The following is a 126,063-nucleotide window of genomic DNA, read 5'->3' as shown; positions in this document are numbered from 1 at the left end:
GCAGTCACTTTTGTGTTGTGCTTCCAAGACTTGCTCTCTTCTCAACATTGGTGACCGTTAGTCCCTGAAAAGGACATCACTCTCTCTGTAGCAGGAGTTTGGCATTCTTGCCTTGCTATCTATCTGCCCAGCCTTATTCCCATTCTTTGATTTTATTTTCTCCCATGTCTCTAACTCATATGTATCATTTAAGGCCAGGCTCAAGAGCCTTGTCTACCATGTTCATTTCCCTAATATGCTGGTCTTCCTTATTTTAGAGCTCATCCAAATAGTTCCATTAGTTTACCAGAGCTGTTCTAACAGAGTACCACAGACTGGGTGGTTTACACAACAGACATCTATTCCTTCACAATTCTGCAAGCTGAAAGCCCAAGAACAAGACACTGGCAGGTTTGATTTCTCCTGAGTCCTCGCTTCTTGCCTTGTAGATGGCTGCTTTCTCTCTGTCTTTCCTCTGTGTGCACAAATTCCTAGTGTCTCTTTGTGTGTCCAGATTTCTATTTCTTACAAGGATACCAGTCATTTTAGCTTGAATCCACCCCTTGGCCCTATTTTAAGGTAATCACCTCTTTAAAGGCACTACTTCTTTAGCTAAATTGTGAGGTATGAAGGAGGAGGCTTTAGGGCTTCTACATTTCAGTTTTGGGAAGATACAATACAATCCATGACACCGGAGGAGACAGGGCAAACAAAACATATGTGATCTTTGTCCCTTTGTTGTTTGACAGCCTGGTAAGGAAGGCAGGTATTAAACCAGCACTTACAGTTTACATGAATGGATCACTTGTTACTATTGTGGGATGGACCAAGAGGTAGCACAGATAGCACTTGAAAAGGTGGACTGGTGTTGGGCGATTTGTTAGAAAAGACTGCCCTGAGGAAGTCAGATCCGAAGAAGGGATGGATGGGAATCATTCAGGTAAAGAGGGAGGGTCCTGTTTTCCAGAGATCAGCAGCGTGAATTCCAGGCCATGAGAAGGAATGTGACATATTTAAGAAATAAGACACCTGTGGGGCCGGCACCGCGGCTCACTAGGCTAATCCTCTGCCTTGCGGCGCTGGCACACCGGGTTCTAGTCCCAGTCAGGGCGCCGGATTCTGTCCCGGTTGCCCCTCTTCCAGGCCAGCTCCCTGCTGTGGCCAGGGAGTGCAGTGGAGGATGGCCCAAGTGCTTGGGCCCTGCACCCCATGGGAGACCAGGAGAAGCACCTGGCTCCTGCCTTCGGATCAGCGTAGTGTGCCGGCCGCAGCGCGCCAGCCATGGCGGCCATTGGAGGGTGAACCAACGGCAAAGGAAGACCTTTCTCTCTGTCTCTCTCTCTCTCACTGTCCACTCTGCCTGTCAAAAAATAAATAAATAAATAAAAAATAAAAAAGCTGAAAAAAACCCACTCAAATGCTACTCCCAAGTGTGAATTAATGCCATCAGGGGTTATAATCTAAGATTTCATATATAAAAAAAGACACCTGTGATAACCAGGAGAGATGGGAGAAGGTCCCAGAAGGTCAGAAGGGTCCGATTCCATAGGACTTTATGTCCTGGCATCCATTTCAGTGTTCACTGCATCATGACTCAGATTGTCTTCAAACACGTTTTATGGGGGAGAGGTGACATGCATGTTTCCCTTATGATCCTTCAGGGAGGAGAACCTATCTTCCAACTCCTTTTGTATTCTCTTTCTATGGTCTGCAGCATGGGGCTGGGCATCAAGTAGGTGCTCAATAAATGGATCAAGTGGGTGTGAAAAATGAGGTGACTAGAAGCCCTTTTATTTGTCTTGGTGGGCATGATTGTCCTGGAGGTACTGAAAGGGAGGACTTTTGGTAGTATGATGCCACCTAGTGATGCTTTTACTTACGACAACACAGGGAGCAGGGTGATGACTGAATAGTCTTCCAGAAACTGGAGACTTAGAAATCAAACAATTTGTTTCATCTGCATAAATGGGTTTGCCCAATCACTCATCCTTTCATCCTTTCTTTGATCCATATTGGTGCCCACCTGCATCCCTTCCTGTGAGTTGAATGTGTCACGTGGCTTCTCAGCCTTGAGGATCCCTGCTTGTCTATGTTCAGGTCTTTCTTTCCCTATATTGTAAGTACTGCTCTCAATATCAGTATCTAGATTGCATGAGTCCCCACAGTACTTTCTATGGACATGGAATGTACTAAATGATTCCATCATATTTTGAGAGATAATTGTAATTTCTGTCTTTCTCCCAATGCCAGAATGTGAATGCAGAGGACAGTGACTCTGCCTTCATCACCTTGGTGGTTCCTGTGGTCAGCCTTGAGCCTGTTGGTAGGGAACCTTGCAGAACATCGGCTTATGACCCTTTAGGAGATTCCTAGAACTCATGGAGATGCATAGCCCAATACGTTATGCTATACGAGAGATGGGTGACGGGGCCCCCTAGGTCTTTTTCTGTTGTTAGAGACCTTCAGGAAGGTTGTGGAGTCTCTCTGGGTCATGGTGACTCCAGAAACTGATGTTTCCAGGGTGTGATCAGATTTCCTGTAAACACTCAGAGCAGCCCAAGTTATATTGCTTGCTTATCTCTACCATGTTTCTATGAATGTGGCTCATCATTTGGTTCATCTCACCCCTCTGGTTCATCCGCCACATTTCTGACTACCTCCATGCTCCATTACAACTCAGCCACATTTTCTTGGTTTGCCTACTGGATACACAGTCTTGGATCATGGATGAGATGTCATTGTATAGATGTCCATTTTCTTAAATAATCAGTGCAATGCACTTTCAATGAAATTTTTCCATGAGGAACTTGAGAAACATTTTTAAAGTTATTTGGGAGCATTATAGTTCACGAAGAGCCAAACAATTTTGGCATAGTAGAAGGTGGTGGTTGGGGGGTAGGGAGGAAACTTGCCTTTCAATCAGAGTGACTTGACTACAAAATTACAGTAATAATGTTGTGGTACTGGCACAGAAACAAGTTAGAGAGCTAAGAAATACCCGTTTACATTTGGCACCTTTCCCAAACCATTTAGGAAAAATGGATTGTTTAATATAGGATGCTGGAAAAATAGCTCACTCCTTGGACAGCAATGCAATAGGATCCCTATCTCACACCATATATAAAGGTGCGAATCCAGATGGACTGGAGAACAGAATATGAAAAAGTAAAACTATAAAGCTAAAAGAAAAAAATGATGGAGAATATTTTTATGCTTTGAGATTGAGAAAGACTCAATTATTCGTCCATAGGGACCACTGACAATGATGGCCATGGCTGCACTGTTTGTGGTACAGGAGTATCAGAGTCAGTCTTGTTATCTAACGTAGATGACGCTTGAGGAAAGGATGGAATGGGAGCAAAATGTGGCTGCCCAGCATCAGAAACCAGGCACTGGGATTACCACACCAACAGCAACAAGGAGAGATCCTTAAAAAGAATATTGAGTGGAACGAGCAGAAAACAAGGTAATCTCTAGGCTCCAACTATTATTATTAAATTATTAAAGAAGTACTGTAAAAATGTTATCCATTAAAAATAGATACCCAAGGAGCCAGCATTGTGGCGCAGCGGGTTAAAGCCCTGGCCTGAAGCGCCGGCATCCCGTATGGGAGCCAGTTCGAGTCCCGGCTGCTCCTCTTCTGATCCAGCTCTCTGCTATGGCCTGGGAAAGCAGTGGAAGATGGCCCAAGTCCTTGGGCCTCTTCACCCACGTGAGAGACCAGGAAGAAGCTCCTGGCTCCTGGCTTAGGATGGGCGCAGCTCTGGCCGTTGCGGCCATCTGGGGAGTGAACCAGCGGATGGAAGACCTCTCTCTCTACCTCTCTGTCATTCTATTTGAATAAATCTTAAAAAAAAAAAAATAGACACCGAAGCACAATAGCTATGTCGTTGAAGATGAGCGTTGGGGATCGAGGGGAAAAAAAAAATCAGAGAGGGCTCTTGTCCCTTTCATGAGTCAGAGTTTAAGGGCTTCAAATCTGAACCCCAAGTCCAAAGCAGGAGGAAGCGGAGGGAGTGTGGAAGCGAGAGGAGGGGAAGGCGTAGTGGAAGAGGCGTCCCACACAGAAGGGAGATACTTGAGCGAGACTGCGTGGCTGCACACACATTTTCCCAGAGGGCGGCGTGTCTCGGGTTCTGCCCTATGGTTTTCTCACCACTGCCCCTGAACTTCATAAGGAGGGAAGGCAGGGGCTGTGTCTGCTCGCCCTTCTTTCCCCTCACGTCTCACGCAGTAGCTGCTTCGTAAGGGTCGAATCCCCTTCGCTTCTCGTCACAAGCCTCATCCGGAACTCTCCAGTCCGCGTTTCCTCCCCAGCGTTAGTCCCTGCTCTTCCTGCTGGGTTCCCCACCGTCCTTTTCCTCGGGGGCCTCTTCCCCTTCGCCCTCTCTGACTGACGCGCACACCTTGGACTCCTCCCAGCCTCCCAGAGGCACCGCCCCCTCCGGGTTATATTTGCATATCCGCCTCCGAGCCCCCGCCCCTCTCGAACGTCCGCGCGCGCCCCTAGTGGGCGTGGCAGTTGCCAGGCGACGAGAGGACGCGCCGAGCGCCGGATTCCGGCCCTGAGCCGGCCATGGGGATAACGTGTCGCTGTTTTAGACCCTGAGGAGAGAGCACAGCCCCTTCTCCAGACTCCGGCCCAGTGTCTGCGGTCTCCACAGCAGCCCCTGAGGCCGCCCCAGAGAGCGTCAAGATGGCCGAGGTCAGGAGTCGGCGCCCTTCCCTGTCGTTTCTTGCTCGACCCATCGTTCCTGTCACAGTGATTCTGATCCTTCATCAACAGCCTATCTCTGCCTGCACCTTTACCTCCCCTGTCTTTCTCTGTTGGCCCTGGCCCTCTACCTCCCGTCCTGCCTTCAGTGGTGTGGACACACTCCGCACCCACTATTAAAGTGGGGCTGTGCCTAAAGCGGTAGGAAATTCGGGAGTTCACAGACCCATGCCTGACGTGTTTTAGGCAAAAGGTGGTGTCATAAGAGAGAGGCACACAGAAATACCGACGATGTCTCACCTGACTTGCGGACCTGGAGAAGGCTTCACAAATGCCCAGACCCCCATTCACCTACTCTTGACCCCCCTGTCACACCCTGATCCCTATGCTGTCACATGTCTTCAGGAAGGCCCTTCAGCCGCTGCCCTGTGTTGTCACTGACCCCTGTGTTAACATCTTGTAGCCTCTGTTTACTCCCCCATATTATAGCACACTGCGTCTTCAGCCTCACAGAGGGGAGATCATTTCTATGACCCTTCAGTGACCTCCTGCCTGCCCATTAGCTCCCTCATTTATAATCTCAGCAGCCTTAGGTCCTTGTCATCACTTGCCAGTCACAGCCTGCACCCACCATGGCCTTCCCCAAATCCTTCATCACTCATCAAAGCTCTTCTCCACTTCACCCATCACACAGTCACAGCCAGGACCAGTGACATGATTTGGTAACCTGGTGCAAAATAAAAGCACAGTGCCTCTTGTTTAAAAATTAAGACTTTCAATACTGGAGAGATGAGCATTCAACCAAGGGTGGGGTCTTCTGAGCAGGAACCCTTTGCAACAGAGTAGGTCCCACACCCATTAAGCCAGGCCTTGTCCCTCCTCTCAGCACCATCATGCCCTCACTCCCCTCTAACCGCTTCTCTTGTCCCCTCTTTACCACCTACATCTCCATCATGTGCCATCTCCCGTATTTCCAGTCCACCTTTGTACACTCCATCTGCTTGTGGTCAACAGCATCCTCCTTTCCTTGTCATAATATCTTTCAAACCCCCACCCCGCACATTCTCTGGGTCCCACCCCTTGCATTTCTGTCTGACATCCTTATTGCCGAGGCCACATTGCTTCTGCCCATACGTCATTCACCTGGTCTCTTTCCTTCCCAGTATGCTCCTCTTGCAGCTTCCTGTTTGCCTTTATTTTCCATTATTTCCTTTTGAGAGTGTTTCTCCTCTTCCTTCCCACTAGTCATCTTGGTTTATTTTCTTCTTCTTCATTGTGCATATATAAGCCCCAAATACCAATGCTGTGAACTAATTATTTCCCATTCCTTTTATTATTTCCTCTTGTTTTTTCCCCCCTCTTCTATTTTTTTTCTCACTGGACCTAAGCCAACTTTTCCATACCCCTCCTTTCGTGCTTCTCTGTTTCCATTCTGGCCCCATCACATTTTGCAGCTGTTTTCCGTGCCTGGCACATAGCAAATAATGGATAGGTGATGAATGAAGGAAGGAGTGTGGCAGGTTCTCTTTGATCACTTCATGTTGATACTATGCTTCGAAGATAGATACCATTATATGCTGTAACAGTGTAGAGGCCAACTGTTTATTGGTCACAAAGAAGAGATTATTTTTTCTTTACTCTTAGTATACTTTTTAATGATAAGTATACTTTTTTTTTTTGACAGGCGGAGTGGACAGTGAGAGAGAGAGACAGACAGAAAGGTCTTCCTTTGCCGTTGGTTCACCCTCCAATGGCCGCCGCGGCCAGCGCGCTGCGGCCAGCACATTGCGCTGATCCGAAGGCAGGAGCCAGGTGCTTCTCCTGGTCTCCCATGGAGTGCAGGGCCCAAGCACTTGGGCCATCCTCCACTGCACTCCCTGGCCACAGCAGAGAGCTGGCCTGGAAGAGGGGCAACCGGACAGGATCCAGTGCCCCGACCGGGACTAGAACCCGGTGTGCCGGCGCCGCAAGGTGGAGGATTAGCCTAGTGAGCTGTGGCGTCGGCCCGATAAGTATACTTTTTAATGATACTATGAAGAAGTTTATTTTGCTCATCAAAGTTTCTTTCGAACTTTCCTTTCTTTGATGTTCTTCCATTCCTGTGCTAAGCGTCAGGTGTATAGGGAAAACCTGGTTTGCAAACAAATCATTAGACTGGTGATCAAGTGTTGACATTAATGCCAGTTGCAGGAATGGAACTGAGAACATTGTTGTGATAAATTGTTGTGTGTGCTCATGTTAGCATCAACAAGGGGGAAGAACAGAGCAGCAGCATCACCATATTTCCTTAATGTGAGTTTTTCCTTCTTCGTGGAATTGCTACATTGTGGTCTTTGCAAGGATCTGCTTTTAGTCAGGAAGAAAACCTCTACTGAATTTAAAATTCATACTAAAGTCATTACACGAAATGTTATGGATATGCTTGTGACTCCACATATAATCTCCAAAGACTGGGTTTTGCTTGCTTGTCATCTTGTGAGATTTATTAACAATACAAGTATTTTTGAAAATCAAAAAATGTGTAGACTTTCTCCATACAGGGCAAGACAGAATTGTCAAAACTGAAGGTGAACTGGACTACTTACCCAAAATATTCAGAGTGAACTGGCATTTTTCTTTATTTTGGGATTAGAGGTGGTCTCAGTTTCTTTGATTAGCTATAGAATGTTGATGCCAAAGCCCTTTTTAGTGTAGAATATCAAAGCATAGGTTGCAAACATAAATAAGGCCCTGCAGATCTTAGCAGTCCTGTATGTGAAAGTCTTGAGTGATTCTCTATGGCTTTCAGAATAATGCATTCCATGTCCCTTGGAATGCTAGTCAGTGCTCCCAGTCTGTCCCTAATCTCCTAGCCAGTCTTCTGCTACCTTCTCCCTGCCATAGCTCTTAGACTTTGACTTGGTTGGATGATTGCAAGGCCTTGAGCATTTGCCTGAGCTTTGCCAGCTCAGCTCCTGGGAGTGTCCTTTCCCCTCATCTACCTGTAAAAATTCCACTTGTCCTTCTTGAACCCATTCAAATGCTACTTCCTTCATGAAATTTGCTTTATTCTTGCCACCGGGAGGGGGGTAATTCTGTCTTCTTGTGGGTTATTATAGAGTTTTGAATTCATCTTGTGGCAGGGTCAAAATTCTATACTTCCATCATCTGTGTAATAAACTCCACCAGCTATTAAAGCACAAATTCCCAGTGGGTAGGCACGCTTCCTCCTTCCCTCCCTTCCTCCTTCCCTCCCTTCCTCCCTCCCTCCCTTCATTTGTTTATTTGAAACACAGAGCAATGAGGGACAGGGAGAGACACAGACAGATCTTCCAGGTCTGAGCCAGGCTGAAGCCTAGAGCCAGGATCTACATCTGGGTCTCTCACATTGGTGGTGTAGGCCCAAGTACTTTGACATCCTCTGCTACTTTCTCAGGCATGTTGGCAGGAGTTTGGACTGGAAACAGAGTAGCAAGGACTCTAACCAGTGCTCCCATATGGGATTCTGGTTTTGTAGGTGGTGGCTTAACCTGTTATACTGCCCCAAGCTATTTTTTTCTTACCTTGGTATCTCGGCAGACTCCACCATAGAACTTACATATGGTAGATTTTCAGTATGTATTTACTGAGTTAATGAATACCTTTATTAACTATAGCCATTCTTTTTATTATTGTGCTATATCTAGCAAGAAGTAGGTGTACATGTTTGCTGGAGCAGTCATGGCAAAATACCACAAACGAAGTAGCTTAAAACAGCAGAAATTTATTGCCTCCCAGTTCTGGAGGCTAAAAGTCCCAAACCTGTAGGCAGGGCTGTACTCCCTCTGAGACTGTGAGTGTAATCCTTCCTTGCTTCTCCTGGCTACTGGTAGTGGTTGACAATCCTTAGTTTTCCTTGAATTGCAGTTGTATTTGTCCAAACTCTGCGTCCATCATCATCTCTGGGTTCAGATTTCTCCTTTTCACAAGAAAATCAGTCATACCGCGTGAGGGTATGACGCCTACTCCAGTGTGACCTCACCTTAACTAATTATACATAATTGCTATATTCCCAAATAAGATCACCATCATTGGTGCTAGAGCTAGGACTTCAACATCCTTTTATGGGGAACACAGTAGGGAAATAAGAGTTCCAATGTGTCTCCCTAAATGTCCTCAACTGCTAGGGCTGGGCCAAGCCCAAAGCAAGGACCCAGGAACTCAGTCCAGTTCTCCCACATGGGTGGCAGGAGCCCAATTATTTGAACCATCACCACTGCCCCCCAGAGTCTGCATTGGCAGGAGGCTGGAGCTGGGAATTGAATCCAGTCACTCCAATAGGCTCAGTGCCTACTTCCCTAGTTTTTTAAGGGACAGAAATGGTTAGGAAAACAGTCCATATTTCAGATTGGTTTCACTGTGAGTGTGATTTAATAGTATCTGTGCCAAGATCTCTGCACATCTGACTTCAACATGCCATGACTCCCCTCGGCAGTCCTTAGGAAAGTAAGCAGTACCCAGTGAAAATAGACCGAGGTTTGGAATAATCTTTTTTTTTTTTTTTTTTAAGATTTATTTATTTATTTGAAAGGCAGAGTTACAGAGGGGTAGAGGCAGAGAGAGTGAAGGAGGGAGAGGTCTTCCATCTGCTGGTTCACTTCCCAAATGGCCTCAATGGTTGGAACTGAGCTGATCTGAAGCCAGGAGCCAGGAGCTTTTTCCAGGTCTCTCATGTGGATGCAGGGGCCCAAGGACTTGGGCCATCCTCCACTGCTTTCCTAGGCCATAGCAGAGAGCTGTATCAGAAGTGGAGCAGCCAGGGCTCGAACCAGCACATGTATGGGATGCCAGCACTGAAGGTGGCAGCTTTACCTGTTATGCCACACACTGGCCTCCAGAATAATCTTAACAGCTACTAAAATTCATTGAATGCTGACTCTTTGCCAGGTATTTGGCTAAGTGTTTAACATCAACACTATTTAATCTAATCCTACATCAGGTAGTAGGGAATATTATTATCTTAATGCATACATATTCTACATATATATTTTAATGCATATGTTGTATGTATAGACAATGTGTATATATAGTGTGTGTATATTTACACACACACATGGGGATACTTCAAAAAGTTCATGGGGAGTGGAATTAAAAGGTAAATTTATTTTGTTGAAAATTTTATGAAATCCATGCATGATTTTTTCATAATACTCACTTCCATGAATGTTTTGAAGACCCCCTGTACACACACACACACACACACACAGTCTATGTACCTGTCTATGTATAAATGCATCAGAGCATAAACAAGACTACTTCCTGTCATGTAATGTTAGTTTTTCTGCTTGTTAATAGCTTTTATTTTGCATGTATGCAGGTCTTTCCTTCAGAGGTGGTAGCAATGTTTCCTTGTAAATGTTGCAATGCTGATTCCCATCTTTGCTCTTCTATGCAGGATAAGGGTGAAAAGCTAGTGCTGGAAGAAACTGCATTTGAGGAAATCGAAAGAGATTTTCAGGTGGTTCTTGGTGAACTTTCAGGAGATAAAAGTCTGGACAAATTTAGGATTGAATATGAGAAACTTCATGCCATCCTGAAAAAGTCTTACGACAATGAGAAGCGTCTGATGGCCAAATGCAGAGAGCTAAATGCAGAGATTGTGGTTAACTCTGCGAAGGTTGCCACTGCCCTGAAGGTCTCACAGGATGATCAGACCACCATTGCATACCTGAAGAAGGTCAGTGGTCCAGAGAGCGTGAGCCTGCCCTTAAAATATCCCAGCTCGAGGCTGCTGGTCAAAGAGTAGCTGGGTAAAAAATTTACATGATTTAAACTTTCATTAAGCTGGGGAGTAATGCTCTTTTTCAAAGAAAGTAATTCTCCAGGGTGAATTTCGCCATGCGGAAAATACTGGAGGGCCTTACTGCTTGGTTTCTGGGGAATAATGGGTTAGCAAAAAGACTTAGAGATAAGTAAATGCGGTATTAGGAATGTCCGTACTTCTTGTTTATTGCAAGATGAGCAATTAAATATCTCATGATGACAGCTTGTTAAAGATATTTTCCCATTTCTACTTTTCCTCTTTCTGGAGTAGAGATTATCTTGAGAATTCCAAATGTGGTGTCCTTGACCTTCCCCATATCCCCTTGCTTCTCATTTGATCCACCCAATTCCTCATGATAGGAGAGAGGGGATTCAATCCCAGGGGATATGGAGGAAGTGTTGCTTTACTTTCTGCTGTATTTTTTCATCCTCAAGTATGTTATATAATTTTGAAGATAAAACATAAATGTTCCTTGTTGATCTTAGGGTGATAAGAGATCAAGACATATTCATTTACAAAACCTTAGTTATATGAAATAATTTATAATTTTTTTGGACCATTCTCTTGATATGCAACTAGATGTCATCCAATTCAAACTAATTTCCAAGACCAGTACAAAATAAGCCTTACCTGGTTTTTTGAGTGTTATTTTTTTTTACTCTATTGTAATTTTCTTCATCTCCTTCCTGAAAAACCAATATAAGAAGGCTTTTATTTATTTTATGATGAGAAAAATCAATTTTCATTGTATGTTTACAATGGAAATGGGAGTCATGAATTGATTATCATGTATTTGGTAAAGTTGATTTGGATAAAACTTTATGAAATCATTTAAATATCCTTCATTTGCTTTGCCAGAATGGGATTGCTACATAAGAACATATCCTAGAAATTGACATTTTGTTTTTAGTCACTATATTATGTGCTGTGGTTACTCAAGAGTTGTTTCTTCAATATAATAGTGAGCATGAATTTATTAAATTAAGTTAAACACTCTCATTCACTCATTTTATTTCTTGACAACATGAAAGTGGAATATTTTCACTTAAAGCTTATAGGTCCTTCTCTGTCTAAACGGCTGGCACTCCACTTGACAATATTTTGCAGGAAAGCTAAGTGTCGAGGTAAAATTCAGTGCTGTTGCAACGCCCTGTCCTTTGCTCGCTACTCCAGGGGCTGTAATTCACTTTTGAGTTCTTGTGTTAATCCTCGACATTGCTTCTCACAGCAATAGGGAAGCCAAGGCTGTATGAATCATTGTTTCCATTCCCTGCTGTGGGTTTTATTTCTCCGCTAAAAGCATTTGAGATGACAAGGCATGGGTTTGGGTTTCCAGAAATTGGAATTACCAAAGTTTTTGTGTACAATTACGTCACAGGGAAGAACAGCGTCACTCTGGGTTGTTCTAAAGATAACTTTGCCATCCAGAATCTCACTTGGGATTGAGGACAAAATATATTTTCTATATGTAAATCTACCAAGAGATTCACTTCAATCTACCAGTTTAGGATTTGGATCTATGACCATTCTCCATGTGATAAAGTTTTCTTTGGGTAGTTATTTGGACTTGGAAAGCATATAAAATTGCAGCTTTAATTTTGTAACCCTGCCAACATCTTTATGTCAGAAACAATCCCCTTAGAGTAGCCTCGGTAGTGTGTGAGTCTTGTAGCCACCCTCACCTACCCAAGAAAATATGTGCTTTGCTCGTCCCCCTCTTTCCCAGTGCTGCTCACTGTTGACTAGCTCATGCTGGACAGTAAGTCAGGACAAACTCATGCACAATGTGTAACATATAACACATAAAATTCTTTCCCCATAAATGACTACTACACTGTAGTACTTTATTTGCTAGCTTATCATGCACCTGGAACCCAGTGTGGTTTTTCTCACTGATATCCCATGGCCCATCTAGGAAGTTGAAAAGGCCTGGAAGATGGTGGACTCAGCCTATGATAAGGAGCAGAAGGCGGAGGAGACGATTCTTGCCCTGAAAGAGGAAATAGTGAACATGACCAAACTAGTCGAGCAAGGGTCTGGACTGACATTGGACCAAGATAGCAAGTAGGTCACAGCCTTTTTTGATGTAAGTTGAGCTTGCTTTTGTGGAAACCTTCTTCAATAGACAGCCTGGGGCTTGCTGGTATCTTCTTGAATATTCTCTGTGATACAAGACAATTACTATATATCAATGAAAAAAAATTACTTGATTCAAAAAAACAAATATAAAAAACCAACCAAAATCCAATTCTCCTTTGATGGCTTTCCACAGATGGTTTTCTTTTCCAATTTTTATTGATTTTATTTATGAGAGAGAAGGAGAGGGAAGAGGGACAAGGGGAGAGAGAGGGGGAGAGGGGAGAGGGGAGAGGGAGAGGATTTTTTTATCTGCTGGTTTACTCCTCTAACACCTGCAAGAGCCAGAGCTGGCCAAGGCTGATGTCGAGAGTCAGGAACTCAATGCAGGTTTCCAACATGGATGGCAGGACCCAACTACTTTGAGCCTGTTGCTTCCTAGGGTGAGCAATAGCAGGAGGCAGGAACAGAGCTTGGACTCAAAGGCAGGTACCCTGGGCCGGTGCCGTGGCTCACTAGGCTAATCCTCTGCCTTGCGGCGCCGGCACACCGGGTTCTAGTCCCGGTCGGGGCGCCGGATTCTGTCCCCGTTGCCCCTCTTCCAGGCCAGCTCTCTGCTGTGGCCCGGGAAGGCAGTGGAGGATGGCCCAAGTGCTTGGGCCCTGCACCCCATGGGAGACCAGGATAAGTACCTGGCTCCTGCCATCGGATCAGTGCGGTGCATTGGCCGCAGTGCGCTGGCCGCGGTGGCCATTGGAGGGTGAACCAATGGCAAAGACCTTTATCTCTGTCTCTCTCTCTCTCTCACTGTCCACTATGCCTGTCAAAAAAAAAAAAAAAAAAAAAAAAAAAGGCAGGTACTCTGACATGGGATGCAATTATCTCAAGTGGTATCTTAACTGTTGGACTAAACACCTGCCCCTGTTTCATACTCCTTTTCTCCACACACAGAATTTCTTATTTGTGGTTATATTAAACTTATGGCTCTATAAAAGTCATTACTATATAAATTTACTCACTTTAAAATTATTTCTCTCAAACTGTATAGAACAGAACTGGCTATCTTAGAGTCCCAGCTTTTCTCATTTGCACGTCATGATTAATTTAATCAACACCTTCCCCATGCCCTCAAGTTCTAGACCAGAAATCAGAGTTAACTGGGGCCAGTGCTATGGAACAGTGGGTTAAGCAGCGGCCTGCTGTGCTGGCATCCCATATGGGCACTGGTTCGAGTCCTGGCTGCTCTACTTCCAATGAAAGTGGAGATCTCTCTGTCTCTGTCTCTCCTCTCTCTCTGTAACTCTACCTGTCAACTAAATAAGTAAATCTTAAAAAACAACAACAGGGTTGCTCTTCACCTCTGCCACTCCTTCCTCCCTGAAAGCTTTGTCTTGCTGCTTTGATCTTCCCAGCATCACCTTTCCCTCCATCTCACCACCAGCACCTCTGCCTTGATTCATGCCCCCTGTTGTTTGCTGCACTTGGCTGTAGCCTTCTTGCTGGTCTCCCTGTCTACAGGAAGACTTTTCCCTCTTTATTTCATCAAGGCTACCAGATTTATGCTTCTGAAATGTGTATGCCCCTATCCCCAGCATGAGCATGTTTGATAGCCACCATAACCAAAGGATAAAACCCAGATCCCCAGGAATGTTGTGTGGATCCCTTGATAAATCTGCCCCAGTTGGGCTCTTCTAGTCTCATGCGTAGCCACACCAGGTTGCTCATGCCTCTGTGCCTTTGCACACTCTGCTTCCTATGTGTGGAATGCCTCTTCTTCCATTCTTCCTTCAAGACCTATCTCAAACACTGTCTTAACTTCATCACCATCAGCATCTCTATTCCAACCCCCTCTCCACCTCCAGACCCTAGTGGCTAGGCTGAAAGAATCAATATGTTCTCTATTTCCATAGGATCCAGCATGTGTTTCCAGTATGGCGCTGATCATGTTATGCCAAAATTATTTATTGATATGCTTGTCTACTCATTAGGCTGCGAACTTCCTGGAGGAAGACAACTTAATATCCCCTTCAGGAGTCTGGCCCAGGGTAGAGCACGCACAACATCACATCAGTTAATGAGTCAGGAGTGAGCGTACATTTCCATGGGCATCTTCAACCAATTATAAGTGTTCTCTCAGTTTCTTATGCCTTCCCAATTCATTGACCCAGTGTTGATATGTCTAAGCATAGCTGTTGGGGGAGGGACTAGGAAAAACAAACAGAAGATGGGATCCCTATAGTGATGGACCCTACCACCTTCTTGACAAAGTCAAGCATATTCAGAGCCAGTACTGAAGAGCAGTGCAAGGGAATAGATTCACATAGGATGAGGTGGTTTTTGTTTGTTTGTTTGTTTTTGTTTTTGTTTTTAGAATTGGAAGAGATTGAGGAGGGGAACTATAATGACTGTTCAGCCCAGAATTTTATCTGCAGTCACGTGCTCAGATGTTCCTCCTCATAGTAACCTTGAAATTTGAGGTTTTATTGCCGGAGAAGAGTTTAAGTGCAGATGTGAATGTTCTTTATTGAAACTTTATGTTAAATCAAAGGTGCTGGTAAATAAACATTGTCAAATCCCCATTTTTTAAAAAAAGTTTTATTTTTTGAAAAAGAGAGAGGCCGGCGCCGCGGCTTACTTGGCTAATCCTCCACCTGCGGTGCTGGTACCCTGGGTTCTAGTCCTGGTTGGGATGCCGGATTCTGTCCCGGTTGTTTCTTTTCCAGTCCAGCTCTCTGCTGTGGCCCGGGAAGGCAGTGGAGGATGGCCCAAGTGCTTGGGCCCTGCACCCGCATGGGAGACCAGGGAGAAGCACCTGGCTCCTGGCTTCGAATCGGCGCAGTGCACCAGCCATGGCGGCTGTTTTGGGGGTGAACCAACGGGAAAAGAAAAGACTTTTCTCTCTGTCTCTCTCTCACTGTCTAACTCTGCCTGTCCAAAAAAAAAAAAAAAAAAAAAAAAAAGAGAGAGAGAGAAAGAGAGAGATCTTCCATCTGCTGGTTCACTCTCCAAATTTCCACAACGGCTAGGCCAAAACCAGAGCCTGGAACTCCTTTCTGGTCTCCCAGTGGGTGACAGGGGTCTGAGCAGTTGGGCCATGTTCTGCTGCTTTCCCAGGCACATTAGCAGGCAGCAGTAGAGCAGCCTGGTCTCCATCCAGGGCTCATATGGGATGCTAGTATCACAGGTGGTTACTTAACTCTCTGCACCAGGACTCTGGCCTCCTTGTTCTGATTGGTCATTTGATGACTGTCAGCTGCAAGTCCTCAGGGCATGTTCTTTGCTGTGTCAGCTCTGAGAGCTGCCTTGATCCAGATTCATTCTTCTGCTGATGTCATAGCCGTCTCAGCTCTTACCTTCTGCAGGCTCAAATTCTGCAGAAGGTCATGCCAGATCATGTGGAATTGGTTTTTGAAGTGCAGAGATACCTGGTTTACAATTCAAATCAATGAATGTTATCACATACTCTCCAAAAACCAACATCGTGAATGATTTTCCAAATTTTGTTCTTGGGAACATTTTATTTGGGCCTCATCCCTTTGGGAAAAACTATTCTCCTTGGGTGAATGGATAGAAAAGTGGTGATGCATACTATTTGCTTACAATTATGTTTCATGTTAGACTTTATGACTGTGATTATAGCCCTCCAGTGGATATGTAAAACAAATAATGTCTTGAATTGATATCTCCTTAGGGTTAATTACAAGAGTTGACAATAGCAATACAGTCTTAGCAACAAATTTGAATAATACAAAGGTGTGGAAAGTATAGTCTCACAAGTTTTCCACCTCAAATTCCTCAGAGATAGCCAGTTACCTGATTGGAGTTGTTTTCTAGCCTTCTGTTAAAATGCCCATTAGACATACATGCACACAAGACACACAAATAGGTACTGTTTATTTCTTTAAAAATGAAGAAAAGATTATATTGTGCATATTATTATTGGCATTTCTTATTTCTCAGTTAACAACTCCTGTTTCAGGGCATAAAGATCTTTCTCTTTAACAACTAAATAAATAGTGTTCATTGTTGACTTGGAAGATGAGCTCAGGGGGTGATCTGAAGGGCCCATGAGCAGATGGCCACTTAGCCTGACTCCTGTATTCTTCCTTTTCAGTATCCGAGATTTACTGAAGTTCAAAGAAGAAGTGACAAAAGAGCGAGACCAGCTCTTGTCAGAAGTGGTGAAATTACGAGAGGCCTTAGCTCAGACCACTGGACAGCAGCAGGAAACAGAGAGATCGAAAGAAGAGGCAGAGCAAGTCATCAGTCAGGTCCGTCCTGCCTCGCAGGGCAAGATAAAGGACTGCTACCTCCCTGGAGATTCCCGGTGCTTTTCTAGTCTCCCTTCCCATCTTGTTCTTCCCTTGAGCCCAAATCGAGCATCTTCTGCTCTGCTTCTTTCTCTGTTTGATTCTTGTGAGAACGGTCTTACTTGAGTCATTTTTTTTCTCCACTTCCGCTGTCTCAGAAGTCAGGACAGCAGGGACTCCCTGCTTAGAATTCTGGGTCAAGCAGCTGTGCCCTGTGAAGGCCAAGATTCCAGCATCTAAAAGTGCTGGAGAGGAGTTCCTTTGGCCTTTCAGTTAGAAAAACCACCTAACCAAATCCTTTCGGACAGTTTTATATAAAGCCAGAAATAAATTAGATAGTACACACTGTGCAGTTTCCAGGAGAATAACACAAGACTTCTTTCAGTGTGAAAAAGACTTTAATAGAATTTGAACACCAAGGTGAAACTACTGTGCTTTGTTTAGCAATGTCCAGGACAATGTGAAACACAGTTTCATGTTTAAGGTAGCCAACCACACTTTTTAGAAGTCTCTAATGGTGAACTGGATGAAATTTTTCCAGGTATAATGTCGTTAGGATTCTGGGCCTGCATATTTAGTTGATTTTTTTTTTTTTATTTGACAGATAGAGTTAGTGAGAAAGAGAGACAGAGAGAAAGGTCTTCTTTCCATTGGTTCACCTCCCAAATGGCCACTATGGTCAGAGCTACGCCGATCCAAAGCCAGGAGCCAGGTGCTTCTCCCTGGTCTCCCATGGGGTGCAGGGGCCAAGCACTTGGGCCATCCTCCACTGCACTCCCGGGCCACAGCAGAGAGCTGGACTGGAAGAGGAGCAACTGGGACTAGAACCTGGTGCCCATATGGGATGCTGGCGCTGCAGGCGAAGGATTAGCCAAGTAAGCCACGGTGCTGGCTCCAAGTTGATTTTTTAATAATCTATTGTGGATATGTTGGCTACGATTAGGGTAGGCATTCGGTGTCAAGGCCCTGAGAAATAATTTAGAATATTCCTGACAAATTTGAATATTGGGGCTCAAGGATGATATAAAGTGACTGCCCTGGACATCACAGGCCTGAGGGGTTGGGGCACAGGGGCTTGGCTGGTTGAGATCCGCCATGGCAAGGGGTCATTCCCATCTCTCCTCTCCTCTCTGTATCCTTTAGTTTCAGCAAGAAATCCAGCAACGTCAGAATGAAGCTTCGCGGGAGTCGCGGAAGAAGGAGAAGCTGGAGAAGGAGCTCAAGCAGATCCAGGTGGACATGGACAGCAGGCAGGCAGAGATCAAGGCCCTGCAGCAGTATGTGCAGAAGAGCAAGGAGGAGCTCCAGAAGCTGGAGCAGCAGCTGAAGGAGCAGAAGGTGAGCTGCGTGGGCTGTGCCGGGCCCAAGGAAGCACAGTAAGAGTTCCTTTGTTCACAGTCTGCTGGTGCATTTTGAATTTTTTTGCACATCCCTTCACTACTGGTGATGGTAACTTACAGTTAACACCGTAAGTTGATTTTTGTGCTCATCCTGGGTAGTTATGCCCTCTTTCCCCCCTAGTTCCAAAGAGTTAATTAACTTCCTCCTAGCTTTTTATTGTTGTATAATATATACATAAAGAATATATGTGTCACAAGCATGGAGCTTGCTGAATTTTCACCATTTGAACACACCTTGGTTACCTGCACCCATCCCAAGGAACAGAAGAACAATGGGAGCATCCCAGAAACCCTTTGAAGCCCCTCCCAGTCATTGTGCCCCCCAAAAGACCATCTCTATCCTGAATTCTAAGCAGAGCTTAGTTTTACCTGCTTTTTTACTTCACAGAAATGAAATATTATAGGACGTACTTTTTAATGTATATCTTCTGTTGCATTCTGTTTGGGATATTCATTCATGTTGTTGCCATTTAGTTGTAGATCTATAATGTCCAGTATGGTTGCCAGTAGCTACATGTGGCTGTTTAAATCGAATTCATTAAAATTAAGTGAAAGTAGAAGTTCCTTTCCCCAGTTGCACTGGCGTCATTTCAGATGCTCAGTACCCATAGATGGCTGGTGAATACCGTATCATTACAGGGAGAGAACATTTGCACCATTGCAGAAAGTACCACTGGACAGAGCTCAGTGCACCATTAACTCTCATCGCTGTATCATATTCCATTATATGCATATGACATGGTTTACTTTTAATTTAAAATTATTTATTTGAGGAGCAAAGAGACAGGGTGAGCTCTCCCTTCTTTTGGTTCAGTCTCCAAATGCCCACATCAGCTGAGGCTCAGTCAGGCTGAAGCCCAGAGCCTGGAATTCAGTCCGAGTCTCTCACTTGGTTGTCAGGGACTCAACTACTTGAGCCGTCACCACTGCCTCCCAGGGTGTACCTTAGTAAGAAGCTGGAGTTGGGAGCTGGAGCTGTGATGCAAACCCAGGCATTCTGATATGAGCTGTGTAAGGAAAAGAATGCAGATTGGTGCCTCCTCACGCGGGGCACCAAATGTAAGAAAAAAGAATGCAGAACAGAGAAAGGAAACAGAATAGGAACTCACAGCCAGACCGAATTAATTCAGAGAAAATGAATCTGCAGAGGTGGGTGACCAACTACTAGCGTACACACAGACCAAAAGAACACATGGCAGAGGGCCCAGACCCTAGCAGGCTGGGCCTTTTTATATCCTAGGTGGACCAGGAGTCGGGGTGGGGCGCAATAGGTAGAGCTTCTCCATACTGGTTCTTCAAGTTGGTCCCACTGGCTTCCAAACCTGGGGAAGAATGCAGAGGATGGGGTGCGGAACACTACAGGGTGTGAGACAGAACTGGTCTCTTGAAAGAAGGCAGGGGTAACAAGAACCTGCAGTGGCTGAGGCTTATGTCCTTGTTCCATCAGGATGCAGGTGTCCCAGGTGGTGTCTTAATCACTATGCCAAACATCCTTTCTCATAATTTATTGTTTTTTAATCTTTAATTTATTTTTAAAGATTTATTCATTTATTTGAGAATCAGAGTTACACAGAGACAGGAGAGGCAGAGAGAGAGAGAGAGGTCTTCCACCCGCTGGTTCACTCCTCAACTGGCCGTAACGGCCAGAGCTGCACCCATCCTAAGCCAGGAGCCAGGAGCCTCTTCTGGGTCTCCCAAGTGGGCGCAGGGGTCCAAGGACTTGGACCTCTACTACTTCCCCAGGCCACAGCAGAGAGCTGGATGGGAAGTGTAGCAGCCCGGACTCAAACCAGTGCCCATATGGGATGTGGACACTGCAGGTGGTGGCTTTACCTGCTACACCACAGCACCAGCCTCATAATTTATTTTTAATTTTCAACTTTAGGAAACCATGCTCAGTTTTTATGCGTTTTTATTATGGCACTATTTTTAACATTTCCCTATTATAATGATTTAAGGTAGCACAAATATTAGTAATTCTATTGTCTTCTCATTTCTTAAAGAAGCAATTCATATAATTGCAAAATCTTTTTTAATGATTTATTTGAAAGGCAGAGTTATATATAGAGAGGGAGAGACAGAGACAGAGAGAGAGAGAGAGAGATCATCCATCTACTGGTTCACTCCCCAAATGGCCACAACAAGCGGGGCTGGGCCAAGACAAAACCCGGAGCCTGGAGTTTCTTCCAGGTCTCCCACATGGGTACAGGGGCCCAAGCCCTTGGGCCATCTTCTGACACTTTCACAGGCACATTAGTGGGGAACTGGACTTTAAGTAGAGCAGCCAGGACCAGAACCAGTGCCTATATGAGATGGTAGTGCTGTAGACCAAGCTTAACCCACTGTGCCACAGCACTAGCCCTAAAATCTTTTCTTAAAAATATCTTCTCTCTGGGTGTTAGCTCCAAAGAATTAGCAAGTCATTCAGTATTTTTCTACTTTTAAAACATAGATATTAGAATGCATGTCTTTGCCAGTTGCTTTATTCGTTTTATATAAAGCCAAAAGTCAAATAGGTAATACAGAGTGTGCAGTCTCCAGAAGAAAAATGTGAGATGTCTCTGAACATGAAATTTGAAAGGCTTTTGGGTATCAGAATAAAACTATATGCTTTACTTAGCAATATACAAGATTCCTGTAAGACACAATCGCATATTTAGCATAGCTGATTACATTTTATTTAGTCCCTATTGATGGGAAATAGGATGAATTCTTTCCATGCTTGAATTTTGCATGCATGGGAGTTATATTTTTGAATAAATACCCAAACCATTCTCTCTGCTCATTTTCTATCTCCTGCTCCTAATATTCCCCCAATAGAAATGACCTCCAAGGTAGAATTCTTTGTTTCTATAAAACCATGTCTGCTCACGACATTCATAGTAGGGAAGAGGAAAATCTAGCAGATAGAAGTCACTCCACTGCTGCTGCAGGGTTTCGACTTCAGTTGGATTGAAGGGGCCTGCCTCTGTGTTGGTGTTAGAGAATGGTTCTGTTCACGGAAATGTTGTAGGCATGTTAATGCAAGACTTGCTTCTGAAGATGTAGCTTATAAAACCAGTTTGAATCTCTAGCTCATTTGCAATGATTATAGCAATTGTTGCATACGCAAAGCCTGCCAAATGGCAAACAGGCATTAAAATATTTATCCACCACCTGCGAACAAGACTTCCCAAGGCTCTCAGAAAAAAAAAAAATTACGCTCACTGTGTTGTTCATTAGAAGGCGCCATTCTCCTCAGCCATTTAACATTCATCATATTTGAGTGTGTGAGAGCTTTCAGTAGGGAAAAAGAACAGTTTCTACAAAGACAGAAAAGTGTGGTGGCTGTTATCTTCCCAGGAGGCATGGGGGCCTCCTGTGTGTGTATGCAGATACTGTAATCAGATTAAAAAGCATTAACCAGCCTGTTCCACGCCTTTCAGATATTGAATGAGAGAGCTGCAAAGGAACTCGAGCAGTTTCAGATGAGAAATTCGAAGCTTCAGCAAGAGAACGAACAGCACAGTTTGGTTTGTGAGCAGTTAACCCAGGAAAACCAGCAGAAGGCGTTGGAGCTCAAAGTAAACCCCAAGTGAAATGCCTGTCCCCTAGTACTTCCTTTCTCATTACTTACGAACACAGGTTTGCCTTTGTGGTTGCAGCCTTTGCCTGGATAACCCGTGTTAGCTCCACTGGAGCCTTGGGCCATCAGAGGCAGGTGTGAGCCTACAGTGATTGCTTTAGGCCTGGAAGCAGACAGTTTGATAACTTTCGTTCTTAGGAAATCACGAACCTGATTATTGATCATATGATTATGCAAATACGTTCCAAAGCAAGATCTGATGTTCATCTCTGTAACTAGCCTTGCAAGTAACCCACTTGCCTGGAGCTAGAAACCATTTGTGTGCATGAGTAGCAAAGAATTCAGATATGTTTCACTACATATACGGAGAAGGTGGGGTGGCAGGACTCGGGGGACGGATTGATACTGATGGGTATTTATACCCAGGGTTATAGAGTCATGATTTTTCTACTATCCAAATTTGTTTCAAGAAAGGGTTCCATTCTCCTTTCTGTCCTCATTGGAGAGTGTTGCAAATTAAGTTTGAGTAACAATTTTATACTTATTATGTGTATTGGATATATACTGTGTGCCTACATGACTAACTGAATAATTTTGTGTTTATCAGTTTAATTTGGAACCAACCCACATCCTTTAGTTTAGTTATGTTATAATACTGGGCATAAAAGGAGTAGCCTATCAAGACTACATGGATTTGAACAGCGAACCATAACTTTTTTGTGTGTTACTGTCTCCTGAGGATCTGATAAACATGCATGTCCACATTCATGCACACACTTATATGCACCTCTTGCTTCTTGTTTTGAATGCATCTTGGAAATAGGAGAGTTTTCTAGGATGTTTCTGAAGTCCAACCCTGGGGCCTGGGTTAATAATCATTGCATTCAAACATTTTAGAACTGAAAGGGACCTTAAAGTCAACCACCTTGAACTTTATAGGGCCTCAGCCTGAGGAATTTTTAAAGCAGTCCATGATGGATTGACTCAAAACCATTTTTTATGAGAATGCAGTAAGTTGAAGCAGAAGTGAAATGACTCCTTGAGTCAGAATAATATATTAGCCCCTAATGTGAAATTAAAGTAAAAATACTTATGTCATGAATTCTTGCCTTTGTTAACATGATGGGGGCATCTTGAAGATGGACCATGTTTGTTAGATTCTCAGCCCAGTAGGTTTTGGCCTCTGGCAGTAACCTGAGGCTAACATGCACAACTAATTTCAGGTCTCTTCCTCATGGTCAGGAGTTGAGATAATTGCCAACCTTTGTTTGCAGAAGAATCTCCAGCTGCTTTTCCAGTCATTTCTAAGGCTCACATTTTAAAAAAGTGATTTAATTAATGTGTAAAGCCATATAGGTTGAAGTTCAAACATCTGATGAATATCTGGTGCTATTCTTTTCTAGGATAATTTTGGGGGTACCTTTTGCCATTATGAGGACTTGCCTCTTCCTGTTGCCTTGTCCACCTGTCCATCTGTACATCCATCCACTAACACACTTTGAGAAAGGAAGACCCCTTCTGTAGTGGATGCAGTTGGGCTACAGTGACTCCATGGCTCCAGAAGAGTGTTTGAATATTTTATAGCATGTTCATAACCTTCTCAGAGAGATCAATTTTTAAGTTCATGAAAATTGTTCATTGAATACAATGTTTCTATAAAATTCATGTTTATGATATTTGCGATTCAGTAATTTTATTTTGCTTGATACCACATTTATGGTACCTTAAGACACCAAATTTTATCATCTTTTCATTATTTTTAGCTTGTGTAGACACATATTTTATTCAGAGAATACTTTCTCAATTTCTTTCAAAATCAAACAGTGTATGTTTTGATTTAATCACATAGAACAACCTTACACTGACATAGGAAGAATTTCCTTCTATTGATTCTGAGTTTGCCATCATTCAATCACTGGTTCTTTATTTACTCAGTGTCCTGAATAATTCTCTCTTGTTAATGACAGGCCAAAGAGGAAGAAATCCATCTGATGCGCCTCGACATCGGGAAGCTCAACAAAATCAGGGAACAAATCCATAAGAAGTTGCACCAGACTGAAGATCAAAAAGCAGAAGTGGAGCAGAACAGAGAAACCCTGAAAAATCAGATCTTGGGATTTGAGAGAGGTAAACCATTTTGTGCTTTGTTTTATTAATTTATAAACATTTCATTAGTGACTAAAGTCATCTTGCAACCCAGGGCTCCATGGCATGCAAACCATGCCAAATGAAATCAATAAAAAAGCACAAAAATGGATTAACAGTCAATATGGATGGGGCATCATTCTGGAAAACTTAAATTCTCTTATGTTAAAAAAAAAAGTTTTTCAAAAGGTTATGTTAGCACGAGGTAAAGCCAGCCGAAAATATTGTTCCACTTTTGTCAGTGGAGCAGATAACAGAGACATTCTTCTGTCTGGATCTATGGAAGATGGGATATGCCACAATGAATTGGCCTTCGTTAGCAACCTATTGTATCAAAGAGTCAGTGGAATAGGAAGAAATAGTTGCTAACATCTGTTCTCTGTTGGTGCTTTAGCAAATGATGAATCCCTGCTTTATACAGCTGACACTGACCTATGAAGGAAAATCTAAGTGCCAGGAGAGGGACTGAAAAATCAGCGAGGATGCAAACTCTGGGGTCAGAGCTGCCTGGGTTTAGGTCCCAATTCCATCCCATGTACTTGCTGGGGGTTGAAACGGGCTCATGCTCCCAAAGCACTTGCCAATAGCACCTGGCACCTGGAAGGTGCTTACTAGATGCCACATATCCTCATCCAGATATTTTCTTTTCTAAATAAGAGTGTAATTAAAATATGATGTACTGGTCAAATTCAGCATGGCAGAAACAGCTCTGGACAAAGACACCTGGGTCTCACTGACCACATGAAGGATGCTGAATTGTAAATCACTGAATGAAATACCATATGCAAAAGCACGCATTGTGTTGTGAAAAGCCAGGTATAATCTACATCTGTAGATAAGATTATTAGAACTGTTTATCACTTAAGTCTTTGAGAAGTGCACACTCATTCTCAGATATCAAGAAATACTATTTTTAAATAAGGGGAATTCCTTAGACTACTTAAACTTACATATTTAAAAAGTTTTATTCAGGCCGGCGCCGCGGCTCACTAGGCTAATCCTCCACCTTGCGGCACCAGCACACCGGGTTCTAGTCCCGGTTGGGGCGCCGGATTCTGTCCCGGTTGCCCCTCTTCCAGGCTAGCTCTCTGCTGTGGCCAGGGAGTGCAGTGGAGGATGGCCCAAGTCCTTGGGCCCTGCACCCCATGGGAGACCAGGATAAGTACCTGGCTCCTGCCATCCGATCCGCGCGGTGCGCCGGCCGCGGCGCGCCGGCTGCGGCGGTCAACAGCAAAGGAAGACCTTTCTCTCTGTCTCTCTCTCTCACTGTCTGCTCTGCCTGTCAAAAAATAAAAATAAAAAAAGTTTTATTCATTTGAGAAAGAGAGAGAAGAATAGAGAGAGAGAGAAACTCAGTCCAGGTCTCCCGGATGGGTTACAGGGACCCAACCACCTTGAGCCATTACCTGTTGCCTCCCAGGGTGCACATCAGCAGGAATGGAGCCGGGAGCCAGGAGCCAGGACTCCAACCCAAACTCCAATATAGGATGTGGGCTTTTCAACCACTAGGCCAAATGTCCACCCTCAGAATTGATCTCGTAGTGAGGTGTAGCTGCAACTGGACAGTTTCTCTGTTCATCCATTCAATCAAGTGAGTGTAGACTATGTCCATCGCTTGGTAAATACAGGATCCTGCCCTCAGGGTACTTGCAGTTGAGGCCGAGTTTACCACTTGATGTCTTACAGGACATATGAAGAAAAGTGGAACCGTAAGACCATACCTTTTGTCTCTACTGAATGACCATAAAAGCACTCCCCTATTTAAAGGTTCTATATTTCTGCTTGCAATATTTTGAAGTTTTGAACAATTTTTTTTAATCCTTTCAGCACTGAGTCCAATTCTCTGTCCATGACAAAAGTCATGCAGGTCTCTCTTCTGATTACTTTACAGATATTGTCAACATTGGTCACTCCTCTTCAGCACTGCTTCCTTTTGATGTACTCAATCAAAGAGTGGCACTGGCCATAATGGTTAGGAACATGGTTCCTCCATATGATTTTCTACTATAAAACTAAAGCAAAAGAACTGAAAAAAATGATCAGAACTAACAAAAGAGCCCAATAGGTGGCAGGTTATAAAATAAATATATAGATATTAATAACTTGTTTTATACCAAAGACTTGGTTAGAATACGTGACGGAAAATTGCCTTTCATAAGAGCCGCTAAAGTAATAAAATATCTATGAGTGAAGTTACCAAGATAACTGCAAGACCTATATATAAAAAAGCTACAGAATTCTATTGAGGGGTATAAAAGAAGACTTGAAAAATGGAGAAAAGTTCTTGAATGTGAAAACTCAATATGATAAAGATATAAAACTGTCCAAATGAATCTATACATTTAATATTTCCAAAAAAATTTCAGTGAGTTATGTTGTATAGGACTTGGAAACTGGTTCTAAAATTTCTCCAGAAGCATAAACACCTGACAATAGCTATAAAATTCTTGAAAAGTAGAGTGGTAAGGGAACATTTGCCTTACTTGTTGTTTAAATGTATGATAAAGGTTGGATAATCAAATAGTTAGTGGTGATATCAAATAAACAGATCAAGGTGGGAAGTAGAAAGGACAGAAAATGCCCAAGATAATCATCTAAGATCAGATGTTGTTTCATAGCAGTGTGTCTTATGAATTATTAAGAAAATGATAGCATGACAATAAGCTATTTTTTTTGGGGGGGAATGTTAATACCAAATGTTGAATAAAATCATACAGCCAAGAATTAAAGATTCACTGAAGTAAAAGCTAAAATTTTATATGTGGTAAAAGACTCTATAAATAAAGGCAAATTGATCAGGATGTTGTCAAAGAATTATTCTCTTTATAACATATGAAGAATTTTCAAAACAATTCATAAGACAATTGACACAGGGCAAATGTGGGCACTTTGAGAAACAGAAATACACAAAAGTGGTCATTAAACATGATAAAGTAGTCAACTTCACCAGTAATCAAAGAGATAGAAATGAAACACTAGCATACTGGTTTTAAGTCTACCAAACTGTCAGAGATGAAGGAGAATGAGAATGCCCAGTGTGGTTTGGGTGGGGATTTCAACTGCTGTGATTTCTAGAGAGAAATATGGCACTAGGAGAGAAATGTCTTAGTTAAAAAATCAGCTTTGTTCCAAGACTTCCTCTTCTAGAAGAAAAAATGAACTTGAACTTTCATGGAATTATTGCATATAACTGCAAAAATATTGGAAACAACTTAAATGATAAAATGGAGTATTGGCTAAGTAAATTATACATTTTTAAACAGTGAAAAACCATGGAGTTAGTAAAAATTCTGATGTGGATACACATTTATAATATATAAAAACATTTATTTTGTGTTTTATAATTGTAAAAGTAAGCTGCAGAATAGTATGTGTAGTATGATTCCTTTTTGGGGCATGTTAATGTATATATACATATATTTGTTTATATGTACACACATTTATTTGCATAGGAAAAAGACTGGAAAGAGATATCAACATTCTAATCTAAACTGATCATGATTGAATTAAAATTTCACTTTTGTTTATCTGTATTTCTAGCTTCATTCTGTATTTCTACTTGTATCGTAGAAAAGATTGCAAAAGAGCAAAGATTTTTGGGAGTCAGAGAAACCAAGTTTCTAATGTTAGCCTTGTCCACTCCTGGCTGTGGACTTCTGGCATACGACTTCATCTGTCTGAGCTTCGGCTTCCATCTATTTACCCAGTGGGGAAGATGAACCCCACAGAGTTATAACGAGGTCCATTAGTAGTTTTACAGCGGCAGACAAACATGTCAATCCGTGTTTGTGTCACTGTGCTTCTGGCTTTTCAGATCCTCTCTTAGGTTGACTCTACATTTATTAGTGTTTTTCTTCCTGGGGATTTAGAGTTGGAGACTTCAAAGAAACAAGCAGAACTCGATAAGAAAGCCCTGGATGAGCTTCTGAGAGAAAGGGACATACTAAATAAGGTGAGTTTATTACAGTAACACTGGTGAATGCATGCTTTTCTTTACTGCTATTATATCTGCCTATAACCAGTTGTGTGGGGAAAGAAAACTCCGAGGCAAACAAAAGTGGATTAGAATAAATAACAGTGCTCAATTTCCCTCTGAGCGGCTGTCTACAGGCTACCATTCACTGACCATGAATTCAAGCTCTATTATCACCTGTGAACACAAAAGGACTTTGGAGAATTAGCATATAAACCAGCAGGAGATGTCACAGTGTTTTGTGGGAGCTGTTTCCATTGCTGTATTATTTGTCATCCTAAACTAACCTGAACAAAAATTCTGAATTTAATATCTATAGTCTACTACTTTTGCTAATCTAGAAATTATAAACGAGTGCTAATTAAATTTTAAGGTGTATGGTGTACAAATGCTAGATTGGTGATGTGAAAATCTTCTCAAGGTTATGTGTTTTTGTTTTTATTTTTAGTCTTTATCCTTTTCATCTTTGAGCTCAGTGTGGTCCACAGGTGAGGGAGAGGTTGGAGGAGCTTGGAGGCAAAACCCTGGAGACCTCTGTCAAAGACAGGACCTCCTCTCTTTCCTCCCCTCCTTCCAGAAGATCTCCTTTATTGAAAGTCACTCTTAGGGGATTATATCCTTTCCAGGATTTAGGATAAACTTTCCTTCTTATGGATTCTTCCAGGGAGGAAGAAACCACAGGCCAGGGGTGGAGGGGGACATCTGCTGCTCTAACAGATACCCCAGTGGTGTCTACCAAAGGAGAAATGGCTATATTTATTCAGTCTGCTTTTCCTTGCTTCTTTAGGTTTTCTAGAATTGAAAAACATCTTAACAATATAGATTATACTTCAGCTTAAAGTACACTACTTAGGGTATCCCATAAAATGGCAGGAGATTAGATCTTCACAGGCTAAGCACTCATGAAGAAGATCACAGAAGTTCTTCCTCTACCTCCAATCCTGGAAATTGTTCCTTGAACCTACAAATTCATGCAGATAAACAGTAGTATTGAATTTATGTTCTTAAATTTTTTTTCTAAAGATTTATTTATTTATTTGAAAGTCAGAGTTACACGGAGAGAGAAGGAGAGGCAGAGAGAGAGAGAGGTCTTCCATCTGCTGGTTCACTCCCCAGTTGGCCACAATGGCTGGAGCTGTGCTGATCCAAAGCCAGGAGCTTCTTCCAGATCTCCCACGTGGAGGCACAGGCCCAAGGATTTGGGCCATCTTCTACTGCTTTCCCAGGCCATAGCAGAGAGCTAGATTGGAAGTGGAGCAGCTGTGTCTCAAACCTGCACCCATATGGGATGCCGGCACTGCAAACAATGACTTAACCCACTATACCACAGTGCTGGCCCTTAAATTTGTTTTTAACACACACAACATAAACAACAGGTTTTTCTAGATAGGACAAGTAATACAATTAATTTCACTTTTTTATTGTTTTTAAAGATTTATTTATTTGAAAGTCAGAGTTACAGAGAGGAAGAGAGAGAGAGTGAGGGAGAGAGAGAGAGTTCTTCCATCCACTGGTTCACTCCCCAGATGGCCACAATAGCCAGGACTGGGCCAAGCCAAAGCCAGGAGCCAAACTTCATCCAGGTCTCCCATCTGGGTGGCAGGGGCCCAAATAGTTGGGCCATCTTCTGCTGCTTTCCCAGGCACATTAGCAGGGAGCTGGATTGGAAGTGGAGCAGCCAGAACACCAACTGGCACCTATATGGGATGCCAGTGTCAGAGGCGGCTGTTTTACCTGCAATGGCACAACTATGGCCCCTAATTTCATATGTATTTGATTAATGTCAATTCCTCCTTGAGGGCAAGGCATACTTTTCTCTTGTTTTCTTTCTTTCCCTGGCATTGAATTCTTGGTGCCTGGCACAGCTCCAGATTCTACAGGTGTGCAATCAACCTTTATTGATAATACATTCTTTCCCACTGATTTGAAATGCCACCTTCCTTGAAAGAATGAGTGACATGGTTTTGACAAGCAGAACATGAATATATTTTTGGTTCTTTCAATGTCTTGTTGCAGTGGGTTTGTCTTTTTTTCTTTTCTTTTTTAGAGGGAGGGAGTGAGTGAGGGAGGGAGTGAGGGGGTGAGGGAGGGAGGGAGAGAGAGAGTAAGGAAGGGGGAGAGAGAGAGAGAGAGAGAGAGAGAAATATGAACCAATGTGCAGTTCCCTCCCCAAATGCCCACTGTTGAATCGGGAGCTGGGAACTCAATCCAGTTCTCTCACATGAGTGGCAGAAACCCAATTACTTGAGTCATCACCATTGCTTCCCAGGGTGTGCGTTAGCAGGAAGCTGGAATCTGGAGCCAGAGTCAGTAATTGAATCTAGGCACTCTGGTGTGCAACACGAGTGTCTTTTTTTTTTTTTTTTTTGACAGGCAGAGTGGACAGTGAGAGAGAGAGAGAGACAGAGAGAAAGGTCTTCCTTTGCCGTTGGTTCACCCTCCAATGGCCGCCACGGCCAGCGCGCTGCGGCCGGCACACCGCACTGATCCGAGGCAGGAGCCAGGAGCCAGGTGCTTTTCCTGGTCTCCCATGGGGTGCAGGGCCCAAGGACTTGGGCCATCCTCCACTGCGCTCCCTGGCCACAGCAGAGAGCTGGCCTGGAAGAGGGGCAACCGGGACAGAATCCGGCGCCCCGACTGGGACTAGAACCCGGTGTGCTGGCACCGCAAGGCGGAGGATTAGCCTAGTGAGCCTCAGCGCCGGCCTAACACGAGTGTCTTAACCACTAGAATGGTGGCCACTCTGGCTTTGTCATTTATGAAACAAATGTTTAACCCAACATTTGAGAATAAAGTTGACGTTTTCTCTTTTCTACAAGAGCTCCAAGCAATGTTTAGTGAGCATTTTACCTGGTTATAGTCCAGTGGTTTTCAGACCTCACTGTGTGCCTGTCTTTGTCAGAGCTCTGCGGAGGAGCTATAAGGTGCTTCACAGAACCTTTAGATAGTGCTGGGCCTCCAACACTGGAAGGAACCTGGCCTGGCGTGGCTGGAGTGAAAGCCCGTTCTCTCCACCACTAGACTTGCTGCTGAGTTTTTGTTTCATTCCTCTTTCAGTGAAGACATTCTCTTGTTTTCCAGCCCATATGGGAAAAAATAAAAAAAGCCTTCACCAACAACTCCCAAGTGTACATTGTCTACTGAATTGCAAAAATCTAAAGGCCTGATTGGAAAAGTTGCTGGGAAGGATTTTTGTGTCCATTCAGTGATGGCTGGAGCGGTGGCCTCTTGCATGAGCACAGCTGCCAGATGGCACAGCTACTAACCGCGTTTTGGAGGAATGGGGGCAGCCAACCCAAGGCATTTGCCTTGCAGCATCAGAAACTGCCAGTGCAGCTTTGAAAAATCATCTAGGTGCCTGCGTTCAAGTGTCTGCTTGGGTACCTTAATTTTCACTCCAGGTTCTTTCCCCTCCCAGAGAAAAGTATTCCAAGCAGAGGCATTGTAGGAAAAGGATTTATTAAAGTAAGAAAGAAAACATATGTGTGGGTTTTCCCACACAGAGAACTACCCATCATGAAAGGGCCAGAGGTGCCCAAAGAGAGAGAGAGACAGAGAAAAGCCTGAATTGCACCCCCAAGTGTGGTTAGGGGCAAAAAGAGGTTACCCCCTTAGCCTCTTCTACGAGGCAGAGGGTAGTGCCTTAGCATGTGTGAAGCCATCTGGGAATTTTATGGCATGTCTATGTAGAGTTTAGCAACCATAGTTATCATAGCATCTCCCCTTTTTGATCCTGGATGAAACATGGGGGCTTCTTGGGAGGTGGGTATGTTATACCGACAGGTAAAGAAAGAACACTATATGGCAGGGTTGCAAAAATTCTCGCTCACCTAGATCTAACTAGCTGCCTGCCTATTCATACCATATCAGGTTCCATCCCAGACCCTCTGAATCAGAAACCCTGGTGCATCTACATTAAAAAATTTTAAAAAATGCAACTGGGGCTAATATTTTTTATCCTGGTAAAATGCACATAAGGCACAAGTTACCATTTGTGACATGTAGAACAGTCACAATGTTGTATAGCCATCACTGCTATCTAGGTCCAGGTAATTTTCATTATTTCAAAAGGATACCTTGTACCTGTTTAGCTGTAATTCCCCATTCTTCCCTCTTCCCAACCCCTAGATAGTACTAATCTTTCCTTTTCTATGGATTGGACTTTTCTGGATATTGTATGGATGGAGTCATATATTATGTAACCTTGTGTGGCTGGCATCACTCAGAACAGTGTTTTCAAATTTCAACTGTGTTGTGGCATGCATCAGTGCTTCATTCTTTTTTATGGCTCAAGAATATTTCACTGTGTGGATAAGCCATATTTGTTTATCTACTCATCAGCTGATGGACACTTTAGTTGTTTCTGTCATTTAATTCTTATGAATTGTGCTACTATGAACATCTGTGACTCATTTTTGCTTTAGTTTTTTTTTTTTTTTTGGGTATATACCCCAGGAGTAAAATTATTTTGGGTTCTATGTTAATTTTAGATATCTGCATTTCCTTCCTTCCTTCCTTCCTTCCTTCCTTCCTTCCTTCCTTCCTTCCTTCCCCCTTTCCCTTCCTTTCCCTTCCTTTCCCTTCCTTTCCCTTCCTTTCCCTTCCTTTCCCTTCCTTTCCCTTCCTTTCCCTTCCTTTCCCTTCCTTTCCCTTCCTTTCCCTTCCTTTCCCTTCCTTTCCCTTCCTTTCCCTTCCTTTCCCTTCCTTTCCCTTCCTTTCCCTTCCTTTCCCTTCCTTTCCCTTCCTTTCCCTTCCCTTCCCTTCCCTTCCCTTCCCTTCCCTTCCCTTCCCTTCCCTTCCCTTCCCTTCCCTTCCCTTTTTATGTGAAAGGCAGGGTTGCAGAGATAGAGAGAGAGAAAGAGAGAGAGAGAGAGAGGAGCTATCTTCCATCCAGTGGTTCACTCCCCAAATGGCTGCAATGGTCTGAAGCCAAAGTCAGAATCCCAGAACACCATCAGCTCTGCCTGAGGATGCAGGGGCCCAAACTTAGGTCTTTGTCTGCTGCTTTCCCTCAGGGAGCTGGATTAGAAGTGCAGTAGCCAGGACTCAAACTGATGCCCACATGGGATGCTGGCATTGCAGGTCCCTGCATCTCCAATGATTCTGAGTTTATCTTACTTTGTAGTCAAAGTCTGAGTTACATGATTATGTTCAGTTGTTCTAACCTCAGGCTATAGTTGGGATGGAGATTAAAATAATGGACTGTGGCTGGCGCCGCGGCTCACTAGGCTAATCCTCTGCCTAGTGGCGCCGGCACACCGGGTTCTAGTCCCGGTCGGGGCACCGGATTCTGTCCCGGTTGCCCCTCTTCCAGGCCAGCTCTCTGCTGTGGCCAGGGAGTGCAGTGGAGGATGGCCCAAGTACTTGGGCCCTGCACCCTATGGGAGACCAGGAGAAGCACCTGGCTCCTGCCATCGGATCAGTGCGGTGTGCCGGCCGCAGCGCGCTGGCCGTGGCGGCCATTGGAGGGTGAACCAATGGCAAAGGAAGACCTTTCTTTCTGTCTCTCTCTCTCACTGTCCACTCTGTCTGTCAAAAAAAAAAAAAAAAAAAAAAAATCATGGACTGTGGGTCTGCCAGCCATAGATTCAAATCCTGATTCTGTTGTATGAACTTGTAGGCAAATGGTTAACCTTTCAAATCCAATTTCCCATTTTTAAATGAGAGCACTGTTTTGCCCACTTTGTAGGGATGGTGTGATTGCTTTTAGTGCATTTATTTAACGTGCCTTGTATAAAATCAACCTAACAGGCTCTTGGGCTGTAGAGAATATGATTATCTTTATTCTTTCAAAAGCCAAAGCATCTCATTATTTGAAGAAGAGGGCAGGGCCTAAGCTTAACCTCAGACCCTCAAACTCTTCTGAGTAATGTGGCTGTTTTGTTGCCTTTGTCTGTAGAATATGCTTAAGGCGATCAGTGCCACCCAGAAGCAGACGGACCTGGTGAAGCTCCATGAGCAAGCCAAGAGGAATCTGGAGGAAGAAATCCAGAACTACAAGAGCGAGGCTCAGAAGCAGAGAAAGATTATCTTTCAGCTGGAAAAGGAGCGAGATCGGTACATCAACGAAGCCAGTGACCTCACTCAAAAGGTAGGCGGCTCCGAGAGATGGGTGGAGCCCAGGCGTGTTCTTGCCTGTGCTTTTATGGTGGTCACGACTGTTGCCAACATGGCCTGTTTAGATTTCTGCTTGTGCTTTACCTGTAGATTTAAGAGGAACGATGTGGGTAGAATGAAAGCTGTCCCAGGTTGATGCTGGGCCATGTGTTGAAATGGACAAGGGTTGTGGTGGATGTTATCTCAGTCCCACATTTGGGCTCCTCTTCCAACTTCGGACTTCCTGGTCTTTTCCACTGCCTACCTGTGCAGTATCCCTGGGTTGGTCTCCTAAGCGCTGCTGCATCCTCTCCTCTCAACCCTCTATTCTCACCTCCCACCTGTTGCTGCAATGCTGGCCTCCCCGGAGCAAGGATTCTAACTAGTTCTTAGGAGAAAAGCACTGAATGAAATGACCTTAAGTTCAGGCATGAGTCCTGCCATCAGTGAGGCATTTCAATATTCAAAGAGCATTTTTGTTTTAACTTGCTGTGAGCCTACCCCTCTACCCGCACTGGTAGACATCACACATGGGGTAGCTGAGTTCTAGTTCCCTACTTTTTGTAAACAGCTCAAGAGAGAGATGAGACAAGGGCATATCTCCAAGGATGGTTTCAGGGTTTGGGCTTTGCTCTTCCCAATGGCTTTAGCACATTGCCTGCATTGAGCACAAGAAGTTCAACTAGTCCTCTCAGCACAATCACTGATAGCACAGAGCAGAGGCGCAGGCATAGGGATAGGGGTTGAGAACGGAGTTTTAGCTAGGAGGCTGAGAAGACAGTTTGGGAGAAAAGACTCCTTGAACCAGTTTTTATTTTCTCCTGGCAAAATGCTGTTAAACAATGTCTTCTATCTCCTCAATGAGATCCATAGTAAATTCTACAGTGTTTTCTGGTGCTTTTGAATTTCTTGGGAAAATTTTACTTATTTTAAAGGCAGAGAGAGAGACATATACAAAGAGAAATTTCTTCCCTCTGGCTCATCATCCAAGTGACTACAATAGCTAGGGGTGGGCCAGGCTGAAGCCAAGAACCCAGAACTCAATCCACGTCTCCCATGTGGGTAGCAGGGACCCAAGTACTTGGGTCATCACCTGCTGTCTCCCAGGGTGTGCATTAGTAGGAATGCTGGAATTGGAAGCAGATCCATGCCTTGAACCCAGGCACTCGGATATGGGATACAGGTGTCACAAGTGGCAGTCTAAGCACATTGCCAAATGCCTGCCCCTGCTTTGCGTGTTGAAGCTTTGTTTTGCTTTAGAAGTGAAATTTCAACAATGATTATGCTAAGGGGAAAGCCAACATTTGAACCACATGCATAAAGAGAATGGAAAACAAGCTTCCCTGCTGGGAGACTAACTCAACGCTAAGCAGATCATTACAGAGTAGGTAGAGGAACAGATACACAGGTGTTGTATCCCACCGGGGCAGGACGGAGATCCCCCAGTGATTCTCGTGCTTTGCACTGGGAGCCACAGCAGCAGAGCCTGTTCCCCTTCTGACTTCATCATCTCTGGAGCTCCACCAATGGCTTTCCTGACCTGGAAAGTGCTGTGATCAGTTCGGACACTGTTAGTCCCAAGCTTGGACTAGACTAGCACATTTGCTTCTTAGTCATCAGTTGACACTATGACAAATAACCCCCAAATCTCAGCGTTCATGGGTAGATGACGAGTGGTAAAAAGAATGCCGTCACTGATTTTACTTTGTTATGGTTTTTAAATAGGAGAAAAGCCATTTAAATTATGTGCGAATACATTAGAGTTCCACAAAATATGAGACTCCCTCCACTGATTTTAATACAAAACTGCATAGTTTTATTGGCTTCCTAGTAAAGGAGAGGTACCTGTACCAGTTTTGCTGTTTTTCACAGTTTCTGGTGTTTGACTGCCTAAGGTTATATAATGTCTCACTTAAATAATTTAAACACAAGTTCTTAAAATATTACTTATCAGCTACAATTTTTCTGTCTCTTGCTTAGCCTGTGACAGCATGTGTCAGTGGCTGCAGCAGCTTGTGTCACCTCTAGACTTCTCATTGAGGGCATTTATGTCCTTGTGCCCCCTCCACATATTCCTTCCTATCTTTACTTTCCGGTGTCCATACCTGCCCCCACGCCATCCCCACAAACGAAAAGCCTCTGTTTTGCACATCCTATTTATAGGACTAACAGGAAGAGTTGGGGAAGATGCCACAAAAGTAACATTTTTATTTACTTTTTTTTTTATTTGTTTTTTATTTTTTGACAGGCAGAGTGGACAGTGAGAGAGAGAGACAGAGAGAAAGGTCTTCCTTTGCCATTGGTTCACCCTTCAATGGCCGCCACGGCCAGCGTTTTGCGGCCGGCGCACCGCGATGATCCGATGGCAGGAGCCAGGAGCCAGGTGCTTCTCCTGGTCTCCCATGGGGTGCAGGGCCCAAGCACCTGGGCCATCCTCCACTGCACTCCCTGGCCACAGCAGAGAGCTGGCTTGGGAGAGGGGCAACCGGGACAGAATCTGGCGCCCCGACCGGGACTAGAACCCGGTGTGCTGGCGCCGCAAGGCGGAGGATTAGCCTAGTGAGCCGCGGCGCCAGCCTCATTTACTTCTAAAGTGAGTACACATCATCCCAAGTTCATCCATTTGAGCCAGAAATTTCTTTTGTAAAAATTGAATCTGAGGAAAAATTAGGCATGTGAATATTTTTTTAAAAGAATCTTCTTCAAAACTTAATTTATAATGAAGAGTAGAAATCAGCCTGCAGGGCTGCTGTGACCTTGAGGGGTGTTAATGTGAGTGGAAACTAAGTCTTTGTGAAGGCTGAGATTTGGGGGTTATTTTTTACAGTGTAAACTGATGAAATTAAGAAGCTAATATTAAAAAAAATTTGGTGCACTGCTCTATTTATTTGATATAATGTATGTGGATATTAAATCATGTGTTTGTAAACTATTTTTTAAAATATGGAACACGTTCATAATCTGAATTTGAGACAGACAATGGACAAGTATTTACATAGTTTAACCCCAGTTTTGTCTGTATGCATACAACAAGGATTGGAGGCATACATGGCTGTCGCTCCCCCTCTTCGTGGAGGAGCAACACAGGACCCTGCGTTGTTCTTTCGTCTGCTCGGCCCTCCCCGGGTTTGCTGCTGGTTCTTCCCGGGTTGGCTACTATCCCTTCCACCTCCGTGGAAGGGCAGTTCCCCCTGGCCGCATTCCCCACTTCCGCAGGGGAGCGGCACACCGCCGGCCGGCTCTTCTCGGGGGCTGCACAGGTGTTCCCTCAGCTAGATGTTCCCCATAGATGTTCCTGGTGCATGCCGTCTCTCTCCTCCTTTATAGCCCTCCTCCGCCAATCCCAACTCGGCTGAGTACGCTGCTCTCCAATCAGGAGCAAGTCCTACAGTTAATTGGTTGAACTGGAGGCAGCTGTGCGGAAGCTGTTTACTTCTCTCCCAGCGCCATATTGTGGGAGAGCAGATGCATAGAATAAGTCCTAATTCGAGCAACTCAGTCTAGTCCGGATTGCTCCCCACAGATCCCCCTTTCTTTTTATTTTTTGGCGTTGATACGCGCCTGTCTTCGGTGTCCCGCAGCACACGCTCTGCTGTACTTGCTAGAGTTGCCACAGGCTCTTACAAGTCCTATCAATCAGGAAAACCGAATCCGGGTCCTCTCTTCGCCATTGTGAGGAGGTTTTTAGGCGCTGATGCATGCCTGTGTTCGGTGCCCTGCAGCGCATGCTCTGCTCTGCCCGCAGGGGCTTACAAAACCTATCAGGCAAACCGAATCCAAGCCTTCTCATTGCCTTATTGTGGGGGAGACTTATTAGTGTTGGTTCGTGCCTATCTTCGGTGACCTGCAGCTCATACTCTGGTCGAGCTTTGCTGGCGCTTACCGCCTTAAATCAGGCAGACCGAATCCAAGCCTTCTAATTGGCATGTTGAGGGGAGGCCTTATTTTTCTCTATTTCTCTATCTCCGGGCATTCCTACCTCTCCCATTTCACTTCTATCTTCCAGCATTCCCATTTCTCTTTTACTTCACTTCCAAACTTCTGTTTCTCTTATCCCTGCGGCTTTCCGGCACCTCGCCCCGCCGGCGGGTTCCCGGCTCTGCGCCGCTTCAGCCCGCGCGCCTCTCTGCGCGGCTTCCCGGCTTTGCGCGGTCCGCGGTCTCCACGCTTAACCCTTTCGCGTCTGAACCACGGCCTACGCCAGCGTTCCCTATCTATTCACGCCCCGTGCTCTCTCTGCACGCGGCGGCTTCCGCGAGTAACACAGCGTAGCTTGCGTCTCCGCCACTAGGATTCAATCTAAGTTCCCCGGGCTAGCCTGGCGAATTCAACCCAGCGTACGTCTCCGCCCCACGATCTGGCTTCCCGTCCTTTGCTCCCCGGGCTAATCAGACGGATCCCAATCTGGCTTACGTCTCAGCTTCTGGTTTTAACTTTTCGCCCCCTATTCCCGGGCTAACTTGAGAATCCCAAAGTGGCTTTCGTTTCCGCCTCGGCCTGCCCCCCGCGGCTTCAATTTCCCTAACATTTTTCTCTACCCGGTATGTTTCCCCAAGCTTTCCTCCAACGATATTCCTCCCTCATTTCTCCTGGCCTCTCCCCACAGTCCGCGTCCGAGTCTGTTTGTTCTAGCTTTCACTTTCGCTTTCGACCTTAGAGATTTCTCCCAGCTTCCCCCCGTAGTCCGTATCCGAGTCTATGCCTAGGCTTTCAATAGCTTCTTCCGGCTCCTTTTTCGTCCGGCTTTTCCCTAGGCTGTTTCGAGTCTATGCCTAGGCTTTCAATAGCTTCTTCCGGCACCCTTTTCGTCCGGCTTTTCCCTAGGCTGTTTGCTAGTCTCTCTCTCCGGTAATTTCCCTAGGCTGTTTGCTAGTTTCTCTCTCCGATATTTTCCCAGTTCTTCCCGTTTCTTCCCTCCTAAGTTTCGTATCCATCCTAGGTTTCCTATCCGAGCTAGGTTTCCTATCCGAGTCACGGCACCATTATGTCGCTCCCCGTCTTCGTGGAGGAACGACACATGACCCTGCGCTGTTCTTTCGTCTGCTCGGCCCTTCCCGGGTTTGCTGCTGGTTCTTCCCGGGTTGGCTACTATCCCTTCCACCTCCGTGGAAGGGCAGTTCCCCCTGGCCGCATTCCCCACTTCCGCAGGGGAGCGGCACACCACCAGCCGGCTCTCTGGGGGGCTGCACGGGTGTTCCTTCAGCTAGATGTTCCCCATAGATGTTCCTGGTGCATGCCGTTTCTCTCCTCCTTTATAGTCCTCCTCCGCCAATCCCAACTCGGCTGAGTACGCTGCTCTCCAATCAGGAGCAAGTCCTACAGTTAATTGGTTGAACTGGAGGCAGCTGTGCGGAAGCTGTTTACTTCTCTCCCAGCGCCATATTGTGGGAGAGCAGATGCATAGAATAAGTCCTAATTCGAGCAACTTAGTCTAGTCCGGATTGCTCCCCACACATGGCGGGGTGTGGTTGAGGGGGATTAATTGAGGTTAATATTTGTAAAGTATTTAGAACAATCTTTGATACATACTAAATTTATATAAATGACAAATAAATACATCTGTTGGTAAATAGTCGAACAATTTCCCTTGAAGTGGCATTTGAATGCAGCTACTCTGAACTTCTTGTTAAATGTCAGTAAGGTGTAGGCATAGATGAAGTGATTTCACAGCAACAGACACAGAGAATGACATGAACCTCCTGTTAATATCAAGACAAGAGAAGCCAGCACTGCTCAATGGAGAAAACCACAGGCCTCACTCTTGGTCCCTTTTGTTTGCTTAATGAAAGCAACCACCTGGGAAGAGCCAAGAAGAGGCCTCGGACCCCCCTGCCATATCTTCCCTGACTCAGCGTTGGTATTACCCAAGAGTGGATCAGGTGCCACTGCATGTCCTAGTCAGGGTTCTTCAGAGAGACAGAACAAGCCGGATATAAATCTCCAATGTATAGAAATGTAAAGAGAGGTTTACTCTAAGGAAGTGGCTCATGTGGTCATAGACCCAGGACAGCCAGTGGTGTAACTCGGTATGTCTGGAGTCCTAAGAAGCAGGGGAGCTGCTGGTGTAAATCCCAGTGCCAGGGCAGAAGATGAGATGAGATGTCCCAACTCAAGCAACTAGGAAGGATGCAAAAAGGGAGAATTTCTCCTTCTTCTGCCTTTTGTTCCATTCAGGCCCTCAATGGATTGGGTGATGCCATTGGGCAGGGCCATTTGCTTTCCTGAGTTTGCAGTTCAAATGCTAATCTCATTCAGAGGCTTTCATAGAGACAGACCTAGAAATAATTTGGGCTCCCTGCGTCAGGTTGACACATTATGTTAACATCACACTCTCCCTTCCTAGTACTCAATTGTTTTTGCCCTACTGGTCATAAAAACATGGCAAACTCAGAGCACAATTGAGCAGGTGGCTGGGGAGTTGCTCACGGCCCAGTGCATTCTGAAGAGTGTGACTTAGAAGTGTGATTGGGCACAGAGAACCTACCCTGGCGCTAGGGCATTCTAGGACTTAGGTTTTCCATAAGCTTCATCAGCTCAGAGGAAACGAGAGTGGGCATGGGGTTCCTGTAATACCACCAAATGTTAGAGTACTAGAAATTGGGATGTGGACTGGGACCCTGCCCCCCGCTGTGTTTGCAGCTGTGGATTTGACAGTGGTTTCTACCAGTGTCCCAGGGCACTGAGAATTGAACCAGGGCAAACCCATTCACTTCAGTGGTGTTGCTCTGGGAGCCCCACGGTGAAGGCCTGGCTCTGAAAGCTCACCTATGGTTAGATATTTAGGCTGAACACCCTGAACCAGTCATTTTTATAACAATTGACTATCAATGATTTCATGAGTTTTAACCTAATAGAAGAAAATGCAGAGGAAAGGTTAGCTTTCTTCAAGGAGAATAAATACATTAGACCTGGTGTCAAGGTCCTCTAATGGGAAGAGCAGTCTTTGTCCAATAAAAGATAGCTTGATACTTATATTGGGATGATTTTTAGTGAGTCCTTGTCAAACAGAGCGAAGCACAGTAACATAGGGATGGTAACAGTAATTGGGAAGGGGCGAAGGTGGTGCAGGAAACGGAAAGGAGATGGGCAAGGACGAGAGAGGAGGAAGGACAACGCCAAAATCAGGGAAGTGGGCTGGGCTCTTCTGGAAGGGATGACCAGAGAAGAGTCCCCAGAGGCAAGAAGCATGGGGAATTGCTGAGCACAGGGATGTCCAGCGTTTGGTTTTTTAAGTTCCTCACTGTACTTTGTACCTCACATCTTGAGTACCATCTGTTACTTCAACCCTACACTCATGGTTATGCTCTGTGGGGACTGGCCTGGGTGTGAGAGATGTGATATAATGTCCCAGAAGGGGGACAGCATGTGCAAGAGGCAAGATGCTGAGAGTCCAGAACGCTATGGAAATTGGCACTTGAAGCCACAATAAGTGGAGGAAATGATCCCTTTGGGACTTCTGGAAGGATAAGAAGAGACACTGCGTTTCCTAGCACGAGGAACCCTGTTGTTAATAGACAGGGTGACCCCCGTGGAATGTAGGATTATAACCTGGGTTATAGGTCCAAGATGGCATTTCCTCTAGGGAAAAGCAAAAATAAACTAAAAAGGAAGAGAAGGATAAAATAAAGAGCCCTTTTAAATAAATGGAAGAAACACAACCCAAAGAAAATGAAAACAAAGCCTGGAGGATTTCAAATCCACACCAAAGTTGGTAAAGAGCGAAACTAATATTGTGGAAAAGGGAGTCAGTGAAGTGGGGTGAACTCTTGGAGTGCAGAAAAAAAAAATGAAGCAGAATTATCAGAGAAGATACGAGGTAAGAAAGGCAGAGAACAGAAACCAGTCTACAGAGGGTTGCTTTCTGATGGTGGGTCTGAGCCGCAAATCAAAGTTATACAGGGAAGATATTTTATGGAGATGAAGAAGGAACTGTGCATGCAGTCTGGCCACACTCCAGGCGAAAATAAGCCAGGGCACTCTCATCCAGAGTTATCTTGGAAGAAAAGTCCTTTCTGTGTGTGTTTCCTATAAACGATAAAGAATAGTGCTCTGTGAGAGTTTAGGCAAGAAGAAAAAGCTGAAATTATGTTGTCTTTTTTTTTTTTATCGGAGAAAGAGTTGGAAGGAAATATACTAACATATTAGTTGTGGTGAGCTCTGTGGGTAGAGATATGGATTGTTTGAATGTTTCCATTTTTGTACAACAGTACTTCAAAAAGTTCATGAAAGTGACATTAAGTGATAAACTTATTTCAGTTAAAAAAATGGAAATCCATGCATGTGAAGGGTCTTTGAAAAATTCACAGAGAGGTGGGAGTTCACCCTGGTGGTTGAGACACCGGTAAGATGCCCATTCCCCACATCAGAGTACCTGAGTTTAAGTCTAAGCTCCAGCTCCCGACACCCGTTTCCCACTAATGCAGTCCCTGGGAAGCAAAGATGCTGGCTCAAGTAATTGGGTTCCTGTCACCCATGTGGGAGTCCTAGTTTGAGTTTCCAACTACCAGCTTTGACCATGACCCAGCTCCTGATATTGCTGGTATTTGAGAAGTAAACCAGCAGATGGGAACTTTAGCTCTCAAAAATTTTTTTTGAAGTTCATAGAAAATAGTGAATAATGAAAAAAGTGCAAAAAATTACAAATTTTCCAAAATGAATACATATATATTTTAGGAACTTATTAAAAAATAAAAAATTAATAATACTTTGTTCTTCTTTCAAGGACCAAAAGCTCCTTTCTCCAAGGAGCTTTATTGAAAGTGATCTCTTAGCCCTCTATACTTGGTTCCCTTCCCTGGAAGTTTAAATAAAAAAATAAAATAAGTGAACTTATGGTATGAACTTATTTATCATTATTTTCATGTGTGCCTCATCCTACCTACTTCTTGGAGGCAAGTCTCATTCAATTTTCAGTTCTTCATATGACTTATGTGCTAAATAGGTACTCAAATTTTTTTTAAAGATTTTATTTTATTTTATTTGAAAGTTACAGAGAAAGAGAGAGAGAGAGAGAGAGAGAGAGAGAGAGAGAGAGAGATCTTCCATCTGCTGGTTCACTCCCCAGTTGGCTGCAACGGCCAAAGCTGAACCGATCTGAAGCCGAGAGCCAGGAGCTTCCTCCAGGTCTCCCACACAGGTGCAAGGGCCCAAGGACATGGGCCATCCTCCACTGCTTTCCCAGGCCATAGCAGAGAGCTGGATTGGAAGTGGAGCAGCCGGGTCTTGAATTGGCACCCATATAGGGTGCAGGTGTTGCAGGCCGGGGCCTTTACCCGCTGTGTCACAGTGCCAGCCCCTCAAATATTTTTTAGAAGGATGAATGGAAAGCATAATTGGATATCTGAATTAACTAGTGAAAGATCTGCTTTAGAATATCTGTATTAAATACTTCTTCAAGTATAGATTACCTTATCACTATGGGTTTGCTCTTTCTTCAAATTCATGTGAAACCTGTTGCCACGATGGGCCATCTTATCTGAATCATCCTTTGCATTTTTAGCTGCAAATAACTTTCTGGCAAAATCTCTAATTCCTTCTGCTTTCCAAAATAGCATGAACATTTGCCTCTGGTTCTTTCTGGTTTAAAGAAAGAAAAGTGAAATCTAAGATGCCAGAAGCCTTTTGTTACAATAGATTAATTCAGCTTGGCATTTGCAAATGAGAAAGATCCCCTTTTGTGCCATAATTAAATGACTCAGAATCCCAAATCTTTTCTTATGTGTTTGTTTTCGTCATAATAATGCTGCATAATAAACAACCATGAAATCTCAGTGGCATACAAGATTGAGCACTCTGTTCTCAAGAACCTGCAGTTGACTTAGGTCCTCGGGATATAGGCTGGGCTTGCCTTGGGCATAACTTTGGGCTGTGGGTTGGACCCAGTTCTGAACCACATGCTTCTCATCCTCCAGGATTCCTGAAAGATACATACACCCATATAAGAACATTTCTTGTCTCTCTGTTCACTTAATGTTCTGACATTCTGTTGGCTAAAGCATGTCACATGGTCAAATTCAACATCAACAGCATTGAGAAATATACTCCTCTCATGAGGTTGTAGGACAAGGCAAGCAGCAAATATTTGCTGAACCATAAGATAATCTTCTCCAGAGTTTCAGCACTTTTTATCATCATGATTTTTCTTTTGCCACATTCTAAATTTTTATTGTTCAGATAAATAAGAGGCACGAGGAATGACACGTAAGCTGTGGTGTACCATATTTACTCCTTTCTGAACTTTTACAAGTTCTCACTAAAACTGTTTCTGGATCATTGTTAAATCGGCTGCAGATTTTACACGTTATGCCCTTACCTCATTTTAGGATCACTCCTTTTTCATTTGAAATATTAAACTTCTGGCAATCACTTCCCAGGCATTTTATATGCCAAAAACCATTCTTTTGCAATGAATCCTTACCTATTTTTTTTAATCTCTTTGCTCATTTACCTAAATCAGTGTCAAGCAAGGCTCTTCCAGACAGAGGTTCCAAGAAGTGAATAATAATAATGTACTTTGCAGGGCTTGGAAGGAAGCAAGGAAAGAAAAGTTGATGAAGGAAATATTGCCCAAAGATAGAGATTTTTCTTATGAAATAAACTTCCTGGTCCTTTGATGTTGGGGTGGACTCCCAGAGAGAGGCATCCAGGGAACATGCACAAATTATATGTTTTTTGTGTCATTTTTAAGCAAGTTGCAGCATTTCGCTCCTTTCCCTCAGAAGAGGATTTGATTCCTAGAAAAATCAAATTGATTTGTTCAGTACTAGTATTCTATAATATGACATCATGTAACCTATCATAACAACCTGTTAATATTTATTAAGTGCTTAAATTGCTATATGCTAGATACTTTCCTGGTGGCACAAATGTATATTTTCTCACTTAAATCCTCAGAATAGCCCTCTGAGGTAGGTGCTGTTATATCCCCCATTTTATGCTATCACATAATGTGGCATAAAAGAAGATAGAAACATGGAGATGCCTCTCTAAATTCAAACTAGAAGATAAAATAAGACAGCAAGAAAAACAGGGGAGACAAAATTTCACATGCCAGGGCATACAGATGTTTATTTTCAGAGAGTGAGTTTTTCACTTTCATTAGGGAGGTGAAGGCACCATCAGCACTTAGACTGGTGACATGAAGTCAGAAAAACTTACCGGAGAAGTTTATTGTACTGATATTTCATCGAATCTAAGTTAAAGGCTTCCAAATACAATGACCTACTTTCTTATCCTGCCTCGGTCTATATGGTATTTTGGCTATGCTGCAGTTTTCCAGCATGCGTTATTGATTTTTTATCTCATTCTTATTTCTATTGGCAGGTTGTTTTAACACAAAAAGAAAAGGTAGGAGTAGCTTATAAACCGGGATTGTACCCCCATCCTGCACCGTAAGCATTTCCTGGGCTTCTCTGAAGCAGGCCCACAAATGCTAGGTGCTCCAATTCACTGGCTGTGATAAAACGTTCTATATTTGGATGTGATTTTTCTCATGAGTTGGTTTGAGGTACCTGAGGGTGTAATCAATCAATTAGGCTGCAGCCCCATGGCTGGCATCTTAAGTCCTGTGATGTAGCACCTTTAGTAGGGGAAGCTTGCTCATGAGACGTTTGGCTGCCGCCTAAGCTGACTCCTCCACATTTTGTGAATTTGAGCTTCTACATGACATTTGTTTGAATGATTCCCATCAAGATAAAAACTGAGTCCCAACCCTTAGAAATAAATTGTTTTGTAAATTGACAGCTCTCTGCTGTGGCCCAGGAAGGCAGTGGAGGATGGCCCAAGTGCTTGGGCCCTGTACCCGCATGGGAGACCAGGAGGAAACACCTGGCTCCTGGCTTTGGAGTGAACCAACAGAAGGAAGACCTTTCTCTCTGTCTCTCTCTCTCACTGTCTAACTCTGCCTGTCAAAAAAAAAAAAAAAGTGATTTCCTTTTCTCTGATGTGCTGCTTGATAGTCTGAAGGCTGGTGACATGGTTCAAAGTATTTTCAGTCTGTTCCTTTCATTGACCCCCATGGAGGATGATGCCTTGTCAATAGAAAGGGACCTCGTTTATGTTTCATATTCATTCCTAATTTATACATTTTAATTACCAGTGTTGATGTCTTAAAAGGCCACTTGCTATTCATTTTTAATAATTTTGAGGATGTGGATCAAAGAAATGATGGTAGAAGGAATGGGATTTCTTTTCATTTTAGATTCATCCACATGCCTCTCCCCCAACTTCGTTGTCTTCAACTCTCTCTAATCTTGTCCCTTCCAGGCCCCAAACAACCATCCAAGCTGTTCACCACTGAGTCTGTACGACTTCTTCTCACCTTGGCCCATTTTGTTTATACACCAAATGGATGACAGAAATTGAAATTACTAATAATACTAAATCAACAGTAAAATCCTATGAAATACTTTGTATAACTCTAATTGCATAAATTAAAAATATGTGTTCAAGAAGATATTTCTCTTGGACATGTTTGCATCAAGATTTGACTCAAGGTGGGAGCCACTAAAAAAATTGAAAGAGAATTAGCTCTACCACTCACTGAGGGCTTCATGACTTCAGAACAAGTGCTATTTGTGCATTTTGTAGTATTTAGGGAAATAACTGATTTGACTCCTACCTTCCACAATGATAACATATAAAGATTCCATGCCCAGGAGAGATCCTGGGGTCCTTGGTTGGGATGCTGAGGACTAGGAAGAAAGAGCCAGTTCCCACAAATGATGTAAGTCTCCTCTAAACATGAACTGTTTAGATAAGCTGTGCAGGTTCATCTTCAGAAGGTATCCATTAACCTTCTCATCTTTGATTCTACCTTAACATCCAGGGCACATCTCAGTTACTGGTGGTATCTGCTATTCTGTGCTGGAGTCACTCACCGGAGATGAGCTTGAGTGTAGGGAATGGCTTCTTTGTATCACTTGTACTTGTACAGTGCTTGCCTAGCCACAGCCACATGTTCATTGAGGGGATGAATAAGTGGGTAAGTGAATGAATGAGTGATCAGAAAGGCACTATTACTTTCACATTATGCAACTGGCAGAAATCTTGATATTAAAATAGAACTGAAAAGATAGCTGTAGGCCTATATCACTTAGCAATAGTTATACAGAATCCTAAATGAAATTCAACAGTACATTAAAAGAATCATCCAGTATGACCAAAGAGAGTTTATTCTGAAGCTTCAAGGATGGTTTTCTATTAAGAAAACTATTGCTGGTGGTGTGGAAATATAAAGTGTTACAGCTATTTTGGAAAGCAGTCTAGCAATATCTATTAAAGTTAAATATCTATCTATCTATCTATCTATCTATCCATCTATCCATCTATCCATCCACATATCTTTTGAGCCAGCTATTCTTCTCCTGGGAATCCATCACACAGAAGTAAAAGCACAAGCACACGAGAACTCATGTACAGAAATGTTTATTGCAGCCTGGTTCAGAGTAGTAAAAAAGTGGAAAAAAAAGTTAATGCCCATCAGAGGGGAAGAGTTGAATAGATGATAGTGCACCCACACTGTAGGATATTACACAGCCTTTAAAGAGAACGAATTACAGCTATTTCAAATGATTTCCACAAGGTGTTATTGAGTGATAAAAAGCAAAGTGCATAAAAGTGTATATAATAAGACTCCATTTGGCTAAAAAGAAAACTCAAAAAGCAAAACAAAAAACAAAGGGAAACAAATCCCTGTATCTAATATTTCCTAGTTGAACAATTTTGTGAATCTCTTCTTTTGAACTCAGTTTCCTTCTTTGTAAGATTGGGATAATAGCAATACATATCCTGTAAGATTTTTGTGAAGATTGAATGAACTAATGCATATAAAATACCAGTACATAGAAAGAACTTGATGAATATGAGCTATGATTATTATGTTTATAGACTTGAATAGAGTGTGCAGAATTCAAAGAGAAAACTTGCAAGGCACATGCTGGTTGTGTTAGGTGTAGATGAGGAATAGATGTAGGATGAAGGGAGAAGGAAGATCTAAGTAACTAAGGAAAAGAAAATAAATGCACATTTCACATTTATATATGGGACCATGTATAAGGAAATGAAAATGTTTTTAAAAGAAAAAAATTTATTTCACGTCTATAACATCAGTTGATCCAGTAAGGAAAAAAAAAATACAAAATAATATAATTGAAAGGCATTCACCAAAATTTAATCCTGCCTCGTAAATATCTGTAAGAAAACTTTGATAAGTACTTGTTTAGAGATCTAGAAGACAAACATGTTAAACAACAGCCATCATTAACTCTGATGGGGAAGCACTGGGATGGGGCTTCTGAGTGTATTTTGTGTAATATTAGTTCTGCAAGTGAAGCCAGAGGTTCTCGTTCTGCAATAACTTAGAACACTTTACTCAAAGGAGCCTGCACTCTAATGAGAAAGAATAGCATCTTCATGGTAAATATCTAAGAGGCACTTTGCAACCTCTAGGTGCGAGATAAAATGGCCCTTCCCAGAGGACCCTTCCTCGCGGGGTTCCTTCAAGGATGTTCCCTTCCTTCAGTTCTTTGTCACTTTGTTCAGTGTCACTCTTCCAATTATAACCACCAATTAAGAGAACGCCATTAAAAGGCTGTGAAACTTTCTTAAGAATTTTCTCTGTATGTGTGTGTTCTTGCTGTTACTGACATGGTGCTGTTAGTGATTCAAGCGGTTTTCCTCACGAACATTTCTGTTCATTTTAAAGAAGCTTGTCCTGGCTGGCGCCGCGGCTCACTAGGCTAATCCTCCGCCTAGCGGCGCCGGCACACCGGGTTCTAGTCCCGGTCGGGGCGCCGGATTCTGTCCCGATTGCCCCTCTTCCAGGCCAGCTCTCCGCTGTGGCCAGGGAGTGCAGTGGAGGATGGCCCAGGTGCTTGGGCCCTGCACCCCATGGGAGACCAGGAGAAGCACCTGGCTCCTGGCTTCGGATCAGCGTGATGCACCAGCCGCGGCGGCCATTGGAGGGTGAACCAATGGCAAAGGAAGACCTTTCTATCTCTCTCTCACTGTCCACTCTGCCTGTCAAAAAAAAAAAAAAAAAAAAAAAAAAAAAAAAGCTTGTCCTTAAAAATAAAAACAAAAACAATTACTGTCTGGCGACCCCACAGCTGAGAGTTTCAAGAACATAATTTCTAGCACAGAGATTGCTCGCTGAGAGCTATTGGCTCACAGAGGAGTTTCAGGCCTCTCTTTTTCATACTTGCAAAAAGGAGGCAGTCATCCTGGCATCCTTGCTTTCCTGGAAGTGCTTTGTGCACAGTGGAACGCATTTTTATGAGGTCCTTTGAGTTCCCCTGATGGAGTGAGTCTGACATTGGCAAGACAGCGTTATGATTGCTATCAATGTTCAAAGGCCACTCTTCTTTCACGGGTAACCTTATAAAGCAGCCAGTGTGGCCACATAGCTAAGTTATCTTTTATCTTTCTCTGTGCTTTGTATTAAGTTCTGTTTTAAGCCTGTGGCTTTTTTTCTTTCTTTTTTTGGTAGGTGAGGTGGTCAGGAGAGGTTTATGAGATTGAAAGAATTTCTTCTCCCGGCCCCCCCCCCCACTTTTATGATCACAAAATAATTGCATTAAGTCTTTATACTTGAGCAGAACTCCGCGTAGATAAAGCATATATTTGCCCCTAATCAGCTGCACTGAATTTCCATGTTGCACTGCAGTGATTATAGCCACAGTCAGATTTTCTGATTGCTGGCATCTCTACCAGCGTCCCTTAGGTAGAAGACTGCACTTGTCCCAAACCCATAAACACAGGCTGGCTATTTAATTATGCTCATATCCTTGCTTTCTTCTCCAGGTCCTCATGAACATGGAAGACATTAAAATCCGTGAAATGCAGATATTTGACTACAGGAAAAAAATAGCTGAATCAGAGAGCAAATTAAAACAGCAACAGAAACTGTACGAAGCTGTGAGGTCAGACAGGAACCTGTATAGCAAAAGTCTGGTTGAAGCTCAGGTAAAGAATATTTTTATGTCTTTAAATTTTGACTCCTCTAGGCCCTGGGTTTCAAGCAGTTTCATGTATCTTAGCCCCCATTTCACTTATCTTAGTGGCAGAATCTAGACCAAAAAAGAAATTTCCTGGAATTTACCTGAAAAAGATGATCAATTTATGCAGAACTACTAGGTTGTTTGAAATGGAAATGACAAAACTTAATAGGATTTGGAGATCATCTCCTCCTTTTAATTATTATGTAGCATTGCCATTCTTCTTTGTCTGATTTTTAAAACTGCTAATGGCTGCCATGACTCAGAGGGCAGCAACAGACTCATTTAATTGCAAATGTTTGCTGTGAAATATTTTATAGTGTTTGTTGTGCTTCTGATTCTTTTCTTAAGATGAGGAATACAAAGTGTGTGTGCATGCAGGTGTGTGTGTGTGTGTGTGTGTGTGTTATGTACACTTTATATATATCTCATGAGAATGTCTGTTGAGAGTTATGCTATCAAGTGATTTGAGTTTGATGAGCAAGCAGACCAAGAACTGTCCAGTCACAACTGGTCAAGAGACCGCTGCTTTGAGAGAGCTTCCCTTAAACGTGCCTACACCTGGATTGGACCTCCACAGGGATGCTGATGTCGGTTCAATTCACTTGCATACATTTCTCCTTTCATCTTGTTAGGGTGAAATCACAGAAATGAAGAAGAAGTTAAAGATTATGACCCATCAGGTAGATCAGCTGAAGGAAGAAATCTCTGCCAAAGACTCAGCCCTTGAGAAACTGAATCTGGAACAGCAGCGAATAGAAAAAGAGAAGGAAACCTTGAAGGTACAGACCTTACTGCAGAGCAGGGGGCCAGGAGTCCACTGACCTTTCCCTGAAGGCAGCAAGGGGCAGGGAGCAGAGTGCAGGCTGCCTGTGTCCCAGCTGCCAGTTACCCAAACCCAGCCATGCAAGGCACAGGGAGGGTGAGCTCTACGGTCTTCAGGTCGGGGTTCCTTACAGAAAATGCTTCCAGGGAAAACAGGGAGGCAGGTAGTGGAGATGCATAAACCCCTAGTTCATGTCAGTGGAAGATAACCTAGGAGGTCTTCTTTGCCAACGAAGTCCTTGAACTTGCAGGCTCACTACCATCCTTTGCATTTATAGCCCCAATTCAGCCCACATTCACCCGCCCAGGCTCTTCTCTGGGCCTTCTAAAAGTAATGCTTTGTCTCCCTGCTCCTGATAATTTTTTGCTTGCTGTGCATGAGACTTTCCTGTCTGCAATGTCGTTAACTCCTCGTTGTCAGAGTTTTGCTCTCCCTTGGTTCATTCCCAACAGGTTCATATTTCCCTAGATCTTAGTGGGCTGAAGAATTTTGCTCCTCTAGAAATCACCTTTGTTTGCATGTCTTACCAAGCCGTATCCTTTTAAACCTACTAATTTAGAGCATTCTGTGTCTACTAACATAACATACTCTTCCCAAGAATACATGCCAAATAAATATATACCACTTCAAATCCTCTAACCAAATATGTTTTACTATACTCTTCACTAAGCCTCTTGTGTTTCATTTTCCTGTCCAATCCAATAAATTTCCCTACTAATCCATTTGACCAAAGAATTAAAAAAGGGACTCTTAAGAGAATGATGCCACTTTTACTTTGAAAATGTATATGCAGACTACCCATAGATGCTGTGAGTCATTTATGGGAACTGTTAACAAATGGGAGACTAGGTACCGTGGCATCTGTACATCTTAGCTTTTAAAGACAGTTCTGATCTTGAAAACTGTGTCTAGCTTCGCATAGGTTTAATGGTGTATTTTCTTAATTCTAAGACTCTGTAGACTGAAACATGTACTCTCAATTTAATAATGGGGTTGTCAACTTAATGATAGGTTTTCAGGGAAATAGAACTACTACATTCAATTAACTTAAGGCATATTTGGCTTGATAAAGATTATGCTATAACAAAAGTACCTTTACACAAGTGATATGGTAATTGATATATATATATATATATATTTAAAGGTTCATTTATTTATTTGGAAGGCAGAGTTACAGAGAAACAGAGGCAGAGAGAGAGAGAGAGAAAGAGAGAGAGAGAGAGAGAGGTTTTCCATCCACTGGTTCACTTCCCAGATGGCCTCAATGGCTGGAGCTGAACCGATCTGAAGCCAGGAGCCAGGAGCTTCTTCCAGGTCGCCCAAGTGGGTGCAGGGGTGCAAGAACTTGGGCCATCTTCCACTGCTTTCCCAGGCCATAGCAGAGAGTTGGATCAGAAGTGTAGCAGCCGGAACATGAATCAGTGCCCATATGGGATGCTGGCACTGCAGGCAGCAGCTTCACCCACTATGCCACAGTGCCAGCCCGGTAATTGACATATTTACTTGAGATTTTCACCTCCCTTACTCCATTTATGATGGAAAAGAAAATTCTGCATTCAAGTTTACTTTTATATAGACACATCTATTTTTCTGAAGTTTAAAAATATCCTGATCTTTACCCTTCTTTCTCTGTTTGAAAGCAGTTTTTTTTTTAAAAGATTTATTTATTTGAAGGCAGAGTTACAGAGAGAGGGGGAGGACACAGAGAGAGAACTTTCATCTGCTGATTCAATCTTTTTTTTTTTTTTAAAGATTTATTTATTTTACTTGAAAGTCAGAGTGACACAGAGAAGAAGTGGCAGAGAGAGAGAGGTCTTCCATCCACTGGTTCACTCCCCAATTGGTGCAATGGCTGGAGCTGCGCCGATCTGTAGCCAGGAGCCAGGAGCTTCTTCCAGGTCTCCCACGCAGGTTCAGGGGCCCAAGCACTTGGGACATCTTCTGCTACTTTCCCAAGTGCATTTGCAGGATCAGAAGTGGAGCAGCTGGGACTTGAACTGGTGCCCATGTGGGAAGCAGGCACTGCAGGCGGCAGCTCTACCGTCTACGCCAAAGCGCTGGCTCTGAAAGCAGAGTTTTACAGAAGGCAGTTTATTCTACCCCAGAGCCTGTCACAGGATGGGGTTGATCTATCACTGAAGGAACCAGAAGCGTTTTATTGCAAACACGATTCACTGTGGGTCTCTCTCATGGACCATGTAGCATGAGTTCAGTGTAATCCATGTGTTGCATCATCTCTTTTCTCTGTGAGGGATGACGCTGATTCTCATCTAATTGCCCATGTAAGGCTCTAGTCAAAAGACTACTGTCCCATAATGGGGCCCAATGGGGACCCATTGCCTTCTACAAAATCCTGCCTTAGAATAAGCAGTGCCCTATACAAAATTATTCCCAATTCCTTAGAGTTTGACTTTAGTTAATATTGGTATCAATTACATTCTTCATCATCAAGCATCTACGTATGTAGTGCTGAAGAAGCATTATAATAAAGTGAAGAGAAATAGGATCCTATTATTTGCTCCTGGGCCAGCCATATTGGCATGGGGGATAATTAAAATGCTTCTGCTCTGGAGAGTCTGCTCTTATGGGGAATCCTAGGTCTGCGTGCCTTTGGATCAGAGAGGAGAGGAGGATCATTGCTTTGGACTTACTGTGGAACTAGGATGCTTTATCTCCCAGAGTTTCCCATTAAGGCAAGAATGAGGAAGAGAAAGGGTGCCTGGTTGATTTATTATTTGAGGTTATTCAAGGGTGACTTGAAATGGTACTCCAACTGGCTAATTTTGACCTATCATTAAACCTGTTTGACATTCTTAAGAAAAAATATGACAGCTCAAATGTTCAGGTTCAGCTTTGGCTTTTTTAGCCTAGGAATTTGAATCACATTCTGCACAGGTCTTTGCATTTCATGCATCTGAAGTTTGCAAACCAAAACCCTGGAGGAAAGGGTGAATTTGCTAGTAACTTTGCTCTACGAGACAGTTATCTTATTTTGTAAATTCTGCAAAGCTATATGGCTACTTAATCCCTTCTGGAGTGGCATGTCGTAGGCTGCTTGGGAGACCACAAGTTGCCTTTTGACAGGATAACCTAATTTACTGCTTCTCCAAGCTGATAAACAAACTATTGTCGTAGCAGGTTACCGCCATTCTAATTCAATCCCCTCAACACAAAAATCTTGCTCCTTCCATGTTTTCTTTTCTGTTTTCACTGCTTTCAGCCTCTGCTGACTCCTCAGGCGTCTAGACACTGTCAGTATATTATGCTTATGACAGAATGTCAATAGTTCTCTGTAGATGTTGCTGCCTCTGCCTACTCTGTCCCAATCTGGTTTCATTAGCATTGAAGGAGCCATCTCTTTTGGAGTGTCTGCCTTCCAGTCCTAACAAGTCCCCAATTCTGTCTCATCACTTCCCAATCACCCCACATCTTTCTGACAGCTCTTTGATTCTAGGTGAATAATTCAGCAGCAAATTCTCTGTGTCCAGAAGTCAGCACTACATTAGGGACTGGCTTCAGGACACCATATCCTTTTACTTAGCAGACTCTGTAGTACGGCGTGGATGGGAGCTGTCATCCATCAGAGGCACACCACATACCCCCCCCCCCCCCCCGCAAAGCCTAATTATCAGGTGGTCCTATTTGTTTTGCTAGATATAAACAGATAATTTTGTGAAATTCAGTGACTCTTGGAATCAAGTATGAATGGGTGACTCCCACAAATATGACTCTTGAAACATGATTTACATCCATAGCTAAATTAGATGATATATAGTGCACAAACACTTATTGCAGTGACTGGGAGGCATGTCCTGCCAGTTCATTGCAAGTTCATCCCACCAGTAATACTTCCATAGGTGCAGAAATCTCAGGGCCCACTGAGGCTATGTTTGATGGGCCTTTGGGTGCACAGCAGTTGTTACGATCTTTCCCAGGGGAGACAGCTCAGATTTATAACTGTGAAATGCATCAGACCCAAGGTTTTTTGTAGATGTTAACATTTGCTGCTAACGTCTAATGCCACATCTTGTTTGCAGCCCATAAATTTATGACATAAGGAGATGACTCAGGATTTTGATATATTATGAAAAAAGTACCCAGCAATGCCAAACGCACGAATGGTTTTACATTTCAGACAGATACTTTTACACACCGTTGATTGCATTTTAATATAACAGGGGTTTCATTTTGTTCTGCTGATGGATTCCGATCAGCTCTTGGCACTGAGGAACAGGGCAGTGAATGTTGCAAAGCTGGGAAAATAAAAGTTTTATTAAGGAAAGCATGAGCTACACTGATATTTTATTGTTGTTGTCACTGTTACCTTGCATGACTATAGGAACAGAAAGGCTTGTTCTTTGCTCTCTTTCCTAGCAAACAATCCCTCCAAGTGGTAAATGCTAGACCAGATATTTTCCAAATAAGTATTTCCTTTTGCTTGTCCCTGGACCACAACATATTTCATAAATGATCAGATAAAATGTCCTAAGAGAAACCCTTGGTTTTATTGTTGCTGGTAGCATTTAATTTGTGACATTGCACATTTATTTCTAGGTGCACAGAATCTTCTACTGTTTGGGTAAGTCTGAGGTACAAAATTAATGACTGTTGGTCTTCATGGATTAGAGACAAACCTTGATTAGAGTTGGGTTGGTTCATAGAGTCTTACAAGTATGGGGCTTTCTATCATCCTGATGATCTTTCTGGATGGTAGGGTCCCAAAGGAAAAAATTATTACTCTTTCATCATTGATATGCAAGCTATTGACAAGTTGGAACCTTAATATGGTCTTGTCATCTCCCTTGTGATTCCAGGCAAGAATGAAAGCGGAGTTCCTCCTCTTCACTTGTTTCCTCTTGTGCCAGCCTGGGTGGTGATGGAAACTCTGAAACATGGTCTTCTTTCCTTTAATAAATGGCAACTGTTATTCCTCGTGGCATACTCTATACAGCACATGACACAGTCTTGTCTGGCTACTTGCCAGCCTTACCTCTTTTGCTACCTCACACTGATCCAGCCACACTGGATGCTTTGGTGTCTGGTGAACACACCAAGTACTTTATAGTTTGCATGCCTTTGTTCACAGGAGCCTGACTCTTGACTGCCCTTCCCCAACACGTGCTCCTCCATTTTGAAAATATACCTGTCAATTACCAGAGACCTGACTGGTTCTTCCCTTTAAACTGCAGGCAGAAATAGAAAGAAATCCCCTCCCCCCTCCTTTTTAAAATTTCTTCCCTTTTTTCTTTTGTAAAGATTTGTTTATTTATTTGAAAGGTAGAGTTAGAGAGAGAGAGATAGAGAGAGAAAGAGAGTAAGAGAAAGAGAGAGAGAGAGAGATCTTCGATCTGCTGGTTCACTCCCTAAATGGCCACAAAAAGCAGATCTGGGTCGATCTGAAACCAGGAGCCAGGAACTTATTCTGGGTCTCACATGGGTGCAGGAGCCCAAGTGCTTGGGCCATCTTCTACTGCTTTTCCAGACCATAGCAGAGAATCGGATCAGAAGTGGAGCAACTGGATCTTGAACCAATGCCCATATGGGATGCTGGTACTGCAGGTGGCAGCTTTACCCACTGTAACACAGCACCGGCCCTCCTGTATCTTTTTTCACAGATAGATTCCACTTTCATCTCATCATTAGCTAAAGTCATCATACCCAAGTGTATGGTGAATCCTCACAGTTTTACTCATCTTCTGTATTTCATTTGGAACTATTATATGGTGACAATAGAGGAAACACAGATCCTAGAATCAAAAGATCTGAGTTGGAATCTCAATTCTGTTACTACTAGCTCTGTGACTTTGGACAAATTATTTGCTTTTCTTTGTTTATGTAATTGTGTTTGTAAAATGGAGAGAAGAGTAGCTTTGCAGAAGGCCTAGTATCATTCCTGTTATATTGTACATAACAGCTACACCTGTGGAATAGAACTAAATGTGTAAGGGCTAGGGTTGTGACGTGGTGGGTGGGGCCACTGCCTGTGATGCTGGTGTCCCATAGGGGCACCTGTTCATGTCTCAGCTGCTCTGACCTAGTTCCCTGCTAATTTCCTGGGAAAAGCAGCAGAGGTGTTTGGGCCCCTGCCAGCCACGTGGAAGACCTGGGTGAAACTGCTGGCTCCTGGCTATGCCTTGACCCAGTGCTGGCTGTTGGGATCATCTTGGGAGTGGACCAGTGGATGGAAGATTTTCTCTCTGTCTCTCTCCCTCTCTGGCTATCTTTCTCTCTCTCTCTGTAACTCTGGTTTTCAAAATAAATATATAAATCTAAAAAAATAAAAAGAAGTAAATGTGCATTTTGATGAAGGAAATTTCCCTTTTGAAACTTACCAGTCCATAGCACCTTCTCTCCATCCTTGCTGCAATTTCTATGAAACTAAGGGCCAAAATCAAGAGTGAGCTCTCTGAGAAGGCATTCCTGATGACCTCAGTCCAGTGATGACTTTTCCTTTGAGATTTTGTAACATCAATTTACTGTCTGCTTGATAACAAAGATACTGAAAAGTTCTTGCCTGGATTTACTAATCTTTGCATATCTTAACTTCCTGTCTGGACTGGACGTGTGTTAGGGGTAGAATCTATACAGCTGGTCCTAGACTTATGATTGTTCCACTTAAGATGTTTTTGATTTTATGATGGTACAAAAGTGATTGTATTTAGCAGACATCATGCTTCAGTGTTTACTAACTACATTGATGGTAAGCAACCATGCATTCGCATGTTTTTACGTTCAGTGTAGTATTGAATACATTACACGAACTGTTTAACACCATATTAGAAAATAGGCATTGTGTTATATGGTTTTCCTCATCTGTAGGCTAATGTAAGTATTTTGATTACATTTAAGGCAGGCTAGGTGAGGCTGTTTAGGTATATTAAATGAATTTTTGACTTATGACATGTTCAACTAGGAGTTTATTGGGATAGAACCTTGGTAAGTTGAGGGGGCATCTGAGTATATTTTTGTACTATGATATTTCTTCTTTTAATTGTTATCTTTGATTAATTAAAAAAAATTTTAATCTCTGTAGTTAATGTACTGGTGGTGTTGGGACTATAATAGGAGCTGGTTCATACTGAGAATTCCCCTGTCCTGAACCCCACATCTTCCTTGGCACTATATTTTTTCCTGGTGTTTAGCTGGAAAGAGATAAAATTCTGCTGATTATCAATGTAGCCCCTGTTCCACACACACAGAAAAATGATAAAAATCCCTCAAGGGCACAATTCAGAATAAATGTGATCACTGTAATACACATTGCTCTTTCTTCATGGGCATCTCTCTCTCTCTCTCTCTCTCTCTCTCTCTGCATATGTGTTTAGCTTGTTTTGCTTGTAAGAGTGAGCAAACCGTGTTAAATGAAACATCAGTGAAACATGCAAGAAGCACGACTGTACATCTAAACCCGGGCCCTGTAGTCTTGGCTTGTGCTGCTATCGAATGAAATTTGTCTGTATCTTTCACTCATTGTCAGGCCGAGCTGCAGAAGCTGAGACAACAAGCTCTGGAGACCAAACAATTCATTGAAAAGCAAGAAGCTGAAGAGAGAAAACTGTTGCGGATCATTGCTGAGGCTGATGGGGAGCGGTTGAGGCAGAAGAAGGAATTAGACCAGGTAGAACCTTCTCGTCAGACCTGCAGACACAAGCATTTGATTCCACTCTCTGTGAATCCGCATTCCTCTCTAAGCACTGCTGTTTAGCCCTATTGGAAAACAGTGGCAGAGGCCCATCTTGTGTTGATTAATTATGAAATAACTCACCTATTCAACTTGGATTTATTTCCTGTGTGTCCGTCACTTCTCCAGGCACTTGGGACACATTGGACAACAAAACAATGAAGTCTCTGTTTTCAGGGAGCTTGTATTCTATTATAATTTAATGTCTCACATATTACTGCAATTAATAATTACATAATTTGGGATATGGTAACTCAGATGTGTAATGTGTGGGTTAAAAACTTAAATTCTTCTAGAGACCTGGCACGGAGAAGTTGGCCAGTACCAGATAGTAAGAAGTAGTGGAAGTTGACACCGGATAGCTCACTATAAAATCATTCAAGTTTAAACATTTTAAAGAAATAACAGGCTAGGAAACAAGCAGGCAAACAAAGCAACACTCTCGTGGGCCCAGGATTATTGCACTATTGGACCATTATGATCAGCACGGATTGTTCTTTGTATGGTGGTTTCTTTCTCCAAGGAGACTGAAAGCGCTGATGGGAAGAACCCAGTTTTAATTGTCTACAGGTGATTTCTGGTCTCCAACCTGTGAGGGCCTTCGATAGTTCTCATCAACTGACTGAATGTTGCTTCCACAATGGAGAGGGATCCGTTTTGTTTCCTGGTGGCCATGTTCTTCTCTGCCTTTCTAGGTCATCAGCGAGAGAGACATCCTCGGGTCGCAACTTGTCCGGCGCAATGACGAGTTAGCTTTGCTCTATGAGAAGATCAAGATCCAACAGTCTGTCCTGAATAAAGGCGAGAGCCAGTATAACCAGAGGGTGGAGGACATGAGAATCCTCAAGCTTGAGATAAATAACCTGCGCCGGGAAAAGGGGATTCTTGCCGGCAGTGTGGCTAATGTTGACAAACTCAGGTAGGTAGGAGGGCCACAAGGCTGAGGGTGCAGTGATGTGTAGGAGCTCCTACAATTATTACAGGAATTCAGAGTCGGTGCCTTGTCCTGTGGTGATGAAGAATTACGATGTGGACAAAAGAGGGGGGGGTTGAGCAAAGCAAATGAAAGTAGAGTTTATTGAGATACAGAGACTCCTGCTTGCCAAGAGGGGTCTCCGAGGGAGGGGTCTGTCCAGGACTGGATATTGGGAGCTTATATAGGGACTGCATGTAAGTTGATCAATTCTTCTACATAGTTTCAGTGTGTCAGGGGTCTGCTTTGTTTTTTCTGTGTCTATGGTGTAGTGGTCATAGTCCCTGACCAGTTAACATATGTTACCATGTCGACCACTTGGGAGATGTGACAGTTAAAAAATATTGTTGACCTGACCAACAGGCAGGTTACGCCTACCTGATCAGTTGCTAAGCATTTGAGACATGTTACTCTGTGGTGTGTTCTGGTATGGTGCCAGAGCCTAGTTTCTCATATGGTTAATTGTTACCTATGGGTCTGGGACCCATTGTGTTCCCTAACTATCAATTTTTCATTTTTCTTGGGGTAAAATCTTTTGTCTAATCAGTTGATGTCAAGTTTCATACAAACACCTGGTTCCTTATTCCCACCTAGGCCTTTCCTAACTTCCTATTAACCCTTTTAACTCCACAAAATGACCTAATTTTCATGCCTGCCAGTCATTGAAGGTCTTTATCACCTTGTCCAAAATGATTTACATGGTGAAATTAATTAGCAAATAATGAGAGTAACTTTTCCATAAAATCTATTGTTCCTAGCTATGCCACAAAAATGAACTAGTGTCCTTGCTGGGAACTAGAGGCAAATGCAAAAACATTAAAAAAAAAAAAAACACTTTATTCTGGATTTTAAAAAAGAAACGTCAAGTGAAATCACAAACATAAACTATTTCTTTCTGTAGAAAAAAATTTTCCTCCAATGAGCTCTTTCAAATTTGTTTAATAAGGCAGTGTGAATGAGAAGGAGCATCAATATCCAAATTTAATACTGGTAACATTCACACACCATTTTCTTGGAATTATGCACAGGATGAAAAGAGGTGGAAAATTTAATTCTATCACAATTTGAAAATCTATTTCCTTAGAAGGCAGCCAGATTTTATACTATACTCTTGATTTATCTTCTGCAGCTTTCACTTTACCTTAGTATGCCTTCTTCTTTCTTTAAATCTTGCATTACCCGAGATCTACTTCCCCAGTGGGAAAACATCACCATGTTTTATATAGGCAATTGCAGGAAACCAAAGAGGAGTTCTGATATTTTCTCAGCAGTTATCTGTATTCCCCATAGATTTGAAGATGAACAGTGTCCTTGACCACCTTGGGATAAGGGAACACTTTGGATCAATTAATTGGATTAGAAGACAGTTTGATGCCTAGATGCAGTGAATATATTCAGTGATATCGAGGTTCCCACTGTCAAGGATGGATCAATACTTCTTTTATTTGTTAAGAGTTGTATTTGGTTATATTTCAGATGTTGAAAGTGGTACCAATTAATTGCAAAAAATGTGGGAAATGCAGAAAAAATATAAGGAAGGGACTGGAAAATCACTCATAAACTGCACTAAGCAGAGACACCACCACTGACATTTGGGAGACAAATGGATTCATTCTAAGTAGCTACTGGATGATCTCCAAGACTGTCACTGAACCTGTCAGCCATGAGGTCCCCCCACTCCCCACCCCCAGACACCGAAGAGCAAGTTTTACCCGTTTCGAGTCAATATTGTTAGCTGGTTGGTAACAGATTTCATTCTTCTTTTCAATGGGCGAGAGAACTTGACAAAGACTGGAGGTAAGCAAGTATGAGTTCCAGTCTCAGTCTTGTGGCCTACCAGCTGTGTGGCCTTGGGCAAATCACTGAACTTCTCTGAGCTTTGGACTTGTGGTTACAATTAAACATGAGAACGTAGTGTGCCTAGTGCAGGGTCTAGTGCAAAGTTAGCCGTCAAAATAGGGTAGCTAACCCTTCTGCCCTCTTCCTCTGATGACACTAGAGAATCAAAGTGCTGAAAATATGCTTTTAATTCTAAGCAGCTTGTTCTGAGCTCCCTGTTGAGTGAACATCATGCAGTTAATTCTAATGGTTTGTCTTACTAATGAGGGGAAGTGGTATTATTGGTTTAAATGAAGCAATTAAGCAAAAAGAGATAGCTTAGTCTTAGTAATCTGCACACCCACAGCAGACGAGAACAGATAATAATATCCTCACTGCCCGCGTCAACGCCAAGTACGTGCCTCTTCTCCCCCTCCCAACAACGTTTTCTCTCAATAGGGTGGCAGCCAGCCCCCAGGATGCTGAAGATGGTTGTAGCACGTTACCCACTAAGTAGAGATTCCTGGAGACTTTAGACGTATGTTCCTGCCAGAGCTGGTTCTCCGCGACTTTTCCAGCCATCTGTGTAGCTGTGTGGCACAGCAGATGAAGGATGATCGCAGCTCCCAGCTCAGTGTTTCTCAGTCCTGGCTGCGTTCTAGGAGTCCCAGCAGGGCCTGGAAGCCTTTGGAACCCTGGCCCCAAGCTTGAATCCCACTAGGATGGGGTCCAGGCTCGGGGATGTTTTCAAAGTCCCCCAGGTGATTTTTCTGCATTTGTGAGGGTGGAGGGACTCAACCCCATTGACATCAGAATCACAAGAGCTCTGGTAGCTTGCAGTCAGGCGCCATGTGTGTGGCACAGGCACTGTGCACTTACTCCTATCACAGGGACCCTGAGAAACATGGAAGAGTCTATTGAAACTTTCAGAATTCCCCTTCCCTCCCCCTTCTTTTCATATGCTTCAGGAATTAGGACTCTGAAACCCTGGCCCTTCTTTGTGGTGACAGATAAGGCCATTCCTGAATTCTGCAAGAATTGGTGTCACCAATGTCTTACCCAGATTTAGGAGGCCAGTCTCCGTGCTCACCAAAGCCTCCTTAATTCTAGCTTCTTATATAGGACCTCATGGAAATATAACCATTTAAAAATATGACACTCAAATGGGCCGAGAATTTCTTTGCCAAAGAAAGTTTGTCTTGTTTAGGCGGGAGCTTTTTCACATGCAAAGAGAATTCCTGAAGGAGAGGACACGGTGCCGGGCCCTGGAGGAGGAGCTGCAGAACCCCATGAACGTGCACAGATGGAGGAAGCTTGAGGTACCCTCTGGCAGAGCATGCCTCAGTCCCCAGTTCTCTCCCTCTACCCTGAGCGGGCACCTGACTGCGAGGCACAATACGAGTTATGGGCTGATGTAATGCATTTGGGTTTTGTTTTAAAAATTCTGGGCAAACTCCTTTTTACCTAAAGAAGACCCAGTAGAAGCTATAAACTAGTATCACCAATTGACTTTTTTTTGGGGGTTTAGGCAATTTTTGATCAACCCATTATTCTGTGGCTGCCTGTTAAGCTTAGGTTGGTAATTGCCTTTAGCAATATTGGCTGGCAGCATCTTCATCATCCTTCCTTGCTTTCTTTTTAAATTATTTAAAAAAAGAGGTTTATTTTTGCTCACAGTTGTAGTCCAGGGTTGAGGGCCACGTTGGGTAATGACTTTCTTGCTGGCAAAGTCCCAGAGAGGCACAGGAGATACACAGCAGAGACCAGTTAGTGCCTTCCCCGTCTGTCAGCAGTAGCCCTCTTTTTGAAGGATGGGCATTGTGTTAGCCAATCCCTTTCACTTATGATCTGGGGACCCAGCCAAAGTCTCACGGGTAGAGGGTGGGGCAGCAACTTCACATTCGATGACTTCCTGATAGACATCACCACCAGCACTGTATATAGCTGTTAAAGGTACGCTCTGGTTATTCAAGGAGGAAAAGGGCCATCAGCTTCAGCTGTACTCAGCATCATGGCTGCCAAAGTTAGGATGACGGGAGATGGAAGGGGCAGGGCAAGGTGGAAAGTCAGCCAAGTAGGCTTTTGGTTTTCATTTTTATTGTTTCCCCTTGATGAAGAAAACACTAAGGATAATGTGTTATAAATTGTTATGTAAACACGAGACCGGAATTTTAACAACATCAAGGCCGGCCAAGTGGATGTATGCCAAATGTAGTCCTGATGTATGGATATCACTTGGCCTTGCTTGGTGTTTCTTAAGCAAAGTTAGAGTCAATGAAATCTCCTTGCTTTTTTCTCTTGGACTCTTGTTTATTCCTCTTCAAATGCCAGGAGTGGCATGGTTTACTAACTCAACAGTAACATGGTTGTTTCCAGGGAAGTGGAACTGAAGATTTTAAATCCAGTTACCGTCACATTAGCTTATGCTGTGTGTTTCCAAGCAGATCTTTAAAGTTTCCAATTCCATGTCAATTTCTATCAAAAAATATTAGAAAATGGAGACTGGGAGGCAGTTGAAAATATTTAGCTGCTAGATTCACTCAGAATGTCAGTAATGCTGAAAGTGAAGCCTTGGCTTGAAGTCTAGAGGTCAATCATCAGTTTCTAACTGCAGCTCTTGTTTGAATTGTACACAGATAGCTACTGAAGGGGCATCATACTTTATGGGTTGATAACTCCATCTGGGGCTGAGCTCCATGGCCATGTTCTCCTGCCAATTAGCAGCAGAAGTCCATGTCCATGTCTTGGACGCTTTCCCCCTATAAACTCTAATGAATCTTGTTGACAATTGCCAAAAGGAGAATCCTAAGGCTGAATGACTAGGAGAAGCCTTTATTATGCCTATGAAATAGGAGATGATGGGGAAAGCCTTAGAGCATAATAGTTAAGAACCACAGTCTTTGCAGACAGGAATATCTGGGCCCCCATGCAGTTCTGACTCTTTCTAGTCAGGGCAAATGATTTCTCTGAGCCTCAATTTTCTTATCTGTAAAAGGGGATGACTGATACTATCTCATAGGGCTGTTGTGTGAACAAAATGGGTTCCTGTATGAAAAGCACTCACTGTAGTGTCTGCATGGTGGTGAAGAATACTTTATCACACATAGTAGCTATCTTTATTTTGTATTACTGTTATACTCACTGGTAGAAAAACACACACTAACTTTTGATTTATAGGCTAACTAAAAAGATATTAGGAAAACTAGAATCTACATTTATTTATTTATTTATTTAGGGGTAGCAGGTATTTATGACTATCTCATTTTATCTTCTGTTATGATTCTGTTTTTGTTCTGGTTCTCTGTACTGGGTCTGTAGATTTGCAACACATTTTAATAAAACAGTAATGATTGAATGTAGGGACCTTGATGCTTTGAGACTGATGGTATCTCCACTGCTTGTTGTCGTTCTCCTCGGACAGGCCAGTGACCCCAGTACCTTTGAGCTGATACAGAAAATTCACACCCTGCAGAAGCATCTCATCAGCAAGACTGAAGAGGTGGTTGAAAAAGAGCTGCTCCTTCAGGTAGCATTTTCATTTTCTGTCCTCATTGAACACGCATGTTTTCTTAGCACCATGGGCTCCAGGACGATGCTATTAGAATGAGTTATTTGGCAGCATTGCAGGCCCCACATTTAGCTGTAGATGGCAACAGTGACTCATACATAGAGAACAAACACAGCCTGATTAATTGGTCTTTTGTGGTAGGATCACTGATATTTCAAGAATTCTGGAAAATGAAGTTCAAAGCTAGACTTACTGCGCCTGAGTAATGTGAGCATTTTTTTCCCTCATTTCTCTACAATTTTGTTGGATTCTTTTAAATACTTTTCTTTGTATCTTCATATAATATAAAGATGCTGTGATCTTGATGAAAATGAGCTCCCACACAGAGCACAAATGATCTGTCCACATGAAGATTTTGTGTGAATGAAATGGAGAGATTTATTTCCAAAGATTTTATGCAGCAAATTATTCTGGGGGCAGTTAGGCCTCTATCTTTGCAAGTACCTGTCCTCCTCCTCCATCATCATCGTTGTCATTGTCATCATCATCATTGTCACTACTGCTTGCCCAGATACTGTGCTGCTATCTTTACCTTGTGGCATTTCCTCTTCAGTTCAGGGTGGGAGTATGGTCTTCCCTGCCTCATAGAGGAGAGAGCTGGAGCCCGAGATTTTAGGGTAGATAAGACTGTCAGCTCTGGTTTCACATGGTCTGGCTTGGAATCCATCTCTGCTGATTGATAGCTGTGCGAGTTTAAGTTCTCTGCTCCTAGGTTCTTAATCTGTATTCTGAGACAACAACAGAATCTGTAAAAAGAGATGTGAGGGTTGGAAGAGCTTAGCATGATGTTGGGTATGTAGTCACTGTCTAATAAATACTAGAAAATTTTCATGTTATTTGTGTTATTTCTGGTTCCAAAGCCCGCTACCCTAACTGCTGGGTTAGCAGTAGCAGAAAGAAATGAGCAAGGGGCATTTTCCCCTTCTGTTTTACCTTCCACTGTATTTAATTTTTGAAAGAATTATTTATTTATTTGACAGGCAGAGTTACAGAGAGGCATAGGCAGAAAGAGAGAGAGAGAGAGAGAGAGAGAGAGAGAGAGGTTTTCTATCTGGTGATTCACTCCCCAGATGGCTGCAACAGCTGGAGCTGTGCTGATCTGAAGCTGGGAGCCAGGATCTTCTTCCGGGTCTCCTACGTGGGTGCAGAGGCCCAAGGACTTGGGCCATTTTCCACTGTTCTCCCAGGCCATAGCGGAGAGCTGGGTTGGAAGTGGAGCAGCCGGGACTCTAACTGGTGCCCATATGGGATGCCAGCATTGCAGGCAGTGGCTTTACCTGCTACACCACAGCACCAGCCCCTTACCTTCCACTTTAAAGATGTCTTTTCCCTACAGTTGGGAGTGCAGTAAAAAGCTGTCCTGAGCATCACTACCCTGAGCGGCCAGCAGGGGCTTTCCTTGTCTCTTGTAGATGAACATGATAGTTGAGAAGCAGACTTTGGAGTCAGAAAGATCTGGTCTTGAGTCGCCTCCAACTCTTTTTTTTTTTTTTTTTTTTTTTGACAGGCAGAGTGGACAGTGAGAGAGAGAGACAGAGAGAAAGGTCTTCCTTTGCCATTGGTTCACCCTCCAATGGCCGCCATGGCTGGTGCGCTGCAGCCAGCACATTGCGCTGATCTGAAGCCAGGACCAGGTGCTTCTCCTGGTCTCCCATGGGGTCCAGGGCCCAAGCACTTGGGCCATCCTCCACTGCACTCCCTGGCCACAGCAGAGAGCTGGCCTGGAAGAGGGGCAACCGGGACAGAATCCGGCGCCCCGACCGGGACTAGAACCCGGTGTGCCGGTGCCACAAGACGGAGGATTAGCCTAGTGAGCCACGGCGCTGGTCTCCAACTCTTGATAGTTCCATGACTTGGGGTGAATCACAGAAAGTTTCCAAACCTTGATCTTTTCATCTGTAAAATGGGGATAATAATATTCCTTTGCATTATGGGAGGAAGATGCTACATTCAGGGAATGTAATTAGTGTGTAGGTACTGGGAGCTGATGGTGCAGAGTCTGAGCTGTGGCTCCACTGATCACAAGTAACAGCCACGAGGTGTCTTCCCAAGGCCCTGCAACTGGGATTCAACCCAGGTGGTTGGCTAAACAGCCCTCATTTCTACCACTTCATTACTTTGTCTCTTCTTTATCATAACATTTTAATGAATTTATTTATTTGAAAGGCAGAGTTTTACAGAGAGAGAGAGAGATCTTCCATTTACTGGTTTACTTCCCAAATGGTCTCAATGGCTGGAACTGGGCTGAACTCAAGCCAGAAGCCAGAAGCCTCTTCTGGATCTTTCACGTGGGTGGCAGGGGTCCAAAGACTTGGGCCATCTTCTGATGCTTTCCCAGGTGCATTAGCAGGGAGCTGGATCAGAAGTGGAGCAGTCAGGACTTGAACCGGTGCCCATATGGGATGCTGATGTCACAGGTGGTGACTTTTCCTGCTACACCACAATACCAGCCATGTGTTATCATAGCATTTTCTAAAAAAGATTTATTTAGGGGGCTGGCGCTGTAGAGCAGTAGGTTAATCCTCTGCCTGTGGTGCCGGCATCCCATATGGGCACCGATTATAGTCCTCGCTGCTCCTCTTCCAATCCAGCTCTCTGCAATGGCCTGGGAAAGCAGTAGAAAATGGCCCAAGTCCTTGGGCCCCTGTACCCACGTGGGAGACTGGAAGAAGTTCCTAGCACCTGGCTTTGGATTGGTACAGCTCCATCCTTTGTGGCCAAATGGGGAGTGAACCAGTGGATGGAAGACCTCTTTCTCTGTCTCTCTGCCTCTCCTTCTCTCTCTCTGTAAATCTTTCAACTAAAGTAAATAAATCTTTAGAAAAAATAAATCTATACATTCCCTAATTTTTTAGTCTGCCTAATTAGTGAAAAAAGTTTAGAGATTTGTCTATTTCTTCTTATAGTTTTGTCATTTTAAATTTTAATTATGTTTTACATTATGATAATAAAGTGAGCAAAAGTTGACAATTCTCATTTCTTCCTATTGAATTGTTCCTTTAATATTGTCTATGGACCTTCCTGGTAGTGCTTTTACTTTAAAATTGTCTAATTTTATAGCCCTCTCAGCTGAGTTTTTATACTTTTAAACTTTTAGTATCCTAATATTTTAGGTGAATTTCTTGTAATTAAAAAAAATCCAGTCTGTCTTAATCTTTTATCTGATATGTTTAGCCCACTTATGTTAATTGATAATTTTAGGTTTATTTCTACCTTTTTATTTGTATTACTCATCATGTTTTAAAAAAAATGTTCAAAAAGTGCCTCTGTTCTGGGTTTTTGTTGGATTGTGTTTTCTTTATTCCCTCTTTTTTTCCTGTCTTCCTATAACTTTCTCTTTCCTATTAGTGCTATTCCCTTATTCTTTTTTTCCCTTTTCTGAATGGTTATCACCACACAATGTAATTCTCTCTGTTTCTAAGATATCTTTAAATACTCTCTCTTAATTCTTTCTGATTCTTTGTTTCTCTCTCACATGAATTTCTTTTAACAGGTGTAGTGGATAGAAATCTAAAAGAGTCAAAAGTTGGTCAATATCTTTATTCTTTTTACAAACAACATGAGCATTTGGATTGTTTTAATTCATGTTACCTTAGTTTTCCCAGCATTAGTCATCATTATTATTGTTTTATAGAGTCAATTAGCTGTTGATCAGTTCTTTCACAGTTTATTTCTATGTATCTCCAATTCCTTACTTTTGGTTCCATCTCTTTTCTTTTAAGTCTGTCCTTTCATCACTCTTTCAGTGACAGATCCTTCGATGGTTAACATCCTCCTTTGCACATCTGAAAACATTTTTATTTCGGTTTCTTATAAATTACAACTCAGACTGCTGTTTTAGTTTTGCACTTGAAAGATGTTTGTCATTTGTCTTCTATTGTCTAGTGATGGTTGTTGAGAAATCTGCTAGAAGTTTAATTATTATTGCTGTTTTGTAGGTAACCTGTCTTTTCTTTTGATTGGTTGTTAGATTTCCCTTTTGTCTTTGGTGTTTTAGAGTGTCCTCATGGTGTGCTCTGGTATGAATTTAGTTTTATCAACTGTACTTAGAACTCACTTGATTTCCTGAATCAGAGACTTTTTGTTTCAATGATCTCCCCTTTGTTCTCTTTACCCACTCCTTCTGGAATTTATCTTAGATGTCTGTTGAATTCTTTCTTCTTTAGATACTGACCCATTGATATTTTTTATTTTCCTTATCTCTTTGTTTTATGTTTTTGCAGCTTTATCTTCTTAATGATCTATTCATTCTTAAAATGTGTTTACCTGCTAATGGTCAATCTACTGAGATTTTATTTTCAAAGATTTTGTTTATTTTCTAGATATTCTTTTTCATATATGTCTGTTTTTTGTTGATAGTATCTTTATCCTTTCTCGTGTTTATATTACTTCCTTTATGTTTTCCATTAGTTCAGGACTTTATTTTGTGTTCTTTACATGAGTATTCTGAAATTTTTGGGATGAGGCTGTTTTTATTGTGACTGCTGATTCTCATTCATGGTAAATTGTTTTTCTTTCATGTTTTTGATTTTGGATTGTGAACTCATTTTCAGGGAGCCTTTATTTTGGGACTTGGGAATGGTTCAGCTTATGGGTATGTTCCTTCCTTGGTTTCTGCCAATTGCCTTAGGAGATCTCACTTGCTTAGAATAAAATTTTTTATGTTAAATTGGGGTTTCTTGGATCACGTGGTTTTAAATTATACTAGAACCTCAGACTCTTGTTACACAAGGCCCAGGGATGCAAGTTCTCAGGGAAGCCATGCTTTCCCACCCCCTTAGAGCTCAGGAGAGATAGTTGGGTTTCTTTGTGGTCCTCTGTCCTGGAGGGTAGATTTGTATTTATTGTATGTAACTTTTCACCAAGAGCATGACCCTTTTAAGTGGAGGAGTCTCAGCACCACCCACACAAGCCCAGATCCTCATCTTTTATCTCCTTTTGGCCACTAAAATCCAGTGTCCTTATTCAGTGAGTCTGGCCCTTGGTCCCAATCACTCTTCAAGAGATATCTGGCCCATCTAGTTGTTCATTGCTCCAACATGCAGTCCACCCTTTGATTTTGACCCTTGAACAACTTGCAAACTGTACCCTGTGATGAAAAAGATGTGTTGTTTTATTTGTCATGTCTCATGCTTTGTAGCTTCCGATTTCAGCTAGTCTGACAGAAATCTCATTCGAATCTCTGTTTTCCTCTGTGAAATGGGGAGAATAATAGTACTTGACCATAAGACTGAGTGTGAGTAATGCGCATAAAGCCTTCTTAGAGTGTTCAGTTACCAATAACAACAGTATTATTAACCTATTATGATTTCTGGTATTGTTAGTCACTAAGTAGTTTTTGCTAGTCTCCAGATTTTGATATTCTGTGTCCCTCCTCCTTAATCAATTCCTCATTCAGCCTTTTATCGTTTGCATGGCTTGCCTGCCCTGTGCTCGCTGTTGAGTTTCCCCAGCAGCATTTGTGTACACAGACAATGAACCTTGTTATCTTGGTAAAGCCCCAGGTGTTCCCTGAGATTTGACAGTTTCTCAATTTCATGTCCTTTATTAAATTATGAGAGAAATTCTCTGCCCTTGCAATAAAACATCTTGCTGTTTTGAAGCTTTTGGGCGCATTCTTCTGAGTATCAGAATGCCTTTTATTTTATTTACTTTTTAAAAGATTTACTTATTTGTTTGAAAGTCAGAATTACACAGAGAGAGGAGGAGACACGGATCTTGCATCCACTGGTTCACTCCCCACATAGCTGCAACAGCCAGGGCTGGGCAGACTGGAGCCAGAAGTCAGGGCTTCTGGATTTCCCACGTGGGTGCAGGGGCCCAAGCACTTGGGCCATCGTCCACTGCTTTCCCAGGCCATAGCAGAGAGCTGGATCAGAAGTGAAGCAGCTGGATCTCGAACAGGCACCCATATGGGATACTGTCATCACAGGCAGTGGCTTCACCTGCTTTGCCACAGCACTGGTCCCCAGAATGCCTTTTAAATGACTTCTTAATTTGTTACATGTTGAAGATGAGACCCATCATTTCCACACAGAAGATATGATAGAAACCTGTTTATCCCCTACTAGACTATGAGCTCTTTGAGGGAAAGGCTTTTCCTACTTTTTCTCTCTAACCCTAATGCCTTATATAATATAAGGCGCATAGTAATTGCTCAATAGAAGCAGACAAGCTCTTGGCCTGGGCAACTCCTACCACCCCTTGAGGTTTTAGATTATCTATACCCTTTTCAGGGAAACTCTCTTCCCAGGTTAGGTATCTTGGTGCAAGCTCTCTACTTTTAGTTCACCACTTGTCACATGTATTTAATGCAATGTATAATTTTGTGCTTAATTTTGCTTCCCTGCTCCCTATAAACTGCCCTCACAAAGACATTTTCTGTGTCTGTCTTGTTGGTCATCACAAATATTAGTCTCGTGACTGATTAAATGTTACAAGAATGGTGGGCCTTCACTAATTGGTTCACTTCAAAGTCATTTAGGTACTGTCCGTGGCCTTGGAGAGGTTATGGGAAGCATTCTTCCTGTTGCCTTTGCATTTGCGTTATTAACTCCTGACTGCAAGAGACCGGGATTTACTGTGGTTTTATGGGTCTCAAAACTTTTTTTAAGGGAAGGGTTTTTTTTTTAAGACTTATTTTATTTTATTTGAAAGTCAGAGTTACACAGAGAGAGGAGAGACAGAGAGAGAGAGAGAGAGAGAGAGAGAGAGGTCTTTCATCTGATGATTCACTCCCCAGATGGCTGCAACCGAAGCCAGGAGCCAGGAGCTTCTTCCAGGTCTCTCACATGGGTGCAGGGGCCCAAGGACTTGGGCCATCTTCTACTGCTTTCCCAGGCCATAGCAGAGAGCTGGATCTGAAGAGGAGCAGTCGGGACTAGAACCAGTGCCCATATGCGATGCTGGCGCTTCAGGCCAGGGCTTTAACCCACTGTGCCACAGTGCCGGCCCCATGGGTCTCAAAACTTGATGCAAATTGTAAGCATCCCTACTGTGTGCTGAGGCAGGCTGATTCGTGTGGATGTTCTCAGTGTTCTCTCCACACTTGTGGTTACCGTGAACATGGTTCCTGATCCTAACTTCATAGCGTTGGCTGTAAGACGAAGTCTGCATTCTTGCCAGAATTATTCTAGGCATGGGTGGGGAGAAAGACTTTGCTTTTGTCCACCAGGCTACTTTCTCCTTCCAGGAAGCACCTCCGAGTGGTGTCTGTGGTGGCCTCTTCTCTGCACTTGCTTCTCACTTCTTTCAAACTCTCAGAATTAAGGACTTTTTTTTTTCATTACCTGGTATCATTTCTTCATCATCATCATCATCATTGTTGTCATCAACAAGAGGGCATTACAAATAATGGGCAGAAGGCGTGATAGCATTATAGAGGAAATCTCTAATCCCTTGATTGAGGCTCTTACGTACACAAGAAACAGCAGCTGCTACTAATTTTTTCCATGTGCTTAAATAGGGCATGGAAAGCTCAAATACATTTACCCTCAGGACCAGATGAGCAACAAAAAATATCAGAATGGGGCCTCATAGTCAGAGGCAAAAGGGAGTGGTGGGGATTGTGGCACACAATGGGGCTGTAGGTCCCATCTCTAGGAGTGAGCTAGCTCCACCTGAAGGCTAGTGTTGTCCTATCTATAATTTTTCAAGAATAGCTGGATGTGGATTTTTAGGTTCAACTTACTGAAATTTAAATATTGGCAACCTCAAGAACACTGGACCTTCCAGAAATGAGTCTGACAACCAGCCTTGGCCCATAGGTGGGTAGTTTGCAACTTCTAGCTTCAAGGCCCAGGGGAGAAGGAGATGCAACGAAACACCAGTCCCCTCCTTAGCTTTTCTTGTTTCCATTTCTTTGATGCATTTCTTTGTTGTAGTTCCTTGGTGGAAGTGTAGAGCTCCAGGATCAAAACGCAAAGAGGAGATGGGGAGGGTGGGAAAGGAGGAGGCTGTAGGTGATGCAGCATCTAGGGACACTCAGAGGTGGGGCCCTCCAGGGAGGCAGCAGAGGCTGAAAAGTTGGGCTGCTGCATGGGGCAGTTGGTGGGCTTGATGGCAGATGGCCATCAGTCTTTTCCAGTGTGACCAATGACTCTTAATTTTATTTTGTGACCTTTTCTAAAATGAAAAACAAAAAGGGACTTCTCTGAATTGTTGGAAAGATCAGGGTTGTTTCTGATCCTGTGATACACAGGCAGCAGAAGCACCCTATTTTTTTTTTAAAAGATTTATTTATTTGAAAATCAGAGTTACACAGAAAGAGGAGAGAGAGAGAGAGTGAGAGAGAGAGACAGACAGAAAGAGAGAGGTCTTCTATCCACTGATTCACTCCCCAATTGGCTGCAACAGCCGGAGCTGCGCCAATCCGAAGCTGGGATCCAGGGGCTTCCTCCGGGTGTTCCCACATGGGTACAGGGGCCCAAGGACTTGAGCCATCTTCTACTGCTTTCCCAGGCCATAGCAGAGAGCTGGATCGGAAGTGGAGCAGCTGGGTCTCGAACAAGCACCCATATGGGATGCTGGCACCAGAGGCAGCAGTTTTACCTGCTACGCCACAGCACCGGCCCCAAAGCACTCTCTGTTGACAGTATCTGCCCAACATCTACTGAGTGCTGTGGCTAGGTTGCCTGGGATCCTGGGGGAAGTAGACAGGACTTGGTCCTGGACTTGAAGGACCTCTTAGTCCTGTAACCACTGTGTCATGTGACAAGGGCTATGACTCTGTACATAGCACGATGGGACTCTAAACAAGGCTGTGGAGCAGGCAGACACCTGTCTTAGTTTGGGTTCTGGTTGTTTGAGGGTGGTCCCAAGATGCTGGAGTGAGGGGACAGGAGACTGAGACAGGGAAGGAGGCAAAGCCAGCAGAGGGAGGGCAGCGTGCTGGACATTGCTGTGGATCTCTGAATCACAGAGCTACTGCCGTTCCCCTGAGGAACCACAAGAAACTATGGCAGAACTGTGCAGCCAAAGGGAGGGAGCTGGGGCGGCTGCTCGATGCTTCCCATTCCCCATTGGCTGAGTTGCCCCTGGGGGTCTTGAACTGCTTCTGAATGCACGCTGAGGGGACTTTGCTTGTTTTTACCCCCACCTCAGAGGAAGCCCTGGCCAGGGGCAGAAAAGCTGACTCCACTTCACTTGAGGCAGAAGCTGCCCGAGTGCTCCAGAAAGCAGCGGCCAGCCCATGTGCCAGGCATGTCAGCCCCAAATTGTGAATGGGGAGGCTCTGGATAGCAGAAGTGTCTGAGACAGGAGATCAGGATTCCTAGCAGATCCTGAAGACCACCAGCCAGTGGATCCTCACACTCACACAGCTAACTAGCCATCTGAGTGACAAGTTGCCAGTCCAACTTTAGGAAGGACAGTGTCCATTCACCCAACCAAGTTCCTATCTGGTTCTACCCACCTACTGCCATCTTGTTCATGTCCAGTAACCAGATGCCATGATCACATTGTAACTCAGTGAAAAGATGGTGCCCCAATTCTGTTCTAATCACAGCCCTTTACCGAGTGCAGCACTGTGTGCCAGGCGCTGTGTTTTCCAGGCACACAGACATCAGGGGGTGGCGGTGAACACACCATGAATGGCAGCTCACCATGGTGGAAGTGCAATGACACATGATTCGCCTGGAGGTGATACAGTCTTGGAGAAAGGACATGAACGTGCGCCCCTAGGATGCTGGCATGGAATCAATAATCTTGCATAGAATGCTCATTACACGGAAGAGAATACTGAGGCATTTTCCCTTAACATGGAGAAGCAGTGATGTGTCACTAGACAGGTTAATTGCGAGGTTATGACGGTGGAAGCGCATTACCTAGTGAACAGTGACACTCTGAAGTGATCCCTGTGCAACACTGCCTTGCCGCCGTTCCCATTTCATGCTGCTTTAGGAAGTCATCACGTGTGTTCTTTTACGCCCTCGCGGAGGCCTAGGGAATGGGCATATTCCTCGGATAAATAAATCACCAGCTGAACTGGTGATTTCTGCTTCTCTGCTGGCATCTGGGTCCTGCCCTTTCAAGGTGAACTTTCTCTGTAATTTAATTTTATGACTGACTGGATGGAAGTCTGGTTTACTTAACTGTAAAATGGCTTGAATGATAGGAAGGTTTGAACGGACCTGTACAAGTTATGTGCTGTGCAGGGGGAACAAAGCTCACATAGCCCATTTTCAGATGAATCTTTGGTAAGGGTCTGCATTCTGTTTAATGTGCTGATCATCGTACATTTGGGGAATGCTTGAAATGTGTGAGACATTATTCTCAATGCTTTATAAGTATATTATCTCATTCAGTTGTCACCACAACCCTAAAAGGGCTATTACCATTCCCCTTTACAGACGAGGGAGTACAAGGCACAGAAGGTTAAGAGACTTCCTCCTGATGCTACCTGGCTGGTACTCAGTGGGGCAACAAGTCAGACTTTGGCCTTGTGCCTCCAAAGGCTCTTCGCTGTCACGGTGTGAGGCACAGGGATACCACGTGCATTGACCTCCTTGTGTGCACACTGCTCTGGTCATTTGTGGAGGAAATTTGCTTTTCCCGCTGCACCTAAAGCCTTGCTGCTCCAAGCGTGGTCCTGGAGCCGGCAGCATTAGCATCACCCAAGAGCTTTTTAGAACTGCAACATCTTGGGACCGCCCCAGGCCTGGTGCTTTAGGGTCTGCATTTTCACAGGATCCCCAGAATTCAGGATCCGGCTTCAGTCTGATAAGCACGGAGGATTTAGAAGTGGGACGGCTCTTTCTTTGGTGGGGGGGCTGTCCAGGATGGAGCTCCCACATCTGACTACTGCATGTGTGACCCTGTTTTGTTGCTTAACCTTCCTATCCTTTGGTTTCCTTCTTTGAAACCTAGGGCTCAGAATCTTTTATTTCCTCCCAAGTCTTATTTACAGAGAGAGAGAGAGAAAGAGAGAGAGAGAGAGAATGAATATGAATTTTTCACCCACTTGTTCACTCCCCAAATGGCTGCAACATCTGGGACTGGGTAGGAACAGAGAACTCCATCCTGGTCTCCCACGTGGTAGAAGGGACCAAGCACTTGGGTCATCTTTCACTGTCTTCCCAGGCAGACAGAAGCAGAGCAGCCTAGACGTGGGAACCAACACTCCAGTATACAATCCTACTGTCTCAAGCAGCAGCTTAACTGTTGTGCCAAACATCCACACCCCTGCCCCCTGCCCCCTGCCCCCTGCCCCCAACCCCTGGAGCTCATCATCTTAGTAACATCCATTGGTTGCTATGAAGATTAAGGGAAAGAATTACACAAAACACTTAGCAGAATGCTTGAAAATTGGCCAGGGCTCAAGAATTATCAGTATCTGTAGTTTGGCACGTGACAATGTCATGCCGTGTCCTCTGCTCTTGAGCTCCAGGGAATGAGAGTCCCAAGAGGAAACTGACAAAGGAGTGCACTCAGGATGTTGTAGGACCCAGCAAACTCTGGAAGTCTACTGATGTGAGGGTGGAAATCCTAAAGTGTTTCTCTGCAGATAGAGACATGACGACCCTTGATCCTGCTTGACGGCAGCCTGCAGGGATTTGGCAGAAGCTGCAGAAAGTCTTGAAGAGCGGAGGGGAAGAGCAGGCATCGCTCCCATTTTCTGAATGCAGAGGAGATGTCTGGCTGCCCCGTGCTAGGCATTTTGCTTAGGAAACCCAGATGGGGTTGATCTGCTCATGGTTTCTTGCATTTTGCAGAGGAGGGAACTGAACTTGACCACCAGTCTACAAAGGAAGGAAAAAAAGAACTTGCTCCAGAGTTGACAGCTCAGAAATGCTGGACCTTGGTTCTAAATGGGTTTTTCCCACGATGGCCCCCAGTGGGTGGCATCTGACACACCACCTGGTTTTATAAGGCCATGCTGAGAAGTGTGTTTACATATTTAAGTGGTTAGAAAAAAGTCAAAAGAAGAAAATTATTCCATGACATGTAACAAATGATGTGAAATTCAAATTGGTGTCCATAGCTAAGTCTTCTTAGCGCACAGCCACAGTCATGCATTCTCAGATTATCCAGAGCTGTTCTTATGCTGCAGCCTCACAGTTGAGCAGGTGCGGCAGAGACTGCATGGCTCACAAAGCCTGAATAGGTACTGGCTGGCCCTTTACGGAAAACGATTGCTGACCCTGCTCCTAAACCTGCGTCATGGGAATCTAGAACAGAGCCCTAACCACTATTCTCTAATGCCCCCCACAGAGCCACTAAGCGTTTCATTTCCATGAGTACTCCCCTCTCCCCTCATGCCAAAGTAATTGCTCAATTATGAAAGAATTGCTGTAGGATTTGGAAGGCAGAATTCTAATGTGTTGTCCCAGTTGCTGGCAGTGTAGCCTGCACTAAACCCAGTTCTTGCTGCTCTATTGGTCGATAACCCAGTGATGATCCTCCCCAAAGCTTGGCTGAAATCATGCATGATGCGCCCCTCACTGGAGAGGGGGTGAGGGACTGATGGATACCATGTGAGCAGCAACCACCCAGCAGAAGGCTGTCTGTGCATTTTTACTCTGTTCTAAAGTCAAGGGGCAGAATGAGGTGAGGGGGCAGTAACCCCAGAGCCTTGCTGCTGACGTCAAAGCACACCTGAAGTGTTCGGAGAGGTCCTCCCCAGGGTGCACCTTGTGGTGGGTGCTGCTCCATGGTCACTTCTTCCTGGGGCTTCTGGGAGTGCCGCCTCTGGCTGCACACATTCCTGTGTTTCAGGGAGGATGGAAGGAGCAGTTGGAGACGGGCTACTCAGAAAACAGATGGCCTCTGCTAGCTCCAGATGGTACTGTGCATACTTCCATGTGGCCTGTGTGTGGTGTTCGGACTAGCACCTCTAATCAGAGAATCTTAGTGTGAACTCCTTGGGAGGGTGGGTTCCAACCACTCTGTTCAGGATCTTATTACACCACAGCAACCCTGAGTATCTGACGGGCACATCTCCCACATGCTTTTCCAAGCACTGTATCCCATGGGTGCCCCAGTCCTGATCTGAGCCCTGGGAGAGCGTATCTGGGCCCAAATGTGATCTTCATGGGTCTCTAACAAAATGGATACAGTAAGGACTGTGTAGCATAAAGCCAATTTTGCTTTTTGACTTTAGGGACTGCTATTTTTTCTGCATCCTTTTTTTTTTTTTTTAAATTTTGGGGTTTCTCTTGAGATGGCATCTTCTCTCTCCTTCATTCCTCTGCTTTATGAAATGATGTCAAGAGTTCGTGACAGTGATCTCCTGTTAGTTGAGAGTGAGCACTGAGTCTATGGTGCTTTAATTTTCTCATTTGTTGGGCAGGGACAATTGTGCCTCTCTCCTAGGGCTGTTGGGGAAATTATATTACTCGATGCAGAGCATCTGGACTGGTCCCTGACACGTAGTAAATACCACACCAATATTATCTATTACTCTTTTTTTGTGTGTTAAAACTTAAGAAGTTGGCAAGATTATATGTTTGTGCCTCCAAGATCTGGAGGTTCAAAATTATATAGATCAAAGAAATAATAAATCTAGGAACTACCACTTTATTTCTTAATCTTTGCAACAACCTTGTTTAACAGGTCGGGGAACTAAAGCTCAGATTTGTGGGCCCTCTAAAAATCACTGTCATTGCAGGTGACCCCAAGAAAAGGCATGCTAGTGTAGGTCTGTGGGGGGACCCTCTGACCTCTTTTAAGTGAGCAGCCTTTTAGCATGCAGATGTTTTGGGCCTTCTTAAACCATGTTCAGCTTCATTTAAGGTAAATCAGTTTCTCAACCTGTGTCTCTTCACACTTGCCTAGGTATACTTAATGTGCTCAATTATCAAATGGCTTTTCATATTCCCTCCCTTAGTAGTTCTCTCTGAATGTGCCAGAAATAGCTTCCACAGCATTAGAGTCCTCCTGCAAGCCTCGGGAGTTTCTTGGAAAGAGATTGGCTCTGGTAGGCTCGATTAGGCAGAGAGAGAGGTTAAAAGCTAGTTTATGCCTTCAACTGTAAGTACCTTAAACAGGTGTAATTGCAGCCAACCCATGGAGATATGCAGATGGTTAGCAAAGATCGTGTTTATGTTATGCATTTTGAGGCAGGAGATTTTCAAAAAGGGCAGTCTTAATTGATTTCCTTCTCCTTGCCACCATTTTCATCTCATTTTTGAGTTAAGATTGGAGGTATTTTAGACTACCAGAAATCCAGAAGATGGAGCTTTGATTCTGGAGGTTGAACTGGTAAAGGGCGGATACATACTAAGTGAGTAGCAGATATGAAACCTTATTCTTCTCCTGGGAACACCATAAAAGCCACAATTGTCCAACCCTCCACCAATTTTTCCCATCTAAGGTTCCATTTCTCTTCCTACCTCCTCACCCATCCAGCGAGGCCTTGCTAGTCTGGTTGCCCATACATTGCTGGTGGCCAGGCCATTATGTGTCCAGTGGCCCCTGCCCATGTGCTGAAGCCCTCTTGTTCTCCCAGTCTCTGTGTGAACAACCAGGCTGTTCAAGATCTGCCATGTCCACTGTCTATTCCAACTCTTCTGCATCTTTGATGAGGTGGCTAAGCCTCTTTGGGTCTGTTCTTTCTGGCCACTAAGATTCAAGGAAGAGACAGTAGGTCTCCTGGCCTAGGGAATTCCCAGCCCAGTGGACTAGAGAAGCCTTACATGGGGTAGTGTCCAGTAGAAAAGAGATGTGATGAAGAGATTGGTGGGACTCAAATTGTGGTGAAGTAGGTTAAGCTACCACTTGCAATATTGGAGTGCCAGTTTGAGTCCTGGCTGCTCGACTTCTGATTCAGCTCCCTGCTAATGTGCCTGGGAAAGCAGTAGATGATGGCCCAAGTACTTAGGCCCTTGTCATCCATGTGGGAAACCCAGATGGAGTTCTTCATTCCCAGCTTTGGCTTGGTCAAACTCCAGCTGTTATAGGCACTTGGAGAGTGAACCATCAGATGAAATATCTCTTTCTCTGTCTCTTCCTCTTTCTTTGTCACTCTGCCTTTCAAATAAATAAATGAATAAAGCTGAAATAAAAGAGGTCTGACTTGAGCACATCATTACTTGCAAGTCCAAAATCACTCATAATGCTGTGTGACCCTGAGCAACTGACTTCGCTTTTCTGAGCCTCAACTCTTGATTTGTGAAATACAGATAGTAATAACCTTTTACATGAAAGATGTTTTTGTGTAGATTAAACATGATCATCTTTAACAAGCATATAGCTCTATGTTTGCATTTAATAAATGTTTTCTGTTATTACCATGGTATTGCACTTTAGGCTTAAGATGTTTGTTATAAGGGACTACAAAATAGTAGCTTATAAATATCTTAGTACTACTCAGGATTTAATAAGTGAACTCACTCTCAGGAATAATTGCATAGACTCACCCACTTTTAGGGTGGTCTCTCAGTTTCCTGCTCTGGTGGGCTGGTCCATTAATTACTGCACCCCAGAGAGGTTTTTGTGATGACCCTCCCCCCACCCCATTAATTAGCTTTTCTGATAATAACCTCTCTCCAGCTTGGTGGCTTAAAACAGTTATGTATTGGGTCGTGATTCTGTCAGTTGGCAATTTGGGCTGCACTCAGCTGGCTTCTGCTTGCCTGGACTCATTCAGCTGTGGCATTAGCCAGGAGCTGGTTTATGGGTATCACTCACACATACAGAGGTTGGTGCTGGCAGCTGGCTGGAGTGACAGGAATGACTGAACCGTGTCTCCACCACGCTAGCACAGATTTATTCCCATAGAGCAGCCTTAGGTTTGCCAAGAGTAGCAAGTGAGTGCAAGCAGTTTTTGGGTCTCCATTTGTGTTGTATTTGCTAAGTCACATGACTAAGCCTAGGCTAATCATGGGAGTGGACTGTCCAGGATCCTGGATACAGGGGCTATTTTTATAACAATGTATCATCATCTCCTTTCTTTGGTGAGTTTGAATGGAAATACTTGCATTTAAGTATTCAAGTGGTCCCGATCCCTTTTTCTGTTTTAAATCCTTTGTCAGATATGGTTTTTAAGTAGGCCTGGCATCTGGTGCTACCTTTGGATTTTATTGCTGCTATGTTTTTCTTACCTTGAATATTTTATTCCTTTTACTTGGGAGCTCATAGGTTGCTGCAGGACATATTTTTTTCTTAAGTGAAACAGCTGTAATGTCATAAGTGAGCACTTTTCCTTAGGGTTGTGCATTTTTAATCCATGCATTCGGGAACATGCTCCACACCCACATGTTCATTTCTACTTTGGTCTCTGACTTCATCCTGATTCAGAGCAAGTATGAGAACACAAAACGTATTCGTTGATAATTAATCTAAAAATATTAACAATTACTATTTTCTAGGTGAGGAAATATTTACAAAGAGTTAATTTTCTCTTCTATGAGGGTCATTTGGAATTAAATTGCCTACAATGGAAAGAGAAGCAGAAAAGCATGAGTTTCTGATATTAGAAGCTATTTAAGCCTCTTATAAGAGCAGTGTTTAGACAGTGTTTTTTAGTAAAAACAAATAGTAATAATATGACTAGTAACTGAAAAGGGAACTAAATAGATTACTTAGAGTCCAAACAAAACATTTTCAATAAAGGATTTCTCAGTGGAACATTTAGATTCTTATTGGATCTGTATACAGTTACATCTTATTCTCCAAACAAAACAGATCTTCAGTGATAAATGTTTTTGGACAGCAGCAAGATTCAATTCAGTTCATTTCAAGGTACAGATTTATTTGTGAAATTAGAAGAAAACAGTTGCCAACAAAAACCTGGGGGAGTCCTGTCTATCTTTAGCTCCTGGGTTAGTGTTTCACCCAGAAATATCTGAGAGATGGAGGTGCTGCTTATAAGGATGAGAAAAACTGCAGCTGGAGCAGAAATTAATTTGTATTTATAGTCCAAACACCTACATGAATCTCTAATCTGCTTTTTTATGATTTTAGTGGAATTTATAGAATCGTTTAGATTGGAAGAAACCTCCAGTGGGTCATCAAGTTCTCTCTCCTTATAATGGCAGTGCTGATTTTATTATCCTGAAAACAGCTCTGATAGATGGGTGTCAAGACTGGCTCATGTTTCATGCATTTAAAAATGTGCATTCCCTACCCGGAGTGTATTTAATGGAGGAGGCAGACTGGAAGCTGCCTATATGCCCGGAGACCTTTCCGCAGTTCCTGACACAGTTGCCCTGGAACAGGTGCCAAATGTGTAGCTTATTAAAGCATTATGCTGATGCCATCACACCCAGTTTGCTTTTGACTTCTGACAATGAGAAACATTCTCCACTGGCGTGTTGAGGACCCCAGTGGGCCTGTCTGTTCAGAGACAGTGATGGGAGATCATTCCCCTTTATATCCTCTTGTCCTGAATACCTTCAGAGACTTTCTCATCCCTCCCCCACCTCCTCCACACAAGATAAACTGCTTGGAAGATTGATCATGGACAAAAAGGTGTTTGGGAGTATCTCTATTGTCTGCAGAAGTTTGTGAGACACACGGGAATATAAGACATGGTCCCTGCCTGCAAGACATCTATAGTCTATTCGAGAAGATTCCCGAGGTGTATCCGGGAAGAAATGAGACTGGTCTCTAGGAGCAGTGTGTGAAAATCCAGGGCACTTCTTAATGGCTCCATTTATGAACAATATACAATTATACCCAGTCCTGTTTTACTGGATACGGACAATACTGAGTGCCTAATTGTGCAGTAGAGTTGTTGGCTAGGACTGTACATAGGAAGGTGTTCGCTGCTTAAAACAGGTGTAAGTACCAAAGTGCAGGGGAGATGAATAAGAACTGAGTTCTTCAAGGACAAAGAAGTTGTGTTTGGACTGAGCCTTGAGGTGTTAAAATGACTTTTCCTGTCATTACTCAAAAACATGCACCGGGGGCAGGATGGCATAAACGTTGAGAGCCCGGACCTAACTCTGAGTCTTGGTTTCGTCTGTGACCAGCTTTGTGGCCTTGGAGAAGTAACTCAGCCTCTTGGAGCACCGGTGATTCCAGCTGTGAAGTAGTGAGAGTCAAAGCACCTGATTCACAGGGTGGATGAGAGCATCAGACGAGATGAGTGATGTAGACTGCCCAGGACAGAGGCAGACACGCAGCATAGGAAGAGCTATCTGTGACGGTGCTGGTGGAGGTGTGAAAACGGCATTGGAGAAGCACACGGGTGGGACAAGGGGAAGTTTTCTCAGAGGAGCTGTATTTGGAAACAAATGAAAAGGGCATTTTAGACTGGGGGAAGATGAAGAGTCACAGTCCTAAGAAACGGGTGAGAGCATTTAAGCTATGGCGATGTTGAGTAATAGGGAAAAATAGCTGCCTATTTTGTTTTGGGGAGCACACTTGGATATTTTCAGTGGGGATCAAATGTGGGCATTAAACTTGTTCCAGGAGACAACTGTGGACTCCAGTCATGATCATGCCCACAGTTTCCATGGTAGCAGTTATAGGTTTTGAATGCCTATTAGATAATTGTATGCCCAATCCTATGATGGATCCTTTTATTATGGATATCATGTGTATTATCCTCATAATAATTTTTATTTTTAAGTATCAGGACAATTTTACAAACAAAGAAATTGAGACTCAGAGTGGTTAAGTAACACAGTTAAGGCTTTCCAGTGGCAGAGCTCAGCTTACGCCCATGCAGGTTGTTGCGAAAAGTAAATCCTGAGCTATACTGCTCGCTCTTCCAAGCTTTCGTTCTGCAGAATATTAACCAGTCGGAGGTGTGACCCATTATAGTGGTGAGGAGGAAAGTGAGAGGGATGCAGAGGCCAGGGGCTGTTTGTACCAGTTATTTAAAAAAATTAGTTGGAATTGTGAAAATGATGTTGAGTTTTTAGAAATCAGAGTAGCTAAAGATAAGATAGAATGGTCAGAAAGTTGCTATGAGGGAATTGTGATGTTACAATGTGCAGTGAAATTGGAATGAAGGAAACTGAAATAGTTGCAAGAGAAAATTGTGATGGTAGGCAGGGGACAAAGGGTGATGTTCAGGCCTCCAATTCAAAGTCTCGTGGTCTAATTGATAGTTCCCAGGAACTTGTCTATATAATAAGGGAGTTTGAAGTTGATTGTAATCTATTCATCTGAAAAGAAGTGAGAGGGTGGATATTAATTATAATTCTCAGTTTATAAACAGTTCCAGAAATGTGGATTCAAAAGAAATTAGCAGATATTTTAATTTTCTTCAATATTACCATGGTCTGGCTATTAATCTTGCTAGAAGCAAAATATCATGGGATAATTGTAATATATAAGTGTTTTTTTTCTCCAGCTGATGAAACCATTTTACATATATTGTCTTGTTTGGTCTTTGACCATTCTGTGAGGTGGATGATGATAGAGGTCTAGTATTCATCTAGCAAGTTACATTTTCAAAGCTCTTCTACATATACTACCTGACTTTGCGTTCACACTCTTTAATTTCTGACACACACATTTAAAACATTTCTCTAATTGTGGTTCTTTAAGGAGAGATTTTCTTTTCTGTAGCTGGAAATGGAATTCCCCACAAAGTATCCATCCTTGCCTTCTCAGGCACTGAACCCCTCTTCGTTTTTCAGAATCCTGTTCAGGTAGGATTTTAGCTTTTCTCCTTCCCCATGAGGCAGAAGTAATGGATGGAGGTGGAGTAGAGAGACTAAGTGAGGGGAGACCTGGTCCTGTGTGCCTTGGTATGTGTGTGTGTGTGGGGGGGAAAGATGGCTGACAGGAAGGCCCCTTGGCAAGGCTGAGGGCTATGGAAACTTTGGCTTGGCTTTGTCATCTTGGGCTTTTTCCCTAGAGAGGAGATGATGGCAGCGGTGCATGTGTGAGTTGTGTTTAGAGGATGACACTGTGCAGAGGCACACTTGGAGGCTCCCCATTCTGCAGCTCATCTTTCAGAAGTATCCCTTGCTTAGACAGACTTACTTCCCTTGATTCTGAGAGAAGGGAGGGGAGAGCATATCTGGTGATTGGCAGGGTCTCTCACCAGTGCGTCTGATAGCGCAGGGAAAAACTCAGAGGGCAGGGGCGCAGAGGCTGGGGAAATGAATTTCAAGGAGGGAGTGGGTCGTCCTTGTGAACATCTGACAAGAGAAGCAGCACTGAGGGCGAGAAGCAGCCCCACTGGTGCTCTCTGAGAGTCTAGTTCTGGGGGTGGTCTGGCATGGAAGCTGGGCTCCCAAGGGGCTCTGCTCTGGTGAGAGAATGGCAACAGCAGACCTGCATTACTTGTATGAGACGTTTGGCCATGAGAGACTGAAGGACAAAAAGGTAAAAACACACCCACGTTAATCACCAACACATTCTTGTAAAAGATTCAAGCGATTTAGACATACACCTAGAATAAACCACGTGAGACCTCCATCCCTTTTTGTCTTAGCCCCACTCTGGACTCTAGTGGAGTGACGGGTGTTCTTCCGACTCTTGGAACACGTGTTAGAGAGAGGAGTGAGTCAGGATGATGAGAGTCACGAGTAAGCACAGGAGAAGGGGACCAGCCAGGGTAGACTCGGACGTAGTTTGTGCGTGTGCCTGGCTGGGTGTCTGCCTGGCTGGGTGTCGTGCATGCATACCAGGAGAGAGGGTAAAGACAGCTAGCTGGTCATCTGACGCCGACAGCAAGGAAGAGAGGGTTTATGTGGCACCGAAGCCTTATGCTGAAGCTCGGGGCCTCTGAAGGCACTGCCTGTCTACAGATCGGGTCATCTGCTGAGCCAGTCAGTATGCTGGACGTAGAATGGGGTCCTAAGTGTGAAGAGGCTGCTGAGGAGTTGATATCTGGATGTTCACAAGAGACGCAGCTGGGAACTGCTGAGCAGCGGGAGGGAACAAATCAGTGTGCAGGCCTTGAGTTTGTAATGGCCCCATTCTGTCCAGTTCTGCCACGCACTCTGACAGAACTGGGTGGCCTGAGAGCCAAGCAGCGGGACAGTGGGAAGGAATCAGACTGGGAGCATGCACAGCAGGTGCAGCTAAGGTCAGGAAGAGCAAGTTGAGAGTGCTGTTGAGGGCACTGGCGAGTATTGACTCGGGCTGAGCTGGGGAAGCAGAACAAGAAAGGCAGGAGGAGGCTAATGGGCTGAATGGAGTGGGAGAGTTGAGTGATTATAGGTCCCAGTGAGGGCAGAGAGAAAGGAGTGAGAGAAATGATACATTAGCAGCCTACATTCCAAGAGGGGGAGCTCGGCGTTAGAGCATTTCAAAGCCAGCTCTGGAATTAATGACATTCCTGTTCAACTGGCTGTGGAATTTCAGGTGTAATATGTCAACCAGATAGAAGCAAAAAAATATGCCAGTGCTTACTGTGGCATATCAGCCCCTATCCCTCAAATTTTCTCATCAGAATTTCCTTGTTATTTAAGGGTCCCTCAGTAAGGATCATTTCTGAAATCGATATGTATCCAAATGGCACCTGTTTGGAGAAGCCTCAATTCCTCTTTGATGTTGAATATTACCGTTGCTCTCTGACTTGTGAAATCTTTTCCTTCTGTCAGCTCTGACACAGCTTGAATTTCTTCTAAATCAGAAAAATGACTCAAACTACATCTTGGTATCATTCCTTGCTTTTCTTTTATAGGAACTGACCCATTCATCTGTTGAGCCACCCATTGCGACCCCTGGGCTATGGATACCTGGAACCACTGTGCTTTTTTACCGTTTAACATTCTGGCTTTGGTTGGTTTGGAGAGTAATATGAAATTAATCTTTGTTTTGTCCTCCCAACCTTTCCTCTTGTGCCTGATGTAGAGGGTTCTGGCTTTGCTTTCTCACTGTCAACCCCTCCTCCCCAGTTGGGGCAGGGGTCTGTCCATCCCAGAGTAGTTCTCTTAGCCTTGGAGGTCCACTTCATGACAACAGTGATGGGCGGATGGAATGGGCAGCCCAGGAAGGCAGTTTCTTGGGGACTTTTGAAGTCAAGGATGTGAAAGCTGAGCATTAAGAGGGTAGGAGTATTTTGAGTACTGGCCTGGAGTGTGTAACTGCCTCCTCCTATGCTCCTCACAACAGTTGAGAGATACTAAAAACCTTGCTTGTTGGTCACTTTCTTGGACCATGATACATCCCCCTGGCTGAACCACATGATCCTAAGTGTCAGAAGGGTGACACTAGACTCATCGCTTTCTAGTCAAGAGTAGACAGCACTGGACTGCTGAAGTCTCGTGAGTTAATACCATGATAATCCATGTACAACAAGAACACAAGGAGGTAGAAAACTACAGATCAGTTCCTTATGGAGATTGCTCTTCATGTTACCTTCTCACCTTCTGGTCTTTTGGAAATGAATCTACTTTGTATGAAGAACTTAATACACGATTTTCTACTTCCCTAAAATTTATTAAGTGCTTTATGGAACAATTTGTGTAAGGTCTGATTTTCCAAGTTGCCAACTGTGCAGCTTAATGACCTCATGCTTCTTTCATCTAGTTTCACACCATTATATATACAAAGAGGCTTGCATTCCAAGAAGGCATATGTGAAAACTGGATGTATTTCTTCTTCCACAATTTTGGACCTAAAGCAGTATTGTTGCTTTATTTCAGTGTTGTCCAGTAAAATATAACGTGAGCCATATGTGTAACTTTAAATTTTCTAGTAGCCACAATAAAAAAAGTGTAAAGACAATCAGTTGAAGTGAATTTTAGTGATTATGTTATTTAATCCAAATTCTAAATAAATCATTTCAGTATGAAATGAATTTTAAGATATGAATGTGATGTTTTATATTCCTCTATTGGTACCAAGCCTACAACACCTAGTGTGTATTGACACTTACTACAAATATCAATTCAGACTGTCTATGTTCAAATCAAGTGCTTGATAGATGCAGGTGGCTAGTGGGTACCGTATTGACATGCAAAGGTCTGTTTTATTGTCATGATTACTTGGGCACCAACTTGGCTGTTAATTTCTTTCTGGTTGACTGAGTATACTTGATGTAATCTCAGTGAATGCACTCATGGGAGTGGTAGGGAATTGTTGGTTGCTTGGATGAGCTGTTCTTTCATTCATTCATAGATTCATTTATAGTTTATTCATTCAGAAATGAATTCATAGAAGTTCATTTGTAGTTTATTCTAGAACTTTTACAATATTTCTTAAAATTTAGTATATGATTGCTCTCGTCTCTCTCTCCTCTCCTCGCTCTCTTGCCCACTCCCTCTCTCTCTGCTCTCTGCTCCTCTTCTCTCTCTCTCACTCCCTCTCTCCTCTCTTTTCCCTCTTCGCCCCTCCCCTCCGGTCTGCTGGGTGTCCCCCAATAAACCCTTTCACTTAAAAAAAAATTTAGTATATGATTGAAAATAAGGCTCTAACATAAGTTTTCCAAATATAAATCCAATAACATTTTGTCAATGTTTATGTGTCTAGGATGATGCTTGAACACAGTGTGCTGTAGTTACAGTCCTTTCTCTATACATTTTTCTTTTCCACTAGACTTTGCCCTTCCTTGTGTCTTTTTTGAATTTCTGGAATAAGCATAAGACCTGGTACTGGTACGCTGTGTTTGCTGAATGAGTGAATGAAAAGAATGGATGAAGGAGAAATGAATGGTTCTGTGAATGTAGGCTTGAATGAATGACGAAACAACTTGAGTAGACCAATTTCAGTCCTTGTGCTTTTCTGACCTCAACCACATCGGATGCTGTCACACAGTCTGTGCTCACCTCCTGCCTTATCTTTCAGGGCTCAACAGTCTGCTCATTCTCCTCTCTCAGTGTTCCTCTTCTCTCCTTCCATGGCTTTCTTCTTTACTCATTCCCTAAATGTTAACTATTCCCCAAGGCATATTCTTGAACATCGCTTTTAATGTTTCTGCCCTCAAGGATCTCATTTTTTATCAAGGCTTCAGTTATCACCTTCATGTAGATGGAGTTGAGATGACTTATTAAGGCTCTCCCACTTTCTGGGCTCATATTTCTTGATATTTATTTGTCAAAAAGATGTCCTGTTGACTCTTTACACTCGAGCTCACTGTTTCCTGCCTGAAGCCAGCCCTTCCTCTGGCTTGAGGATGCACATCCCTGGTGCAGCAGTTTTCTAGGCTCCCAGAGGCTTGAAATCCTCAGTCACTTTGGAGCCCCCCCTCTCCCTCCCCAGGTTCCAGTGAGTGGCAAATAGCGTAAATTCCATCTCCACACACTCTTGCTTCTGTTTTCAACAACCTCTTGTTTTCTTTTCTCCCACCGGGTGTTACCCTGACTCAGGGCCCATCTGTAATCTTACACCAGTTCTCTAAAGAGCACCGAAGACATCCACAGAGTATTAGAAAAGAGTATTAGAACTTCTACGTATCTATGCATCATTGAAACATTTTGTTATTTATGTCTTATAGTTTAATTTATTGGAGTGGTCTGTGTATTTAATATATAGCATATATTAACATAATAGTAATATCTTATATACCAAGAAACCCTTAATGATTTCATATTTCCTATCACATTAAAAACAAGTTAATCTGCCTCTTCAAGACACATAGTCTTTCTAGGCTAGTAAGGAACTGCTTTGCAACCTTCCTTGCTTGTACTGTAGATGCTGGCCAAATTAGACCATTTACTGTGTGATTTTATACTCTCACCTCCTCACTTTTACCATTGGTCTCTGTCACACTCCACTGGCTTTAAGAAGCAATATGTGTTTTGTGTATGTGTGTGTGTGTGTGATCTTGCTATGAAATGTTCTGTTGTAAGTGGGTTCCAATCTTGGTTCTGTGCCTTTCTATTTGTTTTATTGGGGAAAACCACTGTTATTTCTGAGCCTCAGCTTTCTTGTCCTGAAACTAGGGTAACATCAATCAGCTTCCAGGTTTGATGTGATGAGTTATTGAAATAAAACATGTGCTTATCTTAGAACTATTGCTGGCACATCCATAATACCTGTTCTGTAAGTGACAGCTGCTGCTACACCTTCTTTTACTCTGTTCTGATACTCTTTGTCCAATTTTCCTAAATGGTGAGATTGTGCAGGAGAGTGAAAGCTATTATAACAGAAAGATATTCACTAATGAGCCTGCCACTGCTGACTCTTCTACCTCAGACACCCTCCCCAGCATCATATCACTAACTCCTGCCCATCTTGACATGATTGGCCTCATTTTTTAGGATTACTGTCCAATGTTATTAAAATCCAACAGTGCAGTGCAAATAAAATGCAAAGCAATTGTAAAACAAAACTGTTAAATTTGCAAAAGATGTCAGATACCATAAAGTCAATACAAGTGATATTAGAAAAATGCTGAAATCATATATGAAGGCAATGACAAATCAGATCTGGTGGTAAAAGAAAAACTGAACTGGTGTAAATGAAGACATCTCAAAAATGTTTTAAATATCAAAGGATTATGAGGAGATTTGGAGAAAAGAAAAAAACCTTTGAATACTAATTCTGAAAGACATCTTTTAAAAGTATTTGGTTGCAGTATTTAAATAAAATGCAAACAAGCATTAACCACAAAAGAAATTATGGATATGTTTTACTACATTAATATTAGGAGTGTCTGTTCCTTAAGAGAAATCATAAAGAAAAATAAGGTACAAGCTTTTATGTTTTCAGAATATATACATATTTACAAATCAATAAGAAAAAGACAATTCAGTAAAAAAATAGCAAAGCAACATGTACAATCAGGCATTTCTCAGAAGACACAAATGATGAATAAACTTGGAAATAAATCTCAGCCTTATTTTTTTTTTTTTTTTGACAGGCAGAGTTAGATAGTGAGAGAGAGAAAGACAGAGAGAAAGGTCTTCCTTTTTCCGTTGGTTCACCCCCCAAATGGCTGCTAAGGCTGGTGCGCGATCCGAAGCCAGGAGTCAGGCGCTTCCTCCTGGTCTCCCATGAGGGTGCAGGGCTCAAGCTGTTGGGCCATCCTCCACTGCCTTCCCGGGCCACAGCAGAGAGCTGTACTGGAAGAGGAGCAGTTGGGACAGAATCTGGCACCCCGACCGGGACTAGAACCCGGGGTGCCGGTGCCATAGGCGGAGGATTAGCCTAGTGAGTCACAGTGCCAGCCTAGCCTTACTTTTTTAAAAAGATACTTATTTATGTATATGAAAGGCAGAGTTTACAGAGAGAGAAAGAGAGACAGAGAGAGAGAGAGAGAGAGAGAGAGAGAGAGGTCTTCCACCCACTGATTCACTCCCCAAATGGCTGCAATGGCCAGAGTTGGGATGATCCGATGCCAGGAGCCAGGAGCTTCTTCTGGGTCTCCCATGTGGGTGCAGGGGCCCAAGTATTTGGGCCATCTTCTGCTGCTTTCCCAGGCCATTAGCAGAGAGCCGACTTGGAAGTGGAGCAGCTGGGACTTGAACTGGTGCCCATATGTGATGCTGGCATTGCAGATGGCTATGTTACTTGCTACACCACAGCACAGACCCCTCAACCTTATTTTATAAGGAAGGAAATGGATTCACTGAGGTGCCATTTTACAGTTTGAGAGGGACAAAGTAAAGGTATCTGTATTAGCTAATGGTTGCTTGATTACATTACCATAAAGTTAGTGTCTTAAAACATGTATTGTCCATAAAATCAGTGGCTCAGGAATCTGAGTGTCTTAACTGGATCTTTTGCTTAGGACTTCCTGATAATACTAAGCAAGAATGCAGACCAATGGAAATTTTTCTAAAACACTTTTTTTTAAAAAAGATTTATTTTTTATTTGAAAGTCAGAGTTACACAGAGAGAGGAGAGGGGGAGAGAGAGAGAGAGAGAGAGAGAGAGGTCTTCCATCCACTGGTACACTCCCCAGTTGACCGCAACGGCTGGAGCTGTGCTGATCTGAAGCCAGGAGCCTGGAGATTTCTTCAGGTCTCCCACATGGGTGCAGAGGCCCAAGGACTTGGGCCATCTTCTACTGCTTTCCCAAGCCATAGCATAGAGATGGATTGGAAGTGGAGCAGCTGGGTCTCAAACCTGCACCCATATGGGATGTTGGCACTGCAGGCGGTGGCTTTACCCACTACACCACAGTGCTGGCCCCTCTAAAACACTTTGGAAGAGAATGTTAGCTGATAAAGTTGAACATTCATATGTCTTTAAGATGTATCAGTTCCACTCCTAGGTCTATATTTAGAAAAGATTAGTACTTGTGAACTTGGGAATCTTCACAGGAATGTTTGTCGTAACATTGTTCATAAAAACAAAACTCTGGAAATAATCCAGATACCCACTGATAGGAGAATGGGTAAACTGTGGAATTCTTACCCAGTAGAGTGTGAAAGGAACTGCATGAACAGAAACACAGAATAACCATAAGATTTATGGTTCAATAAATCTTAGAGCAATAATGTTGAGGAAAACAAGCACGCCAAAAGGAAGTAAATACATTCAGGTAGATTTTTATGAAGCAAAACTAAAAAATAGATATGTGATAAAACCATATGAAACAATCAAGAGAATGATAATAACAGTATTCAGAATTGTGTTCACCTAGGATGATGGTGGCAGATCTGTGGGCACAGGGAGTGGTGGGGAAGGGAGTACATGGGTAGTTTGTTGGTATTGCTACTGTTCTGTTTCCTAAGTTAGGTGTTGGTGTCATCATAAGCATTTATTTTTTTAGTATGCTTTATAGCTATAAATGCTACTTATATCTTTTGTATGAATGTTACATAATACTGTAACCATGTACTGAATAAGTCAGATGTATGAAGAAAGTCAATTTATTATAATACTGTCAGTTATATCAGAAAACTCCAATCATTTTAATTGGTATTAATTGATTAAATTTTTTTCCAATAAATAGTACATTATTAAAATTAAAATGTAAATTTTGTTAGGAAAAGTTTTGTGAGTTTTAGTTGAATTATTGAAGGGAAAAATCTTATTAAAACCTTTTTCTTTATTTATTTGGGCACAATTTCATTTTATTTTAGATTTTATTAGAGATAGAGAGAAAGAGACAGATGGAGAGAGAACTCCCATCTGCTAATTCACTTTCCATATGCCTGTACCAGCTGGATCTGGGAAAGTGCAGGGCCAAGTCAAAGCCACATGCCAGAAACTCTATCCAGGTCTCCTTTGTGGATGACAGGAACCCAATTGCTTGAGCCTGTATTATTAGAAAGCTAGAGTAAGGAGCCAGAACTAGAATTTGAACTTAGGTACTCAGATGTGGGATGTGGGCATCTTAACTAGTAGGACAAACACCTGCCCCTACTTTAGTTTTCAAGAAAGTTTATATACATTTTTTAAGATTTATTTATTTATTTGAAAGGCAGAGTTACAGAGAGGGAGAAGCAGAGGCAGAGAGAGGGAAGTCTTCCATCTACTGGTTTACTCCTCAAATGGCTACAGTGGCTAGGGCTGGGCCAGACTGAAGCCGGGAGCCAGGAGCTTCATCCAGGTTTCCCACATTGGTGCAGGGCCCAAGTACTTTGGCCAACCTCTGCTGCTTTCCCAACTGCATTAACAGGGAGCTGGATCAGAAGTGGAGCAGCTGGGACTCAAACTGGCTCTTATATGGGATGCCAGTGCTGCAGGTGGCGGCCCAAACTGCTACGCCACAGCACCAGCCCCAAAAGTTTATATTTTCAAGGACAAGTGGCCAATTGGAAACCTACATACTTTTAAATGCCAATGTTGCTTTCTTTAAATTTAAAAGTGAGTTACTATTTTTTAAGATCTATTTTATTTATTTGAAAGGCAGAGCTAGAGCTAGAGCGAGACAGAGACAGAGACAGAGACAGAGACAGAGACAGAGATAGAGATAGAGAGATAGAGATTCTATTCATTGCTTCACTCTCCAAATGGCTGCAATGGCCAGGGCTAGGCCAGACTGAAGTTGGGAGCTTCTTCCAGGTCTCCCATAGTTCACTGCTTTCCCAGGCTCATTAGCAAGGAGCTGGATCAGAAGCAGAGTAGCCAGGAATCAAATTGGTGCCCATATGGGATGCTGGCACTGCAGTCAGTGGCTTTACCCACTACGACACAGTGCTGGCCCCTGACTCACTGTTTTGAAAACCTTTTTTTTCCTCATGAAATGTTTACCGTGTCTTCATGCTGACTCATTCTAAGGAGACTGCTCCAACATTTATCTCCTCATCTTTATTTTGCCTTTTTTCCCCAAAGATGCAAAACACAATTCAATTATGTACTTTAAGGGCTCTGATCACCATGATTAGAGGAAAAATCTTTTTAATAGCCAGTTAAGTTTAAAAAATTCACATGAATGCAATTTGATGGGGACATTAATCCATTCCTGCATTCCTAGTGATCTGATCTCTATTAATGAATCTTTGTAATTCATGTTCACCTGTCCTATCCACATTATGATTTGAATCTAATGATCCAGTTCCAAAAATTGATATTCAGTGGTGTCCAATCCAAACCTTTGAAATGAGCAAAACCAAAAAAGAAGAGGCAAAGTATTTGTCAATAAGATGTACATCAAAAACTGTCATCAATAACTATCAAATCTTCTAAACAAGTTTCTATATGGTGTTCAGATTCATTTTAGAAACAACATTTTTTATTAAAATATTTTTATTAATATAAAGAGAACAGATTTATTATATTTCGTAGGTACAATTCTAAAGATAATCATATTTGCCTTCCTCTCTCTCCCTCCCTCAATCCCCTTACTTCTTTCTTTTATTTCTTTAATTTCTTTTTTTCAGAGATTTATTATTTATTTGAAAGAGAGGGTTACAGAGAGAGGGAAAGACAGAGAGGGGGAAAGACAGAGAGGGGAAAAGAGAAAGGGAGAGAGAGAGAAAGAGGGAGAGAGAGAGAGAGATATCTTCCATCTGCTGGTTATCTCCCCAAATGGCATCAATTGCTGGGGCTAGGTCAGGCTGAAGCCATGAGCCTGGAGCTTCCTCTGGGTCTCCCACTTGGGCCATCTTCTGCTTTTCTAGGTGCACTAGCAGAGAGCTGGATTGGAAATGGAGCAGCCAGGTCTAAAACTGGTGCCCATATCAGATGCTGACATCACAGGTGGAGGCTTAAGCTATTAGGCCACAACACCAGTCCCCCACCCCAGATAATTTCAATCCACTTTATAATCATAAGCTTAATGCACCACTAACCATAATACTCAACAAGTAAAAAGTAGAAAGACCATAATTCTGTAGGAGTTTAAACAAGGGCTAAACACAGCAATCAAATCACAACATGTCCATTTCATTCCTGTACTTTTTTGGGTGGGGGGTATTTTATAGTAATTGCCACATATCAGATAAAACATATGATATTTGTGTTGCTGACTTATTTCACTAAGCATAATGATTTCTAGTTGTATCCACTTCATTGCAAAAGATAGGATTTCATTCTTTTTTATGCTTGAGTAATATTCCATAGCATATATATACACCACTTTTGCTTTATCTAGTCATCAGTTGATAGACATCTGGATTGATTCCATATCTTAGCTATTTGTGAATTGAGCTGCAGTAAATATGGGCGTATGAATAACTCTTTCATATGCTGATTTCATTCCTTTGGCTCAGTTCCCAGGAGTGGGATGACTGGGTCAAATTGGCAGATCTATTTTCAGTATATAAGGGATCTTTTTCTCTGCATCCTCACCAGTATTTATTATTTTTTGGTTTTTGGATGATTGCCAAAAATAAGGTGAAACTTCATTGTGATTTTTATTGGCGTTTCCCTGATGGCTAGTGATCCTGAGCATTTTTTCATGAGTCTGTTGGCCATTTGTATTTCATCCTTTGAAAAATGCCTGTTCATTTCCTTTTCCCATTTCTTAAATGGATTATTTATTTTGTTGTTGTTGAGTTTCTTAAGTTCTTTATAGGTCTTGGATATTAATCCTTGATCAGTTGCATGGTTTGCAAATATTTTCTCTCATTCTGTCTATTGCCTCTTCACTTTGTTGAGTGTTTCATTTGCAGTGCAAAAGCTTTAGAATTGTGTAATCCCATTTGTTTATTTTGCTTTTATTACCTGTGCTTCTGGGGTCTTTTTCAAGAAGTCTTTGCCAATGCCATTGTCTTGCAGAGTTTCCCTGATGTTTTCCTCTGGTAATTTGACTGTATCAGGTCATAGAAGTAGATACTTGATCCATTGTGAGTTGATGTTTGTATAAAGTGTAAGGTAGGGGTCTTGTTTCATACTTCTGCATGTGTAGATCTAATTTTCCCAACATCATTTGTTGAGGAGACTGTCCTTTCTCCAGAGATTTATTTTAGCTCCTTTGTCAAAGATTAATTGGTTGTAGATGTGTGGATTAATTTCTGGGGTTTCTATTCTGTTCTGTTGGTCTACATGTGTATTTTTGTGTCAGTACCAGCCTGTTTTCATTATAGCTACCTGTAGTATGTCTTGAGATCTGGTATTGTGATGCTTCTGGCTTTGTTTTTGTTATTTAAGATTGCTTTAGCTATTCAGGGTATCTCATGTTTCCATTTGAATTTTAGCATTGTTTTTTCTAGAACTGAGAAAAATGCCCTTGGTATTTTGATAGCAACTGCATTGAGTCTGTAAATTACTTTGGGTAGTATGAACATTTTGATGATATTAATTCTTTCAATTAGTGAACATGGAAGATTTTTCCATTTTTTTGTGTCTACTTCTATTTCTTTCTTTAATGTTTTATAATTTTCATTGTGGAGATCTTTACCTCCTTGGTTAAATTTATTCCAAGGTATTTAAATTTTTTTGTAGCTATTGTGAGTGGGACTGATCTTACAAGTTCTTTATCAGCCATGGCATTGTGTATGGCTGTTGATTTTTGAGTGTTGATTTTATATTTTGCAACCTTATCAAGCTTTCTTATGAGTTTCAATAGTCTCTTAGTGGAGTCTTTTGGTTCTCCTATATATAGGATCATGTTGTCTGCAAACAGGGATAATTGTACCTCCTTCTTTACAATTTATATCCCTTTGATTTCTTTTTCTTGCCTAAGGTTCTGTCTAAGGCTTCCAGGACTATATTGAATAGCAATGGTGAGTAGACATCCTTGTCTGGTTCCGGATCTCAGTGGGAATGCTTCCAACATTTCCAAATTCAATAGGATTCTGGCCATGGGTTTGTCATAAATTGCTTTGATTATGTTAAGGAATGTTTCTTCTATACCTAATTTGCTTAAAGTTTTCATCCTGAAAGGCTGTTGTATTTTATCAAATGCTTTCTTTGCATCTATTGAGATAATCATATGGTTTTTGTTTTTTAGTTTGTTAATGTGATGTTTTAGCCAGAACCTTAGGATGGTATTGAATAGGAGTGGTGAAACTGGGAATCCTTGTCTGGTTCCAGATCTTAGTGGAAGTGCTTCCAACTTTTCTTCATTCAATATGATGCTGGCATTGGGTTTGTGTTGAGGAATGTTTCTTCTAAACTCAATTTGCTCAAGTTTTTTTTTTTTTTTTTTATCATGAAAGGATGTTGCATTTTATCAAATGTTTTCTCTGCATGTATTAGATAATCATGTGGTTTTTATTCTTCATTTTGTTAATATGAGGTAACACATTTATTGATTTTTGTATGTTAAACCATCCGTGCATACCAGGGATACTTAATCATCATAGAGATGATAGATGCCATTTACAATGGGTCAGTCAACATCAAGTGACTTTGTGTATTAAGGTTGTCCTTTGATAGTAAAGATGTTTTCTGACCCATACATACAAATATTATTACTGCTACTGATACTCCCACCAAGGTCTATATGAAATAGTTCCCTGTCTATGGCCCAACAAATGGATATCATCTCTGCCTTTGAACCTACCTATATATGCCCGCTATTCCTCATATCTCTCTGGGGTAATGGCCTCACTGTGATCATTTCATAATGACTTAGATATTTGTTTTTCTTGACTTGATAGTAAGCTCCTTACATTTTCGACCTTCTTAACTTTGTATGAACCTCGCACAATCATTTGTATAGAACTAGTACTAAATAAATACTTAGTTGGCTTGACCCTCTCAGGACCTGCTTCATTATCAGCTTTAAGAAAAGTCAATATTATCATGATTTAATATGAGCAAATTCTTCACATATGTTAAGTTTCTAAGCAAGGTGCAAAGATAAGCAAACAGTCTTGGTAACAAAATTCAGGCAAGTTGAGGGAATTGTATGCTTTGAACAGAATTTCACAAACATTTATTTTCATTTGGGAAATAAAATCTCTTGCAAAAAGATCTCTCCAAAAGCTTATGTTGTTTATGTCAGAAAACTCTAGAAACACTTTTCCTATTGTTAACAAAAGTGGTGAAGGTTAGTGCATGCAAATTTCTTTTATGCCTCATAAAACACTTAATCATCTATAGCTGAAGCCTAGAACCACTGTGTAACCAACTAGTTGTGCGTTCATGAGGAACTTGGCTGTGTAATTCTGTTTCATCCCCAATTCCAGCATCTCCCACTCTCTCCAGGGGGCTTTTCCACTTCATGACATCATAAACAAGATGGGTCCAGAGTTCAGTTGCACTGACATTTTCTTATAAAGCCAATAAACAAGAAAGCCCCAAGGTATTAGCCATTATTTTTCCCTTTTTAATGCTAGAGAGAAATGTAATATGTTTGTAGACCTTGTAATTTATTTTCCCACTAATGAAAGAAGGCATTTCCAGATAAATTAGACAGTGTTCTGGAGTTGCTTTTATTTAGAGGGGGAAGTAATTTTGCTTGAAATTTCAAATCTGGCTTTAGTCTTTTGTTAAGAATTATGGATGGGGTAGAGAGATGGAAAAAGGACTGAAAGCAAGTGAAGAGACAAAAATATATTGCATTTAAAAATTCTAGAAGAGAGTTATGTGTGCAATTAGAATTTCTGTGTTTAGGAAGCTGTTTAAAAAGTCAACGCATTATTTACTTGAAGAATGTAGTGTGAGAATTATGCTTGCATTTTCTTTTCCTTTTTTAAAGAAAGCTTTTATTTAATAAATATAAATTTCATAGGTACAGCTTTTGGAATATAGAGGGGTTCTCCCCCCCCCCAATACCTGCCTTCCCACCCCCACTCCCATCCCACCTCCTACTCCCTCTCATCCCATTCTTCATTAAGATTCATTTTTAATTATCTTTATATACAGAAGATCAACTCTATACTAAGTAAGGATTTCAACAGTTTGCACCCACACAGACACACAAAGTATAAAGTACTGTTTGAAGACAAGTTTTACTGTTAATCCTCATAGTGCAACTCATTAAGGACAGAGGTTCTACATGGAGAGTAAGTGCACAGTGACTCCTGTTGTTGATTTAACAATTGACACTCTTACTTATGACATCAGTGATCACTGAGGCTCTTGCCATGAGCTGCCAAGGCTATGGAAGCCTTTTGAGTTTGCCAACTCCGATCTTATTTAGACAAGGTCATAGTCAAAGTGGAAGTTCTCTCCTCCCTTCAGAGAAAGGTATCTCCTTCTTGGATGTGCTTGCACTTTCAAATCTGTGTACTGGTATGTACATGCACAAAGATGTGGTATTTTCAGAACTAATTGATTTGAATATTTTTTGCAAGTTTTATGAATTAAAAGAGCGTTTGAAACCTCTCAAACTATCAGAAAACTTTAATAAACATTTTACTAAGACATCAGTGTGATACTTCAAGTGAATTTCTGAATTATTTACAGTATACAAAAAGAAAAATTTTAGCTTAAGTTTATGACACTCATAATACCAGCTCCTTGGGTGAATAATGTAGGCCCTGCTAACTGAAAGATATTATTCAATGGTCTAATCCAAGTAAAAGTTCTCAGCACAAATATATTTATACCTTAATTGATGTAGACTACTAAAATACGATGGACATAATTTGTTGTCAATATATGTCGTCAATATAATTTCAATCAACAAAATTACTATATACCTAGAATGAGCAGAGCATAAAGTAGGTAGAAAGTCTCTCTCTCTCTCTCTCTCTCTCTCCATCCATCCCTCCATCTACCCATTCAGGTTTTGACCTTATAGACTCATAACTCAATTGGAGAGGAAGAATAGGTTCATACAATTAAACACTGTAGGATGTAACAGATGGTATCAGTTGTCATTTTGTAGAGCTTTTAGAACTTTTCAGTATATACAGTGAAGTAGGTTTTCTCAGAAGTCGTGGTCATGGGATTTTGTTTCTAGAACCAGTCTTATGTTGAACCAGTCCTTTGGGTGAGTTGACAATGAAGATGAGGTGGTGTCCCTTCCCTCAGAATACCTGGTACTCCAGCACTTGAGTGGGTGGCTTTTGCCCTGGTGGGTGTAGATAAATGTGTCCTCTGTCAGGAGGAGGTTGCCTGCTTGCCATGCATCAGCAAGTTCAGAGAGTAAGGCAATTATTCCTACTTTTGCCCATGCAAATTGATGATGCCAGGTTGAGTGGAATCCATGCACTGGCATTTGCCAAACACAGATTCAGATGAAACACAGAATAAATTAGCTCCTCTCAGTCAGTCATTGGATGAAGCAGGTGAGCTGAGAAAGAAGGGGTGCTGAGGTGCACATTCAGTGTGAACCGTCTTTTATTTTCAGCCGGAGAGGCAAAACAGAAGATGGAGTATTCACAGTGATTATGAAAGCTTGATAGGGAAAGGCGTTCTGGGAGAGACTCAATTTCTTCCTCTGAATCATACCCAGAACAGCACCGACCCTTATTTGCATAGACTGTTCAGAATGTTGGCTTTTAATTTGTTGTCAGATAAAACACAAGCACCTGAAGTCTGAGTGATTCTGTATATGCATTTTGCAACTGGAGTTACAGACTGTCACCAAATAATGACAGCATTATTCGAAGTTAATATTGTAATTAATTTCTTACCACTACACTCAGCCGATGTTGACAATGAGATGTGCTGTTATCCAGAATAAGTTGGCAGAGATAGTTGCAGCAAAAGAATCCATAATCATGCCTGACAGTTTGTCCAGCTGTTAAGAATGGGCTGTCTAGGAGGAGAATATCATTTCAAGGATGGACATAGCATGGTTAGTGCTCTCAAGACATGCCAAAGAGAAGGCCGGTCCTCGGTGTTCATAGTCTAGGTTTATTCTGGTATAGCTGTTCATAAAGTAATGTAAGGAGAGAGGCATACTACAAAGTAGTATTGATGGACATTATGAACAGACTCTGAATAAATAAAGACATGCTAACCTGAAGATGCAATCTTCTGTTGGTGGGGAAGTAATAAACTATTTATGATGTTCTTATTATGTTTCATTGACATATGGTGCCTCTAACCAAGTGACAAATTAATTGTCTACGTTTAAAGAGAAATGGATGTGGCTTAATGAAGAAGGACAGGATATGTATTACAAGGCAGCTGGTTCTGCCACTGCTGGCTTATGGAGACAATATGCATTGGGCAGCTAATGAGTCTCTGTTGCATAAGATAGATTCTCTTTATAATAGAATTGCACGCTTTGTCTCTAAATGGGGTTATTATACACACCATTGCACAATGTTTGAAGAGCTTGGTTGGCCCTTGTAGAGGGTTAGGAGAGAAATAAATTGGAAGACAATCGTACTTAAGACCTTCAATCCATCAAGCACTCCATATTTGTCTAAATTACTAGCATGGTTCCCCAAAATACAAATCTGTATGATACACATGACTAGAATGTTAATGCTGACTAGACATCACTTTGGTTTTATCATTTTAGGTTTTCCACTGTAAGCATAGACCAAAATGTGTGCCTGTTGAAGCCTGGCAATGCATTCCATCCACTAGCCCCCAGTCCTGTTGCCTCTGCTCTTCATGCCTTCTGCTGCCTCAGTCCCTGATGCCGCATTTGGTATTCCTCCTACCCGCCATGAATGAACTCACAGGCATCACTGTCCTGGCTTATTTAACTTTCAGAACTTTTTGACTTTGAGTACTCAGACAGTTTTAATGGTAATTCGTTCATTTTCTTTACTTTTCTCCACACTTATGGACCCTCACTGTTCAATCACTCGGTTATTCTTAAGAATAAAGCCATCACAGTCCATTTTACAGGCTGGGTAAAATAACTGGAAGTGAGAGAAGAAGACAGGGCAAATGGCCCCATGATTCACTGTATCAGCAAACTGTACTTCCTATTAGCATGGGCAGGCTCGTTCAGGTGCTGGAGGTGAGGAGGTGAGAGTTGAGCCACGTTCTACCTCTGATATCTTCCACCCTAGTTTTTCTCTTTTAAAATATTTATTTACTTACTTGAAAGTCAGAGTTACAGAGAGAGAGAGAGAGAGAGAGAGAGAGTCAGAGACAGAGACAAAGAAAGAGAATGAATCGGTCTTCATCTGCTGGTTCACTCCCCAGATGGCTGCAACGGCTTGGGGCTGGCCCTTGCCAAAGTCAGGAGCTAGGAGCTTCCTTCAGGTCTCCTACATGGGTGCAGGGGCCCAAGTACTTGGGCCATCTTCCATTGCTTTTCCAGGCACATTAGCAGGGAGCTGGATTGGAAGTGGAGCAGCTGGACATGAATCAGTGTCCAAATGGGATGCTGGCATTGCAGATGGTGGCTTAACTCACTACACCACAATGCTGGCCACTACTGTAGTTTTGAAACTTACTTCACCTCTGGCTTGATTCTTCTGTTGATGCTATCAGGTGTCTTCAGGGATTTTGTAGCTCAGTCGGGCCCAGATATTTTCAGAGTGGTACAGGTATTCAAGCCCAAGAGGAAGTGTTGCATAGGAAAAGTGATTCTTGGGTTTATCGTAACTGGGATTCTGACTTGTTGAGGGACTTTGGGCACATCATTAATTCCTGTTGACCTAGGGAGTCTCACCTATGAGGTAATAGCATTTGTTTCTCCAAAACTTTCTTCCTTATGTCTCTCTCCTCCCTACCTACTAAGTGAAATAGGAAAGAATGACACCTATGAAATATTTCAAGGTTCTTGGAGTAAGGTGGCATTTTCATTTTAAGACATTATTATATCCCAAACCAGACTGCTTCCTCTTCATCATTGTGGGGTTCTTTACTTTTCAAGTCGATCTATACTCTGCTATAGAGAAAGGTGAGCTGAAAGAAATGGACAAAACAGTTTCATGGGCTTCTCCACATATGTATTAACCTCTCCAAATTGAATCTTGAAGCCTTGTCGGAGTTATTTTTCCAACAGTGCAGGCGTTAAGTGGTTATAGAAAATAAACTCACCTCCCGATATCTTTCTCATTGCTTGCTACATCCATTTACTGCCAAGATTATGTTGTAAAGTGTGACAGGAGGTGTTGAACAGCAAAGGAAAATCATCACTTTGTAATTCTATTTGTTAGAGCTTTCTTCTTTAGCGCAGGCTTTTGGGTTTCCTTGTCATTCCTGGAATTATTTCTTAAATGGTGAGTATTACTTTTCCATGTGTTTCTCTAGACACTCATTCCTTCCAACTGGTTTTTAAGTTGCATACACTCTTCTGTAAGCAGAGATGTGTTATTTGCAATAAAGTTTCTATAATTTGACCAGGGAAAAGGAAACTAAACCAAATGGCAACAATGACTAGTTAATGAATTTTCCTTTACTTGTTTTTTTTTTTTTTTATGACTTTTGTGTTCTCCAGCAAAAATAGATTATTTCCTGACAATGCCAAGAATACTTAGCTCTAGGTAAAATTTAGTTTCCTTTTTGCTGGCAGTTTCATTTAATGAGAGGACTTTAAACTCGTCCTTTTTTTCTTTAACATAATTACTGCAAGGAAATGAATACATGCAGAAACTGAGTAGACACCCTCATCTTTATCAATGTTTGCTCAGAGTATGGCACATTAGAGATAGGGAAATCTAGAGGTGAGATGCACTAGAAATAAATCTTTGCTCATATGTAGGATCTTTAGTTCAAGGGTATGAGAAGGCATTATAAGTGATTAGACTCTAGGATACAAGTGGGAAGTCCATGTTATTTAATGTTTATGTTACAGAATTCTAATTTGTTCTGGTTTCCCAGGAACTCCTTTCCTTCTGTTCTAGAAATTTGAATATCCCTGTTTCCCTGGATTTCTGCCTATTGTCTCATTTCATTTCCAGATCTCTTCCCCTGTCGTATTTCTTAGAAGACTCAATGTCTTCCTTCTGATTTGTTCTTCAGCCTGTGTGACTTCTGCTTCCCAGCTTGTCTGACTGAGGCCAGTGAGGATGTCTTGGTAGCCTCTGTGTAGACCTTCTCTTGTTTCTTTCTACCTCATCTGATGCCCTGGCCACTCCACTCATTCCTCCCCTTTCACACCCTTTCAGATGCCTGCCTTCTCCTGCCTTTTCTTGGTTTGGGAGATGTTCTGTGGCGCTCCCTCGTTTCTTCCTCTTATCTTCCTCTCTACCTACCCCTTATGTTCCTGTTCGCGCAAAGATCTGATTGTGCTGGCTCAGCGTGCCCTTTGCTTCTCCACACTGGGCCCCCATTTCAGCTCCTCTTGTGGCTGTCACACAGGACCTCATGCTCAGCCTTTCCCTTCCCCAGCGCCTGCTCCTCTTCTAGCCTCCCCTACCTGTGTGACCCTCATCCCAACCTCTCTCACCTCACCACTGCCCACACTGGAGACTTCAGAGACATCTTTGGCTCCTGTCCCTTCCTTTTCCATTTGTCTGACCTGTCACCAGATCTGCTGACTCTGCCTCAGCGATGCCTTCACCTCTCCCCGTCTTCCACCCCAGGCATGCCAGGTGCAGTGCTCTTCACCTCCTGCTTGTAATGGGTCCCTGGGCGACTCCCTTACTCTGCACTGTGCTTTACTGCCAGCGTCGGTTCCCTAAACACAGACCCAGACATGGCTCAGCCCCAGCTCCCAACTGCCTAATGGACGTGGTCCCCAACCAGTTCCTGAATGCACCCACATTCTGATTTCAACCTGTGAGCCTCAGCTTACCTGTCTAGCTGCCCCCTTCCTCCTGCCCTGTACCCTTGCCGAACTGGACTCACTGTTATGTCCCATCATTGGCATTTGGTCTGCAAGGATCTTTTTTTTTCTCTCCTTGCTTGGGGGAACTCCTACCCATCCTTGGAGGAGTAACTTAAGTGACATTTTTTGTAAAACTTCCCCTAACTCCTCCAACAAAAATCATCTACTCCCTGTTTTTATTGCCCACCACCTTCTGTGGACATCTTCCATCACTGACCTGGTCTCACAGTCGTGTTCCAGGGAGGGGGACTTTCTCCTACTCATTTATCTTATTATTTGTATCTGAAAACTGGGCACATCCTAGACCCTTCTCAGGGTTGGTTGGATGCACGGTTGAGCGAATCTGTAATCAAGTTGCAGCCAAATCATCCTGGCCATGCTGTTGAAGGCTTTTTTCCTTGCTTTGATGAGGCTGTTTATCTCTGCTCCTGGTTTTGCTGCCCACCAGGAAAAGGAGAAACTGTATGTGGAACTAAAGCATGTCTTGGCCCGGCAGCCTGGCCCAGAGGCTGCGGAACAGCTGCAGATCTACCGGCACACACTGCGGGAGAAGACCAAGCAGCTGAAAGTAAGTACTGGCCTCTGCTCTTTCCTGGCCCAGAGGAGGCCACGCTTTGGGGGAATGCACTGGACAAGTCCGCTCTCCCAAATGCCAGCCTCCAACCAGGTCAGCTTCCTCACAGCTCTGGTCCCAGAGGAACAGGCCACAGCTCCACGCTAGCCCTCTGCTAGCTTGTAGACTGTTAGACACCAGAATCTTCCCTTTCCGAAAGAGGCAAGAGAGCAAGCGAGGAAAGCATTGGGGAGAAGATGGTGGCAATCACTTGGAAATTTGAGTCAGGATCTATGTGGGTGATCTCGGGATGTTCAGAGCATGTGGGTGGTAGAGAAGAACAGAGGAAACAGCTATACACTCTCCCCTGGTGGAAGCAGACCCCTGGACCTAAGCTGGTTGCCGCCACTCTGTTCCACCTGAAATAAATGTACACAAATCTCAAGCTACTCCCCAGCCCCCAAGACCTTGCCTCCTGACCACATATCAGATAAGTAGCCAAGAAAGGGAAATAAGATCATGCAAGAATTTTGTTAGCATAATTCCCTTCAGTTGGGGAGATGGAGTGTTTTACAATTGTCTGTGCCTTTTGAAAGTTTTCTGAAAAAATGTGTGCTCACCCTTTGAGCTTTGAACTTTACCCCTGCAAGTATTATATGTTCTTGGCACGTATGAGAAGTTTTACACATACATGTCTACTGAAGGCAGTACATGCTAGCTGAACTCTGGGGCTTACCTACCCAATGAGGGTAACAATTGTTGCCACCTCACTGGCATAGCACTAACACTTTTGAAAATAGGACATTGTAAAATCACATCCTCTACTTTAAAAGGGCAGATGAAACAGACATCTAATTAGAACACTAATTTTCAACTCATCACTCTGAATGTTCATTTCACAAGAGAATCCTGAGTCATAATTTGAATTTTGCATAAGGCATAGTCTTTTGGTTGTTTTTGTTCCTTTAAACAATTGAATATTTCAAACAAAAGATTATTTTCTTGATTTTAGGGATGTGTATAGAAGAGAAGTGCACATGTGCATCTTACCCACACTTAGCTCTGGCTGTGTGAAGTGGTGCTCACAGGGGCCTTTTACCTCTTTAATCCTTTATCTGAGGAAATTCAGATTTTTTTCTTGGAGTGAAATGTGAGACTTCATGGAAGAGGGCCCAAAGTGGGTGGTGCTGAGCATACCCCCAGCTGGTCCTTATTATCTGGACTCTTGGGAAATTCCATTTAAACCCAATTGTTTAAAAACGGGGTCTTTGTTCCTAAGAGTTTAACTATTGAGACAGCACCCCCTCCAGCATGAAGATCACATTCTTTAGCTGGGAACACATAGTCAGAATCATTTTTACAGCAGTGAAGAGAGAGGAGTTCAAAAGCAGATGAGTGCTCAAAAGGCAAAGATCTCTTTTTTATGCAAATCTTTAAAATAGAGAAAGCAAAGGGAAAAAGAACTTGAGGCGATTGCATGCCCCTTAGGACCACAGCCTTCCTTTGCTGCCTTTGGGTTTGGTGGGGAGCACACCCTCCTTTTGGTATGCTTTCCTCCGTATTTGCATGAGATAATTCCTACTCTTGTCCAGCCTGAGACAAGAGCATCTACTGAACGTAGCCATGGAAGGAGTGGGATAGTCAGGCTTCTTACCACAGACCCTCTCTTGCCTCAGGCTCTCTTGTGCATATGTCACAGCTCCCTGCTTCTTCCAGGCAAGTGGCCCAGAGCTGGGATAAAGGCAGAACCTGTGAATAGTCTCAAAGAACACAACCAGGAGGCGATAGACATTGAGCGGAACAACAATCTTGGCAAGCGCATCAATTGGAATGCCTAGTTAGCGGCAGTGGCAGGATGATTTCAGAATCATTTTTTTTTTTTATTTTTTATTTTTTATTTTTTATTTTTTTTTATCTTTTATTTAATGAATATAAATTTCCAAAGTACGTCTCATGGGTTACAATGGCTTTCCCCCCCATACCGTCCCTCCCACCCACCACCCTCCCCTTTCCCACTCCCTCTCCCCTTCCATTCACATCAAGATTCATTTTCGATTATCTTAGTATACAGAAGATCAGCTTAGTATACCTTAAGTAAGGATTTCAACAGTTTGTTCCCACACAGAAACATAAAGTGAAAAATAATAGATGATTTTTTTTTAAATGATGATGAAATCAGATCAGACCTATTGTCATGTTTAATCCCAGTGAGAGTCAAGTTGGGAATTGATAGTTTCTTTTTTTTTTTTTTTTTTAACAGAAGATCAGTTTAGTGTACATTAAGTAAAGATTTCAACAGTTTGCACCCACATAGAAACACAAAGTGAAATATACTGTTTGAGTACTCGTTATAGCATTAAGCCTCAGTGTACAGCACATTAAGGACAGAGATCCTACATGAGGAGTAAGTGCACAGTGACTCCTGTTGTTGACTTTACAAATTGACACTCCTGTTTATGGCATCAGTAATCTCCCTATGCACCAGTCATGAGTTTCCAAGGCTATGGAAGCCCCTTGAGTTCTCCGACTCTTATCTTGTTTAGACAAGGTCATAGTCAAAGTGGAGGTTCTCTCCTCCCTTCAGAGAAAGGCACCTCCCTCTTTGAAGACCTGTTCTTTCCACTGGGATCTCACTCACAGAGATCTTTTTGCCAGAGTGTCTTGGCTTTCCATGCCTGTGATTTCAGAATCATTTTTACCACAATTCTCAGATGAATCCCACCTCTCTAGTGATGTTTTTCTTCAATGCTTTTCAAAGAAAAGGCTTGAAAAGCAATTTCAGATGGCGTGTCTGGGAGTTTTTCTGTTTCTACTCACAATATTCCTCTACTCACAACTCATCTGCGAGCCGGTTTGAGTGTTGCCTGAGAGTTCTCCTTTGGAGCAGGGTTGTGACACCTGTCATTTAGGTCTGTCACTCAATTTGAGTCATCAGCCCTTACTTAGCCAGGAAGCATGTGATTAACTATTCCACCCAGACATAGTTGTGAACCCATAGCCCTACCAAGGTAAGTGGTAGCAGACTAAAACAGATTTTTCAGAAAAGGAATATTGCTTCACTGCACATCTTTTGTTAACACTGCCTTCTTTTCCACGCTAGGTTTTGTCTTCAGAATTGAATATGTATGAATCACAGAGCCAAGAATATAAGTACGAGATTGAGAAACTCACCAATGAACTGATGAATTTAAAGAAGAAGTATCTCGCTCAGAAACGTAAAGAACTCATTCAGAGGTAAGAATTAGTCAGGTGTTCTAACTTTGCTGTGCCTGTTACTTGCTCAAGAGAAAACATTTGGTGAACAGTTGCAGAGTTGCAGTTTTCACAGGGGTAAACTGAGCTAATCGGTGAGCAACTGATATTCTATCAGGTCACTAACTGGGTATGAATCAGAGAAGATCCTCCTTAGGATGCTAGAAGGAATCCACTTGTGTCTAATTCTGCTTATTGATGTCTCTGCATGCAATTGCTGTCCACACTGTTCTCATGGTTTGGAAATATCCATGCTCTAACTATGTTTGCACATTAGGATCGGAGTTAGCCTTGTCTGGGCTGAATGAAACATGCTCACATCGAAAATCACAAGTACTTTTGCTAGGGGGGAGAGGGCTGGGTAACAGTGTTCTTTCTAATAATGTAGTTGTGCCCCTGGAATTATGTGTTTTAAATAAACAATCTCTGGACCACATTTCATGTCCAGTAACTGACGCCATTGCATCTGTGTGGGGGATTGACATGAGCTATCGTCCTCCTGGGAGGTGGTGATGCAGATGTCAGGTTAACATCTTGAGTTTCAGGATGTTCACACGTTGAAAAGGGTCCCTTCACTTGGCTCTTAGCATTTGTCTGATCTGAAGGTGTGTGGTGGGTGGGAATGAATCAGTGGTTTTGAAACTTGCTTTGGTTGTGTGGAATTGCCAAAAGCATCTAGTTAATTGTGTAGTGACTCACATTATGGGTTGAAAGTCATTTTTGGTATTTCATCCACATGGACATTTCAGGGATGATGAAATATGACTTGAGTGCATCTGCCTATGATTCCCTGTGGTGAACAGCTATGTAAAGTAACTGGATGCAAATTCATTTGCCAGTAAAAATCTGCCCTTCTTATAAATCCACACTTAGATGCCAGTTCCTTAGTAGAGTGAAATACTGCTGTGATTTAGATAAGTCTATCTTAATATGAGAGTCTAGCAGCTATTTGATTCAGAGTCATCAATGAGATTTATCAAACATGCAGGTTTCCAGATATTTGGAATTCAACAGGCTCTGCATGGACCTTAGAAATCTGCAATTTCTTTTAAATTTTTCTTTGAGAGGCAGAGAGAGAGAGAGCGAGCAAGCAAGAGAGATTGTGCACCCCTATTTGCTGGTTCATTCCCAACGAGGCCAAAGCTGCAAACTCAATCCAGGTCTTCCCTATGGGTGGCAGGAACTCAATCACTTGAGCTGTCACTGCTGTCTCTGAGACTTTACATTAGCAGAATGCTGGAGTCAGGGCCTAGGCACTGAACTCAGGGTATTCTGATAGAGAATGCAGGCATCTTACTTGATAGACCAAACACCTACCCCAGAAATTTGCAGTTTAACAATTCCCTCAGGTGATAATCATGCACATTTAAATTTGAGAAAAAAAAACCATTATTAGTGGTGTGAATTAAATGAGTATTGGAGTGGAAACACTGTAGTTTCTAGTTTCTACTTGAGGCAGGTGTGCGGTTCCGAGGTCTTCAAGCTTTCAACACACCCACTTATCAGTAATAAATTTTTGAACTTGCCACTTCCAGAGGTATGCAAATAGTTTTAAAGTAAATTTTTTTGTTTTTTTTTAAACTTTTATTTAATAAATATAAATTTCTAAAGTACAACTTTTGAATTATAGCGGCTCCCCTCCCCATAACCTCCCTCCCACCCACAGCCATCCCATCTCCCACTCCCTCTCCCATCCCATTCACATCAAGATTCATTTTCAATTATCTTCATATACAGAAGATCAACTCAGTATATATTAAGTAAAGATTTCAACAGTTTGCACCCACACAGACACACAAAGTATAGAGTACCATTTGAGTAGTAGTTATACCGTTAATTCACATAGTATAACACATTAAGGACAGAGGTCCTACATGGAGAGTAAGTGCACAGTGACTCCTGTTGCTGATTTAACAATTGACACTCTTATTTATGACGTCAGTAATCACCGAGGCTTTTGTCATGAGCTGCCAAGGCTATGGAAGCCTCTTGAGTTCACCAACTCCGATCTTATTTAGACAAGGTCATAGTCAAAGTGGAAGTTCTCTCCTCCCTTTAGAGAAAGGAACCTCCTTCTTTGATGGCCTGTTCTTTCCACTGGGATCTCACTCACAGAGATCTTTCATTTATGTCTTTTTTTTTTTTTTTTTTTTTTTGCCAGAGTGTCTTGGCTTTCCATGCCTGAAATACTCTCACGGGCTTTTTAGCCAGATTCAAATGCCTTAAGGGCTAATTCTGAGGCCAGTGTGCTGTTTAGGACATCTGCCATTCTATGAGTCTGCTGTGTATCCTGCTTCCTATGTAGGATCATTCTCTCCTTTTTAATTCTATCAATTATGATTTTCAGACACTGGTCTTATTTATGTAATCCCTTTGACACTTAATCCTATCTTTTTGATCAATTATGAACTTAAACTTATCATAAAGTAAAAGTTTAATTTTAGAATAGTTTTAAATTTGCCACCAATAGAGCTTAACTTATAAAATTACTTGCATACACTACTGTCAGTTTGTATTTATTAGTAAAGCATTATTTACAATTTTTAAAAAGTATAAATAGAATTTCTAATATCTTCTTTTTAAAAAGATTTATTTATTTATTTGTTTGAAAGTCAGGGGCTGGTGCTGTGGTGCAGTGGGTTAAAGCTCTGGCCTGAAGTGCTGGCATCCCATATGGGCACCAGTTCTAGTCCCGGCTGCTTCTCTTCCGATCCAGTTCTCTGCTAGGGCCTGGGATAGCAGTAGAAGATGGCCCGAGTCCTTGGGCCCCTGCCCAACATGTGGGAGACCTGGAAGAAGCTCCTGGCTCCTGGGTTTAGATTTGCACAGCTGGGGAGTGAACCAGCGGATGGAAGACTTCTCTCTCTGTCTCTACCTCTCTCTGTAACTCTTTCAAATAAATAAAAATAAATCTAATAAAAACTAGTTAAAAATAAAAAAATTAGAAAGAGTTACACAGAGAGAGGAGAGGGAAAGAGAGGAGAGGAAGAGAGAGAGAGAGGGAGAGAGAGAGAGTCTTTCATCCGCTGGTTCACTCCCCAATTTGCTGCAACAGCTGGAGCTGTGCTGATCCGAAGCAAGGAGCCAGGAGCTTCTTCCTGGTCTCCCATGTGGGTACAGGGGCCCAAGCACTTGGGCCATCTTCTACTGCTTTCCCGGGCCATACTAGAGATTGGAAATTGAGCAGCCAGGACTTGAACTGGCACCCATATGGGATGCTGGCATCATCTTTACGTGCTACGCAGCAGCGCTGGCCCCTCTAATATCTTCTTTCCACCCCCAGTGTATCAGCTCTCTCATTTGGAGTTTATGTACTCATTCCATTTTGTAACTAGCAATGTAATTTCCCTAGTTCTAAACAGCCAGATTGATTCAACAGTTCATCATCTTTGCAGAACTGGTTGACTTTCTTGCTTTGCCCAGGGGTTTTTGCTTGTCTTCTTGGACCTTACTGATCATACAGCAGTTTTCTGCACCCAGAGAGTATGAGGAGCGGCCCCTCTGTTGGCTCAACCCTTCTGAACAGCTCCTCCTGTAGCACTGTGCTACCCCTAACTACACTGTGCTGTAACCTACACTTAACAACTGTAGAAATTTAAATGAATTCCAATGAAATCCTATTTAGGAATTCAGTTCTCCTAGTGTGCTAGCCACAGTTAAGTTGTGTATTGGCCACTCTGTGCCAGATGGCTAGATACAGAGCTTTTCCATCATCACAGAAAGTTCTCTTAGATTGTGCAGCCCTGGAATCTTTGCCTTTGGTCTAAGTGCATGGGCCCCTACCACCCATATGGGAGACCAGGATGGAGTTTCTGGCTCTTGGCTTCAGCCTGGCCTTGACCTGATTGTGGTAGCCATTTAGGGAGTGAACCAGCAGATGGAAGATCTGTCTCTTCCTCTCTCTGTGCTGCTCTGCCTTTCAAATAAATAAATAAATCCTTAAAAAATGAAACATGAAAAATTACTACCTTTGCTGACCTCCTCTTGTTCGTAAATGTTCATTGCTCGTGGCCTCTTTGACCTGGGTAGGCTTTCATTGGTTTCATTTAGTTGGAGATCTGTAAACCGGCAGAGAGATGAGTTTGCAGGAGAGCTGCAAAAAAGATTCAGAGACTAAAGGAAAATAGGCAGAGGCAAGAGCAAAAGTGCTGAGCCGGTTGGGGCTGGAAGGAAGAAGGCTGTGGGGAGTCGCTATAATGGTCTATAAATATATTAAAAAGATAATGTAAAGGAGACAGTATTCCCATTAGTCAGCTTATCCCAAGCCAGAAGCATTAAACGTAAGTTCCTTTAGAGAGGGAAATTTAGGTTATTTAAGGCAAGAGAGGGCTGAGGAAAGAGAGCTCTGTCTGCCTGTAGCACAGTCAAGAGCCAGAGGAGTTGCCAAAGTACCGGGAGGGATCCTGTTTGCTGATTCACTCACTCAGGGGTAAAGCTTTTGTCCTATTTATGGAGGGCGGTTTTTCGCATAATGAAATCAATTCTGCTAAGAGACAGCTGGGTTGATTAACCAGTCCTCTACAGGTTCTTTCCAAATGGAATAATTTAGAATAATCTCTGTGGATGTTCTCTCCATCATGCCCTTCCTAAGACAGCAGCTCCTATCATTTTGAACATTTTACCTTCTTTTGTTTTTCTCAAGCATACTTTCCTCATTCTTTGCTCCTTACCCACGCCCCTGCCTGCCTCTGTCTCCCCCTACTCTGGACTCTGTGGGTTGATCTAGAGTCTGCAGCACCTGTCCAGTTGTTTTACAAAAGGCAGAATTCACTCCCCAGGGTAAATCATTCATCATTGTTCAATCTATTTGGTTTTGGCCTTAGTAGTTTACCTAATTTTTTTGTAGACAAGAGATTCTTCAGGTGTTCAATAGAACCCCTAATTACACCATAGAGAACTTGTGTAAAACTGAGTTCCCTCTGCTGGAAACCTAAATATGCATGTGTATGTGTGCTTATTTAAAGGAGATCCTATATAGAAAATATGTTATAGATTTTAGGGTAGAACTCCCTTTATCTGTTGCCACAAATACTATCTTATTTGCCTTTGCCAGCTTTTCTTGAATCTTAAATTATTTCTAGTAATAACTGCTGCTTATTTAGAGTTACAGGAAAACTTGTATATTATAAATGTCCAAGTTTGATGAAGATATCTGTGTGTGATAAATATTTATAAGCTTCCACCCAAACTTTGGAATACAAAAGTTGATGGATGATAAAATTAGTCATTATAATTGAGCTAAGATCAAGATTCCTCTGACTGATCTCTGGAACTAAACAAATGTTTTTGAAGGCAGAAAGATGATTATACGTTGGGAGTCACCAAATCCACAGTGTCTGAGCTATAATGAGGTCTTCTGTCCACATTTAGATCAACATCAGGAGAACACATTTTACATTTAATTGTCTTCCCATAATTCTATGTATTACTTGGGGACACCTAATTAGATTTAAACAGTCACCTTGTTGAAGACTAGAAGCTTTAATCAAAGTAGTTTTCAGTGGCTAACTCACCCTGGGAACTTAGAGAACATCAAACTTAGAAGCGGCAAAGGATGTTAAGGAAGTTAACTTTCGCCTCCTCTCTCACAGAAACAGAGACAGGATACACGTGGACAGCACCTTCTCAATGGCCAAGCCAACTGGACCTCGTTTTACCGGGGGTGGATTTCCCCTTGACAAGTTTTCCAAGGTGAAATCCTAACTTGCAGCTGCTGGCTGAGTCCATTTCAGCGGCTCATGAAACTTGCTCTGGAACATTTTGGAGGAATCTCTTTCATAACCCCTTGGATCACAGATATCTAGGAAAATCAGGTGCTCAGATTTCCGGATGGAAAGAAATGCAGAAACACTGTAGATGTGAACCTGTTAAGAGCAATGACGTTTTACCTGGTCCACATGGATATTAACAGATTGCAATGCTATATTCAATCAGGCTGACCCATTGCGTGAAGCAAATCTTTTATTTCCACCAAGTTGATTGATTTGAAATGCACCAGGTCTAGACACTCCATATGGATGAAGCTTTGCATTTTAATTTCTCCATTATAGACATTGGTGAACTTGAAGATTTCATCTTTAAATAATATTTTTTGAAATGCAACTCATCCCCTCATCCTTTATTAATAACAATGTTTTAATTATTCTTCATTAACAAGTCATAGCATGTGATGAGAAAGAAGGACAAATTTGCAAGTATTTTTGACAAAGTGTTATGAGAATGATTTCTATGTGGAATTTCTTTTCAGGCCACGGGAAAATCCATTTCATAGAGACATATCAATAAATACTGCATCATAAAAAAGGGAACCTTTGTAGAGATTTTGATCTTTGCTTTGGTAGAATACGTAATTAAAGTTTAAAACTACTGTGAGAAATGTTTAACACATGTATTTGATTCAGGGGACCCATGACTATAAAATGTGAGGTTTGAGGCTGTATCTTCCAAAAGACCATCCTTTATAGACCTCACACTTAACAGCAAGGTTACTTAGTGCAAGGTTTGCTCCCAGGCTGCCAGCCAGCAATTGGAGCCCTTAAATCCACTACATTTCCCTTTTGTTAAAGCCACAACTATTTGAGCATCAGTGCAGTTTCCCCCTCCAGAGTGTCCATTCAATAGCATTGTGTGAGGACTCTCCCACCATCTCTCTCACAATAACTTGAACCCTGTAAGTTAAAAATTATTGAGGTGTAAGTAGCTCAGGGATGTACCGGAAGAATGGGAGCAAATCACTAGAATATCCCCTTTGTATAAAGAGACAAAGACTCCCATTGTGAAAAGCAGGAGTGTTGATGACCCAAGATGTCTGTGCAGACCACACAGGGATGTGGCATCATCTGTGTAGCCTGTGGTCCATTTAGTTTGCCATGTTCCAGTCTCATCTCTGAGATAGGGTTCTCCAGAAGCAGACCAAAGATGCAGTGGCCATGAAAGTGATTTATTATGAAGCCATGCCAGGGAAACCAGTGAGAAGGTGGGGTGGGGAAGTGATATGGGGAAGGGAAAGAGGCCAAATAGGGTTGCAATGTCAAGTCACATTCCATGATGGGAGACTTTGGCTCCGTCTTGCAGGGTTGCCTCCATGAAGGGTGAGGGAGCTGGGGTATTTTCACCCCTGTGCTGTAAGTTGTTGGCCGAAGTCAGCTCTGGAGGGACCCTTCAGGTTTTTCTACCAAGGTAGGTGATGGCAGCTCCGGGAGAAAGAGACTGCAGGTGCTGACTGTTGGGAGTGAGAGTGGTTAAGGGCTCAGGGAGACATGAGCTGGGCAGTGTCATCCTCTGCTGCTTTTCCCAAATGGGTCCAGTGAGACCATTCCTATAGATGGAAATTAACCGCCAGTGTTGCTGGTGACACTGGCTAGCTGTGATCATCAGCTCTTCAGGCATCGTAGAGCATTCTGGAGGATGAAAATGTATCCTAAGGAATTTGCCAGGACCACAGGGGAGCCTTATCCATTTTGGGAAATCACTCATAATAGCTTAACCCAGAGTCACTCATATTCCATTTAGACAAAAGACTTTTGCCATAGGGCAAAGCAGCCGTGGTGCTTTTATAACATTGGGGATGTTTCCTGTCCATCCATCCAGAAATGTTTTGAAGTCTAACCATGGCCAACTTTATTCTGAGTGCTTGGGTGGCTTCACAAGAGGTTTACCTTTCTAGGGGAATGAGGTCTGTGGTTCTTGATCTACCTCAATGTGGCCAAGTCTCTGGAAACAGTGCTGAGTTCAGATCCTGGCTTATCTGAATAATGGCTGTTTTGAGGCTGAAGTGAGGTAATGTATGAAGCTTAGAACAACATCAGGCACATAGTAATTATTCAGTAAACACTTTCCATGATCATTATTATGTAAGAGATGCCTAATGTTTTAGAATTAGAGAAGAAAAGTTGTTACACACTACCTATCAACTATTAAAGTGAGTTTAATCCTCGTTTAGAGGGCAGATCACACTAAAATGTCTGGAGGAAGCTGGATCCTATAATGTAATTTATAATCAAATATCTTCTGGAAGTGCTACATTGTGCGCCTCATGAAAATGTCCATTTTTCTTATGCTTGTGATCTGGGCACAGGTTGACCCTTCCCTTCAGACATCAGAGCGTTCAGTCTCCTACATTCTGAGAGAGAAAGAGGCTGGTGTCCTCTGCTGCCCCCTTCTTCCTTTCTCTCCACATAAAGGTGCAAGGAGGTCGACCTCTGCAGGCGACGGAGGTCCCTGGAGCCAAGGTGGAAGAGGGCTGTGGGAGCTGACACCGTGGATCTGGTAGACACACTACACCTACGTTCAAGTGGAGGAGGAGTGAATGAAGGCTGGCAAAGCTGGAAGATACCACCACTTCCTCTCACTCACTGTAGATGCTGACAGCCCAGGTATTGTAAACAGTAACTGTTTAGGTTCAGGTGTTACCACTGCAGCCACAACACAAAAATGAGCTGCTAAAAACACTGAGATTTGCAGATCGTTAGAGATCACTGTGATCTCACATTGGGCTGAGGTGCTGTTAAAATCGTAAGTTGGAGCCGCATTATGGAGCAAGAGTAAGAGAGGGTATGCCAGTGTCATTTCACCCTGGGGTTTTGGGGTTTTCAGAGTTTCAGAAAGGTGTCCTGTTGCTAAGCCATCCATTTACTCCCAGCTGGGTTGATGGGAGCTGGTGTGGCTTCTCCGTTAATAGAAAGAGACACGATCAAGGGAAGTTCTGATCACCATTTGCTGATCATAGCTTCTGAGTGACTGCTCTTGTGGCCAGGTTTTCATTGTGCTTAGCGCTGAGGAACTGTGCAGAGCAAAGGTTTGTTGCTGCGATAAGCCGGGGAGATGATGGCAGCTGTGCTAGGGAGAGATGGCAGCAATTCTCCTTGTCATAGGCTGTAATTTTGTGATAAAGATTTATCCAGGGCTGATAATTATCATCTGATTTTCTGACTCGCTCAGATTTCAAAGTTTTACCTAGGCAATGATAGCCACAGGAAAATGCTATGTGATGAATTTTAAGCTGTATGACATTGCAGATCCTGGGTAATTGGAGGAAAGATACTATTTCTCTCTTAAACATAATCAATTACGTGGAGATTTAGTTAGGATAGGAACAAAGGAGGGCATTTTAAAATATTAATATGGTAAAATAATTTAAAAATATATTGCACTATTTTCTTTGTAGTAGATAGAAAATATTTTTATAGCATTATCCATTTTTAACTTCTAATTCAATGCTGTTTTAGTACACCATTTCTCAAATCCATTATTTAAAAGTTCCATTAGGGTTTTGAAATCCATTAGAATTTTATAACACAATGAAGTGTGATATCAACAGGCACTATTTTTCTTTTTTATAATTAAAAATAGATTTTTAAATTTAAAGTACCTGATTGTTATAGAAAATTAGAAAATACAGAGAAACAAAGGAAGAAAAAAGACATCGATGATCTCAGTACCCATTGATAACCACTGTTTTCCTGGGCTAATCCTGGCCTCATTCAAACAGGTTGGCTCTTCCAGTTGCTCACACCCACCATTTTTTTCTCATGGATCAGTGCTTGTCTTTCCAGTTGTTATATGTTTTGAGTATTGTCTTCAAAATGTTATTGTTTTACACTTTGCGTGTGTGTTTCTGTACCTTTAAAATAAGTATATATGTTTTCTTTTCAAAAACCAACTTCATTGGGATATAATTTATATAAAAGATGCACATATTTTAAGTGACCAGCTTGGTAAATTTTTTTTTGACAGACACCTATGTCTGAGCAACCACTGCTATCACACAACCTATCAAAAATGCCTTGATGCCTCTTGGCAAACTAATATTCCTATCTCCACCTTCAGGTCAAGCAACAGTAGATCTGTTTTCCATCAATAGAGATTAGATTTATCTTAGAATTTATCTCTTTTTTATTTTTTCCCAAAGAAACCTTTTAGTTAAGGGGCATAAATTTCGTAAGTACAACTTTAGGAATATAATGATTCTTCTCACCATACCCACGCTCCCACCCACACACCTACCCTACCTCCTATTCCTTCTCCCATTACCAGTTCAATTATCCATTAAGATTAAATTAACTTTATACACATTTAAAATTAACTTTATATAGACCAACTCTATACTAAGTAAGGATTTCAACAATTTACACACACATGCACATACACACACAAAAACTATTTGAGAACAAGTTTTAATCCTCATAACACAGCTCATTGAAGACAGAGGTCCTGCATGGGGAGTTAGTGCACAGTGATTCCTGTAGTTAATTTAACAATTAATACCCTTATGTATAATGTCAGTGATCACCTGAGGCTCTTGACATGAGCTGCCATGGCTAGAGAAGCCTTTTGAATCCATAATCTCCATCAATATTTAGACAAAGCCATAAGCGAAGTGCAAGTTCTCTCCTTCTTTCAGAGAAAAGTATATCCTTTGATGGCCACTTCTTTCTACTGGGGTCTCATTCACAGATATACTTCATGTAGGACATTTTTTTTCCATAGTGTCTTGGCTTTCCGTGCCTGAAATGCTCTCATGGTCTTTTCAGCCAGACCAGAATGCCTTAAGGGCTGATTCTGAGATCAGAATGCTATTTCAAGCGATTGTCATTCTATGAGTTCACTGTGTGGACTGCTTCCCATGTTGGAACATTCTCTCCTTTTTTAATTCTATCTATTATTATTACCAGACACTTGATCTTATTTATATGATCCATTCAATACTTAATCTTATCCATGTGAAGGGGAGAAGGATCGAGAAAGGGGAGGGTTGCGGGTGGGAGGGAAGTTATGGCGTGGGGGAAGCCATTGTAATCCATAAGCTGTACTTTGGAAATTTATATTCATTAAATAAAAGTTTAAAAAAATCTTATTCATGTGATCACTTTAACACTTAAGATGGCATTTTTACCACCCACCTTAATGGGATTTGGGATCAAATGGCTAGGTTTTAAAGTGTACCCTTAGAAGTAAGTCTGTAGGAATGTATGAAGAACTATACAGCTTAACAGTTACAAACTTCCTCCTCCCTCTCTTATTCCCACTCTTGTTTTTTTTTTTTACTTAGATCTATTTTTCAATTGACTTTATACACATATGATTAACTCTATGTGAAGTAAGGAGTTCAACAAAAAGTATGAAGAAGAAAACAAAAACTATTCTCCAACAGTCAAGACAAAGGCTGTTCAAGTCATTGCTTCTCAAAGTGAGAATTTCACTTCTACAGGTTTCCTTTTAGGTGCTCTATTGGTTATCACAGATCAGGGAGAACATATGGTATTTGTCCCTTTGGGACTAGCTTATTTCATAAGCATAACATTTTCCAGATTCATCCATTTTGTTGCAAATGACTGGATTTCATTTTATTTTACCTCGTGTAGTTTTACATAGAGTACATGTTCCATTATTTCTTTAACCCATCTTTAGTTGACGAGCATTTAGGTTGATTCCATGTCTTAGCTATTGTGATTGAGCTACAATACATATGGGTGTGCAAATAACCCTTTTATTTGCTGATTAAATTTCCCTTGGGTAAAAATAACCAGGAGTGGGATGGCTGGGTCATATGGTAGCTCTGTATTCAGATTTCTGAGGTATCTCCATACTGTATTCCATAGTAGTTTCGCCAATATATATTCTCACCAACAGTGGATTAGGGTACCTTTTCCCCACATCCTTGCCAGCATTTGTTATTTGGTGATTTTTGTATGAAAGGCATTCTAATGTGGGTGAGATAAAACCTCATTGTGGTTTTGATTTGCATTTCCCTAATGGCTAGTGATCTTGAACATTCTTTCATGTGCCTCTTGGGCATTTGGATTTCCTCTTTTGAAAAATATCTGTTTAAGTCCTTAGTCCATTTCTTTTTTTTTTTCTTTTATTTATTTTTGACAGGCAGAGTGGACAGTGAGAGAGAGAGACAGAGAGAAAGGTCTTCCTTTGCCGTTGGTTCACCCTCCAGTGGCCGCCGCAGCCGGCGCACCGCGCTGATCCGATGGCAGGAGCCAGGTACTTCTCCTGGTCTCCCATGGGGTGCAGGGCCCAAGCACCTGGGCCATCCTCCACTGCACTCCCGGGCCACAGCAGAGAGCTGGCCTGGAAGAGGAGCAACTGGGACAGAATCCGGCGCCCTGACCGGGACTAGAACCTGGTGTGCCGGTGCCGCTAGGGGGAGGATTAGCCTCATGAGCCGCGGCGCCAGCCTTAGTCCATTTCTTAACTGGGTTGTTTTGTTGTTGTGGAGTTTCTTGATCTCTTTATATATCCTGATTATTAATCCTTTATCAGCTGCAGTGTTTGTGAATAATTTCTCCCATTCTGTCAGTTGATGCTTCTATTTCCTGAGTGTGTGTTTTGCAGTACAGAAGCATCTCAATTTGATGTACTTCAGTTTGTTCATTTTGGCTTTGATTGTCAGTGCCTCTGGGGTCTTTTATAAGAATTCTTTGCCTGTTCCAATGTCTTACTGGGTTTCCTCAATGTTCTCTAATAATTTGATGGTATCAGATTGTAGATTTTGGTCTTTAGTCCATTTTGAATGTTTTTGAATAAGGTGTAAGGTAGGGGTTCTGTTTCATACTACTGCATCTGGAAATCCAGTTTTCCTAGCACCATTTGTGTCCTTGTTCCAGGGATTGGTTTTAGCTCCTTGGTCAAACATAAGTTGGTTGTAGACACTTGAATTGATTTCTGGTGTTTCTATTTTGTTCCATTGGTCTGTCTATCTGTTTTTGTACCAGTACTAGGCTGTTTTGATTATAACTGCCTTGTAGTATGTCTTGAAACCTGGTATTGTGATATTTCCAACTTTGTTTTTGTTGTATAAGATTTCTTTTGCTATTTGAGATCTTCTGTGTTTCCATATGAATTTCAGTATCATTTTTTCTAAATCTGAGAAGAATGTCTTTGGTGTTTTGATTGGTATCACATTGAATCTGTAAATTTCTTTTGGAAGAATGGACATTTTGATGATATTGATCTTTCCAATTCATGAACATGGAAGATTTTTCCATTTTTTATGATTTCTTTTATTGCTTTTTTAAAAAATGTTTTCTAATTCTCATCATAGAGATTTTTGACATCCTTGGTTAAATTTATTCCAAGGTATTTGATTTTTTTATAGCTATTGTGAATGGGATTGATCTTAGAAGTTCTTTCTCAGCCATGGCATTGTCTGTGTATACAAACACAGACAGTGTTTGATTTTTGTCTTTTAATTTTATATCCTACTACTTTACCAAACTCTTCTATGAGTTCCAATAGTCTCGTAGTGGATTCTTTTAAATCCCCTATATATAGAATCATGTCATCTGCAAATAGAGATAATTTGACTTCCTCCTTCCCAATTTGTGTCCCTTTGTTTTCTTTTTTCATTATTATTGTTTATTTGACAGGTAGAGTTATAGACAGTGAGAGAGAGAGACAGAGAGAAAGGTCCCCCCTCCGTTGGTTCACTCCCCAAATGGCTACCATGGCCTGCGCCATGCCAATCTGCCACCAGGAGCCAGGCACCCCCTCCTGGCCTCCCATGTGGCTGCAGGGGCCCAAGCACTTGGGCCATCCTCCACTGCCCTCCCGGGCCACAGCTTTGTTTCCATTTTCTTGCCTAATGGCTGTGGCTAAAACTTTCAGGACTGTATTGAATAGCAATGGTGAGAGTGGACATCCTTGTTTTTTTTTTTTTTTTTTTTTTTTCCACCACCATGCAGGTTTCATAGCTACAGGGTGACTCCCTGTTTTGTTAACTCATCTCTCCTGAGCACTCGGAACAATGCCTGGCACAAGGTAAGGGCCTGGTAAATCTTTTGTTGGCGGTGAATGGCAGGTGGGAGAGTTTTCCATTTCTTGATTACATACTCTGATGAATTTTTTTTTTAACTTTTATTTAATGAATATAAATTTCCAAAGTACAGCTTATGGATTACAATGGCTTCCCTCCCCATAATTTCCCTCCCACCTTGGTAATGTATCTGTTTAGGTTTTCTATGTGTTCATGGCTCAATTTAGGTAGGTTGTGTATGTCCAGGAATCTGTTTACTTCTTCTAGGTTTCCCAGTTGGCATACAGCTCTTTGTAGTAATTCCTGATAATTCTTTTTATTTCTGTGGTGTCTGTTGTTACATTTCTTTTTCATCTCTAATTTTATTGATTTGGGGCTTCTCTCTTCTTCTTCTTTTTTTTTTTTTTTTTTTTTTTTTTTGGATAGCTGGGCCAAATGTGTGTCAATTTTGTTTATTTTTTCAAAAAACCTGCTCTTTGTTTTGCTGATCTTTTGGTTTATTTTGTTCCAATTTTGTTTATTTCTTCTGTATTTTTAATTATTTCTCTTTTCCTACTAGTTTTGGGTTTGGTTTGCTGCTGTTTTTCTATGTCCTTGCGATGCATTGATAGCTCATTTATTTGATGCCTTTCCAATTTCTTAATGTAGCACCAATTGCTATAAACTTTCCTCTTAACACTGCTTTCACTGTATCCATAAATTTTTGATATGTTGTATTGTCATCTTCATTTGTTTCCAGAAAATTTTTTTTATTTCTCTTTTGATATCTTCTATGACCTGCTGTTCATTCAGAAACATGTTGTTCAGTCTCCATGTGTTTGCATATGTTCAAGAGATTCCTGAGCTGCTGGTTTCCAGCTTCATTGCATTGTGATCCAAGAAGATGCATGGTATGATTTTGATTTATTTTTTAACTTGCTTAGACTTGACTTATGACCTAGCATGCACTCATTTCTAGAGAAAGTTCCATGTACTGGTGAGAAGAATGTGTATTCTGCAACTGTAAGATGAAAAGTTCTGTAGTATATGTAAGGTCCATTTGGTGTATAGTGTTGTTTAACTCTGCTGTTTCCTTGCTGATTTTGTCTGGCCATCTGTCCATTGCCGAAAGTAGGGTATTGAAGTCCCCCATTACTAGAGTATTTGAGTCTATTTTTCCCTTTTAGATCCTTTAACATTTTTTGAAATAGACAGGTGTCCTGTAATTAGGTGCATATACTTTTATAATAGTTACATCTTCTTGTTGAATTGATCCCTTAATCATTACATAGTACTCTTCTTTGTCTCTTTTAACAGTTTTTGTTTTAAACTCTATTTAGTCTGATATTAGGATGGCTATACCAGCTCTTTGTGGTTTCTGTTAACATGGAATATCTTTTCCCATTCTTTCACTTTCAGTCTGCATGCATCTTTGTTGGTAAGATGTGTTTCTTGTAGGCAGAGTGGACAGTGAGAGAGAGAGACAGAGAGGAAGGTCTTCCCTTTTCCGTTGGTTCACCCCCCCAATGGCTGCTGCAGCCGGCGCACCGCGCTGATCCAAAGCCAGCAGCCAGGTGCTTCTCCTGGTCTCCCATGCGGGTGCAGAGCCCAAGGACTTGGGCCATCCTCCATTGCCCTCCCGGGCCACAGCAGAGAGCTGGACAGGAAGAGGAGCGACTGGGACAGAATCTGGCACCCCCACCAGGACTAGAACCTGGTGTGCTGGCACCGCAGGTGGAGGATTAGCCTATTGGGCTGTGGCGCCGGCCCCCTCTGATTACTTCTAAGTAATCCTATGATCAATTTTTTTGATTTCCATTTCTGGCATTTCTTCCATCTCATCATTTTCACAATCTATTTTTGAATTGTTGGGATCTTTTTGGGGCATCATGTTGTCCTCCTATTCTTGTTTGTTGAATTGATGCATTTGTTATTCTGCATTTGTGGAGATACTTGTTGGTTTCTTCTTTGTTTTTTCATTGTGGTGGCTTTTATCTTTTTACTATATAGATTAGTGGAGTGTTTGCTTTCAGCGAATACCTAAGGAATGTGGTTGTGGCCAGTTCTCCATGGTGAAGGATATGTCTGAGGTGACACATCCAAGTTTGGTATGTTACATCTCCTCTTTCTTTTTTTTTTTTTTTTAATCTGAGTGGGGGTTTGTTCTTTTCTGTTGGTTTAGACTCAGCTGAGCTTGTCCCCTCAAAGCAGACCAGTGCCTGGGCACTAGCCCTAGTTGGTATATTATTCGTCTGCCCTGCCACAAGGACCACACAAAGGATTTGTGCAGTTCTCAGTGTAAGCTCAGATTCCCTAGCAATGTCTCTTACCAGTGAACCAGGTAGCCCTGAGCATGTGGAGCCTCCCACAGTGACCACCCAAATCCCAGCCATACCCTGAGTCCTCCCATGCAGCCTCAGTGTTTTCACTGAGTTCCTGGCACGCAAGCCTCCCACAGTCACGAGCACCCAACCCCCTGTCTGTTTTCCCCATCAGACTCAGGAGTCTCCACCTGACTGGTTGGTGGGCAGGGTCATGAGCTGGCACAGCTATTATGTATGTCCAAAATGGTACCTGCTCTCTATCAGTTTGTTATAGGACACCATTTCAGGGAGACTAGGGAGAGAGAAATGTGCCCCCAGCCTTTGTTTTTTCTCCTCTAGTTTGGTAGGTACACTATCCTCCATGGGGCTTCAAGCCGTATTCCCTCTAGGATCTTCCTGTAGCCTTTTTCAGTGGCTTGTGCTGCTGTAGTGTGGTCTCACCTCATTTTGGCCACTCATAAGTTTTAATTTAGCCCTTTTTAAAATCTTATTAGGTTGTGTAAAAGTTATTTGTACAATCTTGACACAAAACCTTTCTCAGATATATGTTTTGCAAATATTTTTGCTCAGTCTGTGACTTACCTTCTTTTATTCTTAACTGTGTGTTTTGAAGAGCATACCTTTTAAATTTTTATAAGGTACAGTTTATCTTTAATTTTCTTACATGACTTTTCCTTGTCTGTCCTAGGTAGTTTTTGCCTACTCCAAGACTAATTTTTGGTTTACATTTTTCTCTAGAAGTTTTACTATAATGTCAGCTTTTATGTTTATATTTATGATCCTTTTAATTTTATGTGTAGAGTGAGGTTAGAGGTTCACTTAAAATTTTTTAATTGAAAAATTTGAAATATATATTTTTATTGGTTGTGGTCACCCTGCTGTGCTATGATATGAAAATTATTCCTCAATCTAATTGAAACTTTGTCTCCTTTGATAACTCTTCATTTCTCCCCTCCCCTCCCCCCAGCAGTAGCAATTATTCACTCTGAGTAGAGGTTCCTTTTCTCCCTGTATGGATGGTCTAGTTCTTCAGCACCATTTGCTGAAGAGACTGTAATTTTCTTATTGAATTACTTTGGAAAATTTGTAGAAGTCAATCAACTACCATATTTCAGTAGTTCTGTTTCTAAACTGTTTTGTAGTTTGGTCTCTCTCTCTCTCTCTCAGGTTTATTTATTTATTTGAAAGTCAGAATTAGAAAGAGAGATCTTCCATCTGCTGGTTTGCTCTCCAGATGGCTTCAAAGGTCAGGGCTGGGCCAGGCCAAAGCCAGGAGTCAGGAGCTTCTCCCGGGTCTCCCATGTGGGTGGCAGGGACCCAGGTACTTGGGCCATCTTATGCTGCTTTTCCCAGGCCATTATCAGGGAGCTGAATTAGAAGTGGAGCATCTGGGACTCCAACTGGCACCCATATGGGATGCTGGTGTTGCAAAGCTGCCACCTTCAATGCCTGCCCCACTGTCTGTTTTTATGACAATAGCTTTATAGTCTTGAATCTGGATGGTATAGAGTTTCCAAATTTTTTCTTTGGTAGAATTTTTTTTGCTTATGTATACACAGCGTAGCATTAGCCTGTCAATT

At 42.5% G+C, this 126,063-nt stretch overlaps 1 protein-coding gene across 1 annotated transcript; it reads left to right on the top strand.

Moving 5' to 3' along the window:
- Positions 1-4,503: 4,503 nt before the first annotated feature.
- CFAP58 (cilia and flagella associated protein 58) lies at positions 4,504-116,794 on the top strand. The gene is made up of 18 exons (XM_008270490.4): positions 4,504-4,684; positions 10,107-10,388; positions 12,391-12,539; positions 16,666-16,822; positions 18,005-18,199; positions 21,687-21,824; positions 23,794-23,953; positions 27,841-27,923; positions 33,844-34,035; positions 49,842-50,003; positions 50,671-50,817; positions 58,339-58,479; positions 59,238-59,461; positions 62,541-62,652; positions 64,755-64,859; positions 105,062-105,181; positions 108,267-108,400; positions 114,010-116,794. Exons 1-18 carry the CDS (start codon positions 4,676-4,678, stop codon positions 114,119-114,121), a joined length of 2,622 nt encoding a protein of 873 aa, XP_008268712.2. The 5' UTR covers positions 4,504-4,675; the 3' UTR covers positions 114,122-116,794.
- The last annotated feature ends 9,269 nt before the right edge of the window (positions 116,795-126,063 follow it).

The sequence above is a fragment of the Oryctolagus cuniculus genome, chromosome 15 (genome assembly GCF_964237555.1).
Source record: "Oryctolagus cuniculus chromosome 15, mOryCun1.1, whole genome shotgun sequence".
In the NCBI taxonomy this organism is placed as follows: Eukaryota; Metazoa; Chordata; class Mammalia; order Lagomorpha; family Leporidae; genus Oryctolagus; species Oryctolagus cuniculus.
Note: the sequence above shows the minus strand (reverse complement) of the source record. Positions and strands in the feature narration are given on the sequence as shown.

Bases quoted from the DNA above. Each gene is read 5' to 3' on its own strand.
- CFAP58 (XM_008270490.4), top strand. The intron at 21,825-23,793 runs GTAAACCCCAAG...TGTTAATGACAG, and splicing joins AGAAGGCGTTGGAGCTCAAA to GCCAAAGAGGAAGAAATCCA. The intron at 64,860-105,061 runs GTAGCATTTTCA...GCTGCCCACCAG, and splicing joins AAAAAGAGCTGCTCCTTCAG to GAAAAGGAGAAACTGTATGT.